This window comes from Sminthopsis crassicaudata, chromosome 6 (assembly GCF_048593235.1).
Source record: "Sminthopsis crassicaudata isolate SCR6 chromosome 6, ASM4859323v1, whole genome shotgun sequence".
Taxonomy (NCBI): domain Eukaryota; kingdom Metazoa; phylum Chordata; class Mammalia; order Dasyuromorphia; family Dasyuridae; genus Sminthopsis; species Sminthopsis crassicaudata.
This window is the reverse complement of record NC_133622.1, coordinates 41720403-41825982: the sequence shown is the minus strand read 5'-3', so window position 1 is coordinate 41825982 and position 105580 is coordinate 41720403. Positions and strand designations below refer to the sequence as shown.

The 105580-nt window shown below is 37.6% G+C and overlaps 5 protein-coding genes across 7 annotated transcripts in view; 1 reads left to right on the top strand and 4 right to left on the bottom strand.

Moving 5' to 3' along the window:
* Positions 1 to 3055: 3055 nt before the first annotated feature.
* ARL9 (ARF like GTPase 9) lies at positions 3056 to 18686 on the bottom strand. The gene is made up of 5 exons (XM_074276375.1): positions 18325 to 18686; positions 10943 to 11111; positions 8469 to 8644; positions 4159 to 4408; positions 3056 to 3201 (listed from the first exon to the last, which is right to left on the bottom strand). The coding sequence occupies exons 1-4, from the start codon at positions 18580 to 18582 to the stop codon at positions 4229 to 4231; spliced, it is 783 nt and encodes a 260-aa protein (XP_074132476.1). The 5' UTR covers positions 18583 to 18686; the 3' UTR covers positions 3056 to 3201; positions 4159 to 4228.
* Positions 18687 to 21942: 3256 nt separating this feature from the next.
* Positions 21943 to 50153, bottom strand: SRP72 (signal recognition particle 72). The gene is made up of 19 exons (XM_074273569.1): positions 49998 to 50153; positions 47329 to 47449; positions 45629 to 45752; positions 43966 to 44109; positions 43771 to 43882; positions 42963 to 42994; positions 42210 to 42334; positions 42055 to 42112; positions 40848 to 40979; positions 39439 to 39567; positions 37926 to 37998; positions 36893 to 36957; positions 32422 to 32517; positions 30159 to 30262; positions 29918 to 29995; positions 29442 to 29579; positions 27848 to 27885; positions 23773 to 23932; positions 21943 to 22202 (listed from the first exon to the last, which is right to left on the bottom strand). Exons 1-19 carry the CDS (start codon positions 50104 to 50106, stop codon positions 22025 to 22027), a joined length of 2016 nt encoding a protein of 671 aa, XP_074129670.1. The 5' UTR covers positions 50107 to 50153; the 3' UTR covers positions 21943 to 22024.
* Positions 50154 to 65436: 15283 nt separating this feature from the next.
* Positions 65437 to 66837, bottom strand: LOC141547855 (HAUS augmin-like complex subunit 7). The gene has a single exon (XM_074276503.1). It carries the CDS (start codon positions 66827 to 66829, stop codon positions 65669 to 65671), a length of 1161 nt encoding a protein of 386 aa, XP_074132604.1. The 5' UTR covers positions 66830 to 66837; the 3' UTR covers positions 65437 to 65668.
* A 22640-nt stretch (positions 66838 to 89477) lies between these two features.
* Positions 89478 to 105580, bottom strand: part of PAICS (phosphoribosylaminoimidazole carboxylase and phosphoribosylaminoimidazolesuccinocarboxamide synthase) — a 41898-nt gene continuing 25795 nt past the window's right edge. For 2 of the 3 annotated variants that reach the window (XM_074276153.1, XM_074276154.1), the window contains 9 exons: positions 104467 to 104524; positions 100349 to 100546; positions 96003 to 96181; positions 93364 to 93543; positions 93165 to 93278; positions 92745 to 92828; positions 92000 to 92180; positions 90509 to 90667; positions 89478 to 89786 (listed from right to left, as the gene is read on the bottom strand). In XM_074276153.1, the coding sequence (XP_074132254.1) occupies positions 89620 to 89786; positions 90509 to 90667; positions 92000 to 92180; positions 92745 to 92828; positions 93165 to 93278; positions 93364 to 93543; positions 96003 to 96181; positions 100349 to 100546; positions 104467 to 104524 (1320 nt within the window). In that variant the 3' untranslated portion in view covers positions 89478 to 89619. Of the gene's footprint in view, positions 89787 to 90508; positions 90668 to 91999; positions 92181 to 92744; positions 92829 to 93164; positions 93279 to 93363; positions 93544 to 96002; positions 96182 to 100348; positions 100547 to 104466; positions 104525 to 104806; positions 105007 to 105580 lie in introns of those variants that run through there. The other variant, XM_074276155.1, reaches the window with a different exon arrangement.
* Positions 105300 to 105580, top strand: part of PPAT (phosphoribosyl pyrophosphate amidotransferase) — a 42153-nt gene continuing 41872 nt past the window's right edge. Inside the window, exon 1 of the mRNA XM_074276156.1 lies at positions 105300 to 105431. Within this exon, the coding sequence (XP_074132257.1) occupies positions 105304 to 105431 (128 nt within the window). The 5' untranslated portion in view covers positions 105300 to 105303. The remainder of the gene's footprint in view (positions 105432 to 105580) is intronic.

The window sequence follows — 105580 nt, the reverse complement described above, 5'->3', positions numbered from 1 at the left end:
CTCAAGATCAAATAGAATGTCTTTTCATATCTTTTGTTTGGCTTTTAAAGCCTTCATCACTTGGCTCCTTCCTACTTTTCCAGCTTTCTTATACTTAGCTCTGCTCCCTCCACCTCCACATACTCTGCAGTCCAGAGTATTAACCTCCAAACTATTCTTTGAAGCCATCTGGGTTAAGTGATTTGCCCAGTCACACAGCTAATTATGTATCTAAAACTGGATTTGAACTCGGGTCCTCCCGAGTCCTAGACCTGTATTCTATCCCACTGTGCTAGCTGCCTGAGCACAAGCTATTCTTTGAAAATGACACTCCCTTTCCCAGCCCCTCATCTTTGTATTAAGTTGTCTTCCACATCTGGAATGCCATTCTTTACCTCTCTGTCTTATCTTCTTTCAATTCTCAGCTAAATCCCACCTTCTTCAGGCCTTTCCTGATTTCCCAGGCCTTTGGAACTTCAGTTCTCTCATCATTATTGACTATTCCTTGGATCTACCACTCAACCAGGTCCAAATCCATCCTCTCATACTTCTGAGTCCATACTTCACCATAATCAATCATTGTTAGCCTAAATAAATATTTTCCTTGAGGTTATATGATTAATGGTGGCAATATAGCACATGATTCTGGCATCAAGAGATCTGTGTGACTGTTGTCTAGCAGCTGCGTGACATTGAATAGATACCCTATTCTTCTTACCTCATTCTCAGCTCCCACATTCCCTCAGAAATGATTTCCTACCTATTCTGTATATATCTTGTATAGATCAAGCTAGTTGTTATTACCTAATGGTTTCACTTTAAGAATGTAAGCTTCTTGAGGGTGGGTCATTGCTTTTACTTTTCATTTATTATATTCATTTATTCATTATTATTTAATAATAGCTACAGAACTTAATCTAGTACTGACACAAAGTAGTTTCTTTATAAATACTTGTTGATTATTACCACAAAGTATTTAAGTTCTTCAAGCATCAATTTTTTGTCTGTAAAATAGGAAAACTATCCATAGTATCTACCAACCCTAAAGGGAATGGTGAGGAACAAATGTGAGTTTTGCAAACCTGTGCAAAGCTACTATTAGAATCTAGTCAAACTTTTTTTATTCAACAGAGAAAGAAAATGAACCTTAGAAGCTGAAGTTAATGGATTCAAATCCAGAATATTTGATTCCAAATAAAGTGCTTGAGGCTTCGAAAAACTGCCTGATTTCAGCTAGTTTTCTGCTAAAAACCAAAGAGTAGCGTGAAGTCCATATCCTGTGTGTTTTATAGTATAGTTGTGGTGAGGGTGATGAAGAAAGGGTTGATCAAAGTTTGGGTTGTGGGAGTTAAGTAAAATAAAAATAAAAAAAAAACTGAGAAGTGCTTGTCTCTCAAACAATGGAGTGATTAAGAAGACTCTTAATACACCCTTTTGCCATGATTTTTAGATTCTGAATCTGTTAGAATTCTACACCACACTAAATATTCCACGGTGATACACAAGTTTTGCAGATGAAATAAAAGTTTTAAAATGTATATGTATGTGAGTTTACATATAATATATATAATAAATCTTGAGAGAATGAAATGAGGGAAATAAATAAATGGGGAAGAGGGTAAGGGAGAAGGGAGAAACAGGGTGGGGAGAGGAAATAGAGCAAAGAGGAAGGGATAGAAGTGGGAAGGGAGGAAAAAAGACAGAGGGTAAGCAGACAGCTTGGTGTAGAGAGCCAACCCGTGTTATGCAAACATAGGTTCAAGTTCCATCTCTAGCACATACAGCTTGCACCAACTTGGTTAAGTTACTCTTAGTGACACCTCCCCTAAGAGGGACTTTAAAAGGTCCAGAAGTCTTAGTGCAGTTTTAAACTGGGGTATCCTGTAAAATGAGCTAAAGCAGGCCAAATAGAAAAAGCTTTTAAAAAGGCATGCTGAGAAATCTTACTCTTCCAAAGCTACTTTTGGGAAGCAAAAGACCTTAATAGTTTCAATGTCAAGAAAATCCTGCCTAGTTCTGAACTCCACTATTTTAAGCAGGGTTTGAGGTCCTCAGGGGGTTCAGTTCCATAGATCTCAGAATACCAGAAAGTTTCACAGATGGGGTAACTCACAGCAAGCACAAGTCTATTTATCTTCACTCTGGTAGTTTGGAATATCGAGTGTAGAACAGGTCTCAAATCAGCACTAGGGGAAAAGTTTTCCCATGCCCAAAAACCCCACTAGTATGTATACACACACACACACACACACACACACACACACACACATATACACAATAAGTTTAGCCACATTCTTCCAGTAACCAAGCCTCCTCCTTGGTTTTGCCCTTCCTTCTCTATTTGTTAAGACAACAAGCCAAGAAAGATATGTCTATCCATCTTAGAAGTGGGGTTCCTCACTACACAATCCCTCTATTTTTTTGTCTGCTTGGATTTTTGAGTTCCTTCACAGATTAAGTGTACATTATTTCAAAGTCTGACTCTTCTTGTGCAGCAAAATAACTGTATGGACATGCATACATATATTGTATTTAACATATACTTTAACATATTTAACATGTATCAGTCTACCTGCCATCTGAGGGGGAGTGGGGGGAAGGACGGGAAAAATTGGGTTTTGCAATTGTCAATGCTGAAAAATTATCCATGGATATATCTTGTAAATAAAAAGCTATAATAAAAAATTTTAATTTAATTAAAAAAAAAAAGAAGTGATGTTCCTTACAGCTTACTGTCTTAAAGGATAAGATGCATCCAGTTTGCTCTTTTTCTAGTCATCCCAAAAAAGCATTCATGGGTATATTCAAGGAAGGATTTGACCAAAAGCCCAGTTTAGCAGAAACTTTTTTAAAAGAAAGGAAAAAAAAAAGAAAAAGTTTCCCACACACAAATATTTGAAGCTAAAACAAGGGGGGCACAAAAGCAAATGAAGGCTATTGTTGGATATGGTCACTGTGCTGGTTGGTTTTCTTAACTGTTTCTTTGTTACTAAGGAAGACATACTGGAGATGGAGGTGGCTCATAGGGAATGACATCAATAAAATATGAAATCAGAAAGAAAAACAAAAGAGAAAATGCAGGAGAAGGATATAATTTGAGTTGAGAGGATTTAGCTAGTTTCATTATCTTTGGGTTTCATGTTTTACCGCAGATCTCAAATTACAGAAGGAAAAATTCTGCGTCAGTTTCTCCATGTTAGAGTTATAGCCCACTTTTCAAATCTGTAAAACAAGAAAAAAAGTGAATAGTCAGACAAGCAACTAAAGTTAAAGGTTTAATTTTATACCATTGTTTGTGAAGGCAAGTACAGTGATCAATCTGTTAATGTGTATTTATTTATAATGTTTTCTAGACAAAGCCAAAAATAAATGTTATATAAAAGAGAAAACATGAAATTTGAAAACAAAATTCCAAAATAAGTCCCATAATTTTTATTGTTCAGCTTCATCTTAAAAAGTATTTCTTTTGAATTTTAAGCTGTAACCCAGAATTCTATGTTTAATATTCTACATTTAATATTTGAACATAAGTTGGGAATCTGTTTTGCTTAACTATGTATATTTATAACAAGAGTTCTGTTTTTCTTTTTCTTTTAAATTGGGAGAGGGAGAGCAGAGAAAGAAAAAATTATTTGTTAGTTGAAAAAATAAAAATTCCAATTGATTTCTTTTTATTTCAGTTTGATTGGCACTATCTTCTCTTAATGAATTATTCTTATTTTCAAATTATGATATGTTTTCTAAAGCTTTCACTAAAGTCTTATTAGGTAGACTTTGGGTTCTTGAAGGTTCTCTAAGAGAACATAAAGTTGAAGCTGGGAAAGCTACAAGTTCAATGACAAACCCCAACGCAAAAAGAACTCATCACCAGATTGGTCACTGGGTGACTTAGTTTTTGACCATGGCAACCACTGAAAACCATCTTCAAAGTTGGACAGTGAATGCAATTTTGTTTTGGAGAAGAGAGCATCTATATCCATTTTTTTCCTGTACATTTTAATATTGCTGAACAAAAACCCAAGGCTTCTAAAAAAACAGTTCAAAAATATAAATATATATTAAATGTATTAGTATCTAATTAAAATCAATGCTTTAAATAAATTAATATCTAAGTCATCTAAGTTTCATGTGCTGTGAAGAAAATAGAATAAGGTTTGTCTTCTATTTAAAAGTAAAAACCTTTTTGGCTTCAAGCTTGCAACACAACATTTTCTGGTTATAAGGGCCGACTGACACTGAAGGATACTGGTCACTGGGCATCCGAAACCAGCTGGGCGATAAGTTCTCTTGCATCCTGCATACTGGAAGGGATTTCTGAGCCATTCTTGGTTACGTGGGTTCCAAATAGGAACAACTTTCTATCATCTCCAATCTCAGATAATCCCAAAGCTTCATGAATATCTGTGATACAATATGCATCTTCAAGATCCTTGGCCCAGAAAGCAAAAGGGAGAAAAAGCCAATTATTTTGCATGTTGGTATGACAAAAAAGAATATTTTTCCAAGGATAGATTATGTTTAAGTTCCCTTTCTTTCAGCTGTAAAGTTCTGTGATTTTAGAGACTGTATATAAAAACATATATCTATGTATATACACATATACTGCTACAATACATATACATATATACACATATGCTCAGTTATTTCTTTTTTTGATCAATCCTTTTAAAACTTTAACATGTTCCCGGGTAAAAATAACAGTTAAAATTGTAAATCAACTTTTTTGCTGTTTTGAGGAGGGGGCTTTACTATAAGCTTCAGGAATCAAGAGAATAGATGGGAATTATCCATTAACAAGTCAAGCACTTACATTTTCACAATCTATCAAATGCCTTCTAGTGATGGGAATTCAAAACCTATTAATAAACCCAAAATCAGTCTTTAAGACATTTGTCAGAAAATTAATGAATTTCTTGTGATCCAATAAGTTGCCACTAGCACTTGACAAGTTTGAGACATGTTACCTAGAGACAATAGTAACTACCTATTAGTAACTACTTACATCTAGATTCTCTAGATTCTTTATATTAGTAGAGCATCAGAAAATTTTACACCTGTACAATGGTATCTTAGTTCCTGTTGAAATATGCTTACCTTAGCATAAGATCTAATGTTTTAATTCCAGCTTTAGTAGAAAGTAGGAATAAGAAAGGGGAGTATCCCTGAAGCTGAAGATAGAATCCAAGGGGGATTACAAACAGACATGCTTCTGTAAAGATCCATGTAATAGTTCCCTCCTAAGATTTTGGGTCAGAAAAGTTTCCATACAGGAACTTCTTGATTTTCTTTCATCAAATAAGAAAATTTCATAATCCAATGTTTTTGTTTTGTTTTAGCTGTCAGAAACTCGAAATCAAAGTCTGCTCAAGTTTAATAACTAATATCCCAGATGCCTGATACATCCTAGTTCTCTGCTTTTTTTGATCAGAGTTTTGTTCTGTTTTGCTTTTTATCTTTTAATTGTCCTATTAAATACATATTTGAGCTTTGTAACAACCTTTAATCTTTCTGGGATGAAAAAAAGAAGGAAAATGGGACCAAAAGTGGCAGAACTCGTCAAACTATATCTGTGTATCTATATCTGTAATACAATATGTATCTTCAAAATCCTTGGCCCAGAAAACCTGAATTTATTTAGTCCTAGAACTTTAACCCAGTTAATTTCTGAATTTAGGTTAAAGAAATTAGTAGACATATAGGTTGTGTTTCTTAAAAATAACTCTGTTCAGTAGTCTTCAGGAAAGAAAGAAAGCAGATACCTTTGAAATTTTTTTAAAAAATTGTTTAAATTATGTAGATTAAGTTTTTACAACTTTACCTGAGTAAAAGTCAGAGCCTGAAGAATGAGAATAGTGAAATTATATTTTTTAACTCAGAAAGGATATATTATGTGATAATCAACAGCAATGATGAAATTTAAAAGCAGAATTTTATATTTCTAATTTCATTATATATACTATAATTATATTCATTATAAAATCTACAAATTAAGAAAGGTCGGACAAACTTATTATTTATGATGACTAAAGTGCCTCTATGATCCTATGAATTTCTAAAGTTGAGGTGTGTATGTGTACATACAAATATATATACACATATATCCACACACATATATATGCATATATACATACATACTTCCCAAATATATATGCACATATATATACATATGCATATCCCCCACATATATACCTACCTACTCACACATATATGTACATATATACATATATACACTACATTTGTGTATGTATATATGCCCTCCTCATGTCCCAAAGATAGTAAGGAAAAAAAAAACCATTTATTTCTTTCTTCCTTCCTGTACTAGGCACTGTGCTAAATGTATTATAAATATTATCTCATTTATCCTCACAATCTCCTCTATCTCTTCTATTTCCTTCCTTCATAGAAATTAATAGGTAGACTCTATTTCCAACAAAAAGAACAAAGTAAAAGGGACAGAGTCCTATTATTATTATAGAATTTTAGAAACTGTAGTCTAATGTAATCCTTATACAGAAGACTAAAAATTCTAAAGTTTGCCTAAAATCAGAGATATTAAGGAGAGAAACTGGAATTCAATTTTGGGTTCTTCTCTATCTCCTTTGAATCAGATTTTTCTCTGCACCATATTTTAGAGGGAACTGTCTACTCAAGCCAGCAGCATACTTTTTTTTTTTTTCTCTCACTGAAAAGGTCTTTTTCTGCCTTTTTTTTTTTTTTTTTTTTTTTTTTTTTAGTAAAAATATTTTTTATTGTTTTTCTAATTACATGTGAAAACAGAAGAGGTCTTTTTCAGTGTCTTTACCTAGAATAAAAAATAGGAAAAAAAATTTTTTTGGAAGAAGATAACACATTCACTCTTACTTCCAGTTAAGGAAAAGTACACTTTTTCTATATATAGGGTTCCCTTTAAAAATGCTACCTTTATTTCAAAGTTTACTGTTCTATGTGGGCTTTAAATCTAGACTTCTACTCTTGGTCACTATATATATTTTAATTATTTTAGTAGGAACAGGACCAAAGAGGTAGAAACTTAGCTCTCCTATTGCAGACCAACCCAACAGACAACATTTCGCCATTTAAACAAGGGAATGCCTGTTTAAAATATGTGAGCATTGTTCTGGATAATGATAGTAGCCACTCTTATTAGCTCACATTTTAAAAATACTTTAAGTTTCCCAAGTGCTTTTCTCCCCAACAACCCCAACAACTACTTCAGGGATTTTATTTATTACCCATGATTCTAGAATCCCAGAGCCTCAGCATTGGAAGGTACCTTGCAGGTTATCTGAGGGAATCTCCTCTCTGCAAGATTCCCCCAAACTTCTAGCCTTTGCATGAAGATTTCCAGCAAGTTCACTCAGCTTAGAAATCATTTTCCTAACCTGTGTTTCTTGACTATCAGGTTAAGACTTAATACTAATTACTCACAAAAAACAAAAACAGCACAATATTATGTGCATGAATAAACAACAAAACTTTAACTTCAAACAAAATTGAGTTGGAGGGGCATCTAGGTGGTGCAGTGGATAGAGAACCAGCTCTGAAGTCAGGAGGTCCTGAGTTCAAATTTGATCTCAGACACTTCCTGGCTGTGTGACCCTGGGCAAGTCACTTAGCCCCAATTGCCTGGGGGAGGGGGGAAAAACTGAGTCAGGACTAATTCACAAAATGTCAGGTTTGGAATAGGCCAACTCATTCAAAACATATTTAAATAAGAATTGCTTCTAGTATATACATAAGAATGAATGAACTATTTATTAAATGCTTACTGTGTGAAATGCACTGTGCTTATCCTAAAGATTGCTAGTGTGAAGGAGCTTGTTACCTCTCCAGAGACCTCTCATTCTACTTTCAGCTAGCTCTAATTATGAAGTTTTGGGTTTTTTTTTGGTTTTTTACATAAAACCTAAATCTGTTTCATTTTAACTTTTACCCATTGTACCTAATTCTATTTACTGGACCCAACTAGAAAAAAAAAAAAAAAAAAAAAAGTAGGTGCTTTCATTTCTAGTCCTGAATATAGAACATAAAACTATCTTTTTAAAAAATAAGAAAAACCTATTTTTCTATATTAAAGAACTTGGTTCTTTTCAACAATGAGATGATTCAAGGCAATTTCAATAGACTCATGATGGCGTCTAGATTCACATCCAGAGAACTATGGAGACTGAATGTGGATCAAAGCACAAGATTTTCATCTTTTTTGTTGTTGTTATTGTCTGCTTGTGTTTTTTTTTCTTTCCTCATCTTTTTCCCCCCTTTTGCTCTGATTTTTCTTAGTGCTATTAGAAGATTATAGATACTTAACCTATATTGAATTGCTTCCTGTCTAGGGAAGAGGTAGGAAAATTTGGAACACAAAATTTTGCAAAGGTGAATGTTGAAAACTGTCTACATGTATTTGGAAAAATAAAAAGCAATTGTAAAAAATGCCAAATGCTGACAAAAAGAACCCTCATCTAATGGATAGTGTACCTATGAGGTTTTACCTGTTTGTTTGCAAAAACCACTAGAGGAAGGGCTGGATCTTTTTGGATCAATCGATGAAGATGCTCTTTGGCATCAGGTAATCGTCTGTGATCTGCTGAGTCTACCACGAAAATCAACACCAATACCTTGGAGAGGTACATCTTCCAATAAGAACGGAAAGGCTCACTGCCACCAACTGTAAGAAAACAGTAGAGGGAAGTCTAATCAAAAAATCAGAAATACCTGGTCCCAGAAGGTGCTTAAAAGGCTGAATCACAGTCTGAGAGGGCCCATAGACTCCTCTGGTTACAGACTTTATATGGAGGGCTATGGTGAAACTAGTAATGGGCTGAAGGCAAAGAGTCAGCAAACAATGGCCCAAGGGCCAAATCCAATTTTGTACATCTGTAATCTAAGAATTTTTTTCCATTTTAAAATACAATAAAAATTTTAAATGAGGGAGGCAGAGAGAAGCCATTCTTAGCTCCCCAGGGTAATACAGAAACAGGCCTGCATTTGGACCCTGGACTGCAGTTTGCTCACCTTCAGTACAGGGAAAAAAACTGAGCAGGGTTAGGGGAGAGTCCAGCTGGAATCTTGATTCTGTCACTTGCCAGCTAGGTTAGCCTGAAATCAATTAATCTCTCTGAAGTCTAGTCTCCTCACCTGTAAAATGTGATTCAAATGACTGTGAATTGTTCAAAAAAATGTGAATCAAATTTTTAAAATTCAATGAATTTGATGAATACTGTACTAAGTGGTAGAAGAGATATAAAGATTGTTATATAAAATGAGGGAGCTGTAAGAAGATGAGTCTTGAGCCCTCTTCTCTGTTCTTATGAGCTCAGTCATCACTGCCATGCAGATGACCCCCAGATCTATGCACATATCCAGTCTTCACCTATTTTTTGGCTCTAATCCCAGCAGAGTGAGGTAGTTGATGCATCTTTGTGATAACCAGCTTTCTGTAAGATGTATTCTTTTGGGTTTCCCATAGTCATTCTCAAATCCAACCTATGTAAAGCCAGTTTCCCCGTTAAACCACTCCTCTTTCAAACTTCTCCATCCTTCTTCTATCAACCAGATTTGGAACCTCAGAATCATCCTTAACTCTTCGTTTGCCTCCATTCCCCATGTTCAAATTAATTACCAAATCCTATGAACTCTCCCTTCACAATATCTTTTGAATTCAACTCCATCACTCTGTTCACAGCAACAACTACAGCTCTGAATCTCTTATTGACTATTGTAAAAGTTGATTTATTGGTCTCCTGCTGTGTCTCAGGACATCTCCAGTGATGAGATTCATCATGTGGAAATTAGGAATTTAATAAGGAAGAGATATTTGTTCATAGGGGTGAATGATATCCTGTGGGACATCAATAAGGGACACAGAGAGGGTGGCAAGAGTGAAAAGGGCAGAACCTTACATTGGTAAACTAGTGAAGTTTTCTTTTGCAAGTCTGTCTATAATTCTAAGAATGTTCAAGGTACCATGGAATATTTAAATGCTCATTTTTTTTCTTGGTGGTCATGCATTAAATAACCCAACACAAATAATCAGAACCTAAGTGCTCATTTGGAACTCTGCCCAAAGAGCTATCAAATTCTGCAGATCTTTTGATCCAACAGTGTTTCTACTGGGCTTATATTCCAAAGAGATTTTAAAGGAGGGAAAGGGACCCACATGTGCAAAAATGTTTCTGGCAGCCCGCTCTGTAATCACAAGGAATTGGAAACTAAGTGGATGCCCATCAGTTGGAGAATGGCTGAATAAGTTTATGGCACATGAATGTTATGGAATATTATTGTTCTGTAAGAAACGATCAACAGGATGATTTCAGAGAGGCCTGAAGAGACTTACATGAACAGATACTAAGTGAAGTGAGCTGAACTAAGAGAACATTATACATAGCAATAAGATTATACAGTGATCAGTTCTGATGGATGTGACTCTCTTCAACAATGAGATGATTCAGGCCAGGTCCAATTATTTTGTGATAGAGAGAACCATCTACACCCAGAAAGGACTATGGGGACTGAGTGTGGATCACAACATAGCATTTTCACCTTTCTTCTTCTTCTTGTTTGTTTGCTTGTTTTTGGGTTTTTTTTTTTCCTTTCTCATTTTTTCCTTTTTGTTCTGAGTTTTCTTTTGGAGCATGATAAATGTAGAAATATATTTAGAAAAATTGCACATGTTTAACCTATATTGGATTATTTGCTGTCTTGGGGAAGGGGTGTGCAGGGAAGGGAGAGAGAAAAATTTGGAATATGAGGTTTTCCGAGGGTGAATGTTGAAAATTATCTTTGCATGTATTTTGAAAATAAAAATCTATTACTTAAAAAAGAACCTAAAGCTCCCATGTTCATGTATCACAAAAATATGTACTCATTAAAATCCTAAAGAAGTATCAATGCCATGAACATACAACTTCAATATAAACAGGTAAAGCCATTTGTTCAACCAGTGCAGTAAAAGCATCTGACTTACTCTCCAGGAACTCCATCTGCATATCTCCATTGTTGATGCACACTGCATTGAAACCCTGGGTGGGAGCAATGCTATGCTGGACTTTATTTGTTGCTAAGGTATGGAGGACACTGGTCTTTCCTGCTCCATCCAGGCCCAGCACTAGGACTTGTTTATTTTGTGCTTTTTCCTGTGAAACAGAAAATTAATCTTAGGTCACCATCTCTGTTCATCTAGGAAGCAAACAACCTACTATTTAATCAATGAGACTGAATCCACAATTGACAATCCCTGCCTTCAAGAAGTTTATATTTTAAATGGAGGAACAATAAGTATACACATAAATAAATACAAAATATGTTCATAGTAAATAGATGGTAATTTTTGGAAGTTCCTCATTTTGGAGGTGATAATAGGAGCTAAGCTTTGGAGCAAGCCAAGAATTCTAAGGTGGATGTGAAAGAGGAAATACTTCCAGGAACAATAAAAAACCAGTGCCAAAAGCAGAGATGGGAAATGGAATATTATGTATGTGAAACAGCAAATCAGCTCATTTCAGCTGGAATGTAGAGTTCAAGAAGGGGAACAATGTCTAATAAGCTGGAAAGGTCAGACTGGGAAGGGTTTAAAGGCCTAAAAAAAAAGTTTAAGTTTTATTCTAGAAATAAAGTGCTTCCTTTGAAATTTTTCAAATGTTAATTTGACCCTAATTATAAAGGAGCTTCTGTAATTTCCCCAGTTCCCAAGGTCCTGGAAGTAAAACTGCACTGGTAAAACTAAGACCTAAGGAAAATAGAACAGAAGAGGGAAAGGAATAAGACATATGTGGGCTTGAAATTGAATTCAATCCCTCCTCTCAAAGCCTCAACCTATAGAAATCAGTCTGATCTATTTATGTAATGTCATCCCAATTAAATTACTTAACAAATTATCTTACTGAATTAGAAATAATAATAATAATAATAATAAAGTTCTTTTAGAAGACCAAAAAATCAAGAATTTCAAAGAAACCAGGGGGAAAAAGGTGTAAAAGAAGCATATTCAGTAGTATCAGACTTTAAACAGTATTACAAGGCGAGGGCATTGTTGAAGTATTAGAATGGATACTTTTGATTATTTAAAAATACAATTTTCTTGTATAAATAAAATCTATGTAGCCAAAAATAGAAGGAATGCCAAAAAATGAGGAAAGACTTTCATATACAACCTTTCAGATAGAATGTGAATTTGCCTGTGGGACTGTGTATGGATCTGTGTGGTACTTCACTAAACTGATGGAAAGAGTTTGGAATCCAATTTTATCCATCCCAAAACTGGGGTAGTGACCAAAGTTGATGAACCAAGAATCTTCCAAACCTGTGAGAAAACTTAAGAAACTTGAGATCTTGTCTCCATCACTGGAGAGGAGGGAGTCATTCAGAAAATGAACAGACAACAAGAGGAATGCAGAAGATGTGAATAAATAAATGTAGGAGCCAAAAATAGTAACAGCAATGGAGTGAGAACAGACTTCAGTAAGAGAGTTGTTTTTAAATTTGAACAAGGAGACAGGGCTGAAAGCACAAGTCTGGTGGAGATATTTAGTGAAAGGGTGGGCCTATGGAGTTATGGACAGAACCCAGAGACACATTTACAAGTGATCAATGTTTTCTGTGGGACTACATTACAAAATGGGACAAGAAAGGGGAGAGGGAAAGAGGGAAAGGAATGTGTGCAGTAACTGGGTCAGACTGAAGGCTAGCAATGAGGGGAAGGTGATGGTTTCTGGTAGAAAACAGCATACAGGGGAGTGAGTGAGGAGGAAGGAAAAAAAGATCAAAAAGTGGAAGAAGGGAAGAAGCCTTGTTTTAGGAGGGGGAATCTATTGGTGAGCATTATGGTTAAAGGAAGATGTTTTGTGAAAGGAGATGAAAATTTGGGACTGATGTGGTCTGGGTGAGCTAAGGCTTCAAAAGATTACTTGTCCTAGCTTGGGAGGAGAAGAGTTGGAATTCCTGGGGGCAAATGGCACCTAGGGAGATGAAAAGGGATCAACTCAGGAGATCTTGAAACAAATGGAGAAAAAAGAAGGTGAAAGAAAGGGTATATAGTTCAATGATGGGCAGCATAATCAGGAAATGGGATGGGGGCAGGGAAAGGCTTACCATGGGACAGTGTTCTCTCCGATACTTGCAAGAATTGTCATTGTTTAGAAATGAGACACAATGGACAAAAGAAATCCACAGGGCAAATTCTAAGTCAGTGGCAGAAATTGCCAAGAGGGGAGAGTTTTGAACGTATGAGGAATATAGAGAATAGAGACTTGATAATTATAAAGCTCATGATCCAGAGAGTGAGGCCCTTGAGTAGACAGAAAGTATAGATAATGAAGAAAGAGAATCTTCTCTTAAAAGTGGTACAAAAAAATGTGAAAATTTTAAAACAATGAACAAGACCAAGAGAGAATGTTTTCCCCTCCCTGTGTGAAGAAAAGGAAAAAGGGACACCTACTTGACACGAAATGAAAGAAGGGAAAAGGGATAAGAAGTATGTAGCCAACACATGTATTGTATCTAGGTTATATTGTAACACATGTAAAATGTATGGGATTGCCTGTCATCGGGGGGAGGGAGTAGAGGGAGGGGGGGATAATTTGGAAAAATGAATACAAGGGATAATGTTATAAAAAAATATATAATAAAAATAAATAAATAAAAATAAATAAATAAATAAATAAAATAAAATAAAATAAAAGAGGCTGCTAAAGCCAGCCATGTCTCATTCCTCTCCAGGCTGCACTTGGGACTTTCTCTACCATGTTCCCTAGTAGTTTCCTTGGGCCTGCCTTTTCAGCTTCTTTTTATGTGTTAACTTTCTTCATTAAAATCTAAGCTCCTTTGAGCCAGTATTTATCTTTCTATTTGTATTTGCATTCCAAAAACTTAGAGTAATAGTATGCACTTAATAAATAAATGCTTCTTGACCAACTGAAAAAAAAAAAAAAAAAAAAAAGAAGTATGTAGCCAGAAAAATGCAAGGGGAAAAAAGGATATTAATAAGCAAAATCCCAAAGGAAAAGGGTAACAAATGAAGGGGGGGATGGGAAAAAAGGAGAAAGTCAGTAGGAGTAGGGCCACCTGAAAAAAGATTAAGCTACAGGAACTAAAGGAAGGAAGGAGACTTGAATTGATCAAATTACAAAGTGCAGAGAAATATTCAGTAATGGCTAGGCTATACCAATACCAAAAAAAAAAAAAAAAAATACAATAATTCCAAAATTAGTTTATCTTTTTAATGTTATATCAATAAAATTATCAAGGAGATACTTTACAAAACTTGGTAAAATAAAAATCCAACTGGAAAAACAAAAGATCTAGAATAACAAGGGAAATGATGAAAAGAAGTAGAGATAAAGGAAGAATAGCTCTCCCAGATTGCAAACTATATTATAAAGCAGCAGTCATCCAAACTGTCTGGTATTATTAAAAAAAAATAAAAAAGAAAGAAAGAAAGATAAATTAACGGAAGAGAAAAGATAAGGTAGAATTAGAATCAATGGTATTCTATATCCTAGTGTTTGATAAAGTGGAAAACATAAATTGTCTCAGGGTGGGATGGGATGGAGAATCCTCCTTATTTTATAAAAACTGGTGGGAAAACTGGAAGGTAGTATGGCAGAAATTAGGCTTATACTTGCATTCATACCATAGTACATTCTAAATAGACATGTGATCTTATTAAAGATCATAGTATTTAAAAAAAATTCAAAAGAGAAGCAGATCATATACCTCCCCCAACTATGGGAAAGAAATGTATTATTAACTACAGAAGAGAGAGAAGCAATTACAAATTTTGCAGAGACAAAATTAATGCACTTAGAATAAGAAGGGAAGTGGTTAAATGGAGGAAAAATACTCTTTGTATCAATATTTTCTGAAAAGGGTTTGGTATACAAGATTAGGTACAACAAATGAATGAATAAGTGAGATTAATATAGAAACTAATACATATTTCCCAAAAGAAGAACTGCATCCTTTTTGTACTGGCAAGTAACTGGAAATTGAATGGATTGCCCATCAGATGGGGAATGGCTGAATAAGTTATGGCATATGAATGTAATGGAATATTATTGTTCTATAAGAAATAATAATGGTTTTAGAAAAGCCTGTAAAGTTTTCCATGAACTGATGCTAAATGAAGTAAATAGAACCAAGAGAAATTATACAGATTAACAACAAAATTATGTGATGATGAACATTGATGAACTTGGCTCTTTTCAATACTGATATAAATCAAGGCCGTTTCAATAGATTTGTGATGGAAAATGTCATCCACATCCAGAGAGAAAACTATGGAAACTGCATGTAGATCAAAGCATACTGTTCTCACCTTTTTGTTGTTTGTTTTCTTTGTTTTTTCCCCTCATATTTTTCCCTTTTGATCTGCTTTTTCTTGTGCAGCATGATGAATATAGAAATATGTTTAGAAGAATTGCACATATTTAATCTCTATCCGATTGCTTACTGCCTTGGGAAGAGCAGAGAGAAAGGGGAAAAAAGGAGAGAAAGGGAAAGAACACAAGATTTTGCAAAGTTGAATGTTGAAAACTATCTTTGCATGCCTTTGAAAAAATAAAATACTATTTAAAAAAAAAAGAACTGCAATAGTATTCACAACCACATGAAAGAATGCCACAAGCAACTCTTTTGTGGTGGCAAAGAATTGGAAATTTAGTATTTGCCCATCATTTGGGGAATGGCTGAATAAATTATGGCATATGAAAATAATGAATTATTATTGTTCTATCAAAAATGATGAACAAGATGATTTTAGAAAGGCCTGGAAAGATGTACATGGACTGATGCTGAATGAAACAAGAACCAGGAATACATTGTACACAGTAACAGCAAGACTGTGCGATAATCAACTATGAAAGATTTGGTTCTTCTTAGTGGTTCAGGAATCCAAGGCAATCCCAAAAAAACTTTGGATGGAAAATGCATCTGCATGCAGAGAGAGAACTATGGAGACTGAATATAAATCAACACATACTATGTCAATTTTTTTTTCTTGGATTTTTTCTTCTCATGATTTTTCCCTTTTGCTGTGATTTTTCTCTTCCAACAGGATTCATAAGGAAATGTGTTTTTTAAAAAATGAATGAACATGTATAACCAGAAAATAGAACAATAAGAAAAAAATTATACAAATCACTAATAATAAGAGAAATGAAAATCAAAACAATCCTGAAGCTTTACCTTTTACTTTACAAATTGGCAAAAATGACCAAAAAAAAATGGCAATAGTTCATATTGGAAGAGTTGTTGAAAGATAGGCACACTAATACATTATTGATGGAGATATGAAATAGAATAACCATTTTGAAAAGTAATTTAAAATTATGATGTGAATAAAGTGACGAAAATATCCAGTCCCTTTGATCCAGAGATTCCATTATAGCACAAACCATTGATAAAAAGAGTTTATATATATATATATATATATATATATATATATATATATATATTTATAGCAGCTTTTTTTTTTTTAGTGATAATTAAGAAAAAACAAAGTAGATGTCTAACATTTGAGAAATGGCTAAACAAATGTAATGGAATATTGATGTACACAAAGAAACAATGTGATGAATACAGAAAAGCAAGTTAAGATCGATATGAACTGATGGAGAATGAAATGAGCAATATACACAGTAACTACAATTTAAATGGAAAGGACAACTTTATGATCAAAAAAAAAAAAAAAAAGAACAAGATTATAAAGATCAATTATAAAGATTTGAATGAAAAAAGAAGAGAGGATATTCCCATTCCACTTCTTTGTTGAGATGTTGAGATGGGTATCAATCAGTTATGCTGAATTTTTTTTCTCTTAAAAAAAAATAGAGAATACTTGAAATAACTATGGTGATTGATATAAGAAATAAGGTATCAATAAAAACATTGTTAGGACTCAGCAACAATGAAGCCTATTATTTATTTGTTTGTATGTTTGTTTTTTACCACCAGGACTAGGATACCCCAGAGTTTTTTCATTTTTCATTTACTCCAATTGAATACGTTGCCCAAACTTCCTCTAGTTCTACTCCATTCTGAGTTTTCTCATCAGATTCTCAGCCTTTGTATAAAGGACATGGAACCCTTTGCCAGTGTGGTGAAATTTTCAATTCTTTCTCAGATTAGGATTTAAAATGAATAAAAAACAAAATACATTGGATTACTAAGGAAACCAATCATATTAGAATATAGTTATCAAAATATTTTTAAAAGTTTACACATGATGCAATAAAAATTACATGTAATAAAGGGCCATGGGGGGAAAAACACCACCCAATAATTGGAAACTAAATAATGTAATCCTGAAGAATGAGTGGGTGAAATAAATCATAGAAAGAATTGATCATTTCATCCAAGAGAACGACAATAATGAGACGACATACCAAAACCCGGGGGATGCAGCCAAAGCAGTTCTAAGGGGAAATTTTGTATCTCCAGACGCTTAAGTGAAAAGTTTACAGACATCATCAGGTCAAGATCTCAGGACGCGAACGGCCAGGACCAGGGAGAGAGGAGAAGAGGGCGAAGGGGCGCAGGTTGACGCAGAGCATCCCTGGCGCTCTCCGGACGCCTCTAGCTGCGCTCCGAGTGCCCCAGCCACGTTCCGAGTGCCCCAGCCACGTTCCGGGCCCCCCCTGGCTGCGCTCCAGGCCCCCCTGGCTGCGCTCCGAGTGCCCCAGCTACGTTCCGGGCCCCCCTGGCTGCGCTCCGAGTGCCCCAGCCACGTTCCGGGCCCCCCTGGCTGCGCTCCGAGTGCCCCAGCTACGTTCCGGGCCCCCCTGGCTGCGCTCCGAGTGCCCCAGCCACGTTCCGGGCCCCCCTGGCTGCGCTCCGAGTGCCCCAGCTACGTTCCGGGCCCCTCTGGCTGCGCTCCGAGTGCCCCAGCCACGTTCCGGGCCCCCCCTGGCTGCGCTCCAGGCCCCCCTGGCTGCGCTCCGAGTGCCCCAGCCACGTTCCGGGCCCCCCCTGGCTGCGCTCCAGGCCCCCCTGGCTGCGCTCCGAGTGCCCCAGCCACGTTCCGGGCCCCCCCTGGCTGCGCTCCAGGCCCCTCTGGCTGCGCTCCGAGTGTCCCAGCTACGTTCCGGGCCCCCCTGGCTGCGCTCCGAGTGCCCCAGCCACGTTCCGGGCCCCCCCTGGCTGCGCTCCAGGCCCCTCTGGCTGTGCTCCGAGTGTCCCAGCTACGTTCCGGGCCCCCCTGGCTGCGCTCCGAGTGCCCCAGCTACGTTCCGGGGACCCCTGGCCGCGCTCCCCGCCCGCTCTCCGGACGCCCCCCGTCCCGCGCTCCCCGCCCGCTCTCCGGACGCCCCCCGGCCGCGCTCCGGGCATCCCGTGGCCGGCCGCGGTGCTCACCTGTGACTGCTTGTGGGATGGAATGGCCGAGCTGCTGCTCTCGGCCTCCTTCCCCCCCGCGAGAGTGTCTTTCTTCTCTTTCCTCCCCATTGGCGGAGGAGAAGCAGCCCGAGGCTCCCCCAGATGTGGTTGGGGCGCCTCTGAGCGGGCCGCGGCCCGCGGGGAGGACACGTAGCTCCACACGGCATAGATCAGCCCCGCTGTCATCGCCGCCGCCGCGGCCGCCAGCCCCAGCAGCCTCCCGCCGCGGCCGGCCATGGGTGCAGGCCCCGCACACGCCCGTGTCCGCGCTACGGCCGCCGCCCTGCACCCGAGCCGACGGAACGCGATCCGAGCGAGCTCCCCCAGACCCGCCCCCTGCCCTCCCCGGGGCGCACGCCCGGCTCCCGGGACTGGGACTGTCCCCAAAGGCCCACCTTCCGGCAGCAGCCGAGCCAGTCCTCTTGGGACGCCAGCGGCTCCACGGTCTAGCCCTCTCCGTCTCCCCAGCCCTGACCCCCAAGCTCTGACCCAAGGACACAGTCCGGCGCTTCGCGAGCCCCGACGGACAGCTCGGTTCAGCAGCCCTCCTCGGCAACATGACAAGTTTGCCAACGGAGTCATCCGGTGTTTATCGAGGGAGAAACCGCCACCCCAATTTTCGAGCCTTCGTGAGCCCCCACCCCAGCATAATCCAAACGTACAGGCTGGATTTAGAGCCCCCCCCCCAGGGGGTAGGGAGGGGCAAGTCTCTAAGGGCGTCTGAAGGCTTTCCATGATCACATTCGAACTTGATCCTTTGGGTGCCCCGAATCCCCATCCCTCATGTATGTTTACAACTTGAATTCCGGCAGGATCTTTCGTCAGTCAGTCCTGGAATCCGCATGCTGCCAGAAAGGTTAATGAGCTAGCTAGTCTTCAGAGAAAACGGAGGGTTCGGGAACCCAGCCTACAGGTGCTGCCCGAGAAACTCGGCCTACAATGAGCTAGCTAGTCTTCAGAGAAAACGGAGGGGTTGGGGGAACCCGGCCTACAGGTGCTGCCCGTGGAACCGAGCCTACGGTGCTGCCCGTGGAACCCGGCCTACAGGTGCTGCCCGAGAAACTCGGCCTACAATGAGCTAGCTAGTCTTCAGAGAAAACGGAGGGGTTGGGGGAACCGAGCCTACGGTGCTGCCCGTGGAACCCGGCCTAGAGGTGCTGCCCGTGGAACGGAGCCTACCGTGCTGCTCTGCACCTTTCTAAAAATCCCTAACTACAGCTCAATCCTCAGACTTGCTGAAAAACTCCCCCCTCCTGTTTATGAACCACCACTTTGTCAATTATATTAACCAGCATTTTATATAACCTTTTACAGTTTACAAAGTACTTTACATTCATTCCCTCTTTGATCCTCACAACAACCCTGTGAGGTAGGTAGTGCAAGCATTTTTACCCCCATTCTACAGATGAGGAAACAAGCTAAGGTTACACAGCTAGTAACAGGAAGAGCTCACTCACATTAGAATTCGGCACTGCAATTCCACTTGCTCCTCTATCACAGGCCTTCCCCAGAACGCTTTGAGGGATAGCCTACATGCATATTTCTAAAGGCTATGATGGATTAAAAATTCGTGGTGAATTTTCAATTCTCTCAGAATATCATGTCTTAGGGCTTCAGCGGGAGCAAGGAGACACTTTGGGAACAATTCATCCTTCCATGGAATGAAATAAAGGGGCAAACTTCAATACACTTAAACCATCACACCCCCCCCAAAAAAATCCTGGCACCCAGGACACTTTCATCCACATTCACTGGGAGAATGTTTTATTAAAATATCACAGTGAATGGAAAAGAGCCATGTTGATTTTTTATATGTGTGTATGTGTATAGATACACACACGTACATATATACATATAAATTCACACACAAATTTATACAAAAAATGTCACTGGCAAAAACCCTGTCCACAACAGGGAACAATTAGCAAAATTAGGCTCCTATTCCCATTTCTACTGTCAATTATAATCATCTGTTTAAAGTGAGGTCTGCTTATGACAGGCATTAGTATGTCCAGCAATAATGACAACTAAGAGGTTTGCCTGAATTTCGCTGATATGTATGAAATATACCTTGGTTAAAAATTTTCATAGAGTTCTTACCAAGATTTTATGGCTTACTTAAGCTAACAAATGATTATCCATTTCCAAAGAACTACTAATATGCCTAAAACATACATTTGCTAATAATTACTTCTGTAATATATATGAAAAAATCAGAAGAAATCAGTGTTTGTCACCAACAACAAAAATATTATTATTTTGGCTGAGTTCAAGATGCTTCACGTGCATGTCACAATCAATCCTTCCCATTTTAAGAGCTACAAAGGAAACGTCAAGCAGCTTTTCCATTTCTAGCACCTAGCAGCGAGGCAGAGTCCTGAAAACTCTGGTGAAGAACTTTCTGTAGCAATGCTGGGACTAAAATCTAGCAGTGTTTATTAACATTATTAACGAAATAATGTAATCACAAAGCAAGTATCTGCAGGACTTTTGAAAGGTCTTGGGAAGCATCAAATGAATACAAACAAAAAACTGCATCCCTAAGCACCCTGAGCTAAACAAACAAAAATTCTGCTTAGATGTGGTGGCTTAGGAGGGAAAGGAATAGGCAACACTTTTAAAGAGCAAAGATGAATATGAGAATATTTCATTAATTAGTAGGGGACATGAGTGTTAGAAACCCACAACTAGCTGCTTGTTTGAAGGATAGCACCTATTACAGGCATAAATCCTTTGTTAGGTCTCAACGCTGACCTGCTAATAATACTGAACTGCGTGGGAAGTACCTCTCACCAAGTTTATGGCATTAAAAAATGTCCATGTCTCTGATTGGGAACATCTTTTTTTCTGTATGATAGGATGTGAAATCAATTCCTTTGCCAGAGTACTTGATGACGGAGTAAGCAGCTCACCATACTAACATGGCCATTTCTTTCTTGAACTGAGTGTGCTAAGTCAACGCAGTATGCTGCCATATTCTGAGTCACAGAAAGGCTGCAGTTATAAAAATAATAATGTAGTGTGAACCCCACCCCCCAATCTCCTAGAATTATATTACAAGAGAAGAATGACTACAATTGTCAAAAACAGACTAAAAAAAATGCCCTGTGACCACTTAGTTGTGAAGAAGCAAGGGAAAGTCCAGGTCCCCTTTCATGGAGTAATGAAGGCTTCCAAGCAGCTTGCTAAGTAAGGTGCTTGGAGAGCTCCATTTTCAGCCTTCTTATGCCTAGTGTAACATGCTTTAATAAGTGGAAGGTGAATGCAATAAGTGGATCCTCAGAGTGAGTTGAAATCTAGTAAGAAAGTTCCAGTTTGAACATAAGCTAGAAAGAACTTGGAGAACACACGTCATTTGTGAAGGGCCAGAGGAGCCCACAAAGAGCAGGGGACAGCAGATGGTTACAGCGGGCACACACTCCACTGCTCCCTGTCCTCCTCCTCTGCACAAAGGGACCAGCCATGATGCAGTCGGGAATTAAGCTGGCACAAGTGTTGAAGGGCATGACATCAGTGGCTCCTGGATGCAGACAGCCCAGGAAATTAAACAGAACATTAAGTCAATTTAAGGGGGGGAAGAAAAAAGCCCTGTACTGGTTGCTGTTCAACCTTTATTACGTTCCTGGGGCCTTACAGTGGAAAAAGTTAAAAAAAACAGACTGTGACATGAATGTCCAAATCACCAGCCTCCTTTTCCACCTTTCTTCTTCTTCTGCTGCTGTTTCTTCTTTGTGGCCGGAGCCCCTGCAGGTTTCTGGTGTCTTGGGGGTATTATATTACTTGTAGAGGCAGATACTGCTGCAGCGCTCCCAGGCCGGGGGGAAGTGGGTGGGCTGGACACAGTTTTACTAGCATCCCTGAAATAGGCCAGATTAGACAAGGCTTATTAGTTTATTTATTCAACACAGGAAATGCAAGCAAAAAGTATATTCCAGGAGCCTTGCTTACTTGCTCCAAATAACGCATACACATTTAAAATGTCATTAAGCTAGTAACTTAAAATAGTCATTTACATACATCTAAATTCATTATATCAAAAGCAAGTGAATGAAGTCTCTAACACAATGACTGTGTATCCCCACAACATGAACAAGAGAATAATGGAATGGGCTGGTTATGTAGGGTTGCAATACTTAACTTTGGAGGAAATATCTATGTAGATAAAATCTTAAGTCCATTGAATATACATGCCAACCAGACAAGAACTATATTTTGTTTTCCTTCAATTAAACAAGATGTTCCTTTCTCAATAGCTTTATTAAAATAAGGGATTCCCATTTCTTTCTGAAATAGTTTTTCCTTCAAATCTGAGAACTAACTTAATTTGGAGAACGTGATATATACAAAGAACAAAGTATTCATATTAAGTAATTGAGAAATTGATGAGTCAACAAAATTATTTGAAATTCTGTAAAGCTATGAGTTATAAAATTCCTAAAAGTGCCAAAGAGTTCAAGTATTTGAAGGTTTTCAAGTTTCCTTCCTACAGCCACTTCAGGGATGAGAAACTGATGTGAGATCATCAGCTATGAGGAGAGTAAAGTGAAGATTAAGCACTGTAGGCTTCCCATAGTTTGGAGGCCAGAAGTAGAGGTCCTTCCTGTGCAGCCCAAGTGGAGGGGCCGGGCCCTGGAGGGCAGAGAGCTCTGAGTACACTCCTTTATCACTTGCTTGCAATGTGACCTCCCTGAGCAAGCCACAAGCTCTCTGCCATTCAGTTCTCCTAAGGAAGGCTAACATAGCCACAGTGGTGCTCAGATTCTCCTGGAGACACAGGCGACCGCCTCCATTTGCTCTATTCAGTTCAAATCCCCCCGACTAACCTCTTTTCCTCCATTCCTCTTCTGAGCCTTCCTATCAGTAGTACACTCATCCTTAAGGGCACCCAAGTTTACTGAGTTACTTCTGATTCCTTATTCAGTAAAGTGAGTGGAGGTGACTCTTTACTCCCCATAACGCCCCATCCCATCTTCTGCCATGTCTTGTCAAGTTTGCCGCACTCCCCTTGAGTGCCCCTCTGCGAACAGTCAGGAGCACTTCAAGAACCTCTTTCCCTGCCTCAAGTTTCACCCCTCTCTTCGCCATTGTCCACACAGCAGCTTCCTAAACACAAACCTGACACAAGGGAAAACCCAACCCAATAAATAAAATGGTTCCCTATTAACTTGAAGAGCAAATGTCTTTTCATCTTTATCTTACCCTTTTATAATTTTATATTTTTGTGTAAGTTTTATAATTCATATAATTAGCACAAAAGGACATTCTTATAACTTCTAAAGAAGTAATTACATACATTCAGGATAAGATTTTCTTGTAGAAGAAAAACCAGAGAGGTTTGTGACTGAAAATTTTTGGAGGCTACTGATCCAAGGCATCAAATGCCATTCAAGTAGTACACCCACAGCACTGGAAAAAGTCTTCACTTACAGTTCAGACGACGCTGCTGAAGCTGTGCCCTGCGTCCCTTTTCCTATCAGATCCTTCTTTTTGCCCTTTTTTCTTCCCCTGTAGTAAGAACGTTCTCGCATTGGCAGCCAGCGCTCTGGATCAGGGGTAACTTTGGGATCATAATTCTTGGGTAATTTTCCTATTCAAAGAAAACAAATAATGAAAACATTTATACACATTACAGTTTTGTTCTGAAATATAGTAAGCCAAAACTGGAAAAAATAAATAAAAATCAAGCTATGAGCAATGATTAGTTTGAGTAAAAGCTGGAAAACTACTATCTAAAACTCTTAACTATGCAGACTACTAGTGGCTACTGCCATCAGACTGGGTCATTTGTGCTTTTATACTCCTATCTCTAAGACAAAATAGAAACTCATCAAGTTGGTATTAAAAAATCAATTCCCAATTGCTCCAATTTACTTAGTCAGACAAATGCACAAGATTCTCCTTCATACATTCCAACACTCCAAACTAGCCTCCTTATTTCTCAAATTCAATGTTTCATCTCCCACCTAGACTGTCCCATCTGCCCAGAATGCACTCTCTAATCTTCGCCTAAAAGAAGTCTTTGCTTCTTTCCAGGTTCAAGTGCTACTTCCCAGAGGAAATACTTCCTAATCTTTCTAACTGTTATTACTCTCTCCCCTGAAATTAGCAAATACTAAGTTATCTATACAAATGTTCTCAGCTAAACAATCCCAGCATCACAGAGAAAGCACCGTGACACAGGGAATGTTTTTCATTCTGTCTTGGTATCCCAGAGCCTCAGCATAATGCCAGGCAAACTGTAGGTAACAAGTAATCATTGTATTTTCCACATGCCCAAAATTGTAATGAGAATAGATGTTTGGCAAAAATTAAATAACTTACTTATTTTTTTGCCATTTTTTTTTTTTTTTTTTTTTTTGCATTAGGATGGTTAGTCAATCAGCTCAGAATTATTTTAGGAGTTAAATGCCTCCTTGTTTTTTTATTTTAACTTCATAATTCAAAGGATCACAATTTCACCAATTGGGAAATTCTGTCCCACTACTAACATACTTCCAAAGCCCTTTATTTCTTAAGCCCTTCAATGGGTTGTTGTGGCCAAATTATATAAATAATTTAAGAATTATTAAGAATTATTTGAATATCATGGGAGCCTATACAGGAAATTTCAAGAAATCATGGAAAACTGCCCTATTAGCCTAGAACCAGAAGGTAAATAGAAACTAAAAAAATCTATCAATCACCTTCTGAAGAAGATTCCAAAATGAAAACTTCCAGGAATAGTATAGCCAAATTCCAGAGTTCTCAGAGCAAGGAGAAAATACCACAAACAGCCAGAAAGAAAATTTAAATATCATGGAACCAGTCAGGATAACACAAGAATTATCAGCTTCTACATTAAAGAAGTGGAGGGCTTGGAATATGGCATCCCAGAAAGCAAAGGAGCTAAGATTATAACCAAGAAAATCCTTTGCAGCAAAACTAAATACAATCCTGCAAAGGAAAATAGACATTTAATGAAAGAGAAGACTTTCAAGAATTCCTTACAAAGATTAAAACTGGAGAGAAAATATGACTCAAAGGAAGCATAAAAAGGTAAACATAAAGAAGAAATCAGAAATTATAAGGAATTCAATAAGATTAAACTTTAACATTCCTATATGAGAAGATAAACATTATCTTCCCATACTCATAACTCCTGAGAACTTTATCATTACTAAGCCAGTCAAAAGAAATTTGTGAAGGTGCCATATACAGCAAGGAAAAGATACCAAAATAAGATCAAAATAGGTACATGATTTAGACATAATAAGTGATATAATAAACAAATTAAGGGAGTATGAAGAATTTCAGATTTATGAAATTATGGCCTAACGAGACAGAAATCACCAGAAAATGTAAAATTGATAGCACTGATTATATTAAAAAGGTTTTACACAAATGAAATCAATGCAGTCAAGATTAGTAGGAAAGCAGGATATTGGGGAAGATTTTTTATAGAAAGTTTCTCTGATAAAGTTCTCATTTCTCAAATATATAGATAACTGAGTCAAATTTATAGCAATCCAAGTCATTTCCCAGTTTGAGAAATAGTTAAAGAATATGAAACAGACACATTTTCAAAGAGAGAAATCAAAACCATTTACAATGATATCAAAGTATGCTCTGAATTGCAATCTGGAATTATGCCCAAAAAGTTATCAAACTGTGCATACCCTTTGACCCAGCAGCGCTACTACTGGGATTATATCCCAAAGAAATACTAAAGAGCGGAAAGAGACATATATGTGCCAAAATGTTTGTGGCAGCTCTTTTTGTTGTAGCTAGAAACTGGAAGATGAATGGATGTCCATCAGTTGGAGAATGGTTGGGTAAATTGTGGTATATGAAAGTTATGGAATATTATTGCTCAGTAAGAAATGACCAGCAGGAGGAATACAGAGAGGGTTGGAGAGACTTAAATCAACTGATGCTGAGTGAAATGAGCAGAACCAGAAGATCACTGTATACTTCAACAACGATACTGTATGAGGATGTATTCTGATGGAAGTGGAAATCTTCAACATAAAGAAGATCCAACTCACTTCCAGTTGATCAATGATGGACAGGGGTAGCTGCACCCAGAGAAGAAACACTGGGAGGGGAATGAAAATTGTTAGCACTAATATCTGTCTGCCCAGGTTGCATGTACCTTCGGATTCTAATGTTTATTGTGCAACAAGAAAATGATATTCACACACATGTATTGTACTTAGACTATATTGTAACACATGTAAAATGTATGGTATTGCCTGTCGTCGGGGGGAGGGAATAAGGGAGGGGGGGTAATTTGGAAAAATGAATACAAGGGATAATATTATAAAATATATATATATATATATATATAATAAAAAAAATTAAAAAAAAAAAAAGTATGCTCTGAATCATAAATCTTATCTAAGGTATAATTTTCTCATTTTTTTATACAACATAGCTAATATGGAAATGTTTTGCATCATTTCACATGTATACGACGTCATAAACAAAAAATGAGGTAATAGCCTTCCTTTCACTTTGCCCTGATCAGACCACAATGCAAGAATGATGTTCAGTTTTACATCTCACGGAAAGATTAATTAAACTGATTAATTACACAGCATCCCAACGAGGGCAATGATGAGAATCCTGAGGCTGTCATAGGAGAAGAAGTTGAAAGATCTGGATCATTAGGATTAAAAGTTCCAGGCTAACATGGCAATTTTATTCAAGCAAGTAAAGAGGTATTATAAGAAAAAGGGATCATATTAGTAATTTTGACTAATCCCAGAGGGAATAACCAAGAATAATGAGTAGAATGCGCAAAGACAAAAATTTAGTCTTGATATTAGGAAAAATTCCCTAGTAATGAAGTGGAATTGCCACAGGAGATGGGTGGTCCCCCCTTCTTGAAGCAGAAATTAAATATTATGTTTGCAGTGGTTAAAGTCCTTTTCAACCCCCAAAGTTAATGACTTTGATCTTTTGGGGGTGGAAGGAACCCAAACACCAAACTTAGTCTTGGGATATTCTCTAATTTAAAAAACCTGGTTAAGTGGGTCAATATTCAGTGAGAGACTTCTCTCAAGTGATAAGATTTCTGAATCTTACATTTATTTCTCTCACAATATATTCACCTAAGGAATCATATTAGTGCAACCAGAGCTTTCAATACATATGGCAGTAGTGTGAAATAACAAGGTTCTTTTATTATAAGGAAAAAGTACGAGTAAGTATTTACCACAGTTTATATGGAATTAAGTTCAGTAAAGTCAACTAAGCCAGACCACAACTTCAATCCACAATCTAAAGAATACTTATTTCTACACAAAAAACATAAGACTAGTTAATCTATAAATGCTGTGAAGCATATTTGGATGGAAAATATATAGTGTAACGATTGTTGGTAATGTGAAAAAACACAATTTTAGCTAAAAGAAAATAAAAGGAAAAATGATTGTTTCGTCAAGAGGATCTTACTAAAAGGTAGAAAGAAAACTTGATTTTATTTGATAGTAATTTACTGAAATATATAAAATGAATTTACCTTTCTTTTTTTTCTTCTTTTTCTTTATGTCTCCTTGCCTAGAAAAAACAATGAAAACATCAAATATTTATGAGTATTTATTGTTTGCAAGATATATTGCAAGAATACAAACTATGAAACTTTCCCTCTAAAACTTAGAAGAAAAGGCTATCAACATTTACATGCATGGTACAGAGACTAGACGTTAGAAAAAATGACTAATGAAAAACATTGCTATTTAATAAATATTTCACAATTTAAAAAATGTTAAATCTGTAGAGATAAAACCAAAAATAGAGCATCAACAAGCTTAAGAGTATTTGAGTCAGTCATCTTAATTTATATACAATGAAACTAAGACCCTTAGATGTTAATCATCATATTTAAGATCAGGATCTGAACTTGAAGCCAAGTCCTATTCCAAATCTTTTCCCCACTATGTAACATGCCGTTCTACACCTAACAAGAATGTAGATAGAAAAACTATACACTTTTATTTCAGCCTATTTTGGAGAGTTGAAGCAAATTCAGTAAAAATTCCAAAACCAACTTGAAAAGTTAGTAAATATCAGTTTAAAAAAAGTTTAAATAAAACTGAGTGACCATTTCAAAATTCTAAAGCTCCATGATCAAAAGGTATCTTTTGTATAAGCTGGTCATCTAATTATTAGAGTTGAATGAAGCTAAGAGATCATCTAGCCCAATCCCCTTACTGTTGGCATAAGGAAATAACCCAGAGAAATTAAGTGAGTTGTCCTAAGTCAAATTATTTGATTAGTTATTGCCAGAGAAAGAATTAAAAATCAGATCAAATTTCTTACTCTTCTACTACACTCAAGGTATTTTCTGCCAGAAATTTATTTTTTATCAGCTTAATGATTCTCCCTACAATTTTATCCAAGGAAATTAGAAAATGGAAGAAGCAACTTGTTCTGATAGACTCGGGTCTTTCATTCCAAAATTGTGCATAAAACCAAAGTATTATGGGATCACAGATTTAGAGCTAAAAGAACTCTCAGAAATCACTCTGACCAGCTCCCTGATTTTACAGATAAGAAAACTGGGCCAAGAAACTCAAGATAGTAAAAAGCTGATCAGAAATTCAAACTTAGGCATGATACCAACTCAACATTCTATCCACTAGGTTGAGACTCAGGTGTCTAATGAAACATTTACATAGCAAGTTATACCAAAAACTTAACATCGGATGGGGAGCTAGAGGGAGCAAAGAATTAGAAAGAGATTATGTGGGGAAAAACTTCTATTATTCCCCCAAACCTAGTTAAAGATATATATTAAATAAAAAAGGAAAACTATGAAGATGAGGAAACATTAGAAAATCCCCAACAAAATGTGACCTGAACTTAAACTAATGGTATTTTAGGAATCTTGATTATACTGTAAAAACTGGTGCCACTGACAAAAGAAAAAAAGGAAATAAATTACATGGGAAAAGAAAATGGTCATCCACATAATGTAAACTGCACTTTAAAGTTGTGAAAGAAAACATTCCAAGAAAACTGAAAGAATTAAAAATATGGCCACTTTCGGTTATGTTATTTGCTGGGTGTTTTTCAAAAGGTCTTTTATTAGGATTAACAATGAAAATCATTACCCTTGTTCTTTCAGTGGGTTCTCTCCAGCAAGCTTCCCACCTTTTTTCCGAATATACGTGGCACCATGGGAATTTTCAAGTGCTTCTACGTCTACTTTCAGGGACATGCTATCTGAGGAGGGCAAGTGTTTACTAAGACTGTGGCAAAGAGTTCAGGAAAACAAAATGACCACATTAAGACATTTGTCTTCGTTAAAAGTCTCATTTTTCGGTGTTAGCCAACAAAGTTCTGAAATCCCAAACAGAATAAAAATTTAAAGAATATAATAACATCAACAAGCTGAATTATCAAATATATTTATGTACCACATATCTTAATAAAATGGCAAAGGCAGGAGGGCATCTGAATCTTAATAGCATTGCTTAACAAACACACCATTCAAAAACATCCATTGATCTTACGCACACAGATGGGAAGGAAGGGATTTTACAGGTATGAGGATTAAGATCTATCCAGGGAAAAAAAAAAAGGATACACTTTTGCCTTCTCAGGATCTACCAGTGAATAAGCAGAGATAAGTTGTGCCAAAGTGTGAACATCTTTTGGATTTTGCCTGAGGGAAAATTAAAAAAGTTAAACACAAAAATTCCAAACATACAAATTAATCAACAAACATTAAGAGCCTATGTGTCAGATACTAAGAAGGCAAGCCAAAAAAAGGCAAAAATTCATGGACAGAAAAAGTGTCCTGTCCCATCCCATTCCTCTGCACCTACTTCCAAAGCTGCTCCAGGTCACTAATTGCATCCTTCTTCCTCCCATATTTGAGTTTGAAGTTGGCAGCTTCTCTTATTAAGGACAAATGAACAGAAGACTTTGGCTGCAGGTTCATTAAAAAAGGAAAGTTTTAGGCAAAATATATTTAACAAATGTTACTGAAGTTTGTTTGTTCATTAAATCCTCTATCTTAGCTTTTATTGATCTCTCTCCCCCTGCCCTGTTATTTGAAGATCATTTAAAAGGGGGGGGGGGGGGGGAGAAATAAAACTAAGCTAATCAAGAGAATAATATCCAATGTAAAAAAGTTGTATTATATTCATTTTTAAAATAATGTCTGAAGTTGGGTGCATTTTTCCCTAGAAAGTATTACCAAAAAATCAATTCCCAGAATAAACTATCCTTTGTACACCAATCTTAAAGCCATAATGTAACTGAACTGTTATTGCTAACACTGTAGAAACTAGCTACTACCTCTCTTATTGGCTTTGGGAAAGAAGGAACTACACATTTATTAAGTACCTGTTAAATGCCAAGTGTTTTACAAATATCATCTTATTTAGTCCTTAAGCAATCCTGGGAGATGGTTACCCCATTTGGAGCTGATGAAATTGAGGAAAACAGAAGTGACTTATACAGGGCGACGCAATTTGCTGAGTGCCTTGAGCACATTTGAATTCAGGTCTCCCTGACTCTAGGCTCTCCAGCCCAAGTAAAGCAAGTACTGCCAAGTATTCCAACAGGAGGGAATTGCTCCAGGGTTTTTATCATTTTATAAGCTGAGGACAGCCAATACTAATGTCTCTTATTGAAAACCAACTAGGACATTCTTGGAAGAATTGCTGACCATTTTAAGGAGGAAAACAGGGTCTCCATTGACAGCTTTTATTACTCAGCATGTATTTATCTGAACCCTCCACTACAGTCCTAGGGGGTTGCCCAGTTAGGGGGAAAGCTTGCCAATGTTTCCGTACAGTAATAACACACTGTTAATCACGCCCACCTAGCTGGTTCTGAATAGTCTGGCCAGACAGCAGGACTATGGTCTATCAGAGCAGAGACTAACCATCTTCCCAGACAATGAATTACTATCTACACCATCCACGAAACATGATGACTTTGGGACTGTGGGACAGTCATGACTCCCTCCCTCCTGACAAAGGGAGACTTTCTTGGGCCGTCTGAAGCCGTGATGTGACACTGCCTGCCCCGAAGGGACCCTCCTGCAAATGCCGTCCCTCCCATGGCTCTCATCGTGTAGCTGCACCCGGCACATACTCTAAAAACATTAGGACAGAGTGAGTGCCCTATGGCGCCATCCCTGCTGTCCCCACTCGCCTCCTGGTTAGGAGCACGGCCTCCCAGAAGGCACTCAGCTAAGGGCCTTTGCCCAGGCCATGAGAGTGACTCATCAGAGGAGGGCCCTGGACTCACTCCCACTCGCCTCCAAGGCCGGCTGCCATTCCCTAGGCCACACTGCCTCTCCTTTCATGCTTCTCAATCCGTCGTAGAGTTTTTTGCTTCAAAGATGCAATGTGATAATTGCCCAAAAAGGAGATGAGATTTTCATCGCTTCATCTAGTCTTATTTTGAATTTTTATTTTCACAATTGAGTATTTTAAAACTAGAATCAGAAAAGATAACAAGAAGTCCAACTATGCTGTCAGCACACATCCCTGAAGGTCAGTATTCAGAATCTAACTACTTATTTCCTTTTTAAAATCATTACACATACAAATATATTCAGAAAAATTGCACATGTTTAACCTACGTTGGATTACTTGCTGTTGAAAGGAAGGGGAGGAGGGGAATGCAAAGTTTTGCGAGGGTGAATATTGAAAAACTATCTTTGTATGTATTTTGAAAAATAAAAAGTTATTATTAAAAAAAATAAAGTCATTACAAATACTGCATAAGGCATTGTCATAGGGAGTTACTGCCATTATGAAAGCAGCCCCACTTTACAAAAAGAGATAATTACGAAGGGCAGGGAAGAGAAGAGCATAGAAGGGAAGGGAGATAGTAGAATTACTTATAAGTAAACTGTCATAAAAAAGTTATTTTTTAATCTTGAATGGTGCCAGTTCTTTGTGGGGAGGAATTTTACCTGTACTTTAGAGAAATTCAGATAAAGTTAAAAAAAAAAAAAAAAAAAAAAACCAAGCACATCTAAGTTGGCAAGAATCTCAAAAACCATCATGTCAATCCCTTTACATTATACAATATAAAATTTATATTCAAATTCCAATTAAATTCCCTTACCTGGTGATTCTGGTACCACTGGATAGCTTGCGTAAAGACCTCAATAGCACTATCTATATCTTCTTCATGACTGTACATTGTTACTAATGCAGACACCTATATGTAAATTTTTAAAATAAACAATATACAGTAAAATTCATCATGAATTTTCTAGAATTTTTTCTAAAATCAAAAACATTGAGGTGACAGTCCATAGTCCATATATTCTGGTTTCTCTACAGTAACTATCTCATGTGTATTATATATTAGGCTAACAAAAGCACTTTCTTCTCAAAAGAAAGAATTCTGAGGAATAAAAAAGACTATCAAATGTTTTATGAAAAGCAAATTATTGAAATAGTTATCATTCCATTTTTCTAAAGAACATAAAGAGTTAAAACTTTTACAATGAATATTTAGAATCAACATTTACTAGCACTGTGATAATAAGCAAATCATGTAACCCCTTTGGACATTATAATTCTAATTTATAAAACTGGTATCTGGCACTATCCCTGTCACAAGGCTATTGTGAAGAAAGAGCCTTCAAATTCTGTAAGATAATGTGAGTTACTAATGCCATGCTTCCATGGCAGAAAAGCTCAAGTTATAAGGACAAGGCCTTTAATAACTGCCACCCAAGAACCAGATTCCCTGAAGGACTATCTTTCAGGGAACAAATTATTTTGGCCACAATTCATAAAGACTATTCAGATGTGGACCTTTCTGAATTACAACTGTTCCATGGTTTGCTGTAGGTCATTTCCAAGGAATCTCTGATTCCATAGAATCCAAGTCCTTCAGTTTACTTAAAAACATAGATCTCGTTGCTACAGAGACTAGGCCTTTTAGCTCTATGTCCCTACAGAGCATAAAAACAGTAACCCACTATTAGATTTCATGACAAATTTCTATCAAGAAAAAGCTCTCAAAGTATTTAGAAAAGTCATCAGATTTTCATTCTCTTTTTTTTTGGGGGGGGGGGAGGCTGGGGTTAAGTGATGTGCCCAGGGTTACACAGCTAGGAAGTGTTAAGTGTCTGAGACCACATTTGAACTCGGGTCCTCCTGAATTCAGGGCTGGTGCTCTATCCACTGCGCCACCTAGCTACCCCGAAAAGTCATCAGATTTTCATTCTCTCTCTCTCTTTTTTTTTTTTTTTTTTTTTTTGGGAGGCTGGGGTTAAGTGACTTGCCCAGGTCACACAGCTAGGAAGTGTTAAGTGTCTGAGACCACATTTGAACTCGGGTCCTCCTGAATTCAGGGCTGGTGCTCTATCCACTGCGCCACCTAGCTACCCCGAAAAGTCATCAGATTTTCATTCTCTCTCTCTCTTTTTTTTTTTTTTTTGGGAGGCTGGGGTTAAGTGACTTGCCCAGGTCACACAGCTAGGAAGTGTTAAGTGTCTGAGACCACATTTGAACTCGGGTCCTCCTGAATTCAGGGCTGGTCCCACTGCGCCCCCTAGCTGCCCCGAAAAGTCATCAGATTTTCAAGAATTTTTGATTGGGCTGAAATTTAGAATTTTATTTCTTAGTTCCCATTGTTTACTTTGTAGAAATTCATTTAACTGTTATTCTTAACAAATGAAATTTCAAGGAAATCTGTTTATTTCTGAGCAAATAACAGCCTACTCCTCATACTCAGCAAGAATAAACAGGAAAAAAAAAAATCACTCTTGTTCCAAAGTAAAAGCTACAATTTTATGATTAAAATATGGCACTAAGTTGCAAATAAAGAATTTCCAATTCACAAAACACTCCAATAATCTAATGATAGTCCTTCAGATCTCCTATGGTAGGACTGTCACAGATGTATGTTTGCATTGTAAAAAAAAGGATCAACAAGGATACTGCATTTAAATCACCATGAATAAGCAAATCAAAATAGTTCAATATCTAACATCATATTGCTTTAGTTGTGAACAAGAAATTATAACTAAGGACAAATATTATAAAATCAGGACTCCCCAATCTACCTCATTTTATTGTACTTTGAGGGCTCTTGATATTACTACAAAGGACCATAAGTAGGCCAAATCATTATACTGAGAGAGTTCTTTCCCATAGGGAGCTTCGTGGCTTTTAGATGTTCTAAACATTTGTTCAACCTGTTATAATCAAGTCTTCGTTAATATTTTACCTTTAAAAACAACACTAATGTACTATGGATGAAGCTGTGAAGTGGCCCAATCATCCTGAAAAGTAATTTCAAATTATGAAAATAAGATGCCTAAATGTCTATACCAGTGATCCTCAAACTTTTTAAATAGGGGGCCAGTTCACTGTCCCTTAGACTGTTGGAGGGCCGGACTATAGTAAAAACAAAAGCTCACACTCTGTCTCTGCCCCTCAGCCCATTTGCCATAACTCGCGGGCCGCATAGACGTCCTCAGCGGGCCACCTCTGGCCCGCGGGCCATAGTTTGAAAACTCCTGGTCTATACACTTTGATTCGGAGATTCTACTTATACATATGTGCTTCAAGGAGGTCAATGATAATAGGAAAGGTTCTAGAGACACCAAATTATTTAAAGGAAAACTGTTTGTGATAGCAAACCACTGGAAACAAAGTAGATATCTACTTTGTGGAGGATGGCTAAACAAATTGTGCTTCAAGAAACAATGAACACAGGATAACTACAGAACTACATGGATACTACATGGCTACCACATCTCCAAATTAACTTCTATAGAAAAACTAGCTAATTAACTTTCTATTCAAATGTAGAACACAAGTTATATGATGAAAATTGCTTTAGTTGCTTCAGGCAAATATAATTCAATCTAAAACAGAATCTTAGTCTTTTTTGTTTTTATCTAAGTCTGTTAAATTTTTTTATCTAATTCTGATGTGCTGATTTTCCTTAGCTTAAGAAATCTTTCTACAGAATGAGGGCTGTTGGCTTACTGAAAACAGTTATCATATCATAGCAGTATAGATGTTTGTTTGCTTTTTGTTTCTGAAATTTGTTTAAAAACATAAAATTTCCTTTTACTTAAAAAAAGAGCAAACTATGGAAAGACTTAAATGCAATGATACAAAGTAGAATAAACAGACATAATAAAAGCACACACATAATGATCAGAAAAACATAAATGGAAAAAACAAGTACAAAACAACTGAAATGAAATGCAAACTATAAAAAACAAGTTTGACCCCAAAGGGAAAAAAAAAAAAAATCAAAGATCCCTTGCCCCAGTCCCTTTGTAGAGGAGCAAAGTGGGATCTGTGAATATAGATTTTGTTTAGTTTGATTTTACTGAATTGTTTTTTTATTCTCTCTCTTTTTTAAAACAAAAATATTTAGGAATAAAAAATGTCTCTCAAGGGAGGAGGAAAAATATAATCAGAAATATTTGAAATAAAAAATACTTCTCCACAATTTCCTAAACCTGTACCTCACACAATAACTTTGTTCCACTTTCATTTGATTTTTAAAAAGAATTTGCAAGGACTCACAAGTACAAAAATGTTTGTGGCAGCCCTTTTTGTGATGGCAAGGAACTGAAACTGAATGGATGGCCATCAGTGGGAGAATGGCTGAGTAAGTTATGGTATGTGAATGTTACGGAATATTATTGTTCTGTAAGAAAATGATCAGCAGGATTATTTCAGAGAGGCCTGGAGAGACTTACATGAACTGATGCTAAGCGAAGTGAGTAATACCAAGAGAACATTGTATATGGCAATAAGATTATGTGATGATCAACAATGATGGATGTGACTATTTTTAATAGTGAGGTGATTCAGGGAAGTTCCAATGGTCTTATGATGGAGAGAGCCATTTGTACCCAAGGAGAAACTGTGGGAACTGAGTGTGGATCACAACATAGTATTTTCATCTTTGCTGATATTGTTTGCTTGCTTGTTTTTTTCCTTTCTCATTTTTTTTCCCTTTTTGATCTGATTTTTCTTGTACAGTATGATAAATGTGGAAACATGGAATAATTGCACATGTTTAACCTATAACAGATTGCTTGTTATCTAAGGGAAGGTGGAGGTGGGGAGGGTGGGAAAACAACTTGGAACATAAGGTTTTGCAAGAGTCAATGGTGAAAATTATCTTTGCATGTATTTCAAAAAGCTATTGCTTTTTTTTTCCTAAAGTATCTTCAAAAGATCAGAAAGTATTTTGCTGAACTCTGCTTAGATAAAGTATTTGGCTACAGTACTCAATGTATGTCTGTGATATGGCTCTACTCTTACACAAGAAATAAACATGCCTTCAGCTTAAATTACAGAGCTCCATGTTTAACCTATATTAGATTACTTGTTGTCTAGAGGAGGGGATGAGGAAAGGGAGGGAGAAAAATTTGGAACACAATGTTTTACAAGGGCGAATGTTGAAAACTACTTTTGCATGTATTTTGAAAATAAAAACCTATTAATAAAAAAATTTTTTTTAGAAATTGAAGAGCACAAGTGACAGTTTCGAGTTAGCTCCTATTTCATTTCCTTTTCCCATCCTGAATATGTCAGTCATAACTCACCATGCCTGGTTTATGCTTTAACTCTCCTATACTTCTCAAGATTAGACATGCTTTGGTAATATTACCTGAGGATAAAACAGAAGCAGTATCTTATGAAAAAGTATACCATAAAAATTTTATTTTTACCATTTCTTTAACTTTCTATCTTTCCTAACCACAGAAATGAAAGGCAACATTTCACATTAACTTTTAATTTCTAGTTACATTAACATAATCCTTTAATTCCTTGTTAACTAATCTCCCCTGAAAAACTATAAAAGATCATGCTCCTCTCCCCAACTCTAACAATTCTTTGTCTATAAGTGTATAGATACTGGACTGATGGGCAGTGTGGAGTGGTGGGCAGAGACTTATCCTTAAATTCATGACCTGACTCAATCCAGCCCCTAACAAAGAAGGCTGCATGACTCTGGGTGCCTAGGGAGCAATGCAAAAAATTACTCTGAAAAAATAAATGACTTCCCTTTCCTTCTGATCTTTTATAAAACAATCAGAATGAGGGGGGCGTCCTCATCTCCCACTCCCTCAACCTATCTTAATCAGACCACATGCATGCAGAAGTCTGCCTTGGCAAGGAGACTGGGCTGAAAGAGGAGATAAATCTAGGTCTACAAGGGCTAACAGACTCAGAAAGCCAGTGTCCTTGACAAACAGTCAATTCTACTACTTGACTCAATCACTCAAATATGAGAACAAAACATCTACACAGATAATGTACATAAAGGCGCACCTGAGGGAGAGACCAGGATTGAAGTGCCTAGCCCCGCTGACCCTGGGCAAGCGCTAGAGCCTTGGTTTCCCCATCTGTTAAATGGAGAATGGACCTAAGCTATTTCCAGTTTCTTTTCACTTGTATGATTCCATGACCACACTTTACCTACAGCTTTTTAATATTGTCAAGACAATCCAATAAACATTTCATCAAAAGACCAAGGTACTGCTAACACAATTAGACTGTTTCAGGATCTCTCAGCCCGCCCCATGTTTCATTGTAAACAAGATGATGTCACAAAACCAACAAACATATCCATACCTTGAGCAATTTTCAGCTGTGCCATGGTCAATTTAATTTCTGCTGCATTGGCTGGATGCTGTTCTGAGAATTCCTAAGTATTTTTGGAGGGAAAAAACAGAGACTTATCACACATTTTATTTAATAATCTCTCAACTACCTAATCTTTTAAACAGCTTTCTTTCTTTCCTTTTTTTTTTTTTTTTTTTTTTTGGCTGAAGCAATTGGGGTTAAGTGACTTGCCCAGTCACACAGCCAGGAAATGTTAAGTATCTGAGGCCGGATTTGAACTCAGGTCCTCCTGACTTCAGGGCTAGTGCTCTATTCACTGCACCAACAACTGCTCCTCAAACAGCTTTCAATGAATACGAGTTGGACACAGAAGTCCAACCAAGTCCTACTCTGAAAGACCATCAGTTCCACACACGTTTTGCTCAAAGGTGTGCTATGGAAAGTGAGAAGCAGCACAACACATTAGAAAAAGAGCTCAGATTTCAACCTGGAAAGGTCCAACTTCCAATCTTGCCTCCAGCTCTCATTAGCTGTGTGCTCAAGGGCAAGCCCTTAATCTCTCTGAGCCTTCGTTTCCTTATTTCTAAAATGAGGATAACAACTGTACTACCTGCCTCGCAGGATTGTGATGATCAAATGTGCAGTGCTTTGTAAAGCTTAAAGCACTACATAAATGCTGATTCTAGAGGTCCTCATCCTTTACAAAAAACAGAATGATGGTCATTATGGATGTTATGCATTACGAATTTTTTTTTTTTACTTTTTTTTTTCCTGAGGCAATTGGGGTTAAGTGACTTGCCCAGGGTCACACAGCTAGGAAGTATTAAGTGACTGAGGTCAGATTTGAACTCAGGTCCTCCTGACTTCAGGGCTGGTGCTCTATCCACTGCGCCACCTAGCTGCCCCTATGCATTATGAATTTTAAAATGTTGAGTCACAATAGCCTCTAACTTTTACCTTTTCTCTGGATTATGTTCAGAAACATCAGGTTTCCTGGAAAATGTTTTTCACATAATATAAGAGAGAAAGCTGAGGTAGATCTTCCAATAAACGTTGTCTGCTTCTGCTTGCTTCTCAGGCAAATTCCAAAAAAGTAAGCTAAATGTATAAGTCAGTTTCCCTATTAGTAAAATCAGAAGCCAGAGTGTATCTTCAAACTCTCATAAATCTGGACTGACTAATCTAAAAATCAGGAATGAAAAGACGAGTAGTTTTCTGTGGCCATTTGATCATGTCTGACAGCAAAGAAATCATGTTCTGATGAAAGCAGTCTGGAGCTAATATAAAATAGGTCTCTAAATGAAAAGGAACTCGATGTGTCTGTGACAGAGAAAATTCCACAGGGCAAACACAATTTGGCATAGTTTAAAAATTAAACAAAACAGGTCTATGATTTATCAATTATCCCTTTTTATCAATTCCCTACTAAGTTTTAAGAGTTGCTGAATCACAATGAAAATGATGCAGCAGGTCAACTGTAATGAACTTGACTTTAGAAGTTTAAAAGAAATCATTCAATCACCTGAAGGAGATCTATGGCCTTTGCATGTTGCTTTTCTCGGCAGAGTTGGGCAGCTTGGATTAACACAGGCAAGAGATGCTCAGGACTTTGGGACTGTAAGCTGGTTGATATTTTGCGGCACTGATCTGCCTAGGAGAAAAGATTTCATTTTTTTCACATAAATAAATTATTATAATCATGATGACAAATAGTACAGAATAAAAGGAGAGATAAAAGCAAGTGAAATAAGAAGACAGTAATGTTTGAATAAATTACATAGAATAAGAGGGGCATTTTACAAAGTCTCATTTTCATTTTGTCCTTGAGAAAAAGCTGCATTTAGGCAAGTACAATATATTAAACATAATATGTGATTATAAAGTAACAAGACTGGCCTTAATATGGAACAAGAAATTGAAGCTTCAAATGAATTTTCTAATTAAAATGTTGCCTTAAAAGTCCCTTGAAGAAGAGAAATGTGTTTCCTTTGTGTCACTATTCTCCAAAGGCTAGCACAGTGCATGGCATCTAGTTAATAAGTAACTTAAGAAATGTGTATTCAACAACAAAAAAACCCATATATAACTCACTCTGTGAAACTGTCTCCATAGCTAACTTACGACTCACAAAAGAAAAAGACCTCACCTTACAGTTATACCCTTTTTGTGCCCAAAGCATTATTAACAGCAATGTGAAAAATCCTTTTATTCACGGGATTGCCTCTTCATAATTTCCAGCAGTTCTAAAAAAATTAAATCTATCTTCAAAGAATGGAAACTTAATAGTCCCAAGATATTATCATTAAGTATAAATTCAAAGTCAAAAAAAGTTCCAAATATAATCTGAGAAATATCAGTATTTTTTTTCAATAAATATCTAGCTTTCTACAATGTTTTTTAAAAGAAGTAAACATATATCTGGAAGTGTAAAAAGTTTAACATGTTTAAAATAAAAATAGCTTATAATGAATAAGGATCTTTGCTCGCATTAACAAGTCACCCTCTATATACCCAACAAAACAAAAATGAAGATCTGTTCTTGAGCCTAAAAAATGATTAGCACTTGAGAACTTAAAATGATCATACATAGAATAAAAAGAATTTATCAAAATTAACAAGTATAAATATTATGCTCTCCCTCTAAAAATTCATGAGTATTACACATATTCTAGCGATTATGAAATTACATAATAAGCAAATTATACCTAAGATATATTGATATTTTGATCACAGCAGGAAGAAAAAAAATGGTATATAGTTTACAAAAATAAAAATAAACTGACAAAACAGATTTAAGCAATGAGCAAAAAATGAGGAGGAAGACAGGAGGGAAAGGGAAAAGAAAAAGGAGAGAGGAAAGAAGGGAAGTAGGGAGAAGAAAAGAATAGAGAGTTGCATCTTTGTAATAGCAATTAGGATACTATTACTTACCTGGTTTGTATACATAGCAAGTAAAGCTTTATTAAATTCTATAGCCTGCAGCTGTTTCTTAGAAAGTTTATGCTCTACTCCATCTGCATTGGTTAATTTCACTTTTTTCTTGGAATCAAAGACATTTTGGTCCTATTTAAAAAGAAAAAGAAAATCCACAAGCATTACTAATTGCCATTCAGTCTTTCAATTTCTACTTCCAGCTCTCATGAAAGATTAAAAAAGAAGCCGGAACAAAGAGGCAAAAGAGAAAGGCCTGAAGGATAAGGGCTTAAGAAAAATGAAAAGTTAAACAAGAAATGGACAGGACAAATGAAGATAGATTTATTGTGTTTGACTCCAGGGGACAGATAAGAAGAATGGGTAGAAATAAAAGGCAAATTGAGGGTTGAATCTAAGGAAAAACCCCACCACAGGAATAGATCCCCAAGACTAGTTGCTACCTCCCAAGAAATCTTCAAATGAAGTCTGGATGACCACGTATGAGGTGAGGGGCTTCATTGAAAAGACACTTATTCAGGAATTCTTATCACAAGCTGGCCTCTAAGATCCCTTTCCAAGTCTATAACTCAGTGACTGTAATCCTCAGGCTGAAATGATGATATAGATTGAGAAGTGTTGGGTATTTGCATAGGAAGGGTGTGACTGCATAAAGAATGTACTTTAGAAAATTATGAGATTTAACATGGTAGGAATAGTAGATGCAAACTATACTTCACTGTGATTTCTCCCTTGTCTGATATGCATGTTTTTGGAAAGGAGAAAATACTATTTAAAAAATAAAAATTAAATGATTCCTAAGAAATCTGGCAACAGGTAGTTAAAATTTTTAATCATCTAAATTCATACACTCTTGGAGAAAAACTGCACTGAACATACTCCAAAAAGCATAATCTTTCTCAATCATTAATAAACTGAAAAAATACATATTTTTAAAAGGTTTTTTTTTCTTTTAAAAAGAAATCTAACCAATTCAAACACAAAACATTTCTACAAAGTTTACCTATGAAAGGAAAGAAGATTCTTAAACTATGCCCCATAATTAATTTTTTATTTAAAGGAAAGCTTAATTTTAACATGAAATAATGCAAAAGATTAAGTACCAGAACAATTACTTTTTGATTCTATTTCAAAAGAACTTTTCTCATTTGTTTTGAGAAAGGGACAGTGCAGAGGTAATGATGATTTCATTTAGAACTTTTCATACCTTGTTAATTGTAATAATGTTATTTGCAATTACAGCAAGCAATCCCACATCTGTTGGCCTGTAGACAAGAAAAGACAGCCAAAATATGAAGGCCATTAAAAATAAACCAAGTCCTCATGAAAGAATGCAACATCCCACTTTCATAAATTCCTTACTTTAATTTTATTATCTGATTATAAAGCTGTAAAGCCTCTTCTGTATGACCCTGAAGTTGGAGAATATATGCCATTTGACCATGAATGATTGCTAGTTCTGCTTGTATGTCCTCCTCAGTCACATCCTAGATAAGAAAAGGAAAGGGTTTTAATGTGAAATAACACCACATAACAAGTATGGGGTCCCAAGACTAAACCAGACTGCCCCAATAAGCAATGGGGTGCTCTTCAAAAGAAATCTTTAAGCAAAGTCTGGATGACCATTTGTGAGGTGTCAGAAGATTCTTATTCAAGAATGGATTTTACAAGCTAGCCTCTAAAATCTCTTTCAATCTTCTATGATTCTTTGCAATTCCTAGGTTGAAATGACCATATAAAATTGAGAATAGTAAACTTAAAGAGGACTTTAAAAAAATCTTTAAAAGGAAAACAGAACACTTCGTTATAGGCTATTATCAAAAAAACAGAAGCAACAATAGATGTAAAATGTTCTTATGTTTATTATTTTAGGTAATCTTAAATACAAAGGAACATAGTTTCTTTTAAAAAATTATGTAACAGTAACCCAAGTTTCAATTCTATCTAGACTTTCAAATCAAAAGCACTTAATAACTAAATGGATACAGCAGAATTTCAACAATTAGTTCAGTCAATAAATCAGCATACACTTCAGAAATTCAATAAATCACTAAATCTAACAATTATTAGAGCCAAAATGCATAAAATTTGATGTAGCAACAGTGGTATACTTACAGAGTCTTCTGAGAGTGATTGACGGCAAAGATCTATAGGAAATAAAATGTTTAAAAAGTTAACTTAGGCTAGATTATAGCTCTCCCTCTCTATACTTCATAGAATTCCTGGAGATTTTAGGAGTCAAGTATTTTAACGTTTTAATTATCTATCTGACAAATCAAGGTTTACTGAGAGTATTGAATATACGAAGGCATTATTACAATTTCATTCATTTCATCTCTCTGGACTTTTTTCTTCTGCTAACCATTTACACTGAACTGCTACTTATGAATATTTAGTCTTCTCCTTTGTTCTCACTCCTGCCAGACCTATGGAACATGTAAGTACACGCTATTCCCACCTTGCTCATTATTATTATGTTTGCCCACCTACTTTGTTCTCAGCCATCTCAAATTTGACTTCTGTGGGAGAAAATGTGTCAAAAAAGAAAACACATGAATGATTCAGGAGTCATGAGATGATGGCATATTAGTCTTACTAAAATTATTTGAAAAGAGTCAAACATTTTCTAATCAAACATTCTATTTCTCTTCCTTAAAAGGTATCACGAAATGTGTTAAGATAGAATGAACTTTGAAAACATTAGTTATAAAAATATTAAATAGGATGGGATGCTACTGCTCCTGATACTTAATTACCTTTCAACAGTACCTTATAGAATTTGTACCAAAAAAATAAAAGGAACTCTGCGAGCACTAAAATGATCCAACATTATATCCCAAACAGAAATGCACAAAGCTCACATTTTTTTTGGAAGGCATTTCACAGAGTTATATTAAGTTTAAAATTCTAGGAACATTTTTACCTTCTGCTCTTTGTAGGATTTTCAGCGCCTCACTCAGCTGGCCTTGACCTATTAGTGCACATGCAGTATTGTAGCACAATTCATAAGTGCCTTCTTGAAGGCCTAAATTTTCCTGTTATGGAAGAAATCGCCCAGTCAATAACTAAAGTGATATATGATTTTATAATGGCTGAATAGGCACAAGAGGAAACTTACAGGGACTACTTTTTCCCAGTTGCTTTGGGCAGCCACCACTGCTGAAAGGTTTGTTTTTCTTTCTTCTTCATAATCATCTTGAGAGTTTCGGATGAGATCCCGGTACACAGCCAAGCAGTCATCATAACGCTCCAACCTATATAACTGGGGAGAAAGACAGGCTATTAGCCAAATATATACAAAGCGGATACTTATAAGCTCATGCCTTCATAAAGTTCTAAACAGGAAAATTCCAATTCATAAGGAATGAATAGTTAACAGTTCACTCTCTTCTTTTTTTTTCTGGTAAAGTCGGCAGAGTACCAACACTTTTACAATGCCATGATCAATTAATCTTTTCAGCTTTTCAACACTAAATTCCTAGCTTTCTTTTAGGGCATGCATGATATGCCATCTAAGGAAATCACTTTAACTAAGAGGTAAATCACTTTCACTACCTTTTCTGACAGAGTTTATAAGAGACTTCTTTACCCTACTTTCCATCCTTTTTTCCCCAGCTTGCTTTTTTAACCTTTCTATTTTGCTTTCTATTCTAATCACCAATTTTCTATACAAAACAAGGTCCCCAATACATGTGAATAGCATGTACAACTCCACTGACTTCATCTTTCTTTACAAACAAACTAAAAATTGGCCTATCCCATAATATATCAAATCTAATATTCTAAAAGTGAAACATGTTAGTTAAAGGAGCAATCTTTGCTCTTCCCAAAAGTTAACTTCAAAAAGATAAAGGAGATACAATCCATAATTTAATCTTGAAAATATTAAGCACTTTCTACATCCAAACCATTTTGCCATGTGCCAAGAATATTAAGCAACACCATCATTGTCTTCAAGAACTTTACAATGTAATGGGAGCTAGTATTATAAGCTTAGATAAATATGACACAAAGGATAAGGTGAGGGTAAAAATAAGATCCTGGCTTGAGTGCCTGAGGAGAAATACCTTTCAGCTATGAAAATCAGAAAAGCTCCATATTTACAAGGGCATAATGCATGAACTCATCTAAATCTTTCCAGACCTTACGTATATTTTTAGCCTATACTGTTTCTTAAGGGTAACAAATTCTTTAGTTTACAACCACCTATATAAAGTAATAGTAGCAGCATTTGTCTGTCCTAAATGTTTGCTTTTTAAGCTTCAAAGGACGTTTCTATTTTTATCCTTAGTCAGTTCTAATACATTTGGAAATAGATGAAAGATAAAACCTAAATAAGTAGCAGGGATTTGTTGTGGTCACCAACTGTTATTTCAAACCTCACTGTGATTTTAGAAACTTTAATCATATCACATCTCTCAGTCAAAAAGCTTTCAGAATTAAAGAGCTCAATTCCACACTTCACTTCCCCCCAACTGAGTTTTTCTTCATAATATCTTTTATTACAAATTTCTCACAGGAGGACTGAACCAAGAGCATACATTATCCATATACCTCAGACATAGTCACATACAACATCTATTCAGCTGTTTCTGAAGATCTGGTCTACCAGATCTATCCCAGCTGAGAATGAAGGAAATTAACCACATCTCAAAGAACAGACCTGGCAGTCTATTCCTTTTGACCCATCACTGTATACTGCAGTTCCCATCCCTGGTCTCTACTAAAGAAGGAAGCAGGATCATTCTCAAGGATCATCACTATTTTAAAGGAGTAATTACCACTTGTCCATAAAGTTCCTTTAGTTTGTCCGTCTGATGGCTGGCACTTTCTATTGTTTTCAAGGCATTCTCAATTCGATTCAGTCTATATTCACAGTATGCCTTCTCAAAGGAAACAGAATCACTGCAAGAGCAAAAGCAACAAATCAGCATATGACTGGGAGAAAAAGTGAAATGACATTTAATCTCTCAAGATATTCTTGCACCTATCACAAACAAGTAAGTTCTGATTAGATGATACCCTTAATTTTCATAAAGGAAAATATCAGCAAGATTTTCTTTGTTGCAAAGACAATCAAAACAATTATTTTGAGTTTTCTTTAAATATTCAAAAAAGCCTAACAAATCTTTCCTAAAATCAAAATCCAATCATTATTAAGAGAAAAAAATGAATGGAAATATCAAAAGAGAATAAGAACACTTAATTAAGCAAAAAAATAAGTATACAAAAATAAGAAAAATACTAATCAGTTATGTATAGTTTTCAAAATGCTAATATGTTAATATAAGAAATAACTATATTAAAGTAACACGAGAAATAAATAAATCTTAAGGAAAATGGCTTTTCTTAAGGTAAAAGACAATATAATGTTTTTGTGCATTAACTTCTGCCACTTGAAAGTACACTTGATCATGGACTTTGAGGTAGAAGAAACTCCAGAGGTCACTAATCCACAATGAGATGGAGACCCAGGTTCCCTGAGCCCCGTACAGGACCTAGTACTGGACCATCCTGCTTCTGATACTGTTCTTGTTTAAAAGTTCCTACACAAAGGGATCTCAAATTTAGCATAGTGAAAAGATAATAATCTCCCTTTAAAGATTAAGTGGAGCTGGTATATCCTTTTGCTTGTAGATTCACAGATAGGACAGTGCCCCAAATTTCATGCTGACTTGCACCCTAAGATTGTCTAGATTGGGGGCCCAGGGAGTGGAAAAAGTAACTCCAACAAGATTAAAAGACTACCCCCCATTACAGAAAAGCCATGGAGCAATCATGGAGAATACCTGAACAGTTTGGCATTTTCATCACTCATTGTGGGAGATCATGGGACACACTTTGCCCAAGATGATACTTAAAGATCAACATGTTTTTCTCCATCACTTCATTTTATTCCTTGTACTTCTCTTTCAGAAGCAGGGCAGTCCAGTGGCTAGGGAGCTGCATGGCAATCAGAAAAGGCAGCTCTGGAACACAGGACTGAGCAGCCCAGGGAACCCTCGGAGATGCTAATTTACAGAAGACACACTCTACATTGGTCACAGAATCTCTTCCACCACAAGCTTACAGTGCCAATTACAAATCAATGAAACGAGATCTTTATTTCTTCAGGACAGTTCACCCCAAACAGACTTTACAGACTTTCATCATTCCTTTATGCCTCACATCAACTTACCAAAAACCGAAACACAAAGTCCACCCTATCTCCTACATAGTATCTTAAAGCTGAAGTAAGGAGATTGGAATATAGGAGGTAGAAGTGGCTAAATTAATTTGTTCACAATTTTTTGTTTGAAGCGGCCAAATGTAACACAGGAGATTGTGAGGAATTCTTTCTTCTCTCCACTTTCAGAAGCACTTTCAGGGGAAAAGAAATAAACTAGAGCACAAATCAATGAAGTTGGAAAGCAATCTACAAAAACACTGCTACGAATGGTGCACTCAGAACTTCCACTATCACTAAAGCTGCATTACTTACCCAGTCAACACTTTGGTGTGAGAATTGATGACACTCAAGGCTTCCTTGAAATTACTGTTTTGGATAAGGCACACCACTTTACAGTGCAGAGCAGTTATATCATCTTTGTTGATCTGCAATACTAAAAAAAGATAACATTTTTAGCTCCATATTTTTTGTGCTTTTTCCTTCCTGACATATACAGTGCCCTTGCTACCTATGCCTCCTTCAGTTAGGAGTTAATTCAATAGTCAATGAAAAAAATGTCATTCTTCACTTTTAAGTTGTAAAGTAAGAAATTATACACACATATATATTGGGGTTTTTCTCAAGACAGTCAAATTCAATATTTTTGTGGGGCAAAAACAAAAGAAAGTTTACGATACATGCAATAAAAAGGTTAAATAAACTATTCCAGTAGTTCTCAGACCTTTTTATCTTGAGACTCAACCCATAATTTGCCAAGTACACTTCCAGCAAACAAGTATACACTTGTACAACACTTCCCCCTCCCCCACCAGTCAGGGCCTTGTTTTCATTCTACTTACCTTCACTGTGAGAAAAGACAACTGGAAAGAAAAAGGCCCAAAAGGACAGATTCACATATAGCATCACCACCACTAAATACAGTTGTTGAGAAAATTATGGAAACTTGCAACCAAACTGTTTTCTACCCTATAGGTAGAGAGCCTTTGGATTTTAATCCTTCAATCTAAGGATCACTGTAATTCATTCTCTTCTCACTCCTACCTCTTAAAACTCCCAATTTCTTCAGGAAAAAGTTATCTGAAAAGAGACAAGTATATATACCTGGAAAGGTATTCTGAAAGTGGGCTGTGAAGATCTTCAAATGTATTTATTCCCAGAAGTTAAGGGAAGCCCAGAGGTAACTAAGCAGGGGTACGGTTCTTTAATATCATTTTGGCAAATATGAGGAGGATTACGGGAGGAAAAAAATGGGGGAAGAAATAACAATCTATCTATAAGCTTATGAGTTGGATACTATATTACAAATGTTTTCTATTGATCCTGAGAGGTATGTGTCGTTATTATTCCCATTTTACTGTTGAGGAAACCTATTAAACAGTAAGGGACCCCATTTGGGATTTTCTCAGGATGGACTTAAGGAGACAGATGGACGATTTTAAGGAATGTTCTGGAGGTAAGGGCCAGTGAGGAATAGTGATATGAGGATGATTCCAGGGCTACAAACTAAGTGACTAGAAAGGTGATGATGCCCTGGAGAGAAATAGGGAAATTCAGCAGACGGATTTGGGAGAGCGTGAGGAAGATCACCTGAATTGGAGATGCTCAGAGGACATCTAGTTTGTAGAAGAGCTATCATGGAATATGATAGAATACTAATGCTGCTCCCTATCTCCTTCATTTATCTTCATACCCCAAAGCCCACACACAGAAGGCATTTTCTGGGAGGTTCAGGCGCAACAGAAAGAACGTCACACGTGACATTAATGAATACTCTACCACTTGTAACAGGAGCTCCTTTACTCCCCAGGTTAGAGGATACACAGTGGGAAGAGCACTGGACCTGCAGACAACGTGGTTCCAACCTCAGCTTCACACTTACTCACCCACTTGTGGCCTCTTAGGCAAGACCTTCTGACTCTATGGAAATTACTGAGCACTAAGCTTAAAAAGCTGGTATCTCTGCTGTTTATTAGTGTTTTGCCTAATTATCAGTTATAACATAATTTCAATAAAACAGAATACTTAGCATCAGACTTTCCTTACTAACTTTCCTATTATATATCAAAGCTCCTTACAATGTGGGTCGTGATTCTATGGGGAGTCTCTTAACCAAACGTGGAGGTTGTGAAATTATGATTGATTATCAGTAAATGTTTGATTTGTCTACCTATTTATATACCAAGATGGCGAGAATGGGTCGGGAGTAGAAAAAGTTACGTAACAATAGGTAACTTTTATATTAAACAAATTATTCGAAGTATTAGGAATTATCAGATACACGTCAAGTGTTCGATAACTTTAATGCTAAGGGGCACCATCAGAAACCACCAAGGCCCATCAGGGCAGTTTAAAAGCAAAGGCAGCTCAGTTCTCTATTTGTTCCCTTTTAGTACTGACGTGGGGGCTTCCCCCCAGCCCTTCAGAGGCAAAGGGGGGAAGGGGGAGGCTCATCTCCTGCCTGTCAATTACACGAAACTGACATCTGTCTCGGTAAACGTCAGTTTCCTCCTCAGTGAAAGGGGGAAGAAAAGTGCTTCGTAAGCCTGAGAGCTGCGTAAAAGGAGGCGGCGGCGTTGGGGAAGAAGGCCGGACCGGCCGCCCCCACCTCAGGGCCCGGGGAGGGCGGCTTCTCTGGAAGGGGAAAAACTGCGAGCGCTTTAAGCGCCCCCTCCCCCGAGCTTCCCCGACCTGGGAGGGAGGAGAGCTAAGTCCACGTGGCATAAAGGGGTAGAGGAAGCCTGTGCTGCCAGCCTGGGGCGGGGCGCTGCGTGCGGCCCCAGAACGAGGCTGCCCCGGACTGAGAACAGGCCTCCTCTCCACGCACCCGCGCCCCTGCGAGGCGCCCACCCGCGCCGGCCGGCGGCCCCCTGCCCCTCCTCCGCCGGAAGAAGAGGCCACATCTCCCCTCCCGGAGGCGGCCGGCACCGGGGGTCGGGGACAGCTCGCGACGCCAGGACTCCCAAAAGGGGGCCAGCACTCACTCTTGTCCACTGTCTTGAGGGCGCGCGTGAAGTCGCCATTCTGCCCGTTACGATTCACTTCGCTCCAGAGGGCAGCCACCGAGGCCCCCCCGCCGCCGCCGCTCGCCATCTTGAAGAAGACACGGAGGTGGGCGGGGACGACCCGTACCCCGGAAGCGGATTTCGGCGGGGCCGTGAGGAGAGCTGGGAACAGGAAACCACGCTGGGCTGTTGCTAATAGCAACTAGACTCTAGGCATCCTCCCTTGAGGGGAAACCTCTGAAGACCTGTGGTCTCCGAGTAAGCGGGTGGAGCGGGTGGAGCGTGCGTCCTTTACCCTGCGGGGAGCACTCGCAAACCGTGCCCGGCTCCACGGCGGGAAGCATAATAGTGTTTTGTTTTATTTTGGTTTTTTCCCCCAACTATAGGAAAAAATAGGTGTATTTATAATAAATAAAATCTATGTAAAGATTTTTGTAAGATTTTTTAATTCGATTTTTCTCCCCCCCTTCCCCAAGACAGCAGCAATCTGATATAATACATGTACAATCAACACATTTCTTTTTCCAAAATATTTTTAGAAAAAGCCACAGAAAATGTTTGGAAGAACCGCACATTTAATCTTTTTTAATAGTTTTTATTTATTTATGATAGCATGGGTAATTTTACAGCCTTGGCAATCGCCAAACCTTTTGTTCTAATTTTTCCCCTCCCCCCCATGGCAGGCTGACCAAGACGTGTTAAATTTGTTAAAGTATAAATTAAATACAATATGTGTACACATGTCCAAACAGTTGTTTGGCTGAACAAAAAGAATCGGACTTTGAAACAGCCGCACATTTAGTCTTTATTGGATTACTTGCAGTCTAGAGGAGATGGGTGAGGGAAAGGAAGAAAACACAAAAACAACATTTTGCAAGAATGAATGCTAAAAACTCCCTTTGCGTGTATTCTGAAAATAAAAAGCTATCATTTAAAAAAACATTTTTAAAAAGCATCTTCAGAGAGCCCAGAATGAGAATTCCTGCTTTATAAAAACCCTTTTGCTATTGCAAAGCAACTGGAGTGCCACGGAGTCATTGTGTGCTTTTCAGTGCGACAGGTTGTGGTCATGAGCATGATTCAGCTACTTTATCCCACAGAACCCACCCCATTCTCCAACCAAAAAAATAAAATGTTTATGGAAAAGTAAAACCAAAGGCAACAACAAGCAGTAGTTGCCACCAAAAATACATAAAAATAAAATACATACAACCTAAATAATATATGTGCCAGGTTAGGAGACCTTCCATCCAGCCCAGGCAGAGGACTACTTGGAAGAGCTGTTTTGTTCGTCCAACTTGTGACGTCATTGGGAACTCCACCGCGAGCATCTGTAAGTGACAACCTCAGAGTGGCCCAGGATGCTCAGCTACTTTGTGTAAAGGGCAAGACTTGGACACCAGTTTTTCCTGACTCCAGGATCAGCTCTGTTCCTGCCGGAGGCTCTCCGGCTTTGGAGAGTGTGGAGCAAATAGGGAGGCTAAGTGTCCACTGGATTTCTAGGAATGTCTCAATCCATTTCTGTTTGGTTTTGTGGTTTTTTTTTTTTTAGTAGCATCTAATAGTATGACCTTCCTCTTCCTAAACTGCATGGATTCACTGAGTTATCCAAAGGATCATAGTATGCATTTAAAGCTGGTAAAGCTCTGATAAATAATCTATTATAGCCATTTATTGTTGTTGTTTTTTTTTCTTTTTTTTTTACAGAAGAAACTGAAGCAAAGAAATTAAATTTGTCAAGTTATAACAAGCAGATCCAGGAGTAGTCTTCTGATTGCAAATCCAGGACTTTTACTAATACATCATTGTATTTTTTTCAGGGGGGGGGGGAAGACTTTAAAAAAAAATTGGTGCTATTGCTTCCTGTGTACACAGATAGCAAATTCTAGTGCTCTGATCCCTCCTGAGTTAAGGATCCAGCGTTCTAAAACACCTCTTTGTTATGTACCCAGCAGCTAACTCTAAATATAGGAGCACAGCTTTGTGGTAGAGGTGGTAGTTTGACCTCTCTCAAGTTCGTAATAATTCTCAAGGTACTCAGCTACTTCAGTTAGGTTAGTTTACCTATAATGGAAATAGTATTAAGGAAGATTAACGTGCAGGTTAAATTAAGGACAAAATCAGAGAAAAAGCAGTAGTGGTAAAAATCAAGGTCTGATCGAGAATATTGCCAGGGGGAATGGAGAGGAAGGGAACTTCTAAGATGACTGAACTAAGTCAAGCTCCCCAGCTCCCCCTTAGGCAAACATGTCACATTTCCTGACGGAAGAGGACGTTTTCCTCCTCTTCTATGTGGATTTGTTTTGTTCTCTATGCTTACTCATTACAAAGATTGTTGTTATTAGGGTTGAAGGAATTTGGGTGGGGATAAATGGACTTAGAAACGCTGATTCTCCCCCAAAAGAAAGCCATTGAAACTTCTTTTTTTTTAATGTACAAAAAAAAAAAAAAACCCGAAATAAACAGATGAGCAAGACAATTTTGAAAGTAACCTGTAGAATTTGCTATATCCGTTTTTTTAAAAAGCAAACAATTTGAGAATATTAGGTAGCACAATGGATAGAGTACCATCCCTGAAGTCAGAGGACTTTCCTTCAAATCTGGTCTCAAACACTTAATACTTCCTAGCTTTGTGACCTTGGGCAAGTCACGTGATCCTAATTGCCTCAGGGAAAAAAAAAGATTAAAATAAAAAGCAAGCAATTTGAGACAGTCACTGTTTCATATAAAATCCTTCTTTTGTGTTCTCTGTGTATTATATGTGTATTTCATATATATAAACATATATATTTCATATATATGAAAATGCTCTGATTTGGTATTTAAGTTCAATATTAAAAACATTTTAAGAGGGTAATGGAAATCATAATCAATTTGAAAATTTTTTATTAAATGACGATAGCATTGTTCTAGGTGCTAAGGATAACCAAAAAACCCCAAAAAAACAAAAAACCCAACCACCACAAAACAAATGAAACACTTTTCCCTTGATGACCTGGCTATTACCTAATGTAGTATAATAACCTTTTATACATATAGATATATGCAAAATATATGGAATAACATATGTGAGAAATAATTCATTTGGACTCCTGATCAGTCATTAACCAATTTGATAGAATCATATCACAGTACTGAACCCAAACTGTGAGCTGCAGATTTCTAAGTTCATTTGCTCAGCTATAAGAAGTTAACTAGAGATTCTCCACCCTTATTTTTTCTTGTCATGGTGGTCAAATCTAACAAGGCAGAGGTGACTCAACTTCCCCAAAATATTCCAATAGGAGCAGATTACCATCTTATAACTACTTAGGTCACTGGCAGTGATAACTTGCTTAACCTAAGAAGAAACCTATCTTGTGTGGAGCTATCCCTTGCTTCACCTAACTTATGACCCTACTGACATGTTATTTTACTTAGTTTAGCTTATGTGTCACACATCAATTAGTGGAATTATTCTGTATCTGGTATATCTGTTCATGAAATGTTCAGACATTTGGTCCTATAAAAATAGGGCTCTGGAAGGAGGAGGCATCTCCGATCATGAGGGAGATCTGAGGTCCACTTCATTAAGAACTATAGACCCTTTAAGAAAGTGCCATTGGATCAGAGCTCTGCTTCAGTCTTTCTTATTAGGGGGATAATTTCAACTCCCACACAGAAAAGGTGGTTGAGAGAATCAGGAAAGTGTATTTGTGAATAATGTTAAAAGATGATCAGTTAGAAGTCTTGGGCTGCCAGGTAGTATGGACCTGGAGTCAGGAAGATCTGAGTTCAAATACAGCCTGAGTGCAACCCTGAACAAGTCACTTAATTACGTGCCTCAGTTTGTCATCAGTAAAATGGAGAAAGAAATGGCAAAATACTAGTAGCTTTGTCAAGAATCGCAAGGAGCAGTCGTCTTAGGGAGAGGTGATAATGGCTTAAAGTAAGAGTGTAGAAAAAGAGAGGGATTGGGGATGTAGGAATGATCACTGAGGAGAGAGTAAGGATGACATGAGGTAGTGAATTCTGGAGTCAAAGGAAGGGGGTGTCCTCCACAGAAATAGGAAAGTTTCGAAGACAGGTGCAAGGGGAGGAAAGGAAAATGAGCTTTGTTTCAGACAAATTGACTTTGAAATGCTGAAGGACATACAGTTCAAAATGCCCAACAGACAGTTAGTCATGTGGTGTTGGAACTCAGACCACAGGGACTAAACGTGTCATTTCAGCAAGCTGGCTGGGCTTTAAAGACGCTCTCTAATGAGAATCTTCCCCATCACAATAAACAACCACATGAAGATAACAGGGTGTGAAAGAGGTGGGATCCCAGCCTGGAATTAGCCTCTCTGATGGATTGTCACTGAGCCTCCAGCCCTTTCTACTAAGTCTAAAAATCATCCTATCTCTGCCTCTATTCTTGAGTATTCCGCTTACCCCTGCTTTCCAATATTAGGCATCAGGCCTTCCTTTGTATGAGTTAAAATGGACTGTAATAAAGGACTATTGCTTTATTCATTACTGGCCTGTTTTACTCTTTTGTGAAAACCTCCTTTAAGACCTTAAACTACTGATACAGACGTGGACAGAAGGATTGCATTTGCCAGTGCTATACACTTCTGCTAAGACTATCCTTTATTTATTATAGATATTTGTATACATATATGTATATTATATACATTATATATCTTTATTCTACATATTTAGTATATATGTATATTATACATATTATTATATATCTTTATGCTATATAACCTTTATTATTTATATTTAATATATATGTATATTGTACATTTTATTATACATATTTTTATTTATTATATTTAGTATTTATATTTTATATGTTATTATATACCTTTATTCTATATATCATTTATCATATTTACATATATATTATATATATTATATATTTTTATTATAATTAGTATACATATGTCTTTATTCTATATATCCTTATAGATATTTAGTATACATATATGTATATTACACACACTATTATATAAATCAGGTTTTTAAGGGGCAGCTAGGTGGCACAGTGGATAGAGCACCAGCCTTGAATTCAGGACGACCCAAGTTCAAATCTGATCTCAGACACTTTAACACTTCCTAGCTGTGTGACACTGGGCAAGTCACTTAACCCCAGCCTCAGGGGGGAAAAAAAAAATCAGATTTTTAAGTCCTCCTGGATGCCGTGGCTGTTCTTCACTGCTGATAAGCACTGTGGATTCTTGGGACCACTGTTAATTTCTTCTGACAGTGGCAGACATCATGAGACTTTGGCACTGCCACTGTGCTTAACCCCACTTCACTGCTTCCCATCACTTACATCTCCTCCAGCAGATGGTGCTAGTTCCCCACTCCGGGTACCAACATCTCTTCAGCATCTGGTTTATGGACAAATTAAAGTGGAGCCTCAGCTGTAACACTGGTTGGCTCTGTTAGACTGCGAATGTTTTTTCAGTTAAAGGTTTGATCTGATAACTTTGAAGTACTTTATTACTCTAAAAATCTGTGAGTGAGCAAGCATGGAGCCATTACCCGGAAGCTGACCACTTGATAAATAATTTGGCAATCTATGAAACAAAAATTTAAATGACCTTCAGTCCTTCTTCTGGTCCGATAATGAAAAGGGATCAAAAACGAAAATAGATATATCACTTGGCCACATAAAGCGATAATAGAGGGACAGCCCAGTGATATGTTCATAAGATGAGAAATTAAGGAAAGCCCCACAATGTGGTAGGTGGATTTCCTATGTTAGACGTATGGAAGAAAATAGACAACAGCCGCACCTGATGGGCAGGCATGGTTGGGTGTGGATCTGTATTATTGGAGAGAATATCCAAATTTATGAGATCACATCTTTTTGAACATAGAGATGATCCCCAAATTCATATATCTCCCTTGATCTCCAAGGCCATTATTTCTACCAACTATTAGACACCTCCCCTTGAGTGATCCATTGGAAATTGAAATTCAGCTTGTCCAATGTGAACTGATCTTCCATCCCAAACGCACACCTTTTCCAAACTTCTCTATCCAAGTTGAAGATACCACACTCCTCTTCATTCATGCTGCAATCTCAAAAGCCCTCTTTGCTCTTTGTTCCACACTCAAGCCATTCCACTGTCTGCAATCACATAGCCTCTCACCAGGACCATCCTACTTCCGATAGTTTTCTGGTCTCTAAGGCCTCTCCTATCTAATCTCTCCACACACACAGATACCACACTGATATCTCTTGTCTATTCAAAAATCATTAGTGGCTTCCCATTGCCCCTAGGACAAAATACCAAACCCTCAGCTTCCTATTCAAAACCTGATACAATCTAGTTCCTCCCATGTTTCCACAGCATCTCATCCTTTCACAAGAAGCTAAAAGGAACTCAGATCCCTGAGGAGTCTGAAACTGAGTCTTAGGAGCTTCAGAGGATTTTAACTTCCCCATCAGCATTCTAGCATTGTCCCAGAGAAGGACAACTAGCTACAATGAGCAAAGACAGCTCCAAGACTCTAAGAACTTAGCAGAAAAACTTGGCCATACCTAAACAAAGATTTTGAAGACTTTATCTAAAGGAATTCTAGGAAATGTGCTTGATAAGCCTGAGCTCACTACTCTCCCACCACCCCCATCTTTGTTCTGGTTGGTCCACATTCAGTATTACACTCACTTTGGATGTAATATTCTTCTCTAAAATGTAATATTCTCTTGTTAGGGTTTCCTTGGGGTCTGGAGGCAGCCTTCGTTTCAGTTCACTAATCACCACGAGTATAGCTTAAAGTCCAAATCCTTTATTGTCTCTTTCCAAGTCTTGTCTTCTTTACTGTGGCCTGGTTAGCTTTCTTAGAGGCCTTCTGTAGTCTTGGTTCTGAGAGCTTGAGCTCCCGCCTACCTTCTCTGGCTTCTGGATCTCCCCACTGACTCCTGGCTGAGGCTCCAAGAGCTCCTAGTGTGCTTGTGTCTTCTGGCCCCAAGAACTTCTCCCTTATATGCCCCACACTGAGTATACTCCAATCAATTCATTACTAGGAAACCATTATTTGTTGTAGAATTAAATCAATGCTAAACTAGATTTAACCATTGTCTCCTCAATTTTAGTTAATTCCTTGTTTCAAGTTCTGGCCCATAATATCTCCCTGTAGGATTAAATCAATCATACTGAACCATGCTAAAGTAGATAACTATTGTCTCTATAAATTCCACTGACCTAGTACCTTGTAAGAATACTTTGTTTAGTTCAGAGTTCTGGACCATAACATTTGGGGAAGAATGTTTTACACAAATTACCATCTACAGCATTATAGTGAAATGTCCCTTTCTAAAAATTAGTTCAACTATTTGATATTGATGGGGTACAGCTCCTAGGGGAAACAGCAATGATGGGGCCCCCTTCACTTAGGGTGCTTTTGTTCTAACTATCTGTCTGATTCTAAAGTCTTTGGCCCTTAGAATAGTCCTACAAACATTGCTCACAGTCAGATTATCTGCTGGTCAGTGATAACCAAATTCCTGAGGCAATAATCAATACACCATTCCTCAATTCTACCTCTAGGCCATAAAATTAGCACATCTGTGACTTGAAGAACTGGATAAATGTGTCTCCTGCTCAGGGTCCTTTTGGGACTTAGCCTGCTTCAATTGGCATTAAAATTATAATAACCTTTGCTCCTTGACTGGAGAAGGGTTTAAGCCTGCACATTCTTTTGAGATACCTCAGAACACCAGTTTGCGACCCCTTTTGAGGTCTCCCATCTGAACCACAGCATGTCATCTGTTAATCACAAGGAAAGCAGATTGATGGATGCTTGGTGAGCTATAAACACTAGAAAAGGCACAATCCCTTGTCCTTCAATTGGGGAATGGCTGAACAAGTTGTGATACATGAAGATAATGGAATATTATTGTCCTATTAAAAAATGATGAACAAGATGATTATAGAAAAACCTGGAAAGATTTACATGAACTGATGCTGAGCAAGACAAGCAAAATCAGAAATACATTGTACACAGTAACAGCAAGAATATGTGATGATTATGGCAGCCCTTTTTGTAGTGGCAAGAAATTGGAAAGTGAGTGGATGCTCATCATTGGAGAATGGTTGAATAAGTTATGGAATGTACATGTTATGGAATATTATTGTTCTGTAAGAAACAATCAGCAGGATGATTTCAGAGAGGCCTGGAGAGACTTGCATGAATTGATGCTGAGTGAAATGAGCAGAACCAGGAGATCAATATATATATAGCAACAGAAAGATTATAGGATGATCAACTGTGATGGATGTGGCTCTTTTTAACAATGAGATGATTCAGGCCAGTTGCAATGATCTTGTGATAAAGATTACCTTCTACTCCCAGAGAGAGGACTGTGGGAGCTGAGTGTGGGTACAACATAGCATTTTCACTCTTTCTATTGTTGCTTGCGTGCATTTTATTTTTGTTCTTTTTTTTTCCTTTTTGATATAACTTTTCTTGTGCAGCATAATTATTGTCTAAATATGTGTTTTATATACATATATATATATATATATATATATATATATATATATATATATATATATATATATATTAGATTTAACAAAAATTTTACCATGTTTAACATATATTGGATTACTTACCATCTAGGAGAGGGGGTTGGGGGAAGGAAGGAAAAATTTGAAACACAATGTTTTGTAAGGGTCAATGTTGAAAAATTATCCATGGGTATGTTTTGAAAATAAAAACCTTTAATTAAACAAAGAAAAAAAGAAAGAAAGAATGTGTGATCATCAAGTATGAAGTTTGGTTCTTTCTTGGAGTTCAGTGATCCAAGGTAATCCCAATAGAGTTTGTATAGAAAATGTCATCTGAATCCAGAAAAAGATTTAAGGAGACTGAATGTAAATTAATACATGCTATGTTCATTTCTTTTTTTGTTTGTTTGTTTTTTTAATGTCTCCCATAGTTTTCCCTTTTGCTCTGATTTTTCTCTCCCAACATAATTCATGAAACAAGGTATGGAAGTAAGAAAGAAAGGGAAGGAGGGAAGGAGGAAAGGATACAGTATGGATGAGAAAGGAAAGGAGGAAGAAGAGGAAGGAAGGAGGAAAGGAAAGAAGGAAGGAGTCTCAGATACATCTGGGACTTTTGGGGTCCCCTCTTCTCAATCTCAACAATATGGTGTAGTAGACAAAGTATTAGATTTAGAAGTCAGGAACATACTAGCTGTGTGCCTCAAAAAAAGGGAGGGAAGTAAGGAAGAAAAATTATAATAAGCATTTATATCATGCCTATTTTATGACAAGTATCATGCTAAGCACTTTTTTATAAATATCCCTTTTGTTCTTACAAAAATATTGAGAAGTAGGGAGTATGCAGGGATATCACTTCCTACTGGTTGTCCAACTCAGGGGCACTTAAGCAAAAAATTCCTTTTTCCCCAATATACTTCCTACTTACCTCATCCCCATCCACCTGCACCTCTTAGCTCCTTTTTAAAAATTATTATTAAAGCTTTTTAATTTTCAAAACATATGCATGAATTATTTTTCAACATTAACCCTTGCAAAATTTTGTGTTCCAATTTCCTTCCCCTTCCCCCTACCTTTCCCCTAGATGGCAAGTAATCCAATATATGTTAAACATGGTAAAAAAAAATATATGTTAAATCCAATATATGCATACCTATTTATATGATTATCTTGCTGCCCAAGAAAAATCAAATTTAAAAAATGAGAAATAAAATGCAAACAACAACAAAAAAGAGTGAAATGCTATGTTGTGGTCCACATTCAGTTGCCACAGTCCTCTCTCTGGATATAAATGTCTCTTTTCATCACATGACCATTGGAACTGGTCTGGATCATCTCATTGTTGAAAAGATCCACCTCCATCAGAATTGATCCTCATATAATCTTGTTGCCATGTACAACGATCTCGTGGTCCTGCTTATTTCACTGAGCATCAGTTCATGCAAGTCTCTCCAGGCCTCTCTGAAATCATCCTGCTGGTCATTTCTCACAGAACAATAATATTCCATAATATTCATATTCCACAATTTATTCAACCATTCTCCAATTGATGGGCATCCCCTCAGTTTCCAGTTTCTGGCCACTACAAAGAGGGCTGCCACAAACATTCTTGCACATACAGGTCCCTTTCCTTCCTTTAAGATCTCTTTGGGATATAAGCCCAATGGAAACACTAGTGGATTGAAGAAGGGTCTGCACAGTTTGATAGCCCTTTGGGCATAGTTCCAGATTGCTCGTTTGATGAGGTTGGGAGCCAAATGATAAAGTGTGAGAATTGGGGTGGGAGATCCCCTTATGCAAGAGTTCATAAACCCGAAATCTGTGTGACAAAAGGAATTTTATGTCCCCTAAGAAGACAGCTTGCTAGGAAGTCAGCCTTCTTAGTGGACAGGTGTTAAGGAGCATGCCTAAGTGCATTGTAAGGGGCAGGTCAATTTTCCAAGAGCCTCTGCAGCTGTGAATCATAATATCTGAAGGAGTTGCAAAGCAGTCTTTACTGACACAGATGTTGCTTGTGGACTGGGAAAATAAATTGGAGGCAGAGGGAAGAGGAGAGAGGTCAGACAACGCAACAGCCTTTCAGAAGGGACATCAGAGAATAGCAACTGCCTCTCAGTCTCCTTGTATCATCATCATCATCGTCGTCATCATCAGCAAAAAGAAGAGAGAACAATTCCAGGTACTGATGCCTGGATTCTGGAAACCACAAGAGCAGCACATGACAGGCAGAGAATAAACAAAGATGGGTTACATTGAGAAGAGGATATCTTCAACAGCGGGCAAGTTCCTGTTTAGGACATCTGTGAAGATTTGGTGTTCAGAGTTGTCTTTTATTAGCAATCTGAGGCTTGGGGCTTTGATTAATCAAAATTGAATGAGATTACTTAACTGGGAGTTTGAGTCCATGTTGACAGTGCTCCAGGCCTAGATTTCTAGTTGAAAAGAGATCTTGGGAAGGGTGTTGTCTGGGAAAGGTGTGCTTTTCCCAGTGGAGAGTTTAAGACTGAATCACCCTTCCTCCACAAATTAAAGGGGACAGGGTTTACATCAGGTGCATTTCACAATTCCACCAACAATGCATTAGTGTTCTAGTTTTTCCATATCCCCTACAATATTTATCATTATATCTTTTCCTGTCATCTTAGCCAATCTGAGAAGTGTGTGGTCCATCTCAGAGTTGTCTTAATTTGCATTTCCCTGATGAATAGTGATTTAGAACACTTTAACATATGACTAGGGTTGGTTTTAATTTCTTCTTTTGAAAATTGTTCATATCCTTTGACCATTTATCATTTGGAAAATGGCTTGAATTTGTATGAATTTGAGCCAATTCTCTATGAATGAGATGAGGTGAGATCTCTCAAGACAATTGTGAAAATCAAGTAAGACTTCATTTACTTCAGAGTTTGAGTAGGCCTGAAGGACCTTGAGAATTGAGTTAAGGGTATACTTGAGTCCCCTTCCTGCTATGACATCCTCCCATGACATCATTTCCTCCCTGTTTCAGCCAAATATAGGCAACTGTGTACTTATTGGTCAAGTTCAATTTCTTGGGTAGATCTCAAGTTTAGAATGTAAGATCCTCAGCCAAGAGATGTGGGAAAACTGGGACACTGATGCATTGTTGGTGGAGTTGTGAAAGAATCCGGCCATTCTGGAGAGCAATTTGGAACTATGTCCCAAAAGTTATCAAACTGTGCATACCCTTTGAACCAGCATTGCTGCTATTGGGCTTATATCCCAAAGAAATACTGAGGAGGGGAAAGGGACCTGTGTGTGCCAAAATGTTTGTGGCAGCTCTTTTTGTTGTAGCTAGAAACTGGAAAATGAATGGATGTCCATCAATTGGAGAATGGTTGGGTAAATTATGGTATATGAAGGTTATGGAATATTATTGCTCTGTAAGAAATGACCAGCAGGAGGAATACAGAGAGGGTTGGAGAGACTTACATCAACTGTTGCTGAGTGAAATGAGCAGAACCAGAAGATCACTGTACACTTCAACAACAATACTGTATGAGGATGTATTCTGATGGAAGTGGAAATCTTCAACATAGAGAAGATCCAATTCAGTTACAGTTGATCAATGATGGACAGAAACAGCTACACCCAGAGAAGGAACACTGGGAAGTGAATGTAAACTGTTTGCACTAATGTCTTTCTACCCAGGTTACTTATACCTTCGGAATCCAATTCTTACCGGGCAACAAGAAATTTTATTTTACACATATATATTGTATCTAGGTTATACTGTAACACATTTAATATGTATGGGATTGCCTGTCATCTAGGAGAGGGAGGGGAAAATTTGGAAAAGTGAATACAAGGGATAATCTTGTAAAAAAAAAAATTACCCATGCATATGTACTGTCAAAAAAAATTATAATTATAAAATTAATTAAAAAAAAAAAAAAAAAGATCCTCAGCCAAGAAGGATGAGCATCAGTAGTGGGAGGGAATATTTTCATTAGGGATTAAAAGTATTAACCTTGCCCCAGAAGTTCCTCCTTTCAATTGTCTCTTCTCTGGAAAATGTACAATAAACTTTGCTTTGCTTCTAGAGATCTCTCCAGCTTTTTAATTTTTTTTATTTTATAATTATAAATTTTTTGACAGTATATATGCATGAGTAATTTTTTTTAAATAACATTATCCCTTGTATTCATTTTTCCAAATTTTCCCCTCCTTCCCTCTACTCCCTCCCCTTGATGACAGGCAATCCCATACATTTTACATGAGTTATAATATAACCTAGATACAATATATGTGTATAAATACCATTTTCTTGTTGCACGTTAAGTATTAGATTCTGAAGGTATAAGTAACCTGGTGAATAAGAAATTAAGATTTCATATTAGAATTATAAGCTCACTCAAATCTAACAGGCCTGAGCTTCTAAATTATAGGAACTTGACCTTTCCATGAACTCTGCATGTTCTCGACAATAGATACCAGGAACTAGCCATTCTTGGAAAATGCTTATGCTTAGGGCTGGGTGGCTTCCTCCCTGATCATATGTAATAAGGACATATGTCAAGCCTCAGAGGTTTGGGATGAGTCAACATGAATATGTCCCCAAATATATATTAAGCTTTGTCACACAAACTGCACATGTTGCAAGTCTTTGTCAAAAAACCTTATATGGCTAGTTTTGGCCAGGAGCCTTCTTTATCTGAAAACATTTAAAAAGCCCGTGTTCTAGAACCATAGTGAAGCTTCACCTGCGGGGAGGATGCTTCGCCCAGGAAAATCTTTACACAATTCAAGTTGATTGAGGTTGAAATGGGGCTCCCAGCCATTTGAGTTTTTTGAGGTTCCCTTGAAATGGTGATGTATTCTCTTCCTCTATCTGCTATAATTGTCATATTGTTAATTGTTTTTATTTCTATTTGTTTTTTATGCAAATCTAAACTATCTACCTTGTCCTATTTGATTAAAACCTTACTTTCGTTTTCAATTGAGTCTGAGAGCGTTATTTATAGGAGTGAATCGGAACATATAATTTTTCTTAATACACCTGGGTAGATAGACAGTAGTGCTAACAGTTTACATTCACTTCCCAGTGTTCCTTCTCTGAGTGTAGTTGTTTCTGTCCATCATTGATCAGCTGGAAGTGAGTTGGATCTTTTTTATGTTGAAGATTTCCACTTCCATCAGAATACATCCTCATACAGTATTGTTGTTGAAGTGTATAGTGATCTTCTGGTTCTGTTCATTTCACTCAGCATCAGTTGATGTAAGTCTCTCCAGGCCTCTCTGTATTCCTCCTGTCCAGCTTTGTTATTAAATGGTGACCCCTCCCCCTTTCTGAACCATACATCTATATATTTTAGAAATGAGGCCAGAACCTTTGAATATAAAAATATTTTCCCCAGTTAATGCTTCCCTTCTAATCTTGTCTGCCTTAGTTTTATTGGAAAAAAAACAAAAAAAAAAACTTTTTAACTTGGTATAAGCAAAAGTCTCTCTTTTTTTTTACTCAACAATGAATTCCAGTTCTTCTTTGGCCACAAATTCCTTCCCTTTCCATAGATTTGAGAAGTAAACTATTTTTTCTGTTCTTCTAATTTGCTTATAACATCTTTCTTCATCACCTCTTAGCTACTATCCTTTGGAACTTCTATTCTACTATTAACTTGCCATTGGGGACCTCTTCCAGTGACATTCCTTCCATATTGTACCCACAGAAACCTGGATTGTTCGTAGGAGTCAGTGACTCTTTTTCCTCAGAGTTCAGTATCAACCTCGGGCTCCACTTTTCTAACTATTGAGGTTGGGAAGGGACCACTATATAATCATTGCCTTCCTACTTGGTCTCTCAAACATCCTGGACCTCCCAGTTGACCAGCTTCCTAAGCCCCTAAGATCTAAATCGGTGATCCTCAAACTTTTTAAATAGGGGGCCAGTTCACTGTCCCTCAGACTGTTGCAGGGCCGGACACTGTATCTCCTCTGCCTCAGTCTAGTGCTGGAAGCATGGGTCGAACGTCACTTTCAGTCTGATTTTGCTATAACCGGGTGGGCTGCATAAACATCCTCAGCAGGCTGCATATGGCCCGCTGGCGGTAGTTTGAGGACCCCTGGTCTAAATCTTCACTCTAACCAAGCCACATATTGGAATGCTCATATCATTGATCTTACTTTCCATCACCTAAAGTGCTTTATCCTCCTTGTGAGAAATGAATGGGCATTTGGTTTCCATAAAAAGTTATGAAAATTAAATTGAAGAAAGTCAACTTAAATTAGAAAAACAAAACCCAGAGTGAAATCAAGGGAATCAAGGGTGAAGATAATCCCAGAGGAAGCAGGGACTGATTTTCCTAATCTAAGGCAGTAGGCCCGAAATTTGAAAAGAATCTTAGTTCTTTGCCCTAAGACCTCTTTAATTACTTTTCCCCTTTTTAGAATGGAAGCTCTTTGGGGGGCAGGACCTAGCTATGTAATTCAAAGTGGAGATTCAGGTTGTGTAACTTCAATAATATCCAATTAATGGGGAATAATGGGAGGGACATGTACCGAGGGATAGGAAATAAAATGCTGCCTTTGGAGTCACAAAGGTGTGTCTACTAATCTAGGGATCCATTCTTGCAAGAATGTAAAATAAATCTTTCCTGTATTCCCTAGTGAGTTAGTGGAGTTTTCCATAAGATATTTTGTTTCTTACATCCCAGATCCCAAACTCCCAAATTCCTTAGGGCATTCTCTTATACTTTTATCTCTTACTTTGCCCCACTCCTACTAAATCTTTTTTTCTCCCCTCTCCACATTGGGAAGCCCCATTAAGATTTTGATGGAATATTTGTTAAATTCTAGATTCTAAATATATAAAGGAAAGATGGATTTTTTTGTTGTTGTTATTGTTTTAGAGTAGACAATGGACAATAGCTAGGAAGAAAAGATATGAAATAACGTAGACTGAGACAATGTTAAATTATTTTTTGTCATCAGTAAGGAAAGAAGTTTATTAAAACTTCCTCAACACTAGCCCTCATTCTTCTGAGAACAAATTTTTGGTCAGCCACACTTTATCTTCCATCACCTTAGAAAATCTTCATCTCCAAAGGCTTCAGTGAGCTCTCTTCTCCTAACCAGGGATGGTTGCTGATCCCTAACGACTAGTGGAATGGTCCCTCAGCTTCTACTTTTACTTTCATGGGGCTTCTAGAGAAGATCTTTGAAGAACTTGTGTTTTCGTCTCAGTTCTTCCATTTTTGAGGCCAAAATCATCATGTAGTCATCCCTACTCAAATAAGCTTTATCTTGTTTCTGTTCTCCTATTATTTCCTCTACCTTCTTGGAGGTATTAATGACTTCTCTGATAGCCTTCAGCTCTTGACTGTAGAGAGTCAGCATCGCACACACAGACTGAAATAATGGGCCACCCTGGTTGATGTTAAGTACTGAGGACTTAAGTTTCCTCCATTCAGTTTCATAGACATAGATGAAGGCCGTGATCAGCAGGTGGAAATCTGAGAGGATCAGGCGGAAGGTCTGGCCCTTATTGCCGCTGCCTTTGCTAGACATTTTCCTTTGGAAGGCTGGAAATTGTTTGAGCTCCCCAAGCATTTCAGTGAGCTTATTCAGTTTCCTAGAAAGTTCTTTCACCTTGCTCTCCCTGAACATCAGATTTTCTTCTGTTTTCAAGTGGCACTCAATGTCTAGTGGCAAAGGGCTCAGCTTGGGGTCCAGGAGCTCCTCCAGATCAGAACTGAACACCTTCTCTAGCAGCTTCTCGTTCTCCTTCACTAAGTGGTAGAAATTCTTTTTACTGGAAAAGTTTGCATGTCCAGAACCCAGACTTCTGACCAGATCCAGCAACTGTTTAAAGAAACAGATCTGTCTTTTCACACTGCCATAACCTTTGATGAGATTCTGGTCATCTGGCCCACACAACATCAGTTCGTGACCAATTCTGGCCAGCTCTAGTATTTTCTCTTCAGTTCGGGAATCCTGAAAAGGGGTAAATAATTCTTCAAAGGGAGGATACAGCCTTCCAAACAACCATTCCAGAATAGTCAGTCGGTAAACTGAAGGGCTACATAGTAGCTGTTTGATTGTTTTCAGTTCACTGATATAAAGACCCTCAAGGAAGGGACACTTTATGTCCATAAGGCTCTTGAACACATCTAGAATCTCCAGAGTAAGGCAGGGGTCCTCCTCCTCTTCATCCTTTTCTAATTCCTCCACTTCTCTCCATTTTTCCTCTTTTATTATCTTCTTTTCTTCTTTCCCTTCTTTCTTCTCCTCTTTTTCCCTGTTTATTTGCCAGGAAGGCCCTTTCTCACCACTACTGTCCCAGCTATACGGCCAGGACTCTGCCATCCCCGCCTGACCTAGGATTCTGCTGGTAGGACCTGCCTTTTCATTGGTTGGAGTAAATACTCATTGTGACCAAGTCACTTTACCCCTCCCTAGTTTACCATTGCATCCCCTTACTCTGGATTAATTTTCTTCCCTTCACAACATTCAGAAGAATTAAATAGTTGATCTTTATACTCGGCTTGAATCCTGTTCCCCCAGTTTTACTACTTTTCAAACACCAATTCTGCAATATTGCATCATCTACCCTCTCTACTTCTACGTGAATGCAACTGTGTCATTGAAAATAGTCATACAACCATGTTGAATTGACACTACAAATTTCATGTTATTTCACATTAGAGCTCAATTATAGGTCAATCCTTTTACTCTTTGTGATTGGTTCTATCCACAATACATCTGTTCAAAACCTTCTCTTTTATCAAGCAACACCCTATACTATACTCTTTCCTCTCAATAAAAGTCCTAGAAATATATTAAAACAAGTATCATCCAATTGCATCCCTGAGGGTCAGGACCTTTTTTTTTTTCTTTTTTTTTAAATCTTTCTGGATACAAGACACAGCACAGTATTATGCATATATTCTTTGATTGTTTTTCCCTCCTTCTAGTCCAACTGTTCCTTCTCCAAAGAAACCCCCTTTGTCCCATTTATAAAATATGTAAAGAACTGTGTCAAATTTATAAGAATACAAGTCATTCCACAATTGATAAATGGTCAAAGGTTATGAACAGATAATTTTCAGATGATGAAATTAAAGCTATTTATAGTTATATGAAAAAAGGCTTAAAATCACTATTAGAGAAATGTAAATTAAAACAACTCTGAGGTACCACCTCACACCTCTCAGATTGGCTATGAGAGGAAAAGGTAATAATAAATGTTGGAGGGGATGTGGGAAAACTGGGGGACTGATACATTGTTGGTGAAGTTGTGAACTGATTCAACCATTCTGGAAAGCAGTCTGGAACTATGCCCAAAGGGCTATAAAATTGTGCATGCCTTTTAAGTCAGCAGTACCACTATTGAGTCTGTATCCCAAGAAAATCATAAAGACGAGAAAAAGATGCACATGTGCAAAAACATTTGTAGCAGCTCTTTTTGTAGAAGCAAAAAAACAAAAACAAAAACAAAAAAAACTTAGAAAATGAATAGATGCCAATCAATTGGGGAATGGCTATGGTACTTGAAGGTAATAGAATATTATTGTTCTATTAAAAAAAAAAAACCAAGCTGATTTTAGAAAGGCCTAGAAAGATTTACATGAACTGATGCTGAAAGAAGCAAGCAGAACCAGGAAGACATTGTACACACAATAGCAGCAAGAATTTCGATGGTCAACTACTAAAGACTTTCTCAGTGGTTCAATCCCAATAGACAGAAAATTCCATCTGCATGCTATGTTCACTTCTTTTTTTCCTGTGTGTTTTTGTTTTTGTCTGTGTAATGTCCAGGCTAGCTCCCTGAATGGCCTCAGGATCAGAGTCAGGATCAAAGTCCTTGGTCTTTAGGAGAAGTGAAGGAGGCAGGAAAGCTGCCATGTGGCTCATCAAAGATGGATCCTGGGTTTTGGGGAAGAGAGACTCTGACCCTCTCCCTTAGCTCTCCAATCCTTCCCTATGATTACCTCACCACAACACATTCAGCAGATTGTGAGGAGAGCCATCACATCACCATATCATCTAAGTATATGTTTATAGAACCATTATCTCACATTGAGTAGGTACTTAGCATTAAGTACTCTGCTGTTCCCATGTAAGGATACCTTTTCAGAGTTCAGCCTTCTACATCCATGTTTTTTTTCTTTTTGCCCTGATTTTTCTCTCCCAACATGATTCATAAAGAAAAAAACAAAAATAAACCAAAAACTCCCACAAAAAAACCCCTTTCCCCAATATTCTAGGATGTTGCACTAATCTTTAACATCACTTTTCATTATGTTGGCCAATAATAGTCTCTTCCTTGCAAAGGCTGATCTTGTGCCCTAGTTGTTACAAGGGCACGAATAAGTCTTTTATCCCTCCCTCCAAACTTGATTGGGAGCAAGATCAAGCAAGACTTTTATCAAGAGGAATTATACTTGCTGCACCAACACATTACATGTTCCAGAGCCTCTCTTGCTCCCTTTTAAAACAAAACAAAATAAAAATAATCACCTGTATTTATATAAAATACTTATTACTATTGTTTTTATTCATTAATATAAAATTGATTTCAGTTAAGCAATGGCGGGTCTGCTAAATGACAGCTCAGAAACTGATAATGACATTAATGAAAAGGAATTCTCATTATTACATATAATATATAATAGTTATTGTTACTGTTGTGCCACAGTTCTCTTTTAATGGCCTGACCTAGTTTCCCTAATTGTCCCTATTCAGTTACTTTGCCTCAGGTTATAACCATTCCCTCTTAATGTTAGGATAAAGGTCTTATATCTTAGACCTTAGGCTATACTTATTCCCTCTTAATGTTTGATGGGATAAAGGTCTTTATGCCTTTTAGACATCCTTAGAATATCAGGAACCTCTCCTGTAGCTCCCTCCATCATGTTATCCTAGGTGCCTGCCCCCCATAGGTCATTCCCTTCCAGGTACCTCCCATTATGTTATTGTTCTTGTTAACCTATAAAAAATCCTGTATCTGACATTCGGGGCTGGATTCTTTGAGATGAGTCTCCTTTAGGCCTGGGACCAACCAAGGATCCATTGGTCCCAGTAAATCTCTCCATTTAATAAATTCTGTATTGAATCCTCTCTAATCTCTGTCTTGCTCAGTTTTTCCAGCATTACATTACAAGATATTGTACCTATATATTCCCATTAGGTTGGAACAAATGAATGAATATTATTTTCTCAGTCATTTTTGACTGAAATGTCAGGCAGGTCTGACTAATTTTTTTTTTCCCTGAGGCAATTGGGGTTAAGTGATTTGCTCGGGATCATACAGCAAGGAAGTGTTGAGTTTCTGAGACCAAATTTGAACTCCGCTCCTCCTGGTGCTCTATCCACTGTGCCACCTAGCTGCCCCTATTTGGGGTTTTCTTGGTAAAGACCCTAGAAACAGTTTGCCATTTCCTTCTCCAGCTCACTTTACAGATGAGGAAACTGAGGCAGAATCAAGTGACTTGCATAGTAATATTTGGACTCTAGAAGATAGTCTTCCTGACTCTGCCCAAAAATATTAGTTGTACTTATGACCAAAAAAAATTTTTTTTAATTTTATAATTATAAAAATTTTTTGACAGTATATATGCATGAGTAATTTTTAAAATAACATTATCCCTTGTATTCATTTTTCCAAATTTTCCCCTCCCTCCCTCTACTCCCTCCCCTAGGTGACAGGCAATCCCATACATTTTACACGTGTTGCAGTATAACCTAGATACAATATATGTGTGTAAATCCAATTTTCTTGTTGCACGTTAAGTATTGGATTCTGAAGGTATAAGTAACCTGGGTAGATAGACAGTAGTGCTAACAATTTACATTCACTTCCCAGTGTTCCTTCTCTGGGTGTAGTTATTTCTGTCCATCATTGATCAGCTGGAAGTGGGTTGGATCTTCTTTATGTTGAAGATTTCCACTTCCTTCAGAATACCTCTTCATACAGCATTGAAGTGTACAGCGATCTTCTGGTTCTGCTCATTTCACTCAGCATCAGTTGATGTAAGTCTCTCCAAGCCTCTCTGTATTCCTCCTGCTGGTCATTTCTTACAGAGCAATAGTATTCCATAACCTTCATATACCACAATTTACCCAACCATTCTCCAACTGATGGACATCCATTCATCTTCCAGTTTCTAGCTACAACAAAAAGAGCTGCCACAAACATTTTGGCACATATATGACTCTTTCCGCTCTTTAGTATTTCTTTGGGATATAATCCCAATAACAGCAATGCTGGGTCAAAGGGTATGCACAGTTTGATAACTTTTTGGGCATAATTCCAGATTGCTCTCCAGAATGGCTGGATCCTTTCACAACTCCACCAACAATGCATCAGTGTCCCAGTTTTCCCACATCCCCTCCAACATTCATCATTATTTGTTCCTGTCATCTTAGCCAATCTGACAGGTGTATAGTGGTATCTCAAAGTTGTCTTAATTTGCATTTCTCTGATCAGTAGTGATTTGGAACACTCTTTCATATGAGTGGATATAATTTCAATTTCATCATCTGAGAATTATGACCAAAAAATTTTAAGAGCCCAGCCCACATCTGTCTGTCTCATCTCACGGAATCATAGATTTAGAACTGTGGAGAACTTACAAGTCATTTATTACTTTTACAGATGAGGAAACTGAGGTTCAGGGAGATTAAGCAAACCTTCTGAATTCTTCCAGGGAGATATGAATGAATGCCCCCTGATTCTAAAGCCAATACCCTCTTTATAACAGCATGTTTTCTGGTTTTGGTAAAAAGAACAGTATATGAGGAGCTCAGCACATCATGATGGAAATTAACTTTAGGGGACTGTTTGAGGTCTTTAGAACAGGCAAGCCAGTTATTGATGTGCCCTGAGCTCTACTAAGTCCTCTTTCAAGAAGAAGGCAGGTGCAGAGAGAAAAATGAGACATTATCACTCCTCTGATGCCTTGGGAAGCTTCTAGCCTCATGAGAAAGGTTGCTGGACCACATGCAGGTTTTCTGGAGAGATTTATTCTAAGATAATAGTGCCATAGAAAAGCGAACAGCTGCAGTTAATGATACCTACTCAGCACCTTGATTTTCTCAAGCTCCCCTACTGTCCAGAGGAGGAGGGGCTGGCAATCATAATCAGCCTAGCAGGGGACCAACTGAGCATTCCTTGAGCTGGGCACATCAGAAATTCCTTGATGTTCACACACTGAACCCAGAACTCCCCTGCTACGCCACAGAACCAATTCGAACTGGTTCACGTCAACCTCCAGCTGGGAGATCAAACCTGAGATGGCCATGATACACCTTCTGGAAAACGGCCCAATCCAGGACAGATCTGCTAAGTTCATCATGTGATTGCTCCCAGCCCTGACCTGTGATTTTTGTCTTGATAACCTGATCAGAGTGTTATTGTCATTTTTGTCTTTCTAATTCCTGCTGCCCAGGGCCCCTGATCTCAGTTCTGTGTCCCCATGTCTGTGTCTGCCTTCTTAAAAGGAATAAACCAATAGATGCAACCTGTCTTTCTTAGACTGAACTCTGAAAAAAAGCACCGGCAATTAGGAGACTGGATTCTAGTCCTGTCAAAGCAAGTTCAGTCACCTCTGAGCCTGTTTCCTAATCTGTAAAATAGGGGAATGAGATTAGGACCTGGGATCACTTCAATGTAATAGGATTATTTACAAAAAGCCTCAGGTATGATCTTGTTGTAGAATAGTGATAGAGGGAGAGGAAGTTGGATATTTTGTTTTCATTTCTAGATTGAATCTGTATTGGAAACTCTGGATGAGGAACTTCCTCTCCCAATGCAAATCCATACCTGTTCTGCCACTTTTTGTGAAGGAGATTGACTTGGAGCCCAGAGAGAGAAGCAATTTCCCAAAGAAACAGAACCAATATTTGGAAGAAACACTTGAAGCCAAGTTTTCCTGGCTCCAAGGTCAGCTGTCTACATTAAGTCAGACTGGCTTTTCAGCACTTTTTTTGTATATATTTAAAATAATACAAAGTATGTAGTAGAATTTCATTATAGTAGTGATGAGGTCTAGAATTGGGGTGCCCAAATGAAATTAGGTTTAATTGAGGTCTAGTGGCAGGTTCGGGGTACAAGGAATCAAATAGAGCTCCCCTGCAACTCCTTTAGATTTGGCACAAGGATACGGAGTTAAATGAGGTCTAATGGCGGTGCAAGAGTCCCCTGTAAAGGAATTTACAGACCCGAAAACCTAGATTGATAAAAGAGGTTTATTATGGGGTTTGGAAATAAGGTTAAAGTCCAGTTAGTAAAAGGTATTAAGTAAAGAGAAGTGGGCAGAGATCCTGGGCATGCCAGGTGTAAGGCTGCCATGTTTGGGACCTCTGCAAAAGAGAGGGCTCTAGCTTGGCTCTTTTATAATGAGAGACTTAGCTAAAGGGGCCTGTGGGTGGAGTCCCAAGTTGGCTCAGATCTGGGTGGGGCTTGTGAGAGCCTGGGTGTCTCCTATTGGAATTCAAAGGGATGCTTTTGACCAGGATTTGTGGATCAAAGATCCTAGCTTCTTGAATTGATAATACATCAGCTAGGAGGGGTTGGGAATCAGAAAGGAATAAATCAATCTGAAAGGACTAGTTTCTTAAGGGAGCCACAACCCACATCAGTACATCATAAAAAAGTAGAAAAATTAGAAACTTGATGGGTTAGCATTGGAGGCTATATGGGATGAACTGAGTTAGACTCTAATAGGAATATAGCCTTAAACTATAATTGTGACTTGAGACATTATAATAAAAGTAGAGGTATAGCTAAAAAAAAAAAGTTGCAGGTAGGTGTTCCTCCCCTCCTGTTTCCCACCACCTCTTAATTAGCATTTAAGAACCTTTTTAAAAGCAAAGTTATTCTTTTATTTCTAGTATAATCCTGATGAGAGAAAAGGCCAAACAGGGGTAGGGGCTTCTGCTTTCAGGCTATTTAATCTGATCTTTTGCAGTTTTTACTTTGCCCTTTTTTTTTTTTTTTACTGACAAATACCTTGTCAGATGGGAGTTGCCCTTTTAGCTTTTTCTTACCCTGAGAGCCTCTGATTGCTTTTATGGTTGATACTGTCCCCCTTGGTTTAGGGGCTCAGTCAGAGATATTTCCTGTTCATGAAGGGTCTCTCCTGTCTGTCCTTTTGGAGCGTTTTCCAGTGGCTCTTGGACTTGGCTCAGGAACTTCTGTCCTAATTGGGTAAACACCTGAAGAAAGATACTCTGAGAGAGCAAAAATGGAAGTGGGCTAGCAAAGATAGAGGATTAATTCTGTCCAGGAGATAAGCCAACTGAGAAAAGTTTGAAAGCAGTCAGGTAAATTGTGCACAATCTAGGTAAAGGTAACAACTGGTGAGGGGGAGGAGATACACTAAGTTGAGTAAGAGGACTTTCTTCTGCCAAGCAACTGGTGAGCCATCTGGGATATTGGGAAAATCCTAAGTGGTCCGAGGATTCTGTTTTCTTCTGATAAAATGGGGTGAGTCCTCCATTAAGAGAGGATATTGTGAATCTTAGTGAAGAGGGGACCCCAGAACTCTGAAAATCCTTGAAGGAGAAAATCTTCAATTCTGACTCAATAAAAGACTCTGCCCAAAGTCCTTTTTCTTTTTAAATGAATTTAAGTTTTAACTGCTTGAGGGGAGAATGATGTGGGTTGTGGTCCCTTTAAGAAACTAGTCCTTTCAGATTGATTTATTTCTTTCTGATTCTCAACCCCACCTAGCTGATGCATTTTTATTGCAGGAAGCTAGGACCTTTGATTCACAAATTCTGGTCAAAAGCACCCCTTTGAATTCCAACAGGAGATCCAGGCTCTTCCAGCTCCCATCAGATCTGAGACAACTTGGGCTGTCCCAGCCCCCATTCTAATGATCTTCTCAGGTTTCCCAACCCCCACTAAGCAAATTCTAGCCTTCACTGAACTCTAGCAAGGATTCAACTTGAGACTTCACCCACAGGCCCCTTTAGCTTAAATCTCTCATTATAAAAGAGCCAAGCTGGAGTCCTCTCTTTGCAGAGGTTCCAAACATGCCAGCCTTATGCCTGGCATGCCAAGGGTCTCTGCCCACTGGAACACTGTTTCCTATGCCCTCTTATTTCTACCTTCACCTTTTACTAACTAGACTTTAAGTTTACTTCCATACCCCACACAATAAACCTCTTTTATCAATCTGGGTTTTTGGGTCTGTAGATTCCTTTACAGGGGATTCTGCACCACCACTAGACCTCATTTTACTCTGTATCCTTGCACAGAATACAGAGGGGTTGCAGAGGAGCTCTATTGACTCCCTGTACCCTGAACCTGCCACTAGACCTCAATTAAACCCTAATTTCATTTAGGTACCCCAATTCTAGACCTCATCATTAGGACAGGAAAGGAGGTGGTTCTAAATTTATCTGGCATAGCTCTTTAGGAAGAATTGGGAGGAAATACCAAAATGTACAGGGATTAAATACTGTTGTTTTATTTGGACAGGTGCCTAACTCCCTGGGACAAACCGTTTATCCCCCAGGGCTGGATGTAAATTCAAAGGAGCCTTCTTTTACAACCCTCAGCTACTAAGTCTCCCTTCCTTGCTTCCATTCCAAGGTAGGGCTGAGTTTTTCTCAGCTGAATTACAAAGGAAAAGATCTGGTTGTTTGGAATTTTAAAAGTGCTTGTTTTGCACATAATTATATTTATGTAAATAACTTTTCCCTAGAAAGAGGAAGGACTAGTTCTGAAATAAGGAAAGCTTTTAACTGCCACACCAAAAAAAACAAAACAAAACAAAACAAAAAAACCAAAACCTTTCAATGGTCTTAGAACTGGCTAATTTGAATGTGCAGAAATAGTTCAAATTATAGAACAGTTAAAATATATTTTTTAGCAGATTTTGGGGTTTTTGAGACTAAGTTTTCAGTTTTTTGACATTGTCTATCAGCTAAATTAAGTTGGATATCTTTAAGTAGGCCTAATTTACTTGATTAAAAGCTTTATGAAGGATAAAACTTGAGGCTTACAGGAAAAAAAAAAAACTTTAGAAGGAAAAGATGACGCTCTCTGGGATTTTTAAAAAGCTTCTCAAGTCTGTGGAATTCATCTTGACTATAATGGTGTCCCTGGCTGGCCTGAATTCTTCTGGGGTTCGTGCTGGTACCCCAACATCTTTGACATGCTCTCCCCCATTTCTGGCATAGAGGCCACCTTCTATGGGTGGTCACTGGACCACAGACCTGTAGCCTGGACACCTGGGTCCAAATTTCTCTGACCCTCTTCCCCCACAGTCCTAAAGTCCACCAAATTTTTAAAGCCTTATGAACTTGAAAGAGCAATTCTTTGCCACCTTAAATTTTGGGGTTGTATGTGTTTAAAATAAAATTCTGATTCTGAAATTGTATGAGAATTACTATTAGCTATTACAATTAACTACTATATGCTAAAATTGTGAATTTGCTTATTTTGGCATGAGATTTTAAAAATATGTATATATTGATATTGAAGTATTTTTACTAGAAATTTAAAGTTAAAAATTTTGGTTCTCTGGTAACTTACATAAACAGGTCATATGTTTATATCTCCTAACTAGAAGAAATATATTTAAGTTATTATATTGTTTGCTAAATTGTATATTAGGTAATTTGTAAAAATTGTATGATCTATGCTTTAACATTTTGTCAGCCCAGCTGGATGTGTGGTATAAGTTTTGTGAAATGCAGTCCAGAGCTTATGAGGTGCAGCTTCTATGGGAAATGTGGGAGCAAAAACTTTGGGAGTGCTGTAGTTGCACAAATAATGCTGGCTGTCAGATAACAATCTGAGATAATAAAGTGCATACCAAATGGCCTCTTCAACTCTGCTTCTTAAGACAACTCCTCCATTCTAACTCTAAGCCATAAAATTAGCATATCTGTGACATGAAACACCTCCTCTCTCTTATCTTTTTCCTATACATTTATCTTCTTGCTCCTGGTTCTTTGCTAAATCATTTTGGAACTTAGCCCACTTCAACTGGCATTACAATTACAATAAACATTTATCTTCTTGCTCCTGGTTCTTATATACTTTCAACATATTTAACATGTATGGGATTACCTGCCATCTAGGAGAGGGGGTGGAGGGAAGAAAGGGAAAAGTTGGATCAGAAGTGTTTGCAAGGGTCACTAGAAAAATTACCCATGTCTAGGTTCTGTCTATAAAAAGATATATATATACACACACACACACATATATATATACACACACACACACACACACACACACATATATATATATATATATATATATATATATATATATATATATTTTTTTTTTTTTTTTTTTTTTTAAAGAATATTAATTTTAAAGGTTGGTCTTGCTTTCTCCCTTTAATGAAGAAATAAAAGCAAGAAAATTTGGTATGTAGGGATGTATATAATTGTATAACAAATTATATTTAAAAGGTGTGTTTTATGTCTAAAAATAAATAAGAAGGTATTGATTGAGGAGATGTCTTTGGAGGGAGAGAGCCTGGCTCTAAAATATTTAGGTTAGGTTTTAATGAAATGACGCTAATGGGGAAACTGAAATATAGGGGATGGATAGACGCTTTCCCCTTGAGCTCTGCTGCTTTAAGAAGGGAATAATATTGCAACCAATTGTATCTAAGTATGGATTGGTAGACTATTGATTCTAATAATAGAACATATTTTAGTTCTAAAGCTTTATAAGAAATAATGGGGAGGGATTCCAAATTAAATGTCAATTCCATACACCTGGGCAACTGCCCTCATCAAGGAAATTGAGAATAATGAATCAGATTCCTTTTTTTAAAATTTTTAAAATTAATTTTATAATTATAACATTTTTTGACAGTACATATGCATAGGTAATTTTTTACAACATTATCCCTTGTACTCCCTTCTGTTCAGAATTTTTCCCCTCCTTTCCTCCACCCCCTCCCCTAGATGGCAGGCAGTCCCATACATGTTAAATGTGTTATAATATATCCTAGGTACAATATATATGTGCAGAACCGAATTTTGTTGTTGTTATTGTTGTTGTTGTTGCAAAATAACCTGGGGAGAAAAACAAAAAATGTTCACAGTTTACACTCATTTCCCAGTGTTCCCTTTCTGGGTGTAGCTGATTCTGTCCATCATTGATCAACTGGAATTGGATTAGCTCTTCTCTATGTTGAAGATATCCACTTCCATCAGAATACATCCTCATACAGTATCATTGTTAAAGTGTTTAATTATCTCCACGTTCTGCTCGTTTCACTCAGTATCAGTTGATGCAAGTCTCTCCAAGCCTCTCTGTATTCCTCCTACTGGTCATTTCTTACAGAACAATAATATTCCATAACCTTCATATACCACAATTTACCCAACCATTCTCCAATGGATGGACATCCATTCATCTTCCAGCTTCTAGCCACTATGAAAAGAGCTGCCACAAACATTTTGGCACATACAGGTCCCTTTCCCTTCTTTAGTATTTCCTTGGGATATAAGCTCAGATTCTTAAGAAACAATTACTAAATTGATATTAGGAACTAAATTGCCTTGGACCAAATGTTTGCCTATTGCTTTGTTAGAAGAATTAGGACTGTTCTCAGAAGTGACCTGGGATTTTTCCCCTATGAGATGCTGTTTGGTTTACTTTTATATGGGAGGGGGGAAAAAAAGGAAAAGATCCTTTTTTGAAAGAAAGGATAAGTTTTTTAAAAATTATATACTGGCCGTGTTCTCCTCCTTTCCTCTTAGCCTTTAGGAAACAAGATTGCTAATCCAGCAACACCTTTGGAGTTTGCAGTTTGTAGAAGACTGGGTGCTTACTAAGTCCTGGAAGAAGCAGAGTGGGAAAAACCTTACTGGATGTTACAGATGGTTGAGACTGCACTCTGGAGGCTAAGAAAACTAGACTTAAAGGACCTGTGGTGGAACCTCAAGAATGGACTTGTTAAGGACAATTTATAGCTTCTAAAATTGGCTTCAAAATTAGGAATGTTTTGGTGAGAGGTGGAAATGTTTGTGCTTAGAAGATTTTTAACAATATTGATGTTGTACCTGTTATTTATATTTTGTAAGGACTTCTCAATTGGACGAAGTTGAATTAACATGCTTTAGGATGAAGAAATTATTAATGTTAATTCTGATAGGATTTTTTAATGTGAATTTGGGACAGTATATTCTATGTGAGTTTTAATTGGTTGCATTGAGTCATTTTAAAGCAGTTCCCATTGTTTAGGGAGATTCTGAGAACAATAGTCTTTGTCCCTTTGAAGGGAACATGGTTAATAGCTGACCATGTTTTGATACAGATTGGTTATTGAATGTCTTAAAGTAAAAGGATTTGTGTAATGTTGAATTTAAAACCCATCTACTTAGATATGAAGATAAGCTGTGAACTTTCTCCAGATGAATTTTACTGTTAGAAATGTAAGTAAATATAGTCAATACTTATTTTGGATATATGATCCTTGGGAGCTAAATTTGCCTCAAGCTTTGATTAATAAGACTTGATGTTTGAGGGACTGTAGCTGATATTATTTGGAGTTTTGCATTCAGTTATGATTGTCTGATGGATCATTAAACCCGGAATCCACAATCTGAAGGGAATATTCCACAAGCTACTCAAATAAATGTGCTCCTGAATTTTTACAAATCTGAGAAAGAGTTGGAAGGTCAACCTTGACCTTCCTTAAAGTGAGATCCTTCTAGTGATGGTCTTTTGAACAAGAACCCGCCTGATTATTCCCAAGTCTGGCTATAAGGTGTAATTGTTAAACTGAGCTAAGTATCCTTTATCCTGTCATGTATGTGCTTTCAAGCTGAGACTTTAAGGTTCAGTTTTTGATTATAATCTTGTCCCTGTTTTTTCCTCTTAAGGTAAATTTCTATAATCAGAGCAAGTGTTCAGTACATGTAAGATTTTGCAGTTTGTTTTTTTTTTACCTGCAAATATATGGTCATTATATCCTAAATAAGTAAATAAATGAATAGTTGGCCTAGTCATCTATATGTTGCTAGATGGATATATGTGTTTCTTTTAGGATTTTTGTTGTTTCTGATAGGGATTTTTATTTGTGTCCCTAATTACTAGGGACACAAATGGTTGGGATGATGGCCCCAGATGAGTTACAGAATCTCAATTTGTCCCAGGTTACACATTTACAATTTATAATCTTAAAATAACTAGCCCTAAGTTATATCAGTCCTAATGATTAGGAGAGGGGTTGCAACCAGGGGGATTAAAGCAGAATAATTCAAGGAACTAAGGCAGAACAACTCAGGGAAATTGAGGCTGGATGATTAGGGAAACTGAGTCAGGGCAATAAAAGGGAACTGTGGCACAACACTTGGAGAGGGCCCTGGATTGCAATGGGAGACCTAGTCTTTTACATTAAGGTGTTTAACAGGTCTTAGTTTGATTGAAGCAACTGCTCATTCCATCATTAAGGCTAGGTAAGAAAGAAATGAAGCAAAGAGTTGTCTTTTTACTTAGTCAAAAAACCCAACAATCTGAGAGGGGAAGAATCTCAAAGTTTCTAATCAAAACAGCAATAACTGCTAATTACATGAACTCTGGGGCCAAAAGGAAGATCCAGTGGGGCTCAGCCTGGAACCTTTTATTGGCCAATCAATGAGAGCCAGAATGACTTGAGTATAAGCCATGGTCCTTAAGAAAGAAATTTAATCCATGAACAACAAAGACATCAAGGAAGGAAAGAAGGTTGCCAAGTTCTCAGAGGGGCAGCTCCAGTTCAGATTGTTTGTTCTTCCTGCTAGAAGAGGACCTTGCAAAGCCCTCCCTTCCTTGCTCATTCACTTACATTCAAACCCCCCCACAAAAAGAAACTTTAACATCATAATGAAGGAAATAAAGAAAACTGTCTGGAACTTCTAAACATAGGAAATGAAATTCCATTTGAAAGAATTCACGAATTGCTTCCAGGAAAATGAAAATATAAAAACCAAAACCAGATTGCAAACTCCTAGACATATAGTAATTGAATTTGAGTTTAATGCAGAAACAAATTTTCTAAGCTATCAGGAGAATGATCTTCAAATACAAAGGGAAGGATATTTAAATAATGCAAGACTATTCTGTACCCATTAAAAAAAGGGTGAGAGTGGAATAATGTGTTCTGAAGAACAATGGTGCTTTGGATGCATTTTACGGTAATTTATCCTACAAATCTGAGTTTAACCATATAGGACAAAAGATAGATGTTTAATAATAAAGATGTATTTGAAACATTTTTTTTAAATAACATTATCCCTTGTATTCATTTTTCCAAATTTTCCCCTCCCTCCCTCTACTCCCTCCCCTAGATGACAGGCAATCCCATACATTTTACATGTGTTACAATATAACCTAGATACAATATATGTGGGTAAATCCAATTTTCTTGTTGCACGTTAAGTATTAGCTTCCGAAGGTATAAGTAACCTGGGTAGATAAACAGTAGTGCTAACAATTTACATTCACTTCCCAGTGTTCCTTCTCTGGGTGTAGTTATTTCTGTCCATCATTGATCCACTGGAAGTGAGTTGGATCTTCTTTATGTTGAAGATATCCACTTCCATCAGAATACCTCTTCATACATCATTGAAGTGTACAGAGATCTTCTGGTTCTGCTCATTTCACTCAGCATCAGTTGATGTAAGTCTCTCCAAGCCTCTCTGAATTCCTCCTGCTGGTCATTTCTTACAGAGCAATAATATTCCATAACATTCATATACCATAATTTACCCAACCATTCTCCAATTGATGGACATCCATTCATTTTCCAGTTTCTAGTCACTATGAAAAGAGCTGCCACAAACATTTTGGCCCATACAGGTCCCTTTCCCCTCTTTAGTATTTCTTTGGGATATAAGCCCAGTAGTAGCACTGCTGGATCAAAGGGTATGCACAGTTTGTGGGCATAGTGAAAGATCTTTTAAAAATAAGACTGAAACTAAAGGAATTTTTTGCTTCTCAAATGCCCCAAAGAACAGAAAAGCAGGAAGAGTGATCAGTAAGGGCAGCAAGAGACATTAAAAAACTGCTTTCTCAATGTACACAAAAAGGGGTAAAAGCAAAAATCTGGCTGAGGTAATAGTGAAGAGTTGGACAAAGACATTATGAACAAAACCTGCTGATACCCACGCTAAAGTGAATCTATGCTTTACTTTTAGGACATTACAATATAAGGGGGCATAAAAGAAGAAAGGGGGAAGAGGGGAATAAACAGAAATGAGGGATGTGCTTGGGTCAAATCCAGAGCTAGCAAAGAAGGGAAGTTAATCTGGTGGGTGGAGAGGAGGAGGGAAAGACTGAAAAAGGCTGGAAAGGAAAGGAGGCTTACTTTGGAGTTGGGAGGGGATTCAACTGATGGATGCTTCTGTGGGTGAAGAGAGCTGTATAGTAAATAGAAATGAAGATCTTACACTGGATGAGGCTTGGGACACTTGGTACTTGAAAAGTCTACTCATTGTTAGAGGGGCAGGGATTGTGATGTGAGGTTGGGAAGGGATCCCCCAAAAGGTTGGCGGTCACAGAGGTGTCTCAAAAGAATTTGCAGGCTTGAATCCATATCCAAATCAAGGGGTATAAAGTTTATTGTAATTGTAATGCCAATTGAAGTAGACTAAAAGTTCAAGAATTTAGCAAGAAACTAGGAGACTGATATATTTATCCAATTCTTCATGTCATTGATATGCTAATTTTGTTCTAGAGGTAGAATTGAAGAGTGTTCTCAGGAATCTGGTAATCACGGACAAGCAGACCTAGGACTATCCTAAAGCCAGAAGACTTGAAATCATTGACAGATACAGTTAGAACAGTAGTCTCAGGATCACTAATCTATCTTCCCTAAAGCATTCTTAGATCACAGATTCCAAAGCCAGAAGATTTAGAATCACTGATAGATAGATTGTTAGAGACATCATGGACACAGAAGATTTCCTGACAAATGTAGAAAAAAAGTTCAAGATGTGGTATAGATCACTTGTGAGCTGCCTTCTTAGTCTTGGTACTAAAGGAACCTTACCAAGGAGCAATATTTTCTGACTCCTGCAAAAACTGACATTGTTCCCAAAATGAGGAAAAGTGCCTAAAGGGGAGGGCCTAGAATAGAGATCTTAGAAAATTTTGATGAAGATTACAAAAAAGATCAGATAATTATAAAGGTCATGATCAAAGAATAAAGATCTAGCATAAAAAGAATGAACTGAGAAAATTTCTCTTTGGAATGGGGTGCAAAAAGTGAAATTTAAAAACTAAGGAAGCAAAAAAAAAAAAAAAAAAACTAAGGAAGCAGTTGAATTTGAAGAGGAAGAAAGGAAGAATTTATTTTACTGGGAGGAAAAAAGAGGAGAGAAAAATATAACCAGGAAAAAGCAGGAGAGAAAAAAGAAACTAATAAATAAAACCTAAAAGGAAATGAGAATCAATTGAAAAGTGGGGAATAGGGAGATAAGAATCAGTAGAAATAGGGTGACCATAAAAAAAAGATAGCAGTCCTCCTTGAAGCAGAATGCTCGAAAGCTTAAATTGCTTTTCAAAAAAAAAAAATTAAATTTTTTTCTGTGTCTTTCAGTCTTTCTGGGAAATTGAGTTAGGATATAGAAGTATATGAATTGGTTATACCATTGATTTAGATAGATCCACTGATAGGATTCTGAGGTCAGTGTGGTGACTACTGCTACTGAAATTATTTTGCTAAAAGGATGAATTTGAAGTTTCTAAAATCTTAGATATGGGAAATAATTCCTTGAAAGTTGTGCCACTTTTATCCTTTAAATTTGTCATTTTTGTTGTGAACAAACATTAACAAACATTAACTATTAGTTTACATTGTTGTCATCCTTTTTTATATTATTCTTTGGTTTTGATAATTTTGCTTTTCATTAATTCATAAAAATCTCATGTATCTTTGAATTTCCCATTTATGATTTCTTACTGCACCATTTTATTTCATTATATTCATGCCACTTTCCCCCTCCCCTTTCCCACTTTTAGGGACTCAACGATTGATTTGAAATTTACTTTGTATTTCTCATACATTTTATTTCCAGCCTTGGTGTTTTTTCACTGATTGCCCCTATTACCTGAAATAGTGTCCTTTTTTCATCTCAAACAGTGCCCTACCCCCTCTTACCTCCCATCCCCCCATTTCAAGTCTCAGCTCAAATGCCATCTGCTGAAGGACTTCTCCTAGTCTTTTCCTCCTCCCAAAGCTATCTTAAATCTTTTTAAAATAATACACATGTGTATACACATACATATATGTGCATACACATTTATAGCTACATGTTCATGAGAAAATATAACTTATTTGTAAGTATACACTTGGAATGTCATTTTTTGCTTGTTTGTTTCATCTTTGCTAATTTTCTTTATTTATGCACTTATGCATTTGGATACCTAGATTTGACAATGAAGTTACAATATCAAACATTATTGTATTATAATTTTTGTACTTTATTCTTTGTCTTTTAAAACCTAGGTTGAAGAGGGAGGGAAGTGGAATCAAAAGAACTGGTCCTTCATCTCATTTGACACTTTGCAATCTAATAGAAACATAGTAGACCTGATCTGGTCAGATGGACATAAAAAGGAGAAACCTGGGCCACTCTCAGTTGAATATGATTGTATCTCTGTCCAAACTAAGTCTATATTCAGCAAGGTGAAATAAGGCTTGCATTCCTGTTTTTTTTTTTTTTTCTTTCTTCTAATTCTTAATAGTATTTTTCCCCCCAAATACATGCAAAGATAGGTTTTAATATTCATCTTTGCAAAACCTTGTGTTCCAGATTTTTCTCCCTCTTTCCCCTTTGCCCTCTCAAGACAGCAAGCAATCCAATATAAGTAAAATTTGTAATTCTTCTAAATATATTTCCATATGCACCATTTTTTTCCCCCTGAGGCTGGGATTAAGTGACTTGCCCAGGGTCACACAGCTAGGAAGTGTGAAGTGTCAGAGATCAGATTTGAACTCAGGTCCTCCTGAATTCAGGCTGGTGCTCTATCCACTGCGCCACCTAGCTGCCCCTATATGCACCATATTGTACAAGAAAAATCAGATTAAAAGGGAAATTGGAGAAATATTAATTGTTCATGGGTGGATAGAGCCAATATAATAAAAGTGACAATTTTATCTACTTCATTAAATGCCATCTTAATTAAATTACCAAAAACAGTTTTACTGAGCTAGAAAAAATAAAAACAATTCATTTGAAAAGAACAAAAGGTCAAGAATATCAAAGGAATTGGTGAAAAAAAATAATAAAGGAGGGTTAAGCTGTATCAGATTTCAAATTATAAAGTAGTAATTATCAAAATTATCTTGTACTGGCTAAGAAACAGAAAGTGGAATAATTTATCAATGAACAAAAGAGAGAGAGCATTGTAAGGTATAAAATGAATTTTAATTACATTAAGTTAAAAAGTTGTACAAATAAAACTAATGTAGCCAATATCAGAGGGTAAACAGAAAATTGGAGAAAAATTTTATACTTTCTCAGATAAAGGTTTTGTATCTCAAATATATGAAAAATTTGTCAAATTTATAAGAATATGAGTCAACCCCCAACTGATAAAGTATAAGAACAGGCAGTTTTTGAATAAAGAAATAAAAACTATCTATAGTTATGAAATGTAAATTAAAATAATTTTGAGACATTATCTTAAACTATTAGATTGGCTAGAATTATATAAGGGAAAAATGAGAAGTACTGGAAACATGGCAAAATTAAAACACTAATTCACTGTTGGTAGGACTGTAGAGCTCATTTTGGAGAGCTCAATATACCTGGAGTTATAAAATTGTATGTATCTTTTGACCCACCAATACCACTATTCCTTCTGCTTCCTGGGATGATCAGGTAAAAAGGAAAATAACTTTTTTGCTTGAAAATATTTACGGCAGCTATTTCTTAAAAAACAAAACAAAACAAAACAAAAAAAAAAAAAAAAAAGAAAAAGCATTGTGATTTAAGCTTGGTCCAGTCTTCCTGTCTTCTTTATAGAAATGGGACATTAACATTTTCTCAGACTTCATTGATGGGTGGGCTATGATGCTGTGCTGTTCTTAGGAATGTTGTAGGAATAATTTATTGGAAACTCCAATAGCAGGAGAGACCCCTTATTTTTCAAGCAACCCTCAGGCCAGTTGGCTTTAGAACATGCAGTCACCTCAGGAAGATAGCTGTCGGGAGAGATATGGCCCAACCCAGACGAATTTGTGTGAAAAGGAGTTGGGGCTGATAACTTGATTCCGCTAAGCTATTCTTCTAGGATGATTGGTTTGCTATCTACAAGTCTGGGCTGCTAAGGAGCCTTTCTTGATTTCATGAAACTAGAAGGGGGTTGTTCCCATTACCACTTGAAACCCAATCCCATATCACTCTTCTGTTTGTTCTGTAGCCCTCTCTCTTGGAACTTAGACCGCTTTAATTGGTGTTAAAATTGCAATAAAACTTTGCCTTTTGAGTCAGATTATCTATACTTCCAATTTCTTTGGAAATACCTGAGTCATCTGCTCAGAATACTATTATTCTGAGGTTCCTCTGAACCTCAACATTTTTATTTGCTCAACTATCTTTTTCCATTTTTAAAATTGTCATAATGTGCTTCTTTTTTAAAATATAAAAAAGCCCTTTTTTTTTCAGAACACATGCATATAGCTTTTAATATTCACCCTTACAAACCTTGCGTTCCAAATTTTTTTCCCTTCTTCCCCCACCCCCACCTAGACAGCAAGTTATCCATTATAATATGTGATTCTTTAAGGAGTGGAGAAGGGAGGGATATTTGGAAATGAAGGTGACATAAAAACCCAAAGGTGATCCATATCAATTTTAAAAATGTAATTCCAACAAAATTACTGTACTGACAAAAAGGGGACAAACGAAATCCTCATTTCCTTGGAAGGAAAGTATGTTAGTGAGTAGGGATCAGAGATCCAAACCAATTTAAATTTAGGTAGCTTTATGGGAAATAAGGTAAAATATGGAGTTTGCTTTTCCTGGAATTGAAAAACCATTGTGATTTAGTCAGTAAGTTATCTTCCATAGGGCACTGGTTGTTCCCAAAGTAATATCAAAGAGTGTCTTCATGTACAGATAAAGACAGAAATTCATGCCAAAACTTTTGTGTTGTCATTTAATAATTGTTTATTAGTTTTCTCTCTCTCCCCATGCTCAGATCTGCTGGAAGAAAGCCAGATGCCTAAGATTTTAGGATAAGTAAAACTTATGAAGCCTGCAAAGCAAGATAGCTAGCTACCAGACAGCAAAAACATTAGAAAGTCTTAAGAAAAATAAAAACCCAAGAGGATTAACTAGTCCTACACAGAAGGCAAGATGAAACCATTTTCACTGGATTTTAAAAAGTACCTGTTAGAAGCCTCTGAAGAAAGGAAATTTATTATTCCCATTTTACGTGAAGAGGCCAAGGCTCTGAGTGGGCACTATTTAGTGGTGGTGCTAGATGTGGAAGGTGGGTCTTCTGCTTCTAGATCATCCTCTTGCAGCTCACAGTCTGGCAAGTAACAATTAAAGCCTACTAGCAGTACAAAGCAATGAGACAGCCTCAGTGTTTGAAGAGCTTATCTTGGTGAGATAAGATTTTTAAAGAAAAGTGCATAAAGTAATAATGCCATAAAGCTGGATAGAAGATAATAAACCTTCCAAAGTTTAGGGGCAGAGATTCCTTTCCATCTGGAGTTTGGGATATGTCCCAGAGGAAAGATCTACATAGGGATGGGCGGAGGGGGCAAAGGAGGCATACACAGAGGGAGGAGAAGCCCAAGGCACCCGACTTCCTTTGCCTAAAGCTTCTGAAGGGGAATTTGGGATCACCAGACTGCATCTTACTAGGTTGTTTTTAGGACTGAAATGCTCAAAATTAAGGAAGATCAACTGGAAAACGGGGTGGCCTATCAGGACTACCTGGATTCCAGCCCCACGCCTAACCCATCTGCAAAAGGACCACTTAATTTTGCAGTGTCCAAGGTGCAGGAATTCAACACTGGTGGAGAAAACATGATGAAATCACAGTCCAGACTCTTCCAGCAGCCCCACTTTCCCCACCAAAAATACACCCAAAAAACAGACAGGATATAGGGAGATTTAGAAATGGGAGAGCAAGTAAAACGTGTATTTCTCATGATACAATGTAATAAAACTCTTAAAAGCATGGAGAAGAATAGACAAGGAAAGATGGGGACTTCAGAAAGATAAAGAATGGGGGGAGTATCAATAGGACTTCAATATTTCAAGGCACTAACTGGAAGAACAGCTGGAAAGGAGGAGCTTGTCTGTGGGGAATACCTAAACCTTGGACAGCTGGGTTTTAGTTGACAGGTGACTTAGCACAGAGTTGGGAATTTGGGACTAACATTTGCAAAAACAGTAGTAAGAGAAGATACCAAATTTGGGAACAGAATATTAAAAAAGAGTTCTAAGAGAGATCTGAGAACAAGCATATTGGGGAAGAGAAAGATGAGGATTCAGCAGTGTGATAAGTTAAATAGAAAGAAAGCAGGGAAGTGGAATCTCATAGAGCTTCAAGGGTTATCATCAAGGGTCCAATTCCATAGAAATGGTAAAAAGTGATGGAATAATCTCTAAGGTCAGAAAGGAAGCCGAAAAAGATCAGCTATAGGGGGCAGCAGTTGGGCCAAGTGAAGAGGGCTTTTCCCCATCCAAGTTAAAGCTATTGGGGGAGAGATAAAAAGCTGAGAAGGGAAAGAGACTGAAGAGACTAAAAAACAGCACCCCAAGCGGCAGAAGGGCAAGTCTGAAGCAGAAAAGACAGGGAAGAAAGGATTCAGGGCTCTACAAAGGCGACTTAAGGTGAATGTCACTGAAGGTTACACCAGAGGGAAGGGATGGGTCACACTGGAGCCAGGATGGGCAGCCACAGCCACACTCACGGAAGCATGTGCCACTGAATCCATTAAGCTCAGGCCTTCCCTTTGTATCTTTGCCTGTGTTAAGTTACTAGCAGACATAAAAAGTGCCATTTGATTATGAAGAGAAAATTCTTTTGGGGTGAGACAGTTGGGGTTCAGTGGCTTGCCCCAGGTCCCAGAGCTAGGCTAGTAAGAGTTAAGTGTGTGGGGCTAAATCTGAACCCAGGTCCTTCTGACACCAACTGCCCCAAATGTGAAATTTAATGCAGCTTTAGTCAAACCTCGCCAAGTACACTTGCCCAATGTGGTGCTGCTGGAACGTGAATAGCCGTTTCTCTGCACCAACTCATCCCAGTATATGTCTTCTCTCACAGAATGGAAACACCTTTGAGAACAAGGAACGGTTTGTTGGGTGTCTGTGCACCTAGCCATGACCAGTACAGAGAAAGTGCTTAATAAATGCTTAGTTATTGTTCTGAGAAACTGGTTATGATTAAAAAAACAGAAGGCTACAGAACAGAAAATACCAAGTCATACAAAGGCACTTCTCTCCAATTCCCTCATTTGGGCCAATGGGGGAAAACTCAAAGAGAATTAAATTGACAACCAATTCAAAAGCAGATTTTCCAAGTTTCTCAGCTTTTGGATAAAGGCACTGCTATTACCTTTTAGAGTATTTTTCTCTTATGGCTGTCTTCTTTCTCTACCCCTTCAGGAAACATGAAGATGTCATGGGCACAGCTTTATCAACTTTTCTAAGAAGTATCAGATCCATTGTAAAACAATAGGAAATAATGGGAATTATGGAGAGAAGAGCTTTTAACTGCCTATTATGTAAAGCAGGAGATAAAATCAGTTTTTAACTATCATTTTCAAAGACACACATTTGCTTTAATCTAATAATTTAGAGTTATTGCCAAAGACTAGTAGTAATTTTAGAGAGAGCTAGCTCTGTGATAGGAAGTAACCCTTTATCTCATACCTTAAGATAGGAATAGCATACAACATGGCTAATGATTACTAGACAATGGATTACAGGCCATAAAAACAATTCCAGACAGAATTACAAAGTTTTTCTACTTGGAAAGAAATATACATTCTAAAGATGAACACACACACATTCTACAAGACCATTAACATCAAAGTATGTAAAAATTTTATTAGCATTTTTCTATGATTAGTTTAGAATCATCTTTATCTTGCCTGATTCATAATGCTTTCTGAAGCTAAGTTACATTCTCTTTTTGTTCTCTTTCAAAAAGGGACTGCAAAGTCTTATAAATTGCTTTCTCTGATTTTCTTATCCGCCTGCTTCAAGGAAACCCATGTGTTTAACATGCCTCCTCGAAGTTTAGCCCATACCAAATGGTTATTTAATCCAAATATCTGGGCTGCAAACTGAGCTGCTCCTTCAGGTGAAAGTATAGTCGTACAGCCAAGACCTGTAGGGAAAGAATGTCAGGGAATTGAGCATATCTGGATCTTTAAGAAAACTTCTTCTTTTTTTTTTTACTTTGTAGAAATCTAACCTACATCTCCTGTTAGCCATATTATTAAACAGAAATAAAATAACCAACTATCACACAACCTATCCTCTTTCTCAATGGCAGCAAAAATAGGAGTACCTGCTTTAATCTAATAGGGCAGGTACACAGAGTCCACACCTTTGGCCTGCTGGGTTCTTTTAAGATCAGCCAAATATCTTTATTAACCAGAAAAACCCAACCACATCCAAAGTTGGAAGAGAATCTATATAGACCATTTGCTTCAGATATCAGGGAGGGCCTAAGAAAGGATGGCCATTTAGGAATGGACTGGGTTAAATGACCCAATGTTCCTTCTAATTCTTGAGATTCTGTGGACCTCTTAGGCAATACAGAAATAATCCAACAGATTGTGAGTCTTTCCTGGGCTGGGGAACTTAAGATCTCAAAAGTAAATGAAATCATTATATAGTCTGCTTGCCAAACCAACTATATTTAATGTGTTCACACTACATAATTTTTACAGATTCCGAGTTGATTTTAAATAATTTTTGATGTCACCAATAAATGAATAAGTGACAGCATGATTAACGTAATAACAAAATATGCTTTTAAAACTAAAAGTTACTATTATAACTTTATTCACAATATAACTATATTATGAAAAATAGTGTACTTACCACTAGGCATTCGAAGTGAGGACCAAACATCCTGGGCTCCCCAATCAGGTGTAAGGGGAGGACAGTTGACTACTGGATATGCTGTATTACCAGACATTACTGGCCCCAAACCATTGCTTCTGCCAGCTACTGCCACAAACACAGTAGGAATACCATCTCCTGGATTAAATAAGAGCTCATTACTTCACAAAATCCAACCCATTTCAAAGTAACAAAACCTCAATGCTGAGCTTTCACTATATTACATAAAGCAAATCTGGGCTATTTTAAATATTATGGGAAATGGGGCATCTAAAAAAGTTCAAGAGACGTCTGAGTAATTAATAATTTTATTAATAATGTTAGCATTTTAATGAAAGAGGTCAGTAGTACTCCTGAATGCCAAAGAGGTTAGGGTCAAGGTTTAAGTGGCTTTGGAGAAGGGATGTTACTAGCCAGTGAAAATTAACATTCTGGTTAACAATGAGAATGCATATTATTACAAGGAGGAGCTGGACCTATTACAATAAACTTTGATCATTTCTATATTACCTAGTCTTGGGCAATCTATTTAAAGAATTTATCCCACCCAAGCTGGGTGGATTCTGACTTCTGAGAGTTAATTCAAGATCATTATCAGTAATGTCTTTCAATAAACCAAACTATTAAAAAATGGATCTCTCAAAATTATGGGTTATTAATAATTGTTTCTCTCAGAAGCATGGAGTTTACCAATTATAAGTTCTACTTGGATTCACAGTCTGTGCTTCCATAGTTCAAGGAAATGCTACCCTTCAACGGAAATGTATCCGGAGAGAAAAGACTAGGTATGTAAAATGCTAATGTCAGATTCTTTCTTGAAAGAAACTTCTTTATAACTGCTTTAGTGTCAAAATAATCAGAAACCCTTGGCATTATTTATGGGTGTTTTCTGTAGCTAATCACTCTCTAATAGATTTCTTAACTTCCTGTTTCTTCTAAGTGCCCAGAAGGATCATATCTCCTCCACATTTTCTATAAGAAATCACTGCTCCTGATCTCATATAGGTTCTACCTTGCAGGAGACAATTAAAATAATGGAAACATTAACCCCAAAGGAGATGTTTAAGGGCTCCCTTCATAAACTATGTAATCCACCCCTCTTTACCCTTTACTTTACATCTTATTTGAAAAAACAAAACCAAACCAAACAAAAAAAAAAAACACCAAACTTTTTTTCCCCTAAAGGCTGATCAGTGAAGGGAGATTTAAGAAAAGATAAACTGTTTTATTAGTTGTCAAAAACCAAGGTGGGGCTTGTTTTCTCTTGTCCTTTTATTTACGTTCCATAAATAAAGAACACCTTATATTTAAGAATGCTATAAAGTCATTAAATTCCCCCTTAAACTTTGCTCCCATTGGAACAAAACTCTTTATTATTGGTAGAAAATACAATTTTGTGTCAAAGAGATGAATGATACCCAAATTACCCTAGTTTCTGTTGTTTTGTCTAATAAATTATTTGAAGTGTACCTTCATATTCTGCTTTAATCTTTAGAGTTTCATCTGGGCTTTTATGGGCAGATGTTACTCGAAGTTCACAGGGAATGCCATAGTTTCCACAAGCCTTCTTAATTTTTTCACAATGACCCAAGTCAGAAGTTGAGCCCATCAATACCACAACTCTGCATGGACTTTGCACTTTATGAAGCAACTAAAGAAAAAAAAAAGTCAGAACATGATTAAGATAGAATAAGAATGAAATAATTATTAAAATTTTCCCCCTTTTGGCAGTCCATTTTTAAGGTTAAGAAAATGCCAAGCAAGTTATCTAAAATAAATTTATTCAAAAAAGCAATTTCCAGGATAAATCTCAGGATCATGAGTAATTCAAACCAATCTATAGTTTCTACACTGTCATCACTGTATAATGAAAACTGACCATAACAATGAACTGAGATACTTTTGAAATCTTGAGGCAAAAACCAAGCTATGTTTGATATATTGTACATCCCCAAGGTATGGAAACATATCAATGTATTGGAAATTATATCAACACATATAAAGAATATGGGGAGAGCCACAGATTGCTTATATAGAAAATAGGTTAAACTTTAGGATGCTCTCCCCCCCAAAGCTTCTCAAAATTCACAAGAGAATGTATAAGTTTCTAAAAAAACAAAAACAAAAAAACAAAAAACAAACAAACAAACAAACAAACAAAAACAATCACACACACACAACTTGTGGCCTATTGTATAGTGTATAAAATAATTACCTCTACTCTTTCTGCAACCCATTCAAAGTTTCTCTTCACCATCTGGAGGCCTTCAGGAGTCACTTCTTTAAGGTCCCGGTATGACTAAAAATACAGAGCCAGAAAGTTTAGAATCATTTTCTCCATGAAAAGTTTCCCAAACTTTCCACAAGGCACCACTTGGCCAGAAGTGAGATGTTTTTATGTGAGTTTAAAAATTTCCACCCAAAGTTCTGTCAAGGAATAACAGTACCTAGACTTATGAGAAGAGAGGAGGACAAGCAAGGGGAATGTAATAAGCAACACTTATGTATCAGATGAAACCTAAAACCATTATCTAAGTAGAAATTTTAATCAAATTATACTTTCAGTCTTGTTTTTCCATTTCTATTATTTGCCTACTGATGCAATATATAAAAAAGAAACAATCCAAACCATTACCTGCTTGTCTTTCTGCTGGGTTCTATCACCAGATGGCCAGAGTCTCCAGGAATCATTATCGATAACATCGGCAAGAACAATTTCTTTTGTAGTCACATCAACACCAAATTCAATCTATAGAAATAAGAGAAACCATCTAGAGTCCTAAAGGCACTTATTACTTGTAAATTTTTATTTAAAGTTCCCCATTTGTTTGTACCTTCATGTCAACCAGTGTACAGTTCTGAGGTAACCAGGATTTTTCCAGTATTTCAAAAATAGCCTGTGTGGAATGACTCATGATATCCACTTCAGTCTGACCTATGTTCAGTCCAGCAAAACACCATTTTGCAGCAATAACCTGTTCTTCAGACCACTGAGGATCATTGTTTGCATCATCCTGGGAATAAAGAACAAATCTATGAACATTTAAATCAGAATTTTTCTGAAATCTTAATAAAAGCTGATATATTATTTAAGGTTCTCTTTTACTAAATTCTTAAATATATATGAAAGTTAAATCATAATATAGAAACAATTATTTTCCCCTTTGCAAGAGTAACTTTTTATAAAGAGCAAATTTACATTTTTCTACTTTGTTTTTATTGTTTTATGCTGCTTTCTGTAGGAAATTAAAAGCAAACCAGTTAGGCTTAAAACATAAATAGCCAATTAGTACCCATATGAAATAATTTATTAATATTTGGCTTAGGCAATAACTTTATTACATTACATCTCTACCCCAATATCCCTTGATTTATTTAATATTTTTCAAAATCAAAATTTTTTAAAATTTATTTTTAAAAATTTTCTAGTTTTCTCTTATCCCCACCCACAATTAAGAAGCCATGTGAAGTTAAGCAATTATCACCCGAGGGAAGGCACTAGAATTTTGGGGGATTGGAGAAAGTGTCGTCCTATGGATAAATGTGGCTTTTAGCTAGGATTACAGATTAGGGAAGCCCTAAGACCCAAATTAGGAGGGTGTGACACAACCAAAGAGATTGCCTGGGCTTAGGAGAAGGTCAGCCTTGCTCAAGGACTGATTCCCTGGCCCATCCCTCATAGAGCTGCCCCAAGCAGGAGGGGGGCTCGCCTGCTTGTCTACCAAGAAGCTTCCCTGGCCCCTTACTACAAATGCCCCACCGCCCAAGATCCTTGGCATGGCATTAAGAATGCCAGTTGGACTATTCTTTCCCCCTCTCCCTCAGGACAGCCTAACCCCAGCATTTCTCCTCAGCTCCTCTGTCTGCACAAACCTCCTGTCTACTTCTCCAGGCCTCTGCTGGCTGCATCCAGCCCCAAATAAAGTATTTCCTGATGCTTGGCTTCCAGGGTTCCCTAACTTGCCTTTGAGAGTTCCTTGCACAGGTTAGGGTTAGTAAAGGATCTGTTAAATGGCATTCAGTTGTTACTTTTACCTGTAACACACTTCCAGAGTGGGCCAATGCATTCAAGCTTATGAGCCAAATTTTCAAAAGATACCATTTACTTAATCCTTTTTTTTGATATTAAGAAATTCAAAGTCTAGACAACTTCAAAGAGACATCAAATTCAGAAAATTAAAAAGTATGAAAGCCCTTGGGGCTTCAGTCAACACAGCAAATGAAACAAGAAAAATGCCTTCAACAACTTTACAGACTGTGCATTAACTTAAGTACAGAATTCCCTTTCCCTTCATGATAGCCTTGTTCCTAAGAACATCTCAGAAAATGGACATTGCCATAGTTATGCTATTTTAAACATTATAGAAATTATTGCTTGTCCTTTGTTCTCATCAAGTACCATGATAACATGAAAACACAAGGGCCTTAGATGTTCAGGATGCCTGGAGATGGCGCTGAATGCAATGAGAGACATTGGCCTTTTTAAGCAAAAGTCTTTAAATGATATTCTAAATAGAGAGGTATTAGAGCTCCTTTCAAAACCCCACAATAAATTAAAAGGGAATACCAACCCATTGGAGTGGGAGCAATAATTTTCTTGTTAACTGATGTGTGTAATAAATACCTAATTATTTAAATTTGTTTCTTCCCTACTTTGTAGGGAACCTGACCTGGAAGCTGAGATTTCAGCCATGTGATCAATCAGATGCCCCAACATCCTAACAACCTCCCTCCTCCTTGTAACCAGTAGAAACCAGGTGCGTAAAAGTCTGCTTTCAGTTGTACTAAGCCTGGTTCTTGTTGACAATTACAAGGCTCAGGGATTCTAGGACTTGGGAGACTGTTTACTCAAAACCTGAGATTATGTAGCGCTCCAGCCATTTCTGTTTAAAAACCTTATCCTTGAGATAGGGACTTAGGAAGGTGCACTTCACTTACAAGCTGTTTCCCTCACTTTGAAATTAAACTTGTTTGATTCCTGACTTTCCTGTCTCTGGCCTGCTCTGTTTGTCTCTGGTTATCCACAGGTTAGAGATTGGATTGGTCCAAATGACAAAGTCTAACAACCTAAGAGCTAAAATAAAAGGGAAAGGAAAATTTTAATAGAATACATTGATTCCTAGGATATCAATATAATTTGTTTAAAACAGGTAATAGAAAAGCCGAGTTTTCTTTCTTTCTTTTGGCTGTAGCCAAATAGTTCAGCTAATGATAGATGTTAACTATTTTAAATGAAATATTTACTTTATTTGTTAAGACCATTCAAATTAAGTTTGCTTAAAATCTGTATTAAAAAAAAATCAATTCATTATCAATATTCATAGTATAATGTCAATATGTCAATACAATGTACTGTGACTACCTCCAAAGCAAATTGATTTAAAATTCTCCTTAAAGCAAGACTAAAATTGCAATTTAGTTTAAGTTTATTGAAATAATCTTTTTCATCTTGTCAAATAAAAATAATAATTACCTTGAAAAACAACTCCACTTTAGGAGGGTAGAACTTATATCCTTCTTTGACACCAGGGTTTCTTTTGAGGAAAGAACCAGTTGCAATTCTTCTACAAACCCATTCAATTGGAATCATTTCACACTGAGGTGCGATGAAAGCTGTCTCACCACATTTTTTGGTGAAAGCAGTTTTGATACCTAGGAACAAAGAAGTAAATAGTTTTAGAATTCTAGTTACCATTAATCCAAAGAAGAGTTCAAACCAAAACCACAATTGTGGAATGAAGCTCCACAACTAAGCTACACCAATGTTTTATAAATATTTTAACGATTTCTTTATCATAGTCTCTTTCCAATAAATGCTATAGTTCGCCCTTCCCTTACAACAACCAAAATGGTAAAGCCTAATAGATAGATCTACCATGCCTGACAGCCTATACCTAGGATGCTACAATTATAGTTTGCATCTTCTCTACTAAGAGAGAATTATATCTTCAGACTTCTGGAATCAAGATTCTACAAACAATATGTAAAATGAATGAGAAAAACAGTGGGTGACCAAAATGAGAGTACTGTTCTTTTTTTTTTTTTTTTTTTTTTTTTAATAATTATAATTTTTTTTGACAGTACATATGCAAGGGCAAATTTTTTTTTTTTTTTAAACAACATTATCCCTTATACTCACTTCTTTCCCGAATTTTCCCCTCCCTCCCTCTACCTCCTCCCATAGATGACAGGCAATCCCATACATGTTACATGTGTTACAGTATAACATTGATACAATATATGTGTGTAAAACTGAATTTCTTTTGCACAACAAGAATTGGATTCAGAAAGTAAAAGTAACCTGGGTAGAAAGACAATAGTGAAAACAGTTTACACTCATTTCCCAGTGTTCCTTCTCTGGGTGTAGCTGATTCTGTCCATCATTGATCAATTGGAACTGAATTAGATCTTCTCTTTGTTGAAGATATCCACTTCCATCAAAATACATCCTTATACAGTATTGTTGTTAAAGTACATAATGATCTCCTGGTTCTGCTCATTTCACTCAGCATTCATGTAAGTGAGAGTACTGTTCTTAAATAAAGCAATCCACTATAATGGAAATAGATTTGCTTTAAACTCAGGAAGAAAAGCTCATCATGTCTAGCCTTTGACAAATAATGGCTATGTGGTTCTGCATGAGTCACTTAAATGTGTTTAAAACTTCAAGAAACTAAGACATATTGAGACATTTCCTAAAAATGCGATCCCAAGAAAGCTATGCCCTCAAAGCTTCCATAAAATCATTATATGTAATTTCTATGAATCCTTCAAGTATCTAACAATAGGAGAATGATTAAATATACCCCAGTATATTAATGTAATAGAATATTATAATGCAATTAAGATCATCAAGTATGAAAAATACTAAGAATTCTAGGAAAACCTTTATGAAATGCAGGAGGATAATGATTAATGTGAGTTTGAATAATGCCAAATTCAAGTTAGTGGAATTAGAAAACATTAGGTCTCATTTAATTCAAGCCAAAATTCAATTAAGGAATTATGTCAGAGGATTTTATAACACACTGCTAATTGATCAGCCTACATCTACCTCGTATTGTGTATAGATATGGATGTGATGCACAATAGCAATTGTTGACAAAATAACAATGTCATGTAATTGAAAAACATAAACATAATAAAATAGCATGAGATACTGAAATGTCTCAATCTGGAGTACAGATTATAAAAAGACAGGTGAATTGAAAATGGCACAAAGTGTACCAATTCTAAGCTGAGAAATGTCACAGAACAGAAATGCAGATCTTTTCAGATGCATGGATTGAAGACTGCAATCCAAAATCCAGTATGAATATGGAAAGAAGCACTATGTTGTCAGGATTTGTTGTAAGAGAAATCTGGGGGCAGAGTCAGTAAACATTCAATACCTCTCATGTGCCTGGTGCTCTACTAAATGTTGGGGATACAGAGAAAGGTCTAATTCAGTTGTTAGCCTCAAGATGCTCACAATGTAACGGGGGGAAAACAACACATAGAAGCTCAAAAGGGAGGATGTAGGGCGGAGGCTGCCCAGGCATGGGGGAAGACAAATCCTACAGCAGAGAGGGAGATGATTTCATCTTACAGAATGATAAGCTTGGAAGATCACAAAATCTAGGAAAGCAGGAGAGTAGGAAATGAGTAGGACTCCCCAGAGACTCCCTACACACAGGGTGGAGGATCAGAGAGGAGCTCTTTGTTGAGAGAGGGACAGAGGAGGAGTGAGAGTTTCAGACTTGATTTCCACCTTCAGAATAATGAAAACAGGCCTTAATTTGCAGTACTAATTTCTATCATACATTTAAATCTAGATAAGTTATTTGATTTGAGAATAGTTTATCATCTAATCTTTGAAATAATCTCACTTTCCTTTCTTTGACAGGATCTCTAGATAGGTAGTGGTAAACCATGATAATGTTGTAAATATAAACATGTTTATTAATCTTTACAGTCTTTCATGCTATCCTCATAGAGAAGCAGACATGTACTTTAGCTGAGAGCAATCTTAGGCAGATTCAGAACCAGCCGAATGCTTAGATTTCAAATAGTCATTAATTCACTGAAGTCAGCTGAGACTGAACTATCAAGTAGAACATTCCCAATTACACTTTTAAATGAATGGCTCTGATGAATACATGGATGAAAAGGCACGTTAAATGGGGTTACAAACACAAAAAGCATGACCTTTCTGCTTACATCCTAATAGGGAAGACAACAGAGCAAAGGCCAACAGACATACTTTTTAGGAATAGTCATAGGCTCCCTGACATTAAGAACTGTTTCCATTTATGAATATGATCCTCAGATTTGCAAAGGACATAGTTTTGAGGAAGATGGTAGTCAGGATCCAAAATTCTCATTTTTTTTTTTTTTTTACTTGCCTGGAACCAGGCACATATTGGATCATTTCCCAAACATTTCAAAATTGCCTCTCATACTCTCTAGGCATTGTCTTCCCCCTTTAGAATGTAAGTTCCTTAAGAGAAGGGAAGTGCTGTATTTCCAGTTCTGTCAGATAAACAGTGAATAAGCAAGCACTTGATAAATGCTTTATTATTAATTCATCTTGGGCCAAATCTAAAAATAAGGATGAGTCCCATACATAGGTCCAAATGCTCAATTTCCCCAATAAAAGCTGAGGGTTAGGAAAAGATGGTTATTAGATATTAGATCATATGATAAAGTCATGGGTAAAAACCCTGAGAACCTGATGATCATGAGACTACGATTAATTATTCAAGATTCAATGTCAGCCCCAAGGTGCAGGGGAGAGAAGGGGAACTCCTCTGAACCTAGTCTGCAATCGCCTGTCTAGCTGCACATAGTACAAAGTATGTAGCATTTTGATGATGGATTTCTTGTGCACTCCCACATCAATACACGTCTATTAATACTCAATAAGGAAGACTCAACTGCACCCCAAGCTGGATGTAACCTGTATTAAAAAAAACAAACAAACAAACAAACAAAAAAAAACAACTAACTGTAATCAACTTATTTCAGATCATGTCACAAAAGAGTGGTGGTCTGTATGAAGTATAGAAAAAGGAGAGTCCAAAAGTTATTCAATTTGGTCTGGGGAAGAGAATCCTATGTTTCTAAAAATATACCTAAAATGGAAAAAAGTAATTTATCAAATCTTACAGGAATATTTTTTTGTTTGTTTTCCTCAATAGAATTTTATAGTTTTCAAATACATGTAAATATAGTTTTTAAGATTCATTTCTGTAAGATTTTGTGTTCCAAACTTTTTCTCTCTCTTCCCTATCCTCCTGTTTCCAACTGTGTGACAATGGGCAAGTGAGAGAAGTGAGGATTAAACAACCAAATATTGGGAAGATCCTGGATTTTTTCCCTTACTCATTTGTTGTTGTTTTGTCCTTAGTTCTGGAAGAGGACCATGACATCAGGGAGGTGATGACATGATTTTCAAATGAATAGAATTTGAGGGAGAGAAGTCTATGCAAGGCCACCTGTTCAATGATCTTATGGTTATTAATATCAGGTTTATTAATTTCAAGTACTTCACAAAATAGGATGTATAAGCTCAACGTCAGCATTCACTACTGGTATGAAAGATGTTTTAGACCAAGTCCAAATGGAAGCAGAATTTCCTAGATACAGTGAAATCATTCAGTTGCATACAACGTTAGTACAGATTGCATCAAAGGAAAGAATACTAGAGGGCTTCCTCAATTAGATCCTGGGTCACTAGAGAGATTAACATAATTATCCACGAAGTGGGGAGGAGGGGGAGAAAGGAAAGAGAGAAGAGAATAAATGAAGAAACACATTAAAGGGGAAAAGGGCATTTACCTGCTTCCTGTAACAACTCAAAAATACAGCTAGTAATCTTGTTTGAGATAGCAGCTTTTCCATCCATGTGATTTTTTCTAGCGGCGTTGCCTGCAGTGATCTGGTCTTTAGACTGCAAGAGGACTTTGCCAGGACTATCCAACAATTCATAGACTTCTTTTGTTTTACCCTCATAGAGCTTCTTACCAATCTTTAGCACTGGGGAAATAAATAAAAACATTTAAGAATATTTGAAAACATTAAGGAAAGTTTCCTAAATTTTGATAATCAGAAGATACACACATTAATGTTTTTGAACACACATGATGTGTTACAAGGTTAAAAATACAATAAGGATTTTTTAAAAATAGCAAGATATAAAGAACAAAATTATTTCAATTAATTTACAGTAGCTTATATGAAGTAAGAAATTTATTTGAACATCTTAAAGGATACATGACACCTATGTTCTTATGTGGATTATGATGCCTAAATTACTTAATTTACAGCCATAGAAAAAAATAGCAAATCTCTACACAAATTCTGCACTCTAGAGATAGAATGACAAGGCAATAAATACAAGAATGGTCTAGAACAGCCAAAAATTCAATTTAACACTGGAAAAGAACAGAATTGGTATGAAACTGGCAGAAATATGGAAGGAATGAATTTATGTACAGAACCAGTCATCTCCTAAGTATTAATTTTAAAAACTATTTATTAATTTCCCCATTCATCAGGAAAATTAGTTCCAGATAAATACTTGTTGAACTGAACAGCTGCTTTCAAGCATATGATTTCTCATTACATGATCTACAGTGGTAATCACTTGTTGCTTTTCACAGGGCTCCAAATTTTAAAAAGATGCAGACAATCTCTCTCCTGCTGATTATTCTTTACTTTTCACTTCAAACACTTACCAACTCCTGGAAATTTTCTCCAAGCTAAAAATTTCAGTCTTTTACAATAACCATTTGTAGGCTGATTTATTTCTGTAATGTGTTCCCATTTAGACCACTAATTTCAAGAGCTGTTTTAAATATGCAAATACAAGTTACATGATTAAATTCAGAAGTGCACTATCTTCCTATCCAATTCATCTACAAAAAGCAGTTTGGCTTGATTTTTTTTTTTTTTTAAACAGCTATTAGATCCTTGAAGGTTTCTATTTAAAAGAATTTTTTTGGTAACCCAAAGCATCACTTTATTAAAAAACAAACAAATTTTTATTGATGTCTTCTATTTTTTCCTATAGTTTGACCCCGTTTTTTCCCTTTCCTATAAAACAGTATTTTAAAAAAATGAAGGAAAAAAAAAACAGCATGAAATTATAAAAAGCCAAACAAAAATCCTGGAAACAAGTAGACAAGTGATTTTAGTTGTCTGCTCCAAACAGTACATTAGGAACCAATGGATGGATCTCTGCCAAGGGCACAGGTTAAAATAGGATTTTTTTCATAACCTATGAAAAACCTCCTCCACATACCTGACTGCAATTTAAATAGCTTGCTCCCTTCTTCCTCATCTTAATTTGATTATCTAGCATTTTCATGTTCACTCTATTCAATGTGAATGGCATTATTGGGGTTTTATAGGGAGATGACCCCTACTGTAAAATCAATTTATTTTCTCAATTCTCTTCCTACTCTGTATCCAATCTTCAAAACCAAAGCACATACTATGCTAAGTGTTGGGGATGTAAATGTGGAGGGCTCTAACCCTGCAGTCCTCTGATCAGAGGAGAGAGATGACTGAGGGAATGCAAGTATTAGGTGTTAAAAATAAAGCCAACCATAATAACGTCTAGACTTTAGCTCATCCTGGTTAAAACATGAGAGTGGAAACCAAATAGAGCTACTGCAGGAAAATAAACAACGTCCTTTAAGAATTTTGGGGAACTTTGATCACAAGTGTCCACAGGGAACACAGGGTATGAAAGGTCACAAGCCCAAAGTGCATCCTGAGAAGGACATGACAAGTGAAAGCTAAGCCATGTTCAAACAAAGTAACAAGTTTCAGAGTGAAATGAACAGGATGAGACTTACTTTCTGGTTCTACCCAATCAAGGAAAGAAGAATAATAACAGAGCAATATCATAGTGCGAATCCGGCCTCAGTCACTTAACCTTATTGATTAAGAGTGCTTGGAACATAGCAGATACTTGATAAATGCTCTCTCCTCGTTTGAAAGAAGAAACAGGGTCAGAGAAATTAAATAATTGTCCATGGATTCTGCAGCTATTAAGTGACTGAGGCTGAAGTGGAACATTGCGTGTGGCACTTTTGACAATACTTCACTGAGCAGCCATTGAATATTTTGGTTCACTTCTGTTAGTTATTCTTCTTACTGGAAACTTTCAAGATAATGTTCCTATTAGTATAATGATTTCTAGATTACTTAGTATAGCAAAGTACTTTCCTGAGGACAATTCTGTAAGTAGATTGGATGTTTCAAGCTTTACCTGAGAAATGACCAGTCTAAAGTCACACATCTACAACCTTCCAACTTTAAGTACATCCCCTAGGATTAGTCTGAACACCCCATCTCAGTTTTTCCAGGTTCTGATTTATCTTGTGGAGAATTTGATTCTTGAGGTTTTAGACCCATGCAACTGACAATGCTCTCTAAATAAACTAAGGCAACACACGTAGGGTGCTACACAAGCAAACAGATCCAAGTTACCAAAGGGATGTCAAGTTAGGTATAGGAGGGTTAAGAAAAAAAAACACTAAGATTAAACTGAGACAGATTCTTTAATTTTATATTGTTTGTTTTGGTTTTTTTTTTGCTGAGGCAATTGGAGTTAAGTGACTTGCCCAAGATCACACAACTAGAATTTCTATTGTTTTTTAATCTATATATAAAACTTCTTTTTCCAGTCTTCTATTCTTTAAGGCTAATATAAAAAAATGACTTTTCCCAAGATTTAGCAAGAATCCTTTCCGTGATGAGATTTTTAAAAATATTTAATCGAAACATTTTCCTTTGTCTCTGGATTTTGCTTTAGGAATTTAAATACATTATTCTGAAAAGGAGTCCACAGGCTCTCTTCTTCGGGCTCCTAACTGTAAGGAAACCCAAATGTAGAGATTAAAGCGGAGCATCTTAAAACTAAATTGTGGTTCGGAACCTTACCGGAAGTCAGGTAACTGAATGTGGGAGTGGCAAAATTATGATTTATTATCAGTAAATGTTTGGTTTTCACACCTACTTTACATACAGATAATATATATTTTATAAATTATATATATAAATACACACATATCTCCAGGGTCACATAAAAATTTCTTGGGAGAAAAGAGGTAGCGAGTAGGAAAAGTTTAAGAAGCTCTGGCCTCGAGCCTAGTTCCTACCCCAAAGGGGAGGAAGATACAATGTATCTTCTAGGTAGGTTCCCAACTGAAAACAACAGATTGGGTATTGTCATGGTAAATTACCGATCACCTCCCAAGGCGGAGCAGGTGTCCCTCCCCCTCAGTCAGAAGCCGAGGAGTTTGGTGTGGGAGTCAGGATCCAGGGGTCAGCCCTCGACACTGACCACAAAGCGGATGTCTCCAAGAGATACAGTTTTTGGTTTGTTTCAGATTGCAGTGGGAGCCTCCCACCCTCCCAAAAAGGCGAGTGTGGCTACGTGACTTTCTCAGCGTCATCCCCTGGCTTTAGCGCTGAGCCTACAAAGAGAGATGGGGTTTTGAACTTTTGAGATCTGATGGACTGATGGGAAACGAACTGGAAAACATCCCGGTTGTAAATGAGCATAAAGTTCTGGAAAGGCACCTAGAGTCTGGCTCATGCCCCCGTCCTAGCTTCCCCCCTTTCCAGCGGGCGGCTCCTCCCCTCCCCAGTATCTGCACGCAGTCTCCCCGAGAGGCGGCCAGTGCCCTGCACAGTGAGGAGCCACGGCCAGCAGTCCGCGCGCACCGTAACCGCAGGACTCTGCTCATCCGCCCCCCTCTTCCCAAAAGCGCCAGGGGGGCGGGGAGCTCGGTCTTCCCCAGTCTCTCAGACCACGTGCTAGCCGCGCGGACGCCATCACTCCTCCCCTTCCCCGTGTTTTCCCCGCTCCCGTGCAGCACGCTCTCCTTCTCTTCTCCTGGGTCTAACCAAGGGGGGACACAGCCCCAGCGAGGGTCACTCACCTTCGGCCGTCGCCATTTCTGTAGTTAAGGCGGTGGCTAACGGGAGTTCAGCAGGAACCTGGGGAGAGGATGAAAGACGAGGTTAGGGGTAGCGGTCAGCTAGCCTTTCGGAGTAGGCGGGGCTAGGAGCAGCGGAAGCTCCGCCTTGCCCCTTACGTGCTCGCTCTCCAGCCAACCCGAACGAGATCGCTCGGACCAGAAAGAGGCGAGCTCCGCCCCGGAGAGAGATGGGGCTAAAAGAGCGCTAGCAGCTTCCCGCCGCGCACGCGCAGGAGCGAGAACCTGCACCTCGACCCCCCCCCCTCCTTGCGCCCCCTCCTTCCCTTCCTCCCTCCTTCACCTCCGTCACTACGTAGTGTCGCTTTTCCGGAAAAGGAAAGTGCCAGCTCCTCCACTGGAGCCACACGCGCTCCCCCTCCCACTCCTCTAGCCCCCGGGTCAGGGGAAGTTCTAATCCGGGTTTGTTCTGGGCTGGAAGAAGAGTAGGGCCCAGGCGAAAGTTAGGGAGTGGAGATGCCCCAGGCTGGGTTGTCCCCGGGCAGCGCAGTCAGGCTCGCCCCACCTCCTCGCCTCGGCCCCGCCCCTCTCCTCCCGCCCGTGTGATTCTTCTCCCGCTAGTCTAGTGAAAAGCCGCCTCGGGCTCGGGTGGAGTTGGCGCGAGAGGGACCCGGCGCGAGCTCTAGCGGAAGGGAGCCGGGAGCCACGCGCACTGCCTAGCGGGAGCCACGTGCCGCCGCCCGAGCGAGGGAAAGCCCCGGGAACGAGGGAAGCGGCGCGGCGGGCAGGTTCACGCGGGGCCGCGGCCCCGGCCCCGGCCACGTGCTTTTTGGAGGTGGGATGGAGCTGGAGGAGAGCGGCATCCGTGAAGAGTGCGGTGTGTTCGGCTGCATCGCCTCGGGAGAGTGGCCCACGCAGCTCGATGTGCCCCACGTGATCACCCTGGGGCTCGTGGGGCTTCAGCATCGGTAAGCATCCAAGCGAAAGTGTGGCCCCTCTTTGGACCGAGGAAACGTTCACCCGTGGGGATGCCTCGGGTTGGAACCGTCTCCTTGTCCCCTCACCTTCGGGGTGGGGGGGAAGGGAAGAGAGCTAAGGACTCTGCGCCCCGCGGCTG

Excerpts from the sequence above, each read along its gene's own strand:
- LOC141547855 (XM_074276503.1), bottom strand. The coding sequence starts at position 66,829 with ATGGCAGAGTCCTGGCCGTATAGCTGGGACAGTAGTGGTGAGAAAGGG.
- ARL9 (XM_074276375.1), bottom strand. The coding sequence starts at position 18,582 with ATGGCCGGCCGCGGCGGGAGGCTGCTGGGGCTGGCGGCCGCGGCGGCG. Across the intron at positions 11,112-18,324 it reads CATCCCACAAGCAGTCACAG|GAAAAAGCACAAAATAAACA; the intron begins GTGAGCACCGCG and ends TCTGTTTCACAG. Across the intron at positions 8,645-10,942 it reads GCAGATGGAGTTCCTGGAGA|TTGGTGGCAGTGAGCCTTTC; the intron begins GTAAGTCAGATG and ends GTTTTCTTACAG.
- SRP72 (XM_074273569.1), bottom strand. The coding sequence starts at position 50,106 with ATGGCGAGCGGCGGCGGCGGGGGGGCCTCGGTGGCTGCCCTCTGGAGC. Across the intron at positions 45,753-47,328 it reads CACACCAAAGTGTTGACTGG|TGATTCTGTTTCCTTTGAGA; the intron begins GTAAGTAATGCA and ends TTGCTCTTGCAG. Across the intron at positions 42,113-42,209 it reads AATCAGATAATAAAATTAAA|GCCAACAGATGTGGGATTGC; the intron begins GTAAGGAATTTA and ends TCTTGTCTACAG.